The sequence below is a fragment of the Phoca vitulina genome, unplaced genomic scaffold, assembly GCF_004348235.1.
Source record: "Phoca vitulina isolate PV1807 unplaced genomic scaffold, GSC_HSeal_1.0 scaffold14, whole genome shotgun sequence".
Lineage (NCBI taxonomy): Eukaryota > Metazoa > Chordata > Mammalia > Carnivora > Phocidae > Phoca > Phoca vitulina.
Window position 1 is genome coordinate 16813440 of NW_022589717.1, and position 125364 is coordinate 16938803.

Below are 125364 nucleotides of genomic sequence, written 5' to 3' on the forward strand. Positions count from 1 at the left end.
AGGTACAAGGCAAGCTTAAATTCAAGGAGATGGAAAAATAGTCTCCATCTCTTGATGGGAAGATTTTATTTTATTTTTTTATTTTATTTATATTTTATTTTTTTAAAGATTTTATTTACTTATTTGACAGTGAGAGAGACAGCGAGAGAGGGAACACAAGCAGGGGGAGTGGGAGAGCGAGAAGCAAGCTTCCCGCTGAGCAGGGAGCCCGATGCGGGGCTCGATGCGGGGCTTGATGCAGGGCTCCATCCCAGGACCCTGGGATCATGACTTGAGCCAGAGCCAAAGGCAGACACTTAACAACTGAGCCACCCAGGCGCCCTTTGATGGGAAGAGATATAAAGGCATACTTCACTGGAGTATATGTGGAAAGAATATGTGACTGCTTTTTCCCAGTCTACCACACTAACGATGACTCAAATTTCACAAACAATATGGAAAAAGATTGATCAGTTTAATTATGTAAAAATAAAATTTCTTGTACTACAAAAACACCATAAGTAAAGTAAGAAGATGGATGACAAACTTGGAAAATACTTATAATTTATATCAGACAAGAGTTTGCTATCTCTAGCACATAAAGAGTTTCTTAAAAATAGAAAAGTAATGGACTAACAACACTATAAAAAATGTACTGGAGGGGCGCCTAGGTGGATCAGTTGGTTAAGCCTCCGACTCCTGATTTCAGCTCAGGTCATGATCTCAGTGTCGTGAGATGGAGCCCCGAGTTGGGTTCTGCACTGGGCGTGGAGCCTGCTTAAGATTCTCTCTCTCCCTCGCCCTCTGCCCCCCCCCCCAAAAAATTTTGACAAAAATGCGTTGGAGATATGAACAGAAACTTTGCAGAAAAAGAAATGTACATAGCCCTTAACCAAATGAAAAAATGTTCAACCTCACTCTTAATAAAGAAAACGCAAATTAAAACCACACTGAAATATAATTTTTCATCTATCATACCTATCAAAAATCCAAATGTTCGATAATATACTCTGACGGGAAACAGGCACTCATACCCATTGGTTATTTTGGGAATACAAAATAGTATGACTCCTATGGAAGGACTTTTGCAATAGATAGCAAAATTACTTATGTATTTGATCTAGCAATCCCTCTTTCAGAAATCTACCCTAGTGAAACACTGGCAAAAATGCAAAAAGACATTTTGCAGAAAGTTATTCATTGCAGCAATGTTTATGATAGCAAATAAGAGAAACAACTCAAATGTCCATCAGTAGGAGACTATTGAGTAAATCATAGTACCCACACATGTAGCTCCATGCAACTGTAAAAAGTAATGAGAACTAAGGGCACCTGGGTGGCTCAGTTGGTTAAGCATCTGACTCTTGGTTTCGGCTCAGGTCATGATCTCAGGGTCGTGGGGTTGAGCCCCAGGTCACGCTCTGTGCTCAGTGGGGAGTCTGTTTGAGATGCTCTCCCTCTGCCCTTCCCCCCATGCTCTCTCTAAAATAAATAAATAAATCTTAAAAAAAAGTAATGAGGATTATCTCTACATACTACAATAGAGTGATCTCCAGGTACATAGTTAAATGAAAAAAAAAAAGCAAGGTGGAGAAATATACATACAGTGTACGCTGTTTAAGAAAGAAGGGTAACAAATGTGTGTGTGTGTGTGTGTGTGTGTGTGTGTGGTTTACCCAAAAATATGGAAGGGAAAAAACCCACAAAGTTTTATAGTTTATAGGGGAATGGAAGGAATAAAAAGGTAGACTTCTCTGCATATATCTTGTCCCATAGATTTGACTTTAGAACCAAGTAAGTAGTTTACATTGTTATTAAGAAATTTGGGGATGCCTGGATGGCTCAGTTGGTTAAGCAGCTGTCTTCAGCTCAGGTCATGATCCCAAGTCTTGAGTCGGGCCCAGGGGGGATTCTGCTTCTCCCTCTCTCTCTGCCACTCCTCCTTGCTCATGCTCTCTCTCTCTCTCAAATAAATAAATACAATTTAAAAAAAAAGCAATTTGACATTGGGGCACTTGGGTGGCTGTCAGTTAAGTGTCCGACTTGGTTTTGGCTCAGGTCATGATCTCAGGGTCATGGGATTGAGCCCCGTGACAAACTCTGGGCTCAGCGTGGAGTTTGCTAGAGATTCTTTCCCCCTCCCCCCTCCCTCCCTTTCTGCTCCTCACTACCCCCACTCAGGCTCTTTCTCTTTCTAAAATAAATAAATAAATAAAATCTTAAAAAAAGGAACTTAAGCAAATATTGACCAACTGCAATTTGTGGACTTTTAAAAACAAAGAACAAACTGAAGGAGGGAAAACCCTTTTGAGGCAGTTGAAGAAATTTGATCACTGACTAGATAATTAGTAATATAAAGAATTGTTATCATTATTATTATTCTACATACAGGCAGCGGTGGTAGTGGAAGATAAGTGGGTGGGACTAAAAATACAGGATTTGCCAAGAGTTGATAATTGGTAATTGGGATGTAGGGCACATGAAGATTCCCTTATACTGTTCTCACTACTTTTGTTTAAAATTTTCCACAATAAAATGTTAAAAAGAAAAAAATGTATTTAAATTATTTTTTTTAAGATGAGGAAATTCTTCTTTTTGAAAACTTCTGGGGGACATTATTGTATCTGAATAAAATACTTAGAATTGAGGTGATTCATCCTGTGAATATGAGGAAAGCCTACCAAGGATAAAGCCAAACATTCTTGAGAGTAGAGTAGAATAATAGAAACAACCTGGTTCTTGATGACTGAACCACAGAATAAACCAGCCCTGGAGCAGCTCAACCTCTGGATACCTAGTTAGGTAATAGTTAACTGTCTTTGTTGTTTAACCCATTTTGAGTTGGTTTCTGTTATTTGCAGCAGAAACCATCCTAGGCAAAACAGTGGTGAAGAATGTGTTTTTGTGTGGATGTTGAAGTCATAAATGTGGTACTGAGTAGTGTTTCTGCTTTATCTTACAGAATGTTTGGTAAAACAGCATCCCTTAATTGTGCCATAGGCCTTAGGCTTATGAGTCTAATGCAGAGTTGACGCTGAGACAAATTCAGAACAAACCCAAGGTACCATCCTTATCTCAGAGTTAAACATCGTTCTGCAATGATTAAGTCCATATAGTTCAGGTTTCTTTGTACTTCTCAAATTCCAGAGGCATTAAGCCAATAGTAGATCACCTTCCACCTAAAGGCATACCTCATTTTATTGTGCTTCATGGATATTACATTTTTCACAGACGGAAAGTTTGTTGGCAACCCTGCATGGAACAAGTCTATCACCACCATTTTTTTCTTTTTAAGATTTTATTTATTTGTTGGAGAAAGAGGGACAGCAAGCACACGAGCTGGGGGGAGGGGGAGGGGCAGAAGGAGAGGGAGAGGCAGACTCCCTGCTGAGCAGGGAGCCCCATGTAGACCTCGATCCCAGGACCCTCGGATCATGACCTGAGCTGAAGGTAGATGCCTAACCCATCGAGCCACCCAGGCACCTGCCACAATTTTTTTTCAACAGCATTTGCTCATTTTTGTGTGTCTGTGTCACATATTCGTAATTCTCACAATATTTTAAACTTTTTCATTATTATTAGATTCGTTATGGTGATCTTTGATCAGTGATTACTACTTACTGAAAGCTCAGATGATGATTAGCATTCTTTTTTTGGCAAACAAAAATTTTTTTAAGTAGGCTTCACACCCAACATGGGGCTTGAACTCACTATTCCGAGATCAAGAGTCACATGCTCTACCAACTAAGGCAGCTTGATGTCATAACCCTGAGATCACTATCTGAGCTGAAATCAAGAGTCAGACTCTTAATCAACTGACCCACCCAGGCGCCCCTAGACATAACTTTTATATGCACTGAAAAACCAAAAAATCCATTTGACTTGCTTTATTGCAATACCCACTTTATTGCAGTGGTCTGGAACCAAACCCACAATATCTCTGAGGTATGCCTGTATATTCCATCCTAGTTTACCATAGGTGAAAATCTCGGCAATCCATTGCTACAGAATGCCAGGAACTAGCAATCTTCCACCTACCACCAGTGATGAGGTCCTTGTTACCATTGAACTGAAGAGTGACACAATTCCAGAATCCTATTCTTAGTGTCTGCGTTCAAGGACCACATCCAGTACCAATTATCTTAGGTGGAGTTCCCTAAAAACAGAGCAGGAATTTGGGGGCAAGTGATCTACTGAAGGGGTGTTGTTAGGAGAATAGTAGGGAGGAAAGCAGGATAGGACAAGAGAGAAAATCTAAGCAAAGATGTAATCTAGATTGGAAACAGCTTCAACCTGAGCCCCCCAGGGAGCTCGGGAGCATGCATTGTCACACAGACTTGGCCCCACCTTTTGTACCATTGTGGCAGTCAGTCATTGGTTGTGAACTGTCTGGGGTGAGGATGGGGTGTGTGTGTGTGTGTACCACTCACGGAAGCTGGGAGTAAATGGCCCAGGTAAGGGGATCTAGACAGAGCATCAGAAGCATCCACTACAACACCCCAACTTACTCTAATAGCCCAAATCATACAAGACCCTGCCTGATACAGCCCATCTCTGCAGAACCATTGCATTCTTTCTGAAATCATCTCCAACTACTCTCTCTCCTTTTCACTCCACTTTAGCCGCTTGACCACCTTACAATTCCCCAAATTCTATAGGATGTTCATGTTTCAGATCCTTTGCACTGCTCAGTTCCCTCATCTGGAATGACTCTTCTTCACCTATCCCCCCATGTCTTCATGACTAGGTCCCTTGTACATCCTTCAGGTTTTTACTCACTAGACATCTTCTTCGTAAGGCTGTCTCTGGCCATCCCATCTAAAATTACACCTTTCACCCCTAACCAACACTTATAAATCCCTTCCCTTTCACTACTTTTCTTTTTAAACACCTATATAGTATCTAGCACACTATATAGTTTTCTTATGTAGCTTGTTTATTATTTGATCATATTCTAGAATATAAGCTGGGAAGGGTAGGAATTTTTGTCTTTTTTTTTTTAACCTCAACACTTAAAACAGTGCTTTGTAGGTTATAGGTGCTCACTTAGTATTTGCTGAATACATGAATGAATGAATGAATGAATGATTCCTGGCACTAAGTATAAATTCTCACTAAACATTGTTTGAACTGAAATAAACTGAAATTAAAGATGTTGGCACAGTCCCCCATGCAATATAGACAGGAGAACAGAGATGTAATGTACATTGCTATATGCAGAGTTGTCCATAGATTATATATTTTCTTTGATTGTTCACGCAATGCTGTATATTAATCTACAATCGATATTATAACATATATTTTATTATATTATACATGATCTTTAATATTATAGATTATAGATTATTTATACATATACATATTACTGAATAAAAACAGAAGCACTAAAGATTTTCCAATTCTATTTTAATGAGTTCAAATCAAAACTCAAGAATCTAGATTAACATAAAGATACAGGTATAGCAAAATTAAAGTGAATGCAGATTGTATAGATAGCTCAATTCCTATGATATAAAACTTAAATGCAAAGATGGAACTCAGTAAGTTCTTTACTGCGATGTCATATTCTGATCTCAGAGAGCAGGAAACTATTCAGACACGTAAAATCTCAAGTCTCTCAATCCCCAAATCTATCAGTAGATACCAAAAATCTTCAAGGCACATTCAAGTTTTCTAGCAAAGAAGCCTATTCTAAAACTACGATGACTGAAACTACAAAAGCACCTATCGGACACTCGACGGCATTTTTTTTGCTCAAGTGTCCATCAGCGGGAAATTAGCCTTGAGCCAAGGCGGCATCGGAAACCACACTGGCTTCCTCCTGTAAATCATCCCCAGCAGAGGATTCTGACTCAACGGGAGGCTTCTTCTCGTTCAGCACTTTCACCAGAGCTTTCCTTCTCTGTTGTCCCTTTATCATCATTTCCGGCAACCTTTTCATGCGAAGCTGCATTCTGAGCCTCTGAGGCCATTTCAGCGCTGCTCTGTGCGGTGGCGCCCAGGGCTGCGGCGGTCACCTCTGGCCCAGCTTCAGCACTGACCGCGCCGGTGTCCGCCGCAGCGGCCTCCGCACCCCCAGGAGAGGCTGAAGCCTCTTCTATGGCTGCACCTGTAGCGTCTGGACTGTCTTCCGCATCTACCTCCGGAACTTCCGCTGAAGATGCTTCACACACTTCTGAACTTGCTTTCTCAGCTCCCGCCACCTTCTCTATTTCACCTTTAAGATTTAAGATTTAATTAAGATTGACCATTAAGCAAAGGGTTAATTTAAAGAGCATGGGAATACAGTGGAAGTCTGCGCAGTCATTTGTAAAAATGAGACAAAGCTATATGGACCAATATGAAATGGTCTTCGAGGTAGCCTGTCAAGTGAAAAAAAGCAAGGAAAAGAGCAATGTATACCGTATGGTACTATTTGTGCTAGGACCAAAGGAGGTAGGACATACCTAGATAGTTTTTATTTGTAAAGACTCTCTAGGAGGATACAAAGAAGCTGGTATTACTGATTGCCTCTGGGGAGGGAAAATGGGGATCTGCTTTTTCATAAACCCTTTTGAACCTGTTAAACTTAAAAAAAAAATTACAGGGGCGCCTGGGTGGCTCAGTCGTTAAGCGTCTGCCTTCGGCTCAGGTCATGATCCCAGGGATCGAGCCCCGAATCGGGCTCCCTCCTCGGTGGGAAGCCTGCTTCTCCATCTCCCACTCCCCCTGCTTGTGTTCCCTCTCTTGCTGTCTCTCTTTGTCAAAATAAATGAATAAAATCTTTAAAAAATTACAAATATTATTGATTTAAATACAAAGAACATGAAAATAAACAGCCAACCTTTCATGTGAAATAGCCTGGGAGAGCAGCCGACTTACTAGTTGATGACTGAGCAATCAGTAATACTCTCTCAACCTCAGTTTTATCATCTGTAAAATGGGGATATCGATAATATCTGCCTCAAAGAGCTATTGTGAGGATTGATTAAAATCATGTGTATGATAAGGGATTTAAAAACAAAAGTGCGGGGCACCTGGGTGACTCAGTAGGTTAAGCACCTGACTCTTGATTTCAGCTCAGGTCATGATCTCAGGGTTGTGAGATAGAGCCCCTCAGTGAGCTCCAGGCTTAGTGGGGAGTCCACTTGGGATTCTCTCTCTCCCTCTGCTGTCCCCTCTCTTTCTCTCTCTCCCTGTGTGTGTGTGTGTGTGTGTATACACATAACGGAAATGCTGTATTTCATTATTATTGCAATCAGCCTTCTCATGATTATATTCAGTAATGTTTACTGAAGATATTCCATTTCTTACTGTTGTCATGACTAAAGGTTAAAATTGGTTCATAAGTAGCTATTATCTGTCCCTAAATAGTGATCATAGTAATTGATAATAATGGCATTATAATTGAGATGGAAAAAAGTATTTAAAGCAAGCAGTTCAAGGCAAGAAATATGTATTAGGGTGAAAATGTAAAGTTTCTGTTCTAGTAGTTGGCATTTTATCAATCAGATCAACTGAGGGACTTAATAGACATGACTGATTGTACTAATGTCAAGTGTACTTTGGGCAAAGACACATGGGCGATCTTAGCCAAAACTGAAACAAAAATTAGTTTTATGATTTAAAAAAATATAATGAGGGAAATGAGAGGTGAAGCTGCTGAGAGAGACAGATACTAAAATTATGCTTGCCTGAATGGAAGCCTGAGTAGGGGAAAAGTAATATTACCACACAAAGAATTCAAAGCCACTGGTCAGCAGTACAAATGTAAAACATTTCATTTATCTAATGCACTCATCCAAAACATATAACAATATTCTTTAGGTTTTGGTTGGGCTTTCCCTTTCTGAATGAACTCCTGCCCAGAGCCATTCTGTCAAGTTAGTAAAGAAGCCAAAAGCAAATAGTGTTCATTGCTAGACTAAGATCATGGAAATCAATGCCTTAAGAGAAAAAAATAATAAATTCACTTTACCTTGAAGTGGATGTAACTCTGCTTTGGTTTTTTCTTTCAAATTTGTTATATGTTCCGTGTGTTTGGCTTGCTCTGATGTGACCGTCTTGTAAGTCTGAAAGTAAATGTGTGCTTAAGTTTATTTCTTGAGCTCTAAAATTCATCATGCCAAGTTCAAAGGTATATACAATTCAAAGAAGAGAAACCAATGTACCCCACCTACTCTTTTGCTTCCCCTTTGGAAACTTTTGCTATTAAGTAGAACACTTTAAAAAGAAAAGAAACAAATGCTCTAACAGGAGTCAAAGATAACAGAAAACACACAGTAGATACAAAGATGAAGACAAAGAAGAAAAACAAATTATGCTAGAATCAAAATATTCTGACAGGCATTTGCAGATATCCTCTGGCATTTATCCCAGGGAAATGGGAACTTATGTGCACACAAAATCCTGTACACAAATGTTCATGGTTGCTTTATTTGTAATAGCCAAAAGCTGCAATCAGGCTGGGGGTCTTACAACAGGTGAACGGTTAAGCAAACTGTGGTACGTCCATAACATAGAATGCTACTCAGGATTAAAAAGGAACAAACCGTCAATACAGTATAACAATTTGGATGAATCTCCAGGTAATTATGCTGGGTGAAAAAAGCCAGTCTCAAAATATTATATACCTTATAATTCCATTTATGTAACATTCGTGAAATGGAAAGTTATAGAACTAGAGAACAGATTCCTGGTCGCCAGGGCTGGGAAGAAGTGAGGAGACTGGCAAAAGAGACTGAGCGCAATTACAAAGGGCTACACAAGGGATCCTGTATCTTGACAGTGGTGGTGAATACACGAATCTACACGTGACAGAACTGCCCAGAACTAAATACACACACACACAAAAGCAAGTTAATGTGGTGAAATCTGAATAAGAACAATGGATTTTATCAATGTCCATTTCCTGGTTGTGATATTGGATTATCCCTATAAAAGATGTTAATCACTGGGGGAAATGAGGTGAAGACTATATGAGATCTCTCTGTATTAGCTCTTATAACTGCATGTGAAACGCATTCATCTCATAATAAAAATTTTGGAAAAAAATCTTCCAAAATGGCATATTTGTAGACCCTAATGAAGATTCCTTAAGTAAGCTAGAGTTATTCCTTAAAAGCAGCACTGTGACCTGACCATCGGTTATTTCAGAAACAGAATAGGGAATAAAGCTATCTCAATCACAGATCTGATGTGCAGGCTTCCTTTCATTTCATATTCAAGTACTCCTCTCTGGCCTGTGTTCATTTTAGCCAACGATCTTTTAAAAATGAAAATCTCCCTAGTTAGATAATATTGTTTATATTATCTCAGCTTTAAAAAAGTGTTAGGGATTTATCACTTAGTAGCAGGATTACAGATTTTTAAAATTTGTATATTTATATATAATATTCTCTAAATTTTTAATAATCAAAAACCAAGCATCTTATTAAAAATTATACTTTGCAAATTACAAACCATTTTATACCATGTTAAAATTAGACTGTGAACACGGAAAATCTGTAACCTCAGGGGTGGAGATGATACCGAAGCGGTCCTAACAAATCCCACAGAGTTTGGTGAATTCAGACTTGAATCATCTGGGTTTGAAACTTGCAGGACAAACAGGATCAGCAGGAATGATGGTCACCATTTCTGAATAAGAGCAGGGAATACTTTCCCAGTAGGGTGGGAGCTCCTGATAGCTTAAACCACTGTGCTGAGCCGACCCCCTCCGCTCTCAGTACAGGAAAGCTGAGCCTGTGCAGGGGTTCACATTCCTGAAATGGCCATCCCAGCAGTGACATCCCAAGGAACATTACTTTTTTTTTGTTCAAGGGGCTTAAACACAAGATGGGAAGAAAGACTAGTTTAGGTAGGACTGAAGAGATGATGATATTAGAATAATTCATACTCATGTGTGGCCGGGAGAATCTAGCTTTTCCAAATCTAATGCGGACAAACACAGAGTAGAAAAAAGGCCTGTCAGAAGAGGCCTTTGGAAAGCCTCGAATCGAGACTTTGGAAGTTATTTCTGAATGATATTACTTATTACATGTAAGCGTTTAAAATATCCCACAAATACCTCAGACCCTCAAAAAATTGACATGACCTGGGCCTCTCTCAGATTCTATGAGGCCCTTGTAGTAGATTTTACTTGGAAATGAAAAACTGGCTAGTGAGCATCTATGAATTCAATTCAGATAAATCTAGCAGAGAACTTATTTTAAAGTATAGGACAAGGGGAGGGGGGACTAGAATACAGGTTTTCAAGTGCCTCACATTCTGTATTTCCTCCTGACAAGAGCCTAAGATTCTTGGGAATTAAGGCTTCCAACATTCAAGAGTAAAACCACATATTCTCAGAGGTGGAAAGGGACTTGGAGCTCATCGCCTTGTCCAACTTCCACTCCCATTGTGAGAGAGAAAGGCCAGAAAGGGCTCGAATGAGAAGCCAGTTTATAACCGTCCAGTTTACGATTGCTTTTGCAAAGAAAGATTTAGTGGGCTGGAGAGGTTCATGTCTGGCACTAATAAACATAATTATGGGTATAGTGAGTTCCAGATGAAATTCTATCTTCCAGCTCCCCACATAATCACATGGCCCAGCCCAATCTCTGTTTCTCCAATGGCCTATATCCAACAATAGTAGCCCTGGGCAGTGAATTAACATTAAGCAGTAGAAAGACGGTAGAAGGAAAGGAATCTGGGTATGAGTAAAAGCTGATAGATCAGTGGAGGACAATAATATAAGTGAGATATTTGAAGTTTCCTGGTTTCTTGAGGCTCTCAAAATTCTGAAGATTAGAATAAGTTATTTTGGTTTGGCCATCTATATACAAACTGCTCCTAGTTATGCCTAAAAGTCCCTTTATGCATATTTCTGTAGGGTCAAACCAAAATGTAGTGACTCTTGTGTACTCTTAGGGTTTCCAAAGAATTTATATTTATTTTACTTTTATTCACACTGAAGATTAAATTTTGATTTAGAAAGTTTATGACAAAATGGGGAATGATTCGGGGTGCCTGGGTGGCTCAGTTGGCTGGGCGACTGCCTTCGGCTCAGGTCATGATCCCAGAGTCCTAGGATCGAGTTCTGCACCGGGCTTCCGGCTCAGCGGGGAGCCTGCTTCTCCCTCTGACCCTCTCCCCTCTCATGCTGTTTCTCTCTCGCTCACTCTCTAATAAATAAATAAATAAAATCTTAAAAAAAAAATGGGGAGGGCGCCTGGGTGGCTCAGTTGGTTAAGCGACTGCCTTCGGCTCAGGTCATGATCCTGGAGTCCCTGGATCGAGTCCCGCATCGGGCTCCCTGCTCGGCAGGGAGTCTGCTTCTCTCTCTGACCCTAACCCCTCTCATGTGCTCTCTCTCATTCTCTCTCTCTCTCAAATAAATAAATAAATAAATCTTTAAAAAAAAAAAAAATGGGGAATGATTCAATAGACTTGTTTATTATTACTTATTTAATGCAAAAATATCTCATCATTTTAGCCCCAAAATCATACTATCAAAAGCTTCATTTTATAGTGATTACCTGGGAGGAGTGGGTAAAACATTCTTTTAATTTTGCGTATGTCTATTTTGAATTTTTAAAAAATATATGAATATTACCTTTTTAAAATAATGAAGGTATATAAAGATATATAAAACTAATAAAAACTATGGAGACAGTAAAAAGATTCAGAGAGGAAGGAATGACTAGGTGGAACACAGGGAATTTTTAGGGCACTGAAACTATTCTGTTTGATACTATAATGGATATATCTTCATATATTTGTCCAAACCTATAGAATGTACAATACCGAGAGTGAGCCCTAATGTACACTACAGACTTTAGTTAGTTATAATGTATTGATATTGACTCACCAGTTGTAACAAATGTGCCACACTAATGTGAGACTGTTGATGGAGGGAGTGTTGAGAGGAGGTATGAGAACTCTGTACTTCCTGCAGATTTTTCTGTAAACCTACAATGCTCTAAAAACATAGTCTATTGGGCACGTGGTCGCTCAGTCGGTTAAGTGTCTGCCTTCGGCTCAGGTCATGATCCCAGGGTCCTGGGATCGAGCCCCACATCGGGCTCTCCACGGGAAGCCTGCTTCTCCCTCTCCCACTCCCCCTGCTTGTGTTCCCTCTCTGGCTGTGTCTCTCTCTGTCAAATAAATAAACTGAATCTTTAAAAAAAAAAAACCAGTCTATTAATTTAAGTTAATCTTTCAAAACAGTTCTTGTTAAATGTTAATAATAGTACCTACTTAGAGAATTACTGTAATTATTAAATGAGCCGTGAGTCTGTCATATGAGAAACACTCGAATGTCAACTATTATTAGTATTTATAATAACATCATTTTTAAAAAAGATTTTATTTATTTATTTGAGAGAGAGCACAAGAAGGGGGAGGGTCAGAGGGAGAAGCAGACTCCCCGCTGAACAGGGAACTCCAGGGACTGCAGGATCATGACCTGAGCCGAAGGCAGTCATTTAACCAACTGAGCCACCCAGGTGCCCCTAATGACATCATTTTGACTAGAAGTCACCCGTACTTGGCAGTGTATGCTGTGTGAGAAATGTTGATTTCACATCTAAAAAAAATCTTCATAATCTTGTATATTTAATTAATCCCATGTCCTGACCTTGACAATGCTTTGAGTTTTACCATAGGTTGTAAAATACACGAATTCCTAAACATTATGGTTACTTAAACACTTACATAATATCCACCAGCACTGACTGTGACACCTACAACCAGATAATAGATCATATTTGATCCAGATGATCCAGGCAATTTGTTAGACGACATCCAGCGAAGAGATGCTAGGAAAACAAGTTGAAACACAGTTTCATGATATTAAGCAAAACTATTTAAAATAATTATATCTTAAAAAAATTCTCCCCTTCGGTGAACTTAGAATCTATTAACATCAAGTGATTTTAGCTTAAGGGAATACAGTATCACAAGGTAGGATAATGATTCCATTTGACATTTTCCCAATCTCGTTTGATAAGTACTTATGAAACCTGTCACCTTCGTGCTTAGCATCATGCTTTTCTTGGAAAGAGTGCGGGTGTGGGTAAGGAGAAATGACAAAAGCACTGAACAATTTTGACAGTCAAACGAGATGCAAAAGAAATCCATTTGCTGTATGTACTCCACACCACAGGATTCAGGGGAAAAGATGATTTTTCCAAAAATTGAATTAAATATATTTGTACTTAAAACTTACATGTTAAATAAAACATGTTGAAATCCAACACATTTCTATAAATCTGTAATACGAATGTCTATGTAGGCAGAAATATTAATTTTTCTAACAAAAGCCTTTAAAGATGGGCAGATATAAGCTTAAGACAAAACGTTACAACATGGTCATGTCTGAAATGGAAGTACAATTCTGTACAAACTAATAGAAATAGGTAAGCGTACTGTATTATTACATCTAAATATATAAAACCACATGCCCTGGAATTGAAATTTTTATAATAGACTCACAGCTAGAAAGAGCTTAAAGTTCATATAGCTCAAATTCTTTATTTTAAAGATAAAAAAGTAGAGACATTTGTTGAATGAATAAATAAATGTTGAGCACCTACTCTGTGTTTGGCCTTGTTAGAATCATTAAGGATAGAACTGTGCACAAGACATACAAGGTCCCTAGCCTCAAGTAGCTCACCGTGTAGAAGGAGCGAACAAAGGTACAGACAAATGATTGTAGACAAGTAACTGCAATGCCATGTGACAAATGCTGGAACAGAAGCAAGTAGAAGTTGCAACAACAGCAAGAAAATTCAGTGAAAAACCTCAGCTAGTTGCCTCAAGGGACCTGCCACAACTGGAGAGACATGACCTGGGTTTTGAAGGAAAGTAGGGGAGATTGTCAGATAAATAAGGGCAGAGAAAACTGAACCGGAGGCAGAAGGCACAGCGTGTGCAGGAGAGCTGGAAAAGTGCCGCGTAATTGGATGTGGCCTGACACAGAGGATGGGCGCGAGGACTAAGAAGTTTTGATTTGCAGAGGGCAAATCTTCAGACATTTGCACTGATTACAAATCTTTGAAGTAGCAATACTGGAAAGATTTCCTGTGTGTGTTTTTAGTTTGGATATAAATGCCCATCTCTTGGAAAAAAATATTTTTTCCCCACAAATGTTCCCAAAGAGGCTATGGTAAGAGGGTATGGCTTTGACTTGTAGTGGGGCTTTTGTTGGTTTGAAAATACATCTGTTACTGAACAGGGAATGTGTAGCTTCTGTAGTTGTCAACCAGACATAAATATCAAAAAGATTATTTTAAATAGGAAGGAATAAAGAAAATCATCAGAGATGTAAGTAAAGACTTAAACACAAATACAATTATGCAGTTATTTAAAAGAGCAATGAAATGGGAAATATTTAATAAAGATTAATTAGTTAAATTTGAGCGTATCCATACAATGTGGAACAGAAGTTTTGCAGGAGAATATTACTTCCGTGAGAAAATATTTACAATATACTAAATGCAAAGTTATAGAATAATCTATACAGGACTATCTCAGTTTGTGGAAGCAATGTGCATAAGAATAAAATGCAAGAGGAAAAAAAGGTCTGGAACATTATATATACTAAAACGTAAATGGTGGTATTCCTTGAGTGGTAGGATTACAAGTGACTTCTATTTTGTCTTTCTGCGTTCCTTCCAATGATCTATTACAAACCCAATTATTTACTCATTAAAAAGTTACATTTTTAAAAGCAAAAGCCAGAGAACACAATTTGATGAGGCACAGCTAAAATTTTACCCTTCAATAAAACTGAAAGTTTTATTTTTCATCAAAACAGTAAGTACCAATAAAAAAGGTCAATTAATGTCCATAACTGAAACCAGATTCCCAGTCAATAATAGTTCTTAAAATACATAAACAAATCAGTGCTACGAAAAAAGTAATTAGATGAAAATTAGAGAAAGATCAGTGTTGCTACAGCCAGTGTTGCTAATTGCCGATTTAGAATTTTTAACCTACTCTCCCCTTAGCCCAAGTTGGGGAAGAAATTATCTGAAACGCGTCGCTACAAAAGGGGTGTGTGTTTGTGCCTGAAGGCCGTGGGGCATGCGGGCGATAACGCAGAAGGCCACGGTCAGGGGGCTCATCTTTCTCCCCTCCCAACCCCCAATCACAACGGCCTCGCTATCTTCAGATGTTTAAAATTAATGGCTTCTCTCTATTTGTCAGTGAAAAAAAACTGCTCTGTCTTACTCAGTATAAAGATAAAGAAAAACGAAAAAAATACCTTATTCCGTTACTTGTGAGGCAACTACTTCCTACGAGCATTTTAAGAGAAAAACAAAGCTAGCTGGACAGACCTTCCTTCCCTCCCACCACCACCATCACCCCCACAGGCCTAATCAAAGTGGGGGGAAAAAAATCGGCCCATGGAATTTTCCGCAGGAGAGTTTCTCTCTCGGCTCTAATGCACGCTCTGGGCTAAACTACCTCACAAGCCCTACAAAGTGAGGCGAAGTGCAGGGGGAACTAAGAACTTTCCAAGAGGTTGTCTAAGAGCCGGGGGCTAAGCTGGACGGAAAAGACAGGGGAGACTGAGGAGGTCTAGGAAGGAGCGGCTGGGGCCGAACAGCGCGGGAGCGCAAAGCCGGCCGGGTGGCCGCCGGCCGCAGGGAGGAAAAACATGCATGCTCACACTTATTAAGCCCCGACAATGTTCCAGGCGCTAGAGTAGGCGGCTTTCCTATTTCTCCAGTTTTAGTTAAGAAGCTTCCAGCTTGCACTGCAACTTCCCCTTTAGGAAATTTCTGAATACTATCCCTCTTCCCCTGCATCCCCAAATCTAAAGGTGACAGATAACTGGGACGGCTGAGCCGAACAGCTTAGGATAGCTCCAGGTTTCTGCGCAGACCCAGGGAAAGTGCTTCGAAGGCTCACGGAGCTCCGGCTGGCGAGCCCTGGACAAGCCTTGAGTTTATTTACTCAGGGGTATTTACCCAACATTTACTGGGCCCGCACTCCCTCCCGCGCCCTGCCTGGCTCCATCGTGCCACCCGTTCCTCTTGCTTCCTCGCGAAGTTGGAGAGCGCACAGGTCCCTATGCTAATAGAAGGAGTTTAAGCTACGCGGGCGTTAGCCAGGCACTTTTCTAAGCGCTTTTAACTGCATATTAACTCATTTAAAACTCACACCATTACTGTCCCCATTTTAGAGATGAGGAAGCAGGTGAAATCACTTGCCCAAGATCAAGATTCGAACCCGGGAAGCCTAGGCCGGATTCCGAAGCCGCGCTGGAAAAGTTCCCTAAGTCTTCAAGAACTTCGGGGCGTCTTCCCCGCGACTTTCCTTCATTTCTCCCCCTATCCTCAATCCCAGGCTTCTGCAGCTCGGGCCGGGTTTGGCCCCCAGGGTGCCGGCGGGTACGGGGGCGCCGGCAAATCCGCGCGCAAGGCGCCTGTCCTCTTCAGGCTTGGACGCCCGGGCCAGCGCGGCACTCACCGTCCTTCCGGAGCGGCGCGGGGCCGGAGGGCGCCCTCAGAGGCAGCGCCAGCGTCTTGGAGACCGCCCTGCGGAGATACATCGCGCCCACTGCCCGCCGCCCGCCACCCGCCGTCCGCCGCGCAGCCCGCTCCGCAGCCTAGGGCGCGCTGCGGGGCGAGGGAGCCGCCGCGAGCCCCGCCCCGGGGAGGAGCGCTGACCCCCGCCCAGCCCCGCCCGTGTGTCCCCGGGAGGTGGGGAGGGGTTGGTCGCCCGCTTCTTCCTCCCCCAACCCAATCTCCAGACTTTGCTGCTTTCTCCGGGATCCGAGAAGCTAGCTGATGGCGCCTTCTCCGAAAAGGGATCGGGAACCGAGAAATCACCATCACCTGCCTGCCTCGTACTGTTCCACTGTGTTGAACTCCACCGAATAGGCTGGAAATGTTTAGGGATTCGCATCGTGAAAAAGACAGACATGGTTTATCATGCCGATGCAATCTGAACCCATTTTAAGTCACACTCCCCGTTAGTTTTCCTAAGAGTGGAAGGGGTAGCTGCAAGTTTCCTGGAGGTGGAATGAGGAGAGGAGCAGTGCACTGGCTGATGTTCAGAATCATAAGAAAATCCCCAGGAATAGTTGAATCTCTAGGCAATTCACTGTTACAAAAACTTTAAATATAAACTCCTAAAATGCTGTATATTCCTGTATGGGTTGTGGAATTAGTATTTCCACATGAACTAAAAATTCTGAATTATTAGTTTCTTCCCCCAGATTTCAATTTCTTGCTTCATTGTGGCTACAAGAATTTGTCATAATTTGAATATGGAAACCAATAATTTATACTTACAGCATTTTCTAAATGATTAATTTTGGAAGGCACGTTTCCTCCTATTATTATCCCTCATATGTGTTTGGCATTTGATAGTTTATAAAGCACTTGCACATATATTATCTCCTTTAATTCTCAGTTCAACCCTCTGAGGAAGACAGTAATTATTACCTTTAGCAAATGGCTTGGTGGTAGGGAGGAATGTCCAGGGACTGATGGTCATGAATTAAAAAATAAAGGACATGATCATAGTTCTTCTAGTTTCAAGTTCTCTTGGCATGTTACAGGCACATTCACACATTTGTTATGTGAATAAACACTGCTCAGAGATTCTACTTCTGTGCCCAATTCTAGTAATATTTAACATATGCTCACTTGAAGAATACAAAGTCAATGGTCAGAACTCGTTTTTTGAGGGGCACCTGGGTGGCTCAGTCCGTTAAGCGTCTGCCTTTGGCTCAGGTCATGGTCTCAGAGTCCTGGAATCAAGCCCCACATGGAGCCCTCTGCTTAGAGCGGGGAGTCTGCTTTTCCCTCCCAAAGACAACTGGTTTGGTTTTTTTTTTTTTAAGATTTTATTTATTTATTTGACACAGAGAGAGAGCACAAGTAAGGGGAGCGGCAGAAGGAGAGGGAGAAGCAGGACTCCCTGCTGAGCAGGGGGCCTGATGTGGGGCTCCATCCCAGGACCCTGGGATCATGACCTGGGCTGAAGGCAGACGCTTAACCGACTGAAACACCTAGGCGCCCCACAACTGGTTTTTTGGTATTCAGAGTAGCTAGCTATCCCTAGTGATTAAACACTTGAATAAGAGCAAGTAGGTAATCTGTAGTTAATGAGCAATCAAATTTAGATTTCCAAGCAGGGCAAGAAGGGGCTAGGTCTCCACCAAGAGGCTGATATTCCTGAAAGTAGCAAAATGCAGGTTAGTGTAGTTACTACCTTGACCAGCATCAAGTATACATCCTCTGGCAACTAGAGGTTAGCTATCTCCCTGGGGTGTAGAATGTTTAATGAACTGCTAGCAGCTAGGACCAATGGACAAATCAAACCAAATCTGCCTTCCACTATATCTCATTTGTTCACTGGTATACTTGGGGATGAATTTTTACTTGGCTGCCAGGGAGAAGAAGTAGTCAAAGGCAGTAAATGCATTTAAATGAATTAATGCATGCATTATACTGTTATTCAATGTGTTAGAAGTGCCCCTAAAAAGGATTATTTTCAAGTAAATATTTGTAAATGATGGTGGCTCTTAGGACACTGTTCTAGGCTCCTTTTCAGAATCCAGTTCTATTCTTGTTCTGGATATAGTCTGAGGTCTTCCAGATCACCTCCAGGTTTCATAGTAGCCACCCAATCTCAATCAGTTAAACTGTTAAGTATCTGTCAAAAGGCTTACAAGATGCTAGGGACCATGCTAGATGCTGGAGATTAGTTATAATTTATTTCACAAATATTTATCGAGTATCTATTATGTTAGGCACTGTTCCAAGGCAATCTCCAATGAATAAGATGAAATTTCTGCTATCACACAGATGTTATAGTTGCAGGTAAATGAGACATGGAACCAACATCTTTTCTCAGAGGTAGCTACCAAGCCCACCATCAATGGGGCCAATGATGAAAAGAAATCTCTGATCAGGTATTAATAATAAATGTGATCTAAGGCCTTTGGTGAAAACCAAACTAGTTTTAACAATGCAAACTGATTGGTTTAAATGATGCAAGAATAACACACATGTATAGGCCTTTAAAAGCTTTTCCCAAAGTATTGTCTCATCTATTTGTGTACTTTATCCTCTTAACGATCCCCAGGGATATTGGATAATGCTAATTATCCCTATATCACGTATGAGAAAAACCGAGGTAGTATAGTATTATAGTTAAGAATATGAGTTTGGTTGGGGGACGCCTGGGTGGCTCAGTCGTTAAGCGTCTGCCTCTGGCTCAGGTCATGATCCCAGTGTCCTGGGATCGAGCCCCGCATAGGGCTCCCTGCTCAGCAGGGAGCCTGTTTCTCTCTCTGCCTGCCGCTCCCCCTGCTTGTGCTCTGTCTCTCAAATAAATAAATAAAAAATCTTAAAAAAAAAAGTATGAGTTTGGGAGCTAGATACCTGGTCTATTTTACTGGTCTGAGTAAAATGTGGACCATTCCTTTATATATAGAGTTGGGTGTGAGCTCTAAAGCACATTAGGTATGAAATGTGCTCCTCTAGTTGGAGGAGGCAGTGCTAGATTCTGACTTCCAGCCCAGCTGGAGCTCAAGGCTCCTTTTACCATATTCTGCTGCCTTTCAACGCACGTGTCCCAGGATCCATTGTGTTCCACTCTCTTATCAGATGGTATGATCTAGTGGGGAGCCTACCATGTCCTCTAGGTTGGATGTGGCCATGCCAGCTGGGAGAGGTAAGAATCATGAGTTAAATAGTGCCATTCTCCAGGTCCTATTCATCTTAGTTAAAAGCTTGATGCCTCTCATTTCTTTTTTCTTTTTTTTTTTCACGTAAGCTCTGTGCCCAGCATGGGGCTTGAACTCACAGTCCTGAAATCAAGAGCCTCATGCTCCACTGACTGAGCCAGCCGGGCGCCCCAAGCTCAAGGCCTCTTGGATCAGAGGGCATTTTCTACCCACTCTACTGCTCCTGTAGAATATGTGGCTTTCCATTTTGATGGCCAACTCTTCACATCTTGATGAAACATTTCCCATGAGGACATGAGAAGACATGTCCTTGAGTTGTCAAATTCACTCTGTCACAAGCTGTTTCTCCCAAATGCAAGAGAATTTTAGCATAGGTCTTTGCTATAGAAGACTGAGAAGCTCAGACAATAATTTCCCAGCTGTCGGTCACGTTGTTTATAATACTGCCCTTGAGCACGTCCTTGACATTTTTCTTGGTCTGGTTGGGAAAACAAGAATCAAGGGTCAGGGACAATTTGGCTTACCTAAGATGGACTCCCACCTAATTGTGATTGCTGACAAAGAAGATATTAGTCTTGAAAACATATTGTAAGGGTCCTCTATTGGCAATATTAATCATACTTACTCAAGGCTTAAGTGCTATAAATTAAAAGCAATTTTCAAAGACTGAGTGATTTCCTGGGCTCCACCAGAAGTTAGAAAAAGCTTTTCTTTTTTCTTTCTTAAGATTTTATTTATTTGAGAGAGAGAGAGAGAGAGAGAGGACACAAATGGGGGGAGGAGCAGAGGGAGAGGGAGCAGCAGACCCCCCGCTGAGCAGGGAGCCCGAAGCAAGGCTGGATCCCAGGACCCTGAGATCATTATCTGAGCTGAAATTAAGAGTGGGACGCTTAACCGACCGAACCATCCAGGCGCCTCACAGCTTTGTTTTTCTTAACACTAAATCCTTAGGGTATAATCTGTACAAATTTGGATGGCTTAGGACAACAGAAATAGATTCTCACAGTTTGGGGCACTCGAAGTCTGAAATCAAGGTGTCAGCTGGGCCACACCTGCTCTGAAACTAGTAGGGGAGAATCCTTCCTTGCCTTTTCCAGCTTCTGAGTTTGTTGGTAATCCTTGGCTTGTGGATGCATCACTCCAATCAATCTCTGCCTCTATCATTACATGGCGGTCATCTCTCTGTGTGTCTGTGTCTCTTCTCATAAATATACCAGTCATATTAGATTAAGGATCCACTCTAGGCCTGTATGAGCTCATCTTAACTAATTATATCTGCAACTACCGTATTTCCAAATAAGGTCACATTCTGAGATACTGAGGGTTAGGACTACAACATATCTTTTGGGGGATACAATCCAACCTATTACTTCCTATACTTGCAACTGAGTTTATATAGCCTGTTTTTCCCATGGCAACTTAAAATAATTTAGGGGCACCTAGCTGGCTCCGTCGGAAGAGCATGCAACTCTTGATCTCAGGGTTGTGAGTTCAAGCCCCACATTGGAGGTAGAGCTTACTTAAAAATGAATGAATGAATGAATGAATAACTGAATGACTACCTCACAGCTACTCAATCTGAAAAAAGGTCTACCTATTTTTAAATTTTTTTTAAGATTTATTTGACAGAGAGAGAGACAGCGAGAGAGGGAACACAAGCAAGGGGAGTGGGAGAGGGAGAAACAGGCTTCCCACTTAGCAGGGAGCCTGATGCGAGGTTCAATCCCAGGACCCTGGGATCATGACCTGAGCTGAAGGCAGACACTTAACCACTGAGCCACCCAGGCGCCCCTGATTTTGATCTGATAAAAATCTTGACTGTATTTGACAAAGGATTTTGTCTGCATCTTCTTTTTTATGGAAACTCTCTTACATTATTACTAAAGAAACCATAATTTGACCACAATTCCTCTTGGGAATTTAGAATTAGAATGATTCTTGTTTGGTCCAACCACACTCTTCAACTAAGATGTAAATCTAGTAACTACTGACTGTGGCCTATTACAGTATGAATTAGGTTAGAAAAGAAAATTGGGTAAAGAAAACAGACAGCAGGGCTAAGAGCAAGAGTCTTGATAACGTTTGAGTTCCAGGCCCCTTATTACTGGGCCCAGGTGCATTCCTGTTTTTGGTGTCTGTGGGTCACTCTGCATCCTCATAACCTTTTTTTTTTTTTTTTTTTTTAGCTTCACACAGTTTGAGTTAGGTTTCAGTATTTAACTTAGAAAGCATTTCCACCAGCGCCACTATATGCACAACTCTAGGTTACTCAAAGAATAATTTACATCTGTGCTATCCAATAAAGCAGCCACCAGCCTCATGTGGCTATTCAAATAAATGAAAATGAAATATTCAAAATGCAGTCACATTAATCACATTCCAAATGCTCAATATCCACAAGGGGCTAGTGGATAGCAGACAAAACATTTCCATCAATACAGAAAAGTTCTTCTGGACAGCCGGGTCTTCAGGAATGGCTCCCCCTGGAGTCACACAGGCATAGTCAAGATGCAAGTCCACACAGGGTAGCTATGTTTGCAGGGCCTGACATACAGTTGATATTGTTTATAATTTATTTCCAACTGAGGTTGCCAGTTTCTGGAATTTCAAGTGTCTTAGAGTTTTCAATTCCCTTTCGGCAGATGTATTTTTACATGTTTCTTTTAGTGCCTTGATTTGTGAGTTGATACCTGACTTCTTGTTTTACCATGTGAGGACATTAGTTCCCTACTGCTGCTACAACAGTGTTTTAAAACAACACAAATTTATTACAAGGTTTTTTTTGTTTTTGTTTTTGTTTTAGGTGAGAAAGCCATCACAGTTCTCACTGGGCTAAAATTAAGGTGTCAGCAGCACTGTGTTCCTTTCGGGAGGCTCCAAGGGAGAATGTGACTTTTCCATTCCTTGGCTCTTGGCCCCTTTCCACCTTCAAAGCTAGCAACGGCCAGCTGAGTCTTTTTCACATCACATCACTGACACACTCTTCTGCCTCCCCCTTCCACTTATATGGACCCTTGTGATTTCACTGGGCCCAACCAAATAATCCAGGATAATCTCCCCCTTTAAGTGTCAAACTTAGTGATTAGCAAACTTAATTCCATCTGTAATCTTAATCCCCCTTGGCCATTTAATCTAACATATCACAGATTCCAAAGAGTAGGCAGTAGTCATCTCTGGAATCTATCACATCTACCACAGTTTTGTTGGGCAAATCACTCTTCACCTCCGGTTTTTACATTTGTATAATTAATGAGATTGGTCTGTATAACCCCTAAGGTCCTTTCCAGCTCTATCAGCTAGAGCTCCAAACTAACAAAAGTTCATAGTATTATATCTGGCTTTTAACTGAATTTGCATTAAATAATCTGAAATAATGTTAATTCTGAATTTATGTTCAGAAGTGACTTCCAAAGATATTAGGTGATGAATCTCCCAGAGTGTTGGCCACAGCCCCAAACACACACAAAACCAATTACAATGCAGTAAATCTTTCCACTTAATGTCAGAATGGAGACTTAAATAATGAATCTTCAAATGTGTGTACACTGTTTAAATCACAAGTGAATGAAGTGGCACATAAATAAATTTTAACTGATACACAAGAAAGCCTCTCCCCCCCCCCCCCCCCCCCCCCCCCGCCCACAAGAAAGGATTTTGATGAGGGATAAATGAAGTGTATTTTATTTTGTGTCTATTAACCCTCTCTCCTCTTCCCTCTTTTCTTAGGAGTTTGCTAAGTCATATTACAAAAAGGAACAACAAACTGGTGCCGTAAATGGTGAGTACAAAAGTCATCCAAATGGCAATCATTCAAATTCAAGGAAATGGAGTGAGAACAAACTCTAGTAATAAAAAGATTCACCTTTCCTTTCTGACTTACCAGACTGGCTTCTCTAGAAGAAAACAGCATTTAGGTTCTTTAGTTTTTTGTTTTTGTTTTTTAAAGATTTTATTTATTTATTTGACAGAGAGAGACACAGCGAGAGAGGGAACACAAGCAGGGAGAGTGGGAGAGGGAGAAGCAGGCTTCCCGCTGAGCAGGGAGCCCGATGTGGGACTCGATCCCAAGACCCTGGGATCATGACCTGAGCCGAAGGCAGACGCTTAACGACTGAGCCACCCAGGCGCCCCGGGTTCTTTAGTATTTTGAATAATAAAGTAGTTCTATCACCCTGACACACTCAAGAATATTTGGAATAGAAATTAAAAGTTGATACAAGGATAAAAAAAGTTGACATAAGGAGTAAATCCTTCAGCGGTGATTTTTAATCCATCTCCTTAACAAGTTTTCTTACCAATGTGTCCTTAATTACCATTGACCCTGTTATCAGATGGTACTTTCCACATCAAAATACTTCTAATAATACACTTTAGAACTGACATTCACTACATAGCCACAACATATATAATTTGAAGAATACAGAAATATTTTTATTTTTTCATTTAATGATGCAAAACACAAATGCTGATTTGACATACATTCACATATAACTTTTTCTCTCGCGTTTACAACTCAACAGATTGGTGAATCCAAAGGAACTAGTATAATCACTATATGGAGCATACCTATAATGAAGAAAAAAAAATAAAACTATAGCATTAACTAGCAGAAATAATATTAAAATTAGACCATTTTGAATAATTTCTGGGCATCTGGGAAAGTTAGAAAACAAATCCATAAAGAGTATCAACCCTTCATTTTATTTAAGTTTTAGCAAAACATATTTTATGTGACCTATAAGAGAGTAGCAAAAGCATATCTTATTTCATGTTTATCTCTTGATTAGCTAACTAAGTGCCTGGGCAATTTGCTGAGTACATTATGATTAATAAAATAGGGTTTCTGTTCTCATGGAATTTACACTCAGGTGTCGTATATAACAGATATTAAGAAATACATACACAAACCTGTCTTCAGTGTTATGAAGTCACTGTGTAGAGTACCATCAGATTTACAAAAATGATATGATTTTGGTTTCATTCTTTTTTGTTTTTTTTAAGATTTTATTTATTTGTCAGAGAGAACAAGAGAGAGGGTGAGAGTGCGTGCGCATGCACACACACAAGCAGGGGCAATGACAGGCAGAGAAGCAGGCTCCCCACTGCGCAAGGAACCCAATGTGGGACTCGATCCCAGGACCCTGGGATCATGACCTGAGCCGAAGGCAGACGCTTAACTGACTGAGCCACCCAGGCATCCCGATTTTGGTTTCATTCTTAAACACAACTTTCTTTGAACACAGTCAAAGCATAATGATTACAAATGATGCTAAAAAATGATTATGCTGAGAGATGCTTCAGCTAAGGTATTAAAATTCATAAATTTGTCACAGGCAGGAATATCAGTGCTAAAAAGTACAAACTCAATAGGGGAGCCTGGCTGGCTTAGCTGGAGGAGCATGCAACTTGATCTCAGGGTTGGGAGTTCAAGCCTGACGTTGGGTGTAGAGATTACTAAAAAAAAAAAAAAATAAACTTAAAAAAAGTATAAACCCAATAAAAAAAACCCAACCAAAATACATTATTTAGAAAGAGGTCAAATTAACTTGCATAATTAATTAATCCTATAAAACTGCATACTTACCATATTAGTATTTCAATAGTTTATTCCAACCCATTTCTTCTTTTATACTCTAAAACATCTTCATTATGTTGTTTGATGAGCTAGAAGTAGGTAACAATTAAAATTAGAAATGTAATCTTCCTGGCAACTTAAAGAGGCTAACCAATGATACTTATATTTGGTATATAAGAGGTATACAAGAGGAATAAGAATTGTAAGTTGTAAAAGAATTACAACTATTCTAGGGGTGAGGGAGGGCATGGGGGCACTGGGGCCTGGATTTGCTTTTCTTTGTCTTTTTTCTTAAAGATTTTATTTATTTGTCAGAGAGAGAGAGAGAGCATAAGCAGGGGGAGCAGCAGGCAGAGGGAGAAGCAGCTCCCTGCTGAGCAAGGAGCCCGAAGTGGGACTCAATTCCAGGACCCTGGGATCATGACTTGAGCTGAAGGCAGACGCTTAACTGACTGGGCTACCCAGGTTTCCTTCTTTTCCTTTTTTTTAAAGAAAGGTTTTTTGTTTTTTGTTTTTTTTAAGATTTTATTTATTCATTTGTCAGAGAGAGAGAGCACACAAGCAGGGGGAGCGGCAGGCAGAGGGAGAAGCAGACTCCCCACTGAGCAGGGAGCCCGATATGGGGCTCAAATCCAGGACCCTGAGATCATGACCTGCGCCCAAGGCAGACGCTTAACGACTGAGCCACCCAGGCGCCCCCTTACGATTTTAAATTCAACTTCTGCCAAATAAATTATTTCATTCAGTGGGTGATTATTATTATATGTGCTGCCGAAGCGAGCACTCATTCAGTGGGTAATTAATGTAATAGAATAACTTACCATAGAGGAGCTAAACCAATACAACCAACCAGAACTGAGTATTAAATGAGGTCCAGGCTGGTTGCTTGGTGTGGCATACCTCTAACCTTAGAAGTTTGATACTATGAGTGACCAATCCCATCCCCCAACTATATGTGTATTAATTAGATGTCACGGGAGATAGACACTTTCTTAGAACCACTGTCTGACAGAATATGCAACCAAAACAATGGTTGATATGGGGTGACATTTGCTGCAATCAAAGATCCAATTTCAGTAAGAGTTCTCAGCAGCAATCAAGCTTTTTTGGGGAAAACTTTAAATTAAAACTTCATTATGACAAATATTATTTTAAAAAGGATTAGTTACTGTTGTTATGTTGTAAATGACTTTCAACATCTCTTACTCCTTATCAACAAGACTTTTTTTTTTTTTTTAAGATTTTATTTTATTTATTTGACAAAGAGCACAAGCAGGGGGAGTGGCAGGCAGAGGGAGAGGGAGAAGCAGGCTCCCCGCTGCGCAGGGAGCCCAATGCAGGGCTAGATCCCAGGACTCCGGGATCATGACCCGAGCCAAAGGCAGATGTTTAACGACTAAGCCACCCAGGCGCCCCATCAACAAGCCATTTTAATGAGAAAATCCAAAATAAGAGATCTAAGAATTGGAGGTGGGAGGCAGTGGAGAAAGCCCTAACCTATTAGAGACAAAAAAAATATTTTTTAAATACTAATATAGCACACAGACTTTTAGTCAACTTCAAGAAAATTTATCTACAGAGAGGCAGTATTTCATAATGGTCTATAGTGTAATTCTGAAGTCAGGGAGAAGTGGGTTTAGCAAACTAATTTCCCCAAGCGTTTTCTTTATAAAAAGTCAACAATAATATTACCTACTATACAGTGTTGTTGAAAAGATTAAATGAGTTTTTACATGTAAAGCATTTGGCATACTGTAAAGACAAAAAAAAAGGCTGCTACACACTAAGTACAATTTCCAACAACGTATTTATGCAAACATTGATTAAAATCTTATGTTTTGGAAGTCTAGCGGGACTTAATTTGTATAGCTTGTCCATTGATGATTTGTCCCTATGGCATCTGAAAAAAAAAGTGTCTTCATAAAACCCAACCAGCTCCCATCCTCATTAGCAAGTAAATAACAATAGTAAAATTGCCATTCATCATAAAACCATGCTCATTAACAATGAATGAGGTAAGTTTCAGCCTCATCATATTTTCTCGATGCTGCAGAAAACTTTAATATGTCTTTTCAGTCTTTGGGATTTCCGTTATACTTTCCAATTACATAAATCTCCAACTGGATGGGAGATAAGCTCAGCAACAATCTCACACTGACATTTCTCCTCCCCACTGTGTTGGGGTCACACGACATCAAGGGAGTAAAAAACTCACATAGATCCACAAGAAGGCGGAGGTGCCCAAGGTCAGTCCAACTTTCAGCCAGTCAGGTCTGTCATGTGGCGGCTCCCGAATGTAGAACTTTGATCGCGCTGACGCTGAAAGGGGACAGTGTAAATCGATAACGTATCGCCTTGTACTGAAAAACCTAACATTTACGTGTGTATTATTCCATTTAATTCTCTCTTCAACCCCTCTCTTCCCCGCTTAAACAGCCTCGGAAACAGAGGTTCAGAAAGGTCAAGTTAACTCGCACTGAGCCACCGGCACAGCCAGACCGAGTGGCCCCTGTCCTCCAAGACGCCCTCAAAGCCTCGTAAACCGGCTTTTGCGGAGCCTCAGATGGCCCTCGAGTTGGCGGGAAGCGGCACCAAGAGGGTCTGCAGGACCCAACCTGCGGCGGGTTGGTAGGGGGGAACCCAGAGTCCATTCGTAGAGACCAAGAGTTGTCGGCACTAAGAGGGGGGTCGGCGGCGGGTGATGGGGAGCCTAGAGTCAGGGCTGGGATCTGGGACGCAGGCCGGCGAAGGTCACTGCAGGACGAGCCCGGGCCCAAACGCCCCCTGCCCCCGAGGGCTGGGTTCACCCTGGGAGTGGCAGACAGCAAGGTCGGGTGGGCCTGAGCGGAGAGGGACACTCACAGCCGCTTGGGAGCCTGGCAGGAGCCAACAGCTTGGAGAACGGGCGCAACAACGCGGGCAGCGCCATCTTGCCAGGCAGGGCTCCGCCTTTCCGCAACCCCGTGTCCCCTGGAGTCGGCGCTCACCCGAGCGCCCCCTGGCGGAACGAAGTGCGGGATTCGCTAGCTACGCAGCCGCGCTACTAAGTAGAGGTGTTAACTCGAGAATCGTGGTTATTGCCTGGTACTCGAGCTCTCCTGGTCTCATCATCCGTTTGTAAAATGGGGTTTGGGAGGAAATGATTAAAAGGGGTAAGGGGTAGTTTATCCATTTCGCTGTCCCATGAGAATTTCAGGCCCCTGCCCCAGGGATACTCAAGAGATTTACTAAAATCTTTTTTTTTTTTTTAAGATTTTATTTATTTGACAGAGAGAGACACAGCGAGAGGGAACGCAAGCAGGGGGCGTGGGAGGAGAAGCAGGCTTTCCCGCAGAGCAGGGAGCCCGATGCGGGGCTGGATCCCAGGACCCTGGGATCATGACCTGAGCCGCAGGCAGACGCTTAACGACTGAGCCACACGGGCGCCCCTGAGATTTACTAAAATCTTGCTACATGAGCCAGAAAACTGAAAATGGAGTGCTGTGTTGAGTAACAACTAGCACTTTGAATTCTGTGTTCCAGACACTGTACATTATGCATCCATCATATGGTTTACATGCATCGTCTCATTTCATCTTCACAACCACCGCCTGATATACCTTATTATCCTCAGTTTACAGATGAAGCTCAAAGGCAACTTACTCATCCAAGGTGACATACCATATATTTGAAGAGACTTCCCACAACTCCCAAAGTCTGTTCACACGCACTATCTTAGTAGAGCTTCACAACGCTGTGAGGAAAAGAGAATCTTCGTGTTTTGGAAGTGCCCTGACCAGCTCAGGCTCAGGATCCCACAGCTGGGGAAGGTGAGATTCAGACTGAGGTCTTCTGACCCCAGATCTAGTGATCCTCATTAGCCCACCTAACAGACTTGGACAGTCCCCTGAGGCCGTGAGCTGTAAAACAGGGTTCAAAGAGTCAAGTTTAAAACGCCATTCCTGTAGATCATTTTTTAGCTTTTGATTTTTAGGCAAATTACTTAATCTCTCTACACCTCAGTTTTATAGCTATAACATAAAACCTATCCTGTATGGTCCTTGGGAAGCTTACGAAGAGTCTGGTAGTTGCAAACAACTCGTTTTTGCCGGTCTACCAAAGACATTGTACTGACAATAGGTTTTATCTTTCATAATTGAGCCAGATTTTGTGCATTCACTTCTCAATTCAATCTGATGTCTAAAGACCATGTAAACATCTATATAAGTAAAAGAAATAATGAATTTTAATAATTTAATCCTTTAAACTTAATGCCATTTAAGATCATTTTAAAAGCACAACGAATGTTAGCAAATCTTTTCTCCCTCTATATTTTCTTTTTCTTAAAAAAAAATTTTTTTAAGCTCTATGCCCAACGTGGGTCTTGAACTCACCACTCCATGATCAAGAGTAGCATGCTCTACTAACTAAGTGTCCACTTTTATATATTTTTTAGCAATATTACTGGGAAAAAAATTTAACCAAAAATTATTGACCAAAGAGTAAAATAATGTACTATACTTTCTGGTTCATTTTTACATGCAACTTATGGCTACCTGGATCGCTAAACTGTGAGTCACATTATAATTTGTAACCTAGTTTGAGCCTCCTAGACTCATGCTCAAGTAAGCAAACCACCCAACTAATATGCTGAGTCAGTTGTTGGTTCTCAACTTCTTGTCCACTCAGCAACCTGACAGTTGAATATTCTTTCTACATCATTCTTTGGAAGCTTGTCCTGACACAGCTTTTGCTAGTATCCAACAAGTTGAAACAGAAGCCATATTTAGTCAGAGCATACAGAGCCAGTTAGCAAATTACTAATTTCAGTACTGCTGTTGGAAAAAGGTTGGTTTGTTCTTTTGGTCCCTGTATCCTTTTACTAGTGTATATTTTAGGAAAGTGATGAAATATAAGCACATTCCTCTCAGCATGTTAGAGTTGATGGAACCCTACACTTAGAGTAGGCAGCTGTAGGTGAAACTCCATCTTGTTGAAGCAATTCCAGCCAGGAGCTAGTAGCTATGATATTTTGGTAGAAGCTGTGACATGACATTCATTAAACCATTTCCAGAATTTGAATGCTAAAACTTTCTTTATGACCCAGGCAAAAGGAGAGAGGATTTGAGTTAGCAGCTAGAAAACCACAGTTCTAGTCCCAGACTTTTCCACTAGGCAACATCTTACTCAACTCACACTTCTCATTCCTAGGGAGGGTTAAAGAAGAGCAAAAGTTGAAAACAGTATAAAATATAAGATCACTACATATATGTTTATTGATTTATGATGCATGAAAATATCATACATCAAATCCAGGATCTGAAGAGGGATGCAGTTCCTGATATATTGGCAAATTTTTAAAATTTATTTATTTATTTTTTTAAAAGATTTTATTTATTTATTTGAGAGGGAGAGGCAGAGGATGAGCAGGGGGAGAGGCAGATGGAGAAGCAGACTCCCAGCTGAGTGGGGAGCCCAATGTGGGGCTTGATCCCAGGACTTCAAGATCATGACCTGAGCTGAAGGCAGACGCTTCACCGACTGAGCCACCCAGGCGCCCCATATCTGCAAATTTTTAAAAAAGATTTTATTTATTTATTTGAGGGAGAGAGAGAGACAGAGAGAATGAGCAGTGGGGAGGGGTAGAGGGAGAGGGAGAAGCAGACTCCCTGCTGAGCAGGGAGTCGATGCAGGCCTCATGTTGGGCTCGATCCCAGGACCCTGAGATCATGACCCAAGCCAAAGGGAGAGGCTTGACTGACTGAGCCACCCAGGCGCCTCAAGTATATGCAAATTTTTATTTAAAAAACAATCAGAAGCAATTACAAAATGTTAACATTTGTTAAATCTGGGTGACAAATATATAGACTTGTTTTATGTTGTATTTTTTTTTTTAAGATTTTATTTATTTGACACAGAAAGACACAGTGAGAGAGGGAACACAAGCAGGGGGAGCGGGAGAGGGAGAAGCAGGCTTCCCGCAGAGCAGGGAGCCTGATGTGGGGCTCGATCCCAGGACCCTGGGATCATGACCTGAGCTGAAGGCAGACGCTTAACGACTGAGCCACCGAGGGACCCCTTATGTTGTATTTCTATAAAATTTAAATACTTAATGATTAAGGCATAAAAGTGTTGATAGAGAACATCTTACATATATGGAGATGGGGAATTTTCACTCTACATATCCCTTTTGTAGAGTTAAAGTTTGGAGGTTATTTATTTATATATTTATTTATGGTTAATTTTTCTTGTGAAGAGGCACTTTGGCAATAGTAATATGCAAATACGTAGGGTACAATGAATGAAATAAACATCATCATCATCATCATCATCACCACCATCCTCATCATCTGTCATCTTCCAGCCTTGGATATGTTAATTTCCTGCATAGCTCTCAATGACAGCATACAGGTTAAATAGGATCTGTTAGTCAAACAGTGGTGATCTGTGAGAGCAGGTATTTTATTATTGAGTTCAGGCTATCAAATCATGGACTGTATGGTCCAACTGTTATCTATTGGTGCATTTTAACTAGGAAATGACTCAGATAAATGTCAATGCAAACTAGTATTCACTGAGTCTTTTTTTTTTTTTTTAAGATTTTTTATTTATTCATAAGAGACAGAGAGAGAGAGGCAGAGGGAGAAGCAGGCTCCCCACTGAGCAGGGAGCCCAATGCGGGACTCGATCCCAGGACCCTGGGACCATGACCTGAGCCAAAGGCAGACGCCCAACCATCTGAGCCACCCAGGCGCCCTAGTATTCACTGAGTCTTAAAAATTTGTTATCAGCCAAAAAGAAGGTAACATTTGCCAAACTATATTGTTGTCTCATCTATTCAGGTATTCAGCCTTTGGTGGGGACTAGTGTTTGTTTCAAACATCAGAAATTTTCTTCCCTCAAGAGGAAAATAGTATATTATTCAAAGGAGAAATTTAGAAAACCTTAGCAAATAATACTACTGTAGGAACTTCTGGATATGAAGCCAGAGATTTGGAAACCAAAATTGGTAGTGAAGCTAAAATTATCACTGTAAGTTAGATAACTTTTCTACTTCTTAATAGCTGAGATGGTTGAAAGAAAGACCTCTTGGGGGCAGTGAAGTTCAAACGTTATCATTGAATGACAACTGTTTTTATGAATTCTATGTTTGTTCTTAGTTTTTTTTTTTTTTAAGTTAAGGTTAAAAAAACTGGCCGTATTCCAAAACTCAAACATCTGTAGATACAGGTTTCCTGTAGATACTTTTTTCAATGAAACTTTTGAACAAAGATAACAGAATTTGAAGGAATTGCAGGATCTGATTCACCAAACCTAATTTATGATCCAGGCAAAAGAAGAGGACATTTGAGATAGCAACTAGAAAACCCGAGCATTAGTCCCAGATTTTTACAATGGGAAATATCTCACTCACCTTACACCTTCTAGGGAGGATTAAAGAAGTGCAAGATGAAACAGTAAAATATCTGGGTAAATACATTTAAAAGAGCAAAGTTAATGCACATATAATGCAAAGATTCATGATGCAAAGAATGCTACGGATGGAATTGAGCATCTGGAGAGAGATGGTCAAAAATAATCAAGCGTAAAAATGGCTCACACAAGGGAAAAATTGGAGCTCATCAATGGAATGCCAGCTTTAAAATAGTTTTACTGTCAATTAAAAAAAATTTTTTTAAGTAGGCTCCATGCCTAAATTGGGTTTCAAACTCACCACTCTGATATCAAGAGTCACATGCTCTACGGACTGAGCCAGCCAGGCGCCCCTTTACTGTCAATTGTTCATGAAATTACTTATACATATACACATATATGGAAAAGATCCTCTTCGTCATCTAGTTTGATATTGCCTACTGCAGCAGTTCTCTAGTATCCCTGCCTGATACTCCGGTTTTTAACTGAGGATTTCTGGCGATGGGGAGTTCAACACTCACAATATTAAGCACTAGCTTTTACCCAGCTCCAGGGGAGTCAGTGTCCCTGAACTCTACTCCAAGATGACTCAAACAGTCGTGAACCCTTCATTGTATGGACTCAACAATGAAATAAAACACATTTTAACTTTCAGATGCGTCTTTGGCAGTGCAAATACGGCACTTAGGATCTGGCTCTTCCCAGGCTCACCTTAAGTAATAAACTAAATCACCGATACTCCAGCCAGCCCATTTAACTGGTCAAACTCTTTCACGGTTTTCAGACTCCATTAAGCCTCTCCTTTCCGTATTGGTTTACAAGTCCCGCCTGGGGTGAAGCCTTCATTTCCCTTCCGCCTCTGCTGCTTAATTAGGCACTTCACGATCAAACGCAGAACTTCTTGAACACCTGCACTTTAGCACTTCAGGCTCTAAGTATGATCATACAGGCTGGGAGAATCTACCCAATGAATGAAAGGCCACTTTGGCAGCAAACAGCTGAAAGGCTATTTCTGAGTTGGCGACAGCCGGAACCGCACTTAGCGACTCTCCCCTAGCTCTCCCCCGGGGCCTCCAAGACTCGCTGCGACCGAGGGATGGGCGGGGCCTGCCGCGACCCTCGCGGCCTCCGCCCACCCGCGGGCCTCCTGGTTTCCCAGCAAGCTCTAGGACAGAGGAGGTGGGGAAAGGAGGTCATCGCGCCTGCGTGCTAGGAGGTGTGACCCGGGTGGGAAAGCCCTCCGCGTCCGCCATTTTGGCTGCCTCTGTCGGTCTGTTCAGTTACCACGTGAACCGCCGACGGAGACCCGTGGGGGGGGAGGCGGCGGCAGCGTTAAGTGAGAAAGGAAAAAAGACAACGAGGGGAAGGGGGTGTCGGGGTTGGGCGACGCGGTGACACTCGAGGCTTGGTGGCGGCGGTAGATCGGGGCAATCAAGGCTGAAGCAGCCAGGGGACGACGGCGGCGGCGGCGGCGGCGGCGGCGGCGGTCGGACAAACAGACTGACCGAGCCGGGCGGTGGCGGGAGCAGCGGGAGGAGCCGGAACGATGCCGGCCGTGAGCCTCCCGCCCAAGGAGAACGCTCTCTTCAAGCGGATCTTGGTAAGTGTGAGACTCTGGGCAAGCAGTGGGGAGGATTTAGCCGGTACACGGGCCTGTCACCCCTAACCTCGGCCCGGCGGGCACCGGGCCACCTCCGCCAGGAACCCCGCCTTCATACTCCTAGTCAAGCCGAATGCACCCCCTCGTCCCCTCCCTGTGGTTCCCACATCACCCCGCGCGCCCCGGGCCACGGGCTTCCTCCTCCTGTCTCCACGCTTCGGAGGCCGTGGTTCCGGAGTAGGCCCCGTTCTCCTAGCTTCTAGACTGCGGGTTTTCATCCGCCCCGAGTGGAGAGGACAGGCCCGGCCTTTTAGCAGGGAAGCTGGCAACACGGGCAGGAGTCGCGGCCGGGGTGGTGCGGTAACACTGCCGGCAGGTCGGGGTGGCACCCTTGGAAGGAACAGGTGGTGCGGATGCGGCACAGCTCATTCATTGCCCAAGCGCGGCTCTCCCTCCTTCGTCCGTCCCTCCCTCTTCCTCTCTTGATATTCACCTGTCCCCGCCCGGCCCGGGGTCACTGAATGACTTGGAAGGAGGGAAGGAAGGGGTTCAGAAGAGGAAAGGAAGCTTACTAAACGACTACCTCCTTGTAGTTAGTTTCATACTCGAGTCTGCAGATTCTCGGCCTCTCTTTTTCCCTCGTTTCTGGATGGAGTAGGGAAAAGACATTTATTTCTTAGTTTCCGAGCGGGAAACAGCCCCACCCCATACCCTACTCGGGAGGTGGGGCCCACTGCGAGGGGGCGGTCCGGTTGGAAGTGAAAAGTTACAGAGTTTCTGGTTGAGACGTTCTAGACACGGATTTTCTCAGAGACTGAAGCGTATTAACTCTGATGCAAAAATTTAGCAGCAAAGACAACTTAAGAACTTTTGAGATGGATCTTATTGACGCTAGCTCAAACTCACTTATTTCCTACATTTCAAACGTGTGCAGTTTGCTTTTTTTTTTTGAATACTATAAAATACAGTGATGTTTGGAGGGACAGTTTACGTTGTAAAATATATCTTGTGGCCTTGGCGCTATAATTAATACATCATGGCACATTTTTGTTTTGGCATTTAGTGTGTGGGTTGCCTCTTCATCCAAACATTTCTTTATGAAAGAATTAACTGTTTGCCAAACTTAAAACTTTTAAAATTTGGAGTGTGTGCATGAAAGTGTTAGCTGTTTTCCCTTACAATTTTAATTTGCTTCACTTATTTGAAAACTAGAACAATTTTGGGGATCCAGCCTTCTAGAAATAGGAAAGAGTAATCCACGTTGAACTAACTTTGATTTTACAAAAGTATCCATATGCCTTACAGATTTAGTCAATTTATGTTGAAAAACTTACCGGAAAGTCATATCCAATACCACGTAACTCTTTCCCTTTGAAATCCTTATTGCCGTTTTGTTTTGTTTTGTTTTGTTTTGTTTTAAGAATAACGAGTATAGATAGGACTATCACGTGGTTTTTTTTAAAAAATAGAACGATTTATTTGCTTTTAAATCTTTATTTATTTTAAAAGATTTTATTTACTTATCTGACACAGAAAAAGAGAGAGAGAGCGCGAGCGCGCGCACAATCGGGGGAGTGGGAAGCAGAGGGAAAGGGAGAAGCAGGTTCCCGCTGAGCAGGGACCCGGGGGCGGGGCTGGATCTCAGGACCCCAGGATCATGACCTGAGCTGAAGGCAGGCGCCCAACGGACTGAGCCACCCAGGCACTCCTACTTTTAAATCTTTTGAAAGACTAACTGGTGTGTAGGTTGAACTGAAACATAGTTTTAGGACAAAAATGTGTCTTAAATCTTACTCCTTAACTTTTTTTGAAAAAAATTCAAGTAGAAAAGTTGATAGAAGAGTACAAGGAGCACTCATAAACCCTTTACCTTAATTTAGTATGTAACATTTTGCCAGATTTGCTTTCTCTCTTTTCCCATACACAGAAGAGTAAGTTGCAGACATAATATTTCATCCATAAATGCACCAGCAAGCATTTCCTGAGAATAAGGATATTGTCCTGTATAGCTATAATACTGTTAACAGTCATTCCCTAATACTGTGGAATATCCAGTTCATATTGAAATTATCCCAATTGTTAGGGTCGCAGTTTTTAAAAAATCAAACTTTTTATTTTGAGATAACTGTAGATTCCCATGTAGTTTCAAGGAATAATACAGAGTTCCCTTGTACCCTTTACCCAGTTTCCCAGGGCTAACACCTTGCAAAACTGTAGTTCAGTATCATAACATTGATACCCTTTATCAATCTTACTCATATTTCTCCAGTTTACTTGTACTAATTTGTGTGTGTATTTAGTTCTGTGCAGTGTTATCGCAATTGTAATTACATAACCCCCACTACAGTCAGTATGCGGAATGGTTCCATCAGCACAAGGATCCTTCTGTTGCCTTTTACAACCACACCCTCCCACCTGCTTTCCATCTCCTCTACCCCCAAACTCTGGCAGCCACTACTGTTCTGTTTTCTATTTCTATAATTTTGTCATTTCATGAATGTTTACTGAAAAGAATCATACAGTATATAACTTTTTAGGATTGTCTTGTTTTAATGCATATAATTTCCTTGAGATTCATCCAAGTTGTTGGGTATCAATACTAGTTTGTTCCTTTTTATTGTTGAGTAGAATTCTGTGATAGGGATGTACCACAGTTTAACCATTCATAGAGTAACGTTTTTTGATTAATCATTTTACACATTTTTTTTTCCTGGTTGTGATAGTGGGGCAGAACCTTTACGTTCATTGCTAAAATTGAAGTGCTAAAGGGTTTATTGTGATAGGGTATATGCAGAAAAAATGTGAAAATTACTAAAGAGAAGGGGATAGAATGTTCTTGTTGTCCTATTACATTAGGAATGAAGAAAACTGTGCTAACCAAAAGTATAGTTAGTATTTGCTTTTTAAAAATTCCTTCTGCTTCCTCAGTTTTTATGGTATGTTAGCTCTCTTGATTTTAAGCCCCCCAACGAAAAGTTGGGCATACTTTAATGCCTGTAACCAAGTGTTGCTGGGTTGGTACTGTTAAATCATTCCAGGAGTATTCACTTTTTGAGCTGCTACTTTGTTAGTTGTACCATACTTGTTTGTAGTAAATTCCTTTAGGAAATGAAGTTAGTTTGTATTTTTAAAATATTTGAAACCTCAATTTCAAAGTAATGAACTATGTTTTTGCCTTTATTTTTCAGAGGAAACCCAGAAAGTTTCTGTAGTGGATTTGCCTGGCTTGTTCTAGTTTAGTTGATATCTAAAATTCAGTTTTGGGGGTGCCTGGGTGGCTCAGTCAGTTAAGCGTCTGCCCTTCAGCTCAGGTCATGATCCCAGGGTCCTGGGATCGAGCCCCGCATCAGGCTCCTTGCTTGGCAGGGAGCCTGCTTCTCCCTCTCCCACTCCCCCCTGCTTGTGTTCCCTCTCTCGCTGTGTCTCTCTCTGTCAAATAAATAAATAAAATCTTTAAAAAAAATAATAAAATTCAGTTTTGTTGCGTATTGGGCCCTTTTTTCATATATTAGTTAACTGTTTTCTGATTAAAGAACTGTTTTAAGTTGGTCAAAATGTCTACAGAATGTTTCTTGTCTATAATTTGTCTAGAGAAAGGGCAGGGGATGAATTTAATGTAACATATATTATGTAGGAGTTTAGTTTAAAGAAGAGTTATGTGTGTTTACCAGAAGTGGGTTTTTTTGCGGGATTTTTGTTGTAATTATACACTATTTTAACAATTTGGAAAACTGGGTCATTAGAAAATTGTGCCTTTGCCTACTCTTGATGCTATTTGTTTATCGAAATAGTTTGAGGACATTACCAGATCTTTACACCACTTTTTTAGGATCTAGGTTAAGGTAGGAAAAATGAGTTGCTGGAGTGGAACGAAGTTCACACCTTTTTAGATTTTAGCCCACTTGGACAAGTTGGAGAGCCCCTCCTGCGCTGCAGTTAAGTAGTGCCAGGGCGGTGACTGCCGCTGCTCCGCCCTGCTTCTCAGGTGGTAATGTGAGCTGTTGGGAGTGCTTAAAATATTTTACACCATTACTCTAGTTTTGGACTTTTGCCTGAATGATTTATGTTGTTAAAAGTCTAGAGGACAGAATTTCTCTTTCCTAGAAAAGTGGTAAGAGAAGTTGGTGTAGCATGGTGATACTCTTTGTGACTTACGAAAACTTACCATTTGTACTGCACAATAGAACTTTCTGCGATGAGGGAAATGCCCTGTATCTGCTCTGTCCAATATGATAGTTGTTAGTCACGTGTGACTGTTGTACACCTGAAGTATGGCTAGTGCAATTGAGGAACTCAATTTTTAAATTAAGTTTAAATTCAAATAGCCACTTGTGGTGGTATGCAGTTGCCGTTTTGGACAGTGCCCCTTGTGGATCCTTCTTTATTCTTAAAACTTCCCAAGGTGGGGACATTTTTATTAAGGAAACAGACTGAGATTAAGGTTAACAGCTTAGTTTTAGATTCAAGAATCAGTTTTTTTGTTTGTTAGCTCAGGGCATTTATACCATACCTGCCTAGTGTTTAATCTCTTTGGTGGGGTTGGGGAGGTTGTAGGGAGAAGGAGTTAGGTAAAGGTGTTGTAATAATTGTAGGTGGCTAGATGTATTGTGGGTACCTACACATTGTAGGTAAATTATTTCATTTGATTTATTGCGTTTGGAAAAAAGTGCTCTTTTTACAGTTAATGATACTTAGGTTGGATTTAGTTGCAGATGAAATTAAGATTAGGAATTGTCAAGTAAATTTCCATATGTACATGGAAGGTCTTTTGACTTAAATTTCTATGTGATCTAGTTTGCAACTGAATTTGGACAGTAACCTTGAAATTGGTTTTTTTTTTTTTTTTTTTTAAGATTTATTTATTTGAGAGAGCGAGAAAGAGAGAGAGTATACGAGAGGGGGAAGGGTTAGAGGGAGAAGCAGGCTCCTCGCCGAGCAGGGAGCCCGATGCGGGACTCGATCCAGGGACTCCAGGATCATGACCTGAGCCGAAGGCAGCCGCTCAACCAACTGAGCCACCCAGGTGCCCTGAAATTGGTTTTAATATGCTTTTGTCTGCCCTGCATGTGTTCAGAATGTAACAAAGAAAAAATAAAGAAATGGAAACAAAGTTTTACCTGCTGTGTAGTCATTTTTCTTTTTTTAATTTTTATTTATTAGAGACCGTGAAGCAAGTGAAAACATGAGTAGGGGGAGAGGGGCAGAAGGAGAGGGAGAAGCAGGCTGAGCAGGGAGCCGGATGTGGGGCTCAGTGCCGAGATCCTGGGATCAGGACCTGAGCTGAAGGCAGAAGGTCAACTGACTGAGCCACCCAGGTGCCCTAAAGTCCTTTTCTTTTGTACACTGTAGGTAATCAGATGTTTAAGCTAGAATAAATTTCTTCCTGAAAGTGTACTAGAAAAGGAAATGCAAATTTGTTATAATGTAAATATACTATATTATAAAATACACAAAATACTTTTTTTAAAAGTTGGTAAAAATATTAGGAGGAAAAAACCTTTTGATAATGTGGTGAATTCACTGTTTTGTTTGTTTTCCTTTATACTTCTGCCCTAAATCCTTTCTGGAATGTTATGTAGTATGAATGAACAAACAAAGATACGTTTTTACTTAAATTGACAAAGCATATGTGTATGTACATATATGTGTGTGTGTATACATATATATATATATATTTTTTTTTTTTTTTTTGAGAGAGAGAGAATCTTACTTAAGCATGGAGCCAGACATGGGGCTCGATCTCAAGACCCTGAGATCGTGACTTGAGCTGAAATCGGTGGCCTAACTGACTGCACCACCCAGGTGCCCCCAAAGCATATATTTTTTAAATTGTTTATTGTGTTAGAAATCTGGAATGTTTCAAAAGTGATTCTTTTGGGTTGAGAGTAGGTTAAAGTACTTGTTTGTGCAGATTATTTGGAGAATAGAGTACTTTGGTTTAAAAAAAAAAAGATTGGCCACAGTTTAGTTTTTAATAGTAGGGTACAACATATATGTTCAGAAAAGCATACAAAACTCTTAACAGGAATTGAATTAAAGTTCAGTTCTGTGGGTATTTTAAAGGCTTGCAGTCCTGGGTCATTATTGGGGATAATACAAACTAAGTTATTTGATGATAATAGAATTGCTATCCCAACTATTACTTTGAAGTACTGGTTAAAAGACAGTTACCACAGAGGCAGGAATGGTGCCCTGTATGGCTGGAGGACTGGAGAACTACTGGCCAACCTGCTTTACCTTAAGGGATCTCTTTGTTTAGTGTGCATTATTTCCTTTAATATTTATGCTTCTGACAATGCAGTTCTCACAGAGCATTGATTCAAATATATCTTCTTTGTTCATAAAAGTGGTTTTGAACATAAAAAGCCAGGTTATATAAGGGATCATATGCAAAGGACTGTTCAGAATTTTCTCCCCCATCAGATACCTTCCTGGCACATTTCTTCTCTTAGAATTCTATTCAGATGTTCTCTAAATGTTGTATAGAGGCCTTCCTTAACCAGAAGTCCTCCTCAGCTCAATCTTATTTTCTTCCTTAATTTCTTTCTTTCTATATCACTTTATTACCATATGATATATATGTGCAAGTAATTTATCACGTCTTCTATAATTAAAATGTAGGTTTTATGATGATAGGGCCTTCTTTCTGTTAATTACTATACCTCCATTGGTTAGAATAATGTACCATAATAGACATTGAATAAGTACTTGTTGCATAAAATGAGTGTATAAAGAGTGACAAGAGAGAAAGCTCTTTGGATTATGTTCTTGTATAAAGATTTTTGAAAAAGGGAGTCACTGGGCCTTGGCATCATAGAGTACATTGTTACATGAGGTAATCATAGGATATCAGGCAGAACCTGTATTACCCGGTAAGACCTTAGAAGTTTCATTTACAGATGAATCATAGTATTAGTTTGTTTACATGGCCTTTCTCCAGTCACAGAAGCATAATAAGAGGAAATTTTATTGTTTCTGTTTTGGTTGTTTTAGCACTGGAGGAAAAAATGGCATCTGGATTAAATGAGGATGTTTGTCGTGAGGAGCCTGCTGAATCAGATAGTAAGGCTCAGTCATCTGTAGTTTCATAAAGCTCTACAACTGACTCCAATACAGATTTGGGGGTGAGGACCAGTGCAAATATTATAAAACAGGAAGGGAATATTTTGTAGATTAGAGTTGCTTTGTGAGTGTTTTACAGAAAATGTAAAGATGAAGTTGAATTTTTGGAATTGGAAAGGTATGCTGGGAAGCTGGTGTGGCAGAGCAAGCCACATAACTAATCATTGAGCCTAGCCAGCCATCAGCATTCGCATATAAATACAACTTTGCTGTCTATTTATAGATAGTAGCCCTACTGAAGAGAGGAAAACTTAAGATTCTTAGTGAAAAATAGTTTTGAAAAGAATGTCAGTTGCCAGTGCTGATGGTGAGAAGAGCAAGTGAAGAGGTATAAAAGAGTGATGGTTCTTAACATAAATATTAGGGTTTGGAGAGGAGGGAATTTTATGCTCTTATTGTATTCTTGACTTTTGGGAATTTCCCTGGAATATCAGCCGTATACCTAACATCTAAGCTGTTTTATAATGCATGTTGTACAAACTTGTGTTGAAGTTTTAACTTTTAAAAAACTAGTTTAACTTGTTGCATATGGTTTTTCCCCCTTAGGTAAAATAGGAATTATATTGTTCACTACTAATTTGGAATTAAAATAATTCTTTAAAATTTTAATTTAATAAAGCAATCTTTGACTATTTAAAAGTAAAATAAAAATTGCAGTATGGAAATAAGTAATGGAGAGGTTAATGTTTTTGTTGCCTGATATGTTCTATTCCATTGAAATTTTCTTTGGCTAGTATAATAGGAACACATTTTCAGTTGAGATAATTTGAAATTTCTGTCAAAGCCTACTGGGGAAATTATAATCTTATTTCAAGCCAATATTTTTTTTCTTTTTTCTTTTTTAAGTAAGCCCTAGGCCCAACATGGGGCTTGAACCCACGACCCCAAGATCAAGGGTTGCATGCTCTACCCACTGAGCCAGCCAGGCACCTCTAGCCAGTGATATTTTAACTCTTAAAGATTCCATTTGATTTTATTATGTAGGAGATTACTTAAATATTCCCATGTGTTATCTGTAAGAGTTGTTCTATTTCCATATCTTGTATATAAAAGGAGAAATGAAAGTTTGCTTTTGAAAGTATAGACCTAGAAAAAAAAAAACCCTTAAGGTTGGTTACTTCCACACATGGTTGTTCCAGTTAAAAAAATTATTTTTCTCCTTATAATAATGGCTTCCAGTTAATATGGTACTCTTTATTTTTCAGAGATCTCATTGGAGATTACAAGATCATCTTTGATTATCAGTGCTTTGGAACTGAATCAGAATCTTTAAGAAGAGGGGAAATGAAGTAAACTGGCACTTATTGAGTATATATTTTGAGCCACATTTATGCTAGGCTTTCCTTACACATTAGTTGATGTAAAGCTTGCATCTCTCCTTTAAGGAAATTGTAATAAGTATAGCCCATACTTATGTTATTGTTAAAAGTAGATTTCTGATTGCTTTATATACAGTTAGTAGTGCTGTATCAGGACAAATGGGTTCCTAAAAGTCACTGCACTATGCAAAATCATGCAATAAAAACCACAGGGCTTATGGAAAAAATGGGGTTAGGCACAACACTCAAAAATTTCATTAGTGAGGGCCACCTGGCTCACGTCATGATCCTGGAGACCAGGATCGAGCCCCGCATTGGGCTTCCTGTTCAGCGGGGAGTTCTCTTCTTCTCCCTCTCAAATAAATACATAAAATCTTTAAAAAATTTTTTTCATTAGTGAAGAAAGCAAAGGTAAGAACCAAATTAAAATGACAGCATAATTTTTACATATGTTAAATGGTTAACAAATACATAAATACTATAGAATTAATACTGCACTTTAACATGGAAAAGACCAGAAGTTTGTTTGTGGAAGTGAGTGTCAGAAGGATTGCAGCTTGTGAATTGTTTTGAAGTAATGGAAGGAAAGTTATCTAAAATCTGAGGGAAAGTTGTAACACCAGATCGGGATGGGCGTGGCTCATAACACAGCCAGAACTGATGTAGCTGGTAGACGTTTGAGGTGTATGTCTGTCCTGTACATGCCTATGTGGTTTGTTTCAGCTGAGTGCAGTTTTCTTTGTTCACCTAGTACTTCTGGTGGGCAAAATCCCACAGAAACAATCATGAAATTTGAAATTTAGTGTGTTCAAAATACTCCTTAATATGTCAGTGATGTTGGAACAAACGTGTTTTCCAAACAAGCATTATAGCAGAACTGATTGTATATTACCTAACTTTGTGTTGTAGTGATCACATAGCCTAGGTTTGGGTAACTCTTCTTCACTCTGGCATGTGATTATTTGGATTACTAGGCTAGAACTTCTTGCATTTAGGACCTGAGATAGTGTCACATTCTTTGTTTGCCATCTTAGTTGCCACTGCCACTATGAAGTCTTAAATTTATTTCAGTGTTTTCCTTGTTAAAGAGAAGCTTTGTTCCAGACTATCAAAAGTTTCAAGCCAATTCATCTTTTTTTTTTTTTTTAAGATTTTATTTATTTACTTGACAGAGAATATAAGCAGGGGTAGCAGCAGTGAGGGGGGGAAAGCAGGCTTCCCGCTGACGCTTAACCGACTGAGCCACCCAGGCGCCCCTAGGCCAGTTCATCTTAAAGATTTTTTGTGGAAAGACAGTATTTTAAAAACAGGATACAAAATAGTACACATTTCTTCAGTTTGTGTTTTGAAGCAATTTCAATGTTGAGTGGAGGGAGCCTGGTGTGGAAAGAACAATAGAAAGATTCTGGGATTGAATCTTAGCTTTGCTGTGTTTTATTCCTTACTCTTTTTAAGACTCAGTTTGCAAATCTGAGTAAAAACAGATAAAACGTACTTTTTTGACACGCCTCACTGGTCATGTAGTGAGATATGTATGAAAGTGCCTGGCAAATGGTAAAGCATGTGAATTAGTACTTGTTTTGTTGTAGGTGTAGTCTATTAAGAACTTTAGTTTTTTCATTGGTCTCTGTTTTATGTTATCCTTATGTATCTTATATTCTGTTTGATATTTTTATTTTGTATATTTTTTGGTATTTAGGAAGGTTTATATCTAGTCAGTTAAATTTATATTTTTACCTTTGAAAAGTTCCCTTAGTCCTCTTTTTTTTTTTTTTCTTATTTAGGCTTTTCCTATTTGTTAGCTGTAAATTAAATCCACTGAGTCTCATTTATCTATGTGTGAGGCAACGAATGAGCTTATTCTGCTTTACATTTTTTCCTATGTCTCTTTTCCTTTTACATTTTAAAGTTATTTTTACTTGGTTGAGAGTATGTAATTTTATGTACTATTCTTTCACCCTCATCAATACCTTTGTTTTAGATATAGTTCTAAAATTAAATATAGTTTATATTCACAAGCAGACCGCTAGCAGAAGTTTTCCCAGTCATCCCTTGGTTGGATGAAGCTCATTGTCCACTAGAGATTCCTCAGCAGTGCTTATGGAAATCTCTTAAGTTCATACATGGTTAAACTGTTTTTCTATAGCCTTGATATTTGAAGGACAGTTTGGCTGAATGTAAAATCTTCGATGTATATCTTAAGTTTTTTGAAAATATCGCCCTCCTGTTCTCTTGCTTGTATATTGCTGATACCACCATGATTTTCTTTGTGGATGATTTGGTCTTTCATTTTGGAGCTCTGGGGGCTTTTCCTTTATCTGTAGAATTGAATCATTTTACTAGGATTATGTCTCTGTGTTGACTGTTCTGGATAAATTTTCCCTGGTACGTGGTTTCAGGTTGTAGAGTGACGTTTGTTTTAAATTCAAGAATTATAGATTATTGGGGCACCTGGGTGGCTCAGTCGTTAAGCATCTGCCTTCGGCTCGGGTCATGATCTCAGGGTCCTGGGATCGAGCCCCGCATCGGGCTCCCTGCTCAGCGGGAAGCCTGCTTCTCCCTCTCCCACTCCCCCTGCTTGTGTTCCCTCTCTTGCTGTGTCTCTCTCTGTCAAATAAATAAAATATTTAAAAAATATTTAAAAAAAGAATTATAGTTTATTCTCTTCTATTTTATTCTTCGATGATCTTTGCCTGTTGGATCTCCTTCGCCCCTTTTTATCTTTTACTTTTCCTTTGATTCTTTTCACCTTTGTTTCTTTTTCATTTACTTGAGAAGTATTCCTATTTTCTTTAGATCATATCTCTTGAAGTTTAGTCTTCATTTCTGAGATGCAGTTGTGTTTCTCTTGTTTCTTTAGTTCAGTCTCCACCTGTTTTATATTTTCCTATTGTTTGTCCATTATTTAAAATTTTGAACATCTGATTTGAGGTGTTCTTTTATATCTTCATCTGGTATATAATTATTTTTTTCCAGTTATATTGAGAAATAACTGACATACCTCACTATAAGTCATACAGCATTATTTAATTATTTTTAATTTGTGATGGAATTGTATTACATGTTTCTTTTTTATCGCTAGGCTTTTTGGGTGTGTTTTCATCTGCCACAAGGTTTTTTACTTGTTGTTATTCCATATAAGTAGCTTGGTATAAATGCTGGGTTCTTTTTTCTGTTCAGGTTGTGATGGATTTTACTAGACTAACACTATGGACAGTTTTATTTATTTATTTTTTATTTATTTTAAAGATTGTTTTTATTAGAGAGAGAGAATGACCAGGGGGAGAGCGAGAGGGAGAAGCAGACTCCCTGCTGAGCAGGGAGCCTGATGGGGGCTCGATCCCAGGACCCTGAGACCATGACCTGAGCTGAAGGCAGACGCTTAACCAACTGAGCCACTCAGACACCCCTAGACAGTTTTATTTTTAGATTGAAGTTTGTGTGGCTTCCTCAACCTCTTAGTTCAAGAGAGCACCCTCTTTTGTCGCTACAGTGAACTGTTTTTATTTTTTTTTAAAGATTTTATTTATTTATTTGACACAGAGATAGAGAGCACAAGTAGGCAGAGAGGCAGGCAGAGGGAGAGGGAGAAGCAGGCTGGAGCCGGATGTGGGGCTCGATCCTATGACCCTGGAATCAGGACCCGAGCCGAAGGCAGCCGTTTAACTGACTGAGCCACCCAGGTGCCCCTGTTTTTAAATAATTATTATCTCTTCCACCCCTTTCCAATTGTTGTATCATTATTTTAGTAGAGTCTTCATCTTCAGTGGCTTCTTTCTCTATTAGGCCTTCAAGTGTCAATCCCTTCTTCTAAGGTGCCTCCTTCTCCCTGAGTGCTATGCCTTGCTAAAACTGCTATCTTTGGTCTTTTTTGTTTTTTAAGTTTTTATTTAAATTCCAGTTAACATACAGTGTAATATTAGTTTCAGGTGTACAGTATAGCGATTCAACACTTCATACATCACCCTGCGCTCATCACAAGTGCACTCCTTAATCTCCATCACCTATTTCACCCATCCCCCACCCACCTCCCCTCTGGTAACCATCAGTTTGTTTTCTACAGTTAGGAGTCTATTTCTTGGTTTGCCCGCCCCCCCCTTTCCCCTTTGCTCATTTGTTTCTAAATTCCACATGCGAGTGAAATCATGGTATTTGTCTTTCTCTGTGTTATTTCACTTAGTGTAATACGCTCTCCCTCCATCCATGTCATTGCAAGTGGCAAGATTTCATTCTTTTTTATGGCTGAGTAATATCCCGTTGTGTATATATACCACATCTTGTTTATCCATTCATCATTCAGTGGACGTTTGGGCTTTTTACATAATTTGGCTATTGTTGATAATGCTATAAACATTGGGGTGCATGTATCCCTTTGAATTAGTATTTTTGTATTCTTTGGGTAAATGTCTAGTAGTGTAATTGCTGGATTGTAAGGTAGTTCTATTTTTAACTTTTTAAGATTTTATTTTTAAGGGGCGCCTGGGTGGCTCAGTTGGTTAAGCATCTGCCTTCGGTTCAGGTCATGATCCCAGGGTCCTGGAATTGAGCCCTGACATTGGGCTCCCTGCTCAGCAGGGAGTCTGTTTCTCCCTCTCCCTCTTGCTCTGCCCCTGCCCCCCTGCCCCCAGCCCCTCCCCCCGCTCATGCTCTCTCTCACTTGCTCTCTTTCTCAAGTAAATATATAAAATCTTAAAAATAAAATAAAAGATTTTAAGTAATCTCTTTTTAAAGTAATTCCAACACGGGGCTTGAACCCACAACCCTGAGATCAAGAGTTGCATGCTCTACCAACTGAGCCAGCCAGGTGCCCCTATTTTTAACTTTTTTTTTTTAAGTGGGCTACACATGGAGCCCAGCCATGGGGCTTGAACTCACACCCCTGAGATCAAGACCTAAGCTGAGATCAAGAGTCAGATGTCTAACCAACTGAGCCACCCAGGCACCCCTATTTTAAACTTTTTTTTTTTTTAAGATTTTATTTATTTGAGAGAAAAATCATGCATGAGAGAACACGAGTTGGGGGGGGCATGGAGAGGGAGGAGCAGACTCCCCACTTAGCAGGGAGCCTGATTTGGGTCTCAGTCCTAGGACCCTGGGATCATGACCTGAACTGAAGGCAGACGTTTAACCAACCGAGTGAGCCATCCAGGCACCCCTATTTTTAACTTTTTGAGGAAATCTCCATATTGTTTTCTACGGTGGCTACCAGTTTGCATTCCCACCGTAAGTGCAAAAGGGTTCCCCTTTCTCCACATCCTCGCCAACACCTGTTTGTTGTGTTGTTGATTTTAGCCATTTGGACAGGTGTGAGGTGGTGATATCTCATTGTAGTTTTGATTTTCACTTCCCTGATGATAAGTGATGTTGAGCATCTTTTCATGTGTCTGTTGGCCATCTGTATGTCTTCTTTGGAGAAGTGTCTTTTCGTGTCTTCTGTCCATTTTTTAATTGGATTATTCGTGTTTTGGGTGTTGAGTTTTGCAAATTATATATTTTGGATAGTAACCCTTTATTAGTATGTCATTTGTAAATATCTTCTTCCATTCAATAGGTTGCCTTTTTGTTTGTTGATTGTTTCCATCACTCTGCAGAAGCTTTTTATTTTGATGTAGTCCAAATAGTTTATTTTTGCTTTTGTCTTCCTTCCCTCAGGAGACATATCTAGAAGTTGCTACTGCTAATGTCAATGAAACTATAGCCTGTGTTCTCTTCTAGTATTTTTCTGGTTTCATGTGTCACATTTAGGTCTTTCATCCATTTTGAATTTTGTGTGTATGGTGTAAGAAAGTGGTCCAGTTTCATTCCTGTGCATGTTGCTGTCCAGTTTTCCCAACATCATTTGTTGAAGAGATGGTCTTCACAGACTTTATAAGCCTCTTCTTCTTGACTTCTTGAGTAATAGCCATTATTCTCATCTCTTGTGTTTCTAAGTACTTCCTTTCAGGATGGGGCCTTCTTCTGAGTGAATTCTAGTTAATATTACATGTATTCAGTCACCACTTCGACCCTCTTGTATTGCTCTTTTGGACAGTTCCCATTGGAGCTTCTGATCTTGGGTGTTTATGCACATATATGTAAGTTGGAATTTTTTACTTATCTTCTTATAAAGCTGGCTTTGGGTGATTTTATTTGCTCTCTTTCTTGGCCTGTATGGTTTTTGTGAGGATTTGTGGAGTGTTTCGAAATTAGAGGGCAACCATTATGCTATAAAGAATTTATTTTTGGTTTTATGTGCTATGCTTGACAATAATTTTTTTTTTAATTGCAGTTCAGGTTTTATATATATAAATTGAGTAATTGGTTATACTTCTGTTTCTGTGTCCTCATGGCCACTCCATTGTTTCTTTTCAAACTCTCCTGGGAGTATTTATTATTGAAATAATTATGAAGTTCTAGTATATAATTGACTATCAAATGTGTATATAGCTATGAGTTTTACTGAATTTTGTCCTATCCCTAGCATTAGAGTTCATAGCTAACAGCATTTCTTTAGCAGACTTCTATTCATATTAGCAGAATCTGACATCTTCAACTTTTTTCTCCAGTGACATAGTTTAATGCTAAAAAAAAAAAGTAAAATAAAACACATTTTACAGTGCATTAACAGTGGTGTAGTATCCAGAAAGCAGATGGTGATTGTCACATTGAATTTTGCTGCTAGTAAGACCATATCTAATTTTAACTTCTGGGTCCAAAACTGAGAGAGATAGAGACCAGTGACTCCCTCAGGCTGATATGCTGCAAGAATATTGGTGTAAAATTCCCACAGACCTTTCTTTGTTTTATTCTGAGACCGTGTATTTGTTACTTTTAAAATACTGAAATGCCTTTTGTTTTGCGAAATATTAATGACATTTTTTAAAAAAATGGTTTTTTAGAAAAAATAAAATTTAGCAACCTCATTTAAATGATCCATTGTTTTTGAAATTCTACTAGTTTTGAAAAATTATACAAGTGTGGAAACAATACTGTATCAACCTCAGAGAGTGGCCCAGGTTGTTAAAGGACTTAAAACTTTCTTATAAGGAACAGTTGAAGAACAAAGATGGTTAGCTTGAAAGAGAAAACTGAACTCTTACAGAGCTAAAATCAGTAAACAGAAGTTAAGAGTGAGATAAGAGTTTGGCTCAGTGTATCTGTAACAGAGTGAACTGGCAGCACACATGAGCTGTGTGACCACTTTCACCAGATGATGTTTAAGGTCTCTTCCGACTAGAGACTATAAAATGGCTTTGACTTGTTAAGTCTTATCTCAGTGGCTCTTAGTTTTTTTTATTGTAGAAGTAAGAGAAATGTTAAAAAAAAATAGTGTAAAACTAGGAGGAGAAAAGTCATCCTTAGGATTTGTGTTCATGGTTGTTGTAGTTGGCCAGAAATTGTATGATATGAAAAGGACAACATACTGTCTGCAAATGGAAGTTCCCACTAAAATAATTTTGGGAAAGGGAGGATAGAGGTAGAGATCCTATGTTGGCTTTGTTTTTTAAAGATTTATTTATTTATTTTGGAGAGAGAGAGTGCAGCAGGGAGAGTCTGAAGCTGACTCTTGGCTGAGCTCAGAGCCCGACTTGGGACTCGATCTCATGTCCCTGAGATCACAACCTGAACTGAAACCAAGAGTCGGATGCCTAACCGACTGTGCCATACTGGCGTCCCTCTATGTTTTCTTTTTAGATTTTATTTATTTGTCAGAGAGAGAGCACAAACGGGGAGCGGCAGGCAGAGGGAGAAGCAGGCTCCATGCTGAGCCATCCAGGTGTCCCTCTGTGTTTTCTTTAAAAAAAAAAATTCAAAAATTAAAGTATAATATACAGTAAAATGCACAGGACTTGAGTGTACTATTTTATTAGTTGTCTTGAGGGTACAGTTCTATTCATTTTGACAATTGCATATACCCATGAAAACCTATGCCCTTTTCAAAATGTAGAACATTTCCATCATCTCAGACCCTCTGTTCCCCTTGATTGTATAATTTAATTTAGTTTCCGCTTTCATATTTCTCTGCATTGAGTCAAGCTGGGTTAGGTCTAAATATTGTAAGCTGTAACTGATAACATAGTACTTTATTTAAACTTAAAAAAAATTTTTTTTTTTAAGTAAACTCTACCCCCATCGTGGGGCTGGAACTCAAAACCGGGAGCTCAAGAGTCACATGCTCCACCGACTGAGCCAGCCAGGTGCTCCTATTTAAACATTTTTATTGAGTGCTTATTCAGGTTCTTTATATATGTTTGCATTCAGTTCATATATTCAGTTTGCATTCTAAACCCTCCATGGTGGTTGATGATATAGTTGAGGCTATAGTTAGGCCAGTGATACAAAACTGTTTATTAAGTGGTTGCTAAGATTTGAACTCTAGACCATTGTTGTCCAATAGAATTTTTCATGATGATGGAAGCGTTCTACATCTGAGTTTCCAGGACATTAGCTACTGTTCACATGTGGCTGTTGAACACCTGAGATATGGGTAGTGTGACTGAGGAGCTTTACTGAAGAATTTTAATTTTTTTTTTTAAGGGAAAAAGTGGGGAGGGGCAGGGGAGAGGGAGAGAGAGAATCTTAAGCAGGCTTCTGCTTAAGAAGCATGAGCTTCCAGCATGAGCCCAATGTGGACTTGATCTCATAACCCTGAGAACATGACCTAAGCTGAAATCAGGGGTCAGATGCTTTTTTTTTTTTTTTTTTTTTGACAGAGACACAGAGAAGGAACACAAGTAGGGGGAGTGGGAGAGGGAGAAGCAGGCTTCCCGCGGAGCAGGGAGCCCGATGCGGGGCTCAATCCCAGGACCCTGGGACCATGACCTGAGCCGAAGGCAGACGCTTAATGACTGAGTCACCCAGGTGCCCCAGTGGTCAGATGCTAAAGTGACTGAGCCAGCCAGGTGCCCCTTAAGAATTTTAATTTTTATTTAATTATTGGTGAACTGAAATGTTAAATGGCTACAGCTCTAATCTCTGGCTCCTAAGGCTTTATGTGCTCTTTCTCTATACCTTTCTGCTCTATGGAAGTAGAACCACTAAAGTAGCTCCAATACACTGGCACTAAGTGCCAGTCAGGCTTCTGGTAAGTGAATAAACGCTACTTGATTTGATTTTGGCATACCTAAATTTTTAACTTTTTAATGGTGAAAATTTTCAAACGTGAAAATAAAATATAATGAACCTATCTCCTAATTTTGACAGTTACCAACTTTAGTTCATTCTTTTTCATCTGTGACCTCTACCCTCTAGACTGTTTTGAAGAAATCCCAGGCATCATTTCAACATGGTTGACTTTTAAAGCCAAGTTCGGCTTTTATCATTTACCTTGATTTGAAGCTGCATTCTTTTTAATCAGTTTCAAAGAATGAAATGTTTCCTGGCATTAGCTGAGGGAAAGCAATGGAAGGATATATATATATATATATATATAAAGAAAATTATGTAATTTTAATGCCAAATCTAAATTGTGTGTAGTTTTTGCCTAGTTTCTTTATTTGCCCTGTCATAGTTCCCACTTCTTAGGGAACTGTTTTTTTCTGTAACAAGAATTTCAGAAAAGGATGATGAACTTTCTTTCTGGGCAATAGATAACCTTATGTAGTTTATCTGGGCTTTTCACAGCTTGTCCAGCTATTCTGTTTACTCTCTTTTTATTTATTTACTTTTTAAAGATTTAGAGAGTACTTGTGTGAGTGGGGGGAGGGGCAGAGGGAGAGCATCTTCAAGACAACTCCTCATTGAGCACCAAGCCCCAGGTGGGGGCTCAATCCCACAATGAGACCATGACCTGATCCAAAACTAAGAGTCAGTTGCCCAACTGCTTGAGCCACCCAGGCACCCCCAGCTATTCTGTTCTATTTATATAAACAGCCACCTGTTTTGGAGATTTCTTAACTGCCTTCATATTCATTTCATTATATATGTAGAGGGCGAGAGAGAGAGAGAAACCCAGGCAGGCTCCATGCCGAGCATGGAGCCCGACGCAGGGCTCGATCCCACAACCCTGAGATCATGACCCAAGCTGAAATAGAGAGTCGGACACTTAACCAACTGAGCCACCCAGGTGCCCCAGCCTCCTCCATATTAGTCAAATTAGAGATCATTTTTCTAGGAAGAACAATGGAATAATTTTCAATATTATGACAAAAATTCTGTTACTTAACATCATGAGTTTCATTTGCTATGATCTCATTGTACCATAGTGCCTCACCTCAGACATTGGTGCTGATGAACTATGCTGGAGGATCCCAGAGGATCCCCTCTTTTGGGATTCCTCTGGCACAAGTGCCTAAGGCTATGTTCATTTTTTAAAAAATCTCTTCTCTGTTTTTCAGATTGGATAAATTTTATCGATTTACCAGTACACTGATTCTTTCCTGTTATCTCCATTCTGGTATTGAGCCCATATGATGAGTTTTCTTATCTTCCCAAAAAAAGTGTTACAAAGTGTTCAGTAATTGCTTCCTCTGGTATTTTTATAATAGCTAATTTAAAGTCTTAAATCTCTCTCATCTCCACATTGGCATCTGTAAATTGTCTTTTTCCTTGCAAGTTGAGATTTTTCCTGTTTCTTCACATGCCATATAATTATGGATTTTATCCTGGACATTTTAAATATCAGCTTATCAGAATCTGGGTCTTATTGAGATCCTGTGGAGAATGTTAATTTTGTTTTAGCAAATCTGGTTAGGTTCAAGCTGCAAGTCTCAACTCTTTTCTTTGGGCTGTGGTTCTAGTATCAGTTCAGTTTTTAAAATCTTTGTAGTCAGTTTTAAAATCCTGTTGATGTGCCACCCAGGAACTAGTCTGAGTCCTGGACAGTGTATCTGTTACTTCATTTCTCAGTCTTCAGTGTCGTGAATAGGATCAGATCCAAGCGTGTGCAGTTTAGGGGTGAGCCATAAGTAACTATGGGGGTGCTTTCTCTAGTTCCTCCTTCTCTGTGATATTCTTGGTACTTTGTTTCCCTGAGTCTTCTTTTTTCATCCTCTGGCTAGAAAGCTGGGGTTCTAGTTATTTTACCGTACTCTGCACTTTTGTGATTATGCCTGAAACTGGCTAGAGCTTATCAAATTCATTGGTCTCAAAAGAGCTAGCTTTTGGTTTCAGTGATTTCCTCAGTTTTTCTTTTTTCTATTACATTGATTTTGCTCTTAACCTTTTTTGTTTCCTTTCTGCTTACTTGGGAGTTTAATTTGCTCTTATTTTTCTAATTTCTTAAGGTAGAAGCTGAGATAATTGGAGACCTTCTTTTATAATACAGGCTTTTTTCTAACTAGTTCCATAATCTTCTCTTTTGTTGTTACTTTTCAGCAATTGGATTGTGATGTGCCTCTGTTCTCCTCCTATCTTTTTTCAGTTTATCCTATTTGGGATTTGTTGAGATTCTTGGATCTGTGGATTTAGAGTTTTTATCAAATTTGCATTTTTTTTTTAAGATTTATTTCTTTATTTGACACAGCGAGTGAGCGAGCACACAAGCAGGGGGAGCGGGAGAGGGAGAAGCAGGCTCCCCGCTGATCAGGGAGCCCGATGAGGGGCTTAATCCCGGGACCCTGAGATCATGACCTAAGCTGAAGGCAGACACTTAACTGACCGAGCCACCCAGGCTTCCCACATTTGCAGTTTTTTGTATTTATCCCACTTCAGTCTTTATTTCCTTTTGATGCTCCTGTTACATTTATGTGTTCCACTATTAGACTACTTGTTATTGTTCCACAGGTCATTGAGTTTCTCTGTGTTCTTTCCCTGCTACCCTCTTCATTTTCCTTTTGTGGCTTCCATTTTGGATCATTTCTGATACGTTTTCACGTTCATTGCAGCCACTTTAAGTTGTCTCATTGGTTTTATATTCACTGCATTGGCTTCAAATTCACTGCAGTGTCTATATTTTAAATCTATATGATTAACTTTTCACTTTTTGGTATTTTTTATTCTACAATGTCCATATTTTTAAGTTTCCGTTTTTCCTGTGTTTTAAATATATACTTTCAAAAATTTTATTTTTAGGTAATCTCTATACCCAACATGGGGCTTGACCCTTCAACCCTAAGATCAAAAGTTACATGTTCCACAGGCTGAGCCAGGCACCCGTTTTTCTTTTTCTTTCTTTCTTTCTTTTTTTTTTTTTTTTTTAAGATTTTATTTATTTATTTGACAGAGAGAGACATAGCGAGAGAGGGAACACAAGCAGGGGGAGTAGGAGAGGGAGAAGCAAGCTTCCCGCCGAGCAGGGAGCCCGACGCGGGGCTCGATCCCAGAACCCCGGGATCACGACCCGAGCCGAAGGCAGACGCCCAACGACTGAGCCACCCAGGCGCCCCTCTTTCTTTCTTTCTTTCTTTTTTCCTTCCTTCCTTCCTTTCTTTTCTTTTCTTTTCTTTTCCTTTCTTCCTCTCCGCCCCCCCTTTTGGGCCTTGAACTCATGACCCTAAGATCAAGTTACATGCTCTGTTGACTGAGGCTAGCCAGGTGCCTCCCCCTCACCACCAAGTTTCCATTTTTCTTTTGAGATTTTCTGTTTGTTTTCTGATTGGGTCCATGTTTTCCTTTCAGTCCTTTAATATTATGTAATAGTTAACTGTTCTAAAGTCTTTGCTACTTCCATCATCGTCATTTTTGAATTTCTGTTGATTTTTTTTTCCCTATACGTCATGGGTCACAATTTTTGCTTTTTCACCTTTCTAATAATTTTTGTTTTTTCATAATATTGGATAATATAGACACTAGGCCATTGAATGTCTGGATCGCATTGGCTTTCTTAATAGAGTTTTGTTTTGACAGACTGTTAATTTGCTTGTGCATCAGCTTCTCTCCAGGGCTTGTTTTAAGGCTTTAATAAAAGTGGGTCTAGATTAGCCTTATTCCTAAAGTGTTGGCTTTCTGGGTCTCTCCTGAATCTTGGAATATTCAATGAAGTCTCTAACTGGGTGTTAGGAACTCAGATGTCTCCTCCCATCCATGTATGAATGAGCACCAGTAGTTGTTCTGCTCATGCTAGTTGATAGTTGTTTTTGCCTAGCTTCTGTAGAATCTTTCAGTGAACCCGCTCAGCTTAATACTTGACAAAAGATTCAGGGGTGCCTGAGTGGCTCAGTCAGTTAAGCATCCAACTCCTGATTTTGACTCAGGTCATGATCTCAGGGTTGTGAGATCGAGCCCCATGTAGACTCCACGCTCAGTGCAGAGTCACTTGAGATTTTCTGCCTCTCCCTCCTCTGCTTGCCCACACATGTGGCGGCTCTCTCTTCCTGGCTCTCAAATAAATAAAATCTTAAAAAAAAATATGTTTGACTGAAGATTCCTGGGCAGATTTCCAAAGCTTCATCTTTGTACAGTTTTCTCTGATACCCTGCCCCATAAACTCTAGCTACTGGAGCACTTTCTAACTCAGATTATCTGCTTAGATCAGTGAGACTGCCATCGTCTGTCCACACACACCCCCCCCCCCCGCCCCCCATTCTATAGTCTGTAAATTGCCTCTAGGCAGAAAAAAGGATTTTCTTGGGATTTACCTTGATTCCCTTCTGAGATCAGAGTCTTGTGTTGGCTCTCACCCAACATCTGAAAATAATTATTTCATATTTACTTAACTAGTTTTATGCTTGGCAGAAGTTTCATCTTTTTTTCTTTTTTTCCCCAGAAGTATTATTTGTGTCAGTTATTCCTGTACATTTGGAAGCAGGAGTCTCAGAGTGTATTTAGCACAATGGGGTTTTTTATCTATTAGGACAATTTATTCTATTCTAATTATATCCTATTTTTCTTTACTATTTTTTTTTCTTAAGATCTATTTATTTTTAGAGAGCACAAGCGGGAAGGGCAGAGGGAGAGGGAGCAAGAATATCAAGCAGACTCCACGCTCAGTGTGGAGCCCAACGTGGGGCTCTATCCCACAACCCTGAGACCACCATCTGAGTCAAAACCAAGAGTCAGAGGCTTAATCAGCTGTGCCACCGCGGTGACCCATGCTTTACCCTTTCTAGAGCATAGCGTTAGTATTTTAAAATTTAACTCCTACTGGAAGATAATAGTCTACAACGTTCTAGTATTTTTGAAACTGTTATGTTTAATTTTGAATTAACATATACCCATGTTATAGACAAGAGAACATATAGAGCACTGTGGCATTCATTCCATACCAAGGGAAACCCTTATGGTTCTGAAATTTCAAGAACTCCCAAGTACAAGAGTTTTAGAGATAGGATTGTAGACTTCTATTTTTTTTTTTTTTTTAAAACAGTCTCCATGCTGGGCTTGAACTCACAACCCTGGGATCAAGACCTGAGCTGAGATCAAGAGTCAGATGCTGAACTGACTGAGCCACCCAGGCGCCCCTGTAGACTTGTAGTTTTATTTAATTGGATGATTCCGCTGTAGAGAGCTTAATGTCTATCATGACGTTTTATAAAACCTGTTTTAAATGAATTGAATATGAAACTTTTTTTCAAAGTATACTGTATATAATATTTTTGCATGTTTTCCTAAGTAAAAGTTCCTTAAAAACTTACTTTCAGCCTGTGGGATTGGTTAAGGCATTAAGAATCTTGTCATGATGCCTTCGTTTTATATAGTTCTGTAGAATTAACTTTAGTGTTAGTGTTACATGGGATTTGAAAAATAAGCAAATCTATTTTTTTTTCATTTTGTACATCTTTTTGAATGGTTCAAAAAAGGAATTTTTATATATTTTATATTTGTTGTTATTTTTTCTGTTAAACTAGGAATACTACTCTCATTTGTAATGAGTGACCTGTTGTAGAAGTAGTGCTTTTAGGAGAAAAAGATTGGGATCCATTTCCTTAAATACATACTGATTCTTGAGTGTGAAGAAATTAATTCTTAGCAGTGTTTTGGAGGAGTATGTCATTTTGAATTAGTTTTACAGGTCACATTGACAGGAGATAATTGGTTTAATGACAACGAGTGTAATTTTAATATGGAAGACTGCCAGATTTTATTAATTGAGAACATAATCATTAGGAATTGAAACTTAATTATTGGTCTGAAATGTGTGATAAAATAAAAAGCTAGGTAGTATACTATTATCACATTTAAAGAAAGTGGCGTTTGTTTTTTAATTTTCATTTGGTAAACTCAATTATGTGGGGGAATTATCCAATTAGTTAATTATTCTGTGTGTGTTCATTTTTCTCACCTTTTGGCACTTTTATTGCCCATCTATTTGACTAAAATAATAAGTAAGAAAAGAAACAAGGTGAGGGGCTCCTGGGTGGCTTAGTCGGTTAAGCCTCTGACTGTTGGTTTCAGTTCAGGTCATGATCTCAGGGTCCTGAGAACAAGCCCCAAGTTGGGCTCTGTGCTCAAGAGGGGAGTCTGTTTGAGATTTTCCCTCTTCCTCTGCCTCTCCCCCCCACCCCCCCATGCACTTCTCTCTAAAATAAATACATCTTTAAAAAATAAAAACAAGGTGAGATAATGTTTGAATTTGATTAGAAGATCTGTTAAAAGATTATAGGCTTTTTAATTTTTTTTTAAAGATTTTATTTATTTATTTGACAGAAAGAGTGAGCACAGCAGGGGGAGCAGGAGAGGCAGAGGGAGAAGCAGATTACCCTGATGAGCAGGGAGCCTGGTGTAGGGCTCGATCCCAGGCGCCCCAGCTTTTTAAATTTTTATTTTTTAAGTAGGCTCCATTCCCAATGTGGCACTTGAACTCACGACCCTGAGATTGAGAGAGTCTACTGATGGAGCCAGCAGGCACCCCAAAACGATAGGCTTTTTTTTTTTTTTTTAAAGAGAGGGAGTGTGAGTGGGGGTTGGGGGTGGGGGAAAGAAGGAGAGAGGGAATCTTAAGCAGGCTCCACGTCCAGCGCAGAGCCCAGTGTGGGGCTAGATCCTGTCAGGACCTTGAGATCATGACCTGAGCTGAAATCAAGAGTCAGACATTTAACCGACTGAGCTACCCAGGTGCCTCCCCCCGCAACAAAAACTATAACCTTTAATAACATTTATGATAATAAAATTAATAAAATTTCTATATATGATGGAAAGAACTCTCATCTGAGCTTCAGAGGGCCTAGGATGTAGTCTAAATTTTGCCAGTAACTAGGTAAATTGCTTGTTTTCTTAATCTTGTGCAATAAGGATTGAACCTTTTATTCTTAGTTTACAGGAGTATCATGAAGATTAAATGAGATGTTAGTGTGCAGTCCCTTTGAAAAATGTGGTGCTGTAAACAGTGTAAGGTATTTCCAGTAAGACCAAGAAAAAAACAACTGGAATCCTGAGTATTTTAAGTTCAACTATACAAAATAAAGTCACATTGTGCATGTCAAGTAAGAATATCAACATCTATGATTTTTATATGCTTGTTAATCAATTATATTTATACAGGTTCACATTTATACTATGGGACAGTAGACTTCTGTAGTTTTTGGATTAAAACCTTATTAAAAAATCAGAATGTTAATAGCAGTTGCCTCTGTAATGGGATATAGCTTAATTTCCTTCCTTCCTTCCTTCCTTCCTTCCTTCCTTCCTTCCTTCCCTTCCTCTTCCCCTTACTCCCTCCCTCCCTCTCTCTCTCCCTCTCTTTCTTTCTGCTTTCTACAGTGGCATTATATCTCTTGTGTTAGAGGTTTTCTTTTTTAAAAAACTTTTTTCTTCCTATTTTTTTTTTTTTTTCCTGTGCTACACTGCTCAACTGTAGTAGAAAGGTAGTTGTAATGGCTAGCTGTAATGGCTCTGAATCCAGATTGTCTGGTTTAAATCTTTTTTTCCATCACCTAGTAGCCGTGTGACGTTGGCCAAATTTTATAATCTCCCTGGACCTCAAGTATCTCATCAAAATGAGGATAAAAAGAGTGCTTACTTCATACCATTGTGAGATTAAATGAGTTTTCCCTGTAAAGTATTTAGCACAGTACCTGGCATTCAGTAAATGCTCAATAAGTATTAGCTGTTAGTACTGTTTTACATGTTTTTTCCTGGCAAGTGATCTCCAGGATTTAAGGACTCTTTCTGATACTCAGCAAAGTATTTAAGACTACATAACTAGTTTATTGTCTGAAGTCAGTTTTTAAAACCAGAGCTATTTGATTCCATAGGTAGCTGTTCACTGTTTGACTAATTCCTTGAAGTAAATTTTTCCATTCATAATGTTATACTGGTTTGTAAAAATTACCTACAAATATAATGCTAGGATTATGACATAGTGATCACACTTTATGTGGTTTGTTTACTTGAGCAGAGAAGACGTACACTCCTTTTGTACCATATTTATTGTATTGGCTTTGGTAAATTTAAGCCTTAGGTATAAAAGCAATTTTTAATCCAAAGTAAATTAAAAGATACTAAGTTTTTGCTGACCTACTACTGAACTATTAGTTCAGGTAGGTTATTAATTTTAGGTATTTTTTGTTGCTTTCATGTATTTTTTTGTAATCTCAGCTTTATTTTTTAAATTTTTTTATTGTTATGTTAATCCCCATACATTACATCATTAGTTTTAGATATAGTGTTCCATGATTCATTGTTTGTGCATAACACCCAGTGCTCCATGCAGAACGTGCCCTCCTCAATACCCATCACCAGGCTAACCCATCCTCCCAACCCCCTCCCCTCTAGAACCCTCAGTTTGTTTTGTAATCTCAGCTTTTAATAAATGTTCACATTTTTCCTGTCTTTTGGTGAAGATATGTTTTTATTTCTGTTTATTTTGATGTAATTAAGCACCTCTAATGTGTTTATGGGCTGTTAGTATAACCTCTTTCGGGTTCATTTTTTCAAGACCCTTCCCCAATTATTATTATTATTTTTTAAAGATTTTATTATTTGCAAGAGAAAGTGCACAGAGGGAGAGGGAGAAGCAGACTGCCTGCTGAGCAGAGAGCCCGATTCGGGGGCTTGATCCCAGGACCTTGAGATCATGACCTGAGCTGAAATCAAGAGTTAGATGCTTGACCAACTGAGCCACGCAGGCATTCCTCCTTGCCCAATTTTTTAATGAGCTGTCTTTTTGATATTGACTTATGGGAGTTCTTTATATTATATATATAGATATAGGATCTTTGTTGGGCATTGCATATGTCTTCTCTGGCTAGCCTTTTTTTTTTTTTTTTTTTTTAAAGATTTTATTTATTTATTTGAGAGAGAGATTGAGCAGGTGGAGAGGCAGAGGCTGAGTTCCCCACTGAGCAGGGAGCCCAATGCGGGGCTTAATTCCAGGACCCTGGGATCATGACCCGAGCCGAAGGCAAACGCTTAACCAACTGAGGCACCCAGATGCCCCTGAGTTACCTTTTATTAAAAGTATCTTAAACATTTAAACTTTCCTGTTGAAGGGATAAGGGAGCTTTGTCAACCTAATGTATAATGAAGATATTTTAAAATGTTTTATTGGGAAGCTTTATTGTTTTACCTTTTTCATTTAGATTTGTGATGCTTTTAGAATTTTGCTTTTGTTCAGAAGGGTCATTGTTTGGCCTCATGAAGTTTCACCTTACATATTTAAGACTTAGTACTCAGCAATTTTTAGCAACAGATGCATGGGGACTCTGCTAATTTATTTTTTCTATCTTTTTTCTCTATACTTCAGTTTGGGTAGTTTCTATTGCTGTGTCTTCCATTTCACTGATTTTTTCTTCTACGGTGTCGATACCTTTAATCTGATGACATTTTCATTGTATATATTATATTTTTCACCTCTAGAAGCACTATTTGGTTCTTTTTTATATGTTCTGTTTCTCTTTTCACGTGTTTATATTTTCCTTAAACTCTTGAGCATTTAGTTGTCTTGATATTTTGATCTCATTATTTAATCTTTTCTCTTATTTCTCCTGGTTATGGATCATGTTTTCTTGCTTCTTAGCTTATATAATAGTATTTTATTGGATGCTGGGTATTTATGAATTTTACATTGTTTTATATGACTTATCTGTTTTTAAAGAGTGTTGGACTTTGTTAATAGCAGACAGTGAAGGTACTTGTATATCAGCCTAGGGCTTTGTTTAGGGTGGGTCTAGAGTACACGTACTCTAGGGCTAGTTTTTGTCTTCTGCTGAGCAGACCTTTTTGCAGTATTTACTGAATTCTGCAGGTGTTCATTGAAGACTCCATTCTGGCTATTTGGAATTCTCAGTACCATGTGAACCCTGAAAATTCTTGAACCTACTGCTTCCTGGTCATTCTTTGTTTGGCCTCATGAAGTTTCCCTCTACATATTCAAGACTTAGCACTCATAGTTTTCAGCAACCAATGCATTTGGACCCCCTGCAGATTTTTAAATTTCTTTCTCTGCAAGTTCCATCAGCATTTGCTTTACCATTTGGTTGGCCTCATTGAACTTCATTCAGTCTTTGTCTCTTCAACTCTGTGTGGACTGTTGTGCTCTGCTTGGGATCCTTCTCCCTGTACTATGATCTATAGAGCAGGGGCATTTCTAAGCCTGTCATCCCCCCCCCCCCATGGTTCACAACCCTGTGCTGCCTATTGTACAATGTCTGACAATAGTTATTTCATATGCTTTGTCCATTTTTGTTGTTTATAGTAAGTAGAAGGGCAAGTTCAACCTCACTTATTCCATCATGGCCAAAAGTGGAAGTTCCCTTACTATATTTTTACAGAAATAAATTTTCAGAGGTACACCTGGGTGGCTCAGTCAGTTAAGCGTCCCACTCTTGATCAGCTCTTGATCTCAAGCCCCATGTTGGGCTCCACACCAGGCATGAAGCCTACTTAGATAAAATTAAAAAAAAAAAAGAAAAAGAAAAGTTTTCAGAAAGCTAATTGAAGATTTTAAGAATAATGCCCTTGAACTGTTCTTTGTATGTATATAGTTCCTGGAAAACATTGACACATCAGGAGTGTCTCTTTGAACTAGTGTTTACATCATAACTATACCTAATTATTATAAGAAAAACACACTGTAGTTAGGCTTTCTGCTGAGTAAATAGGAACATGAAATTTAATTACTTTGTTATGTTTCTTTGACTACATATGATTAATGATAGCTCTGAGTTCCTGCTTCTGCTTTCCCTTCCCTCTTATCCCCAGATAACTCTGCCTGTTGAGTGTATAGTTGATTATGGGGAGGGGGGGGCAGGAAATTAGGAAGCTATTGTAGAGAAATTGGGACTAATGGTACCTACTAGAGGATGGAAGTATGAGTGAAAGAAAGCACCAAAGATAAATAGGGCTTGTTTGTTTTTGTTTTTGTTTTTGTTTTCTTGACATCTGGTTGGGTGAGTTGAGGGAAAAGCATCTACTGAGATGATGAAGACTTGGTGCAGAACAGATTCTGGGGGAAAAATTCAGTTGTGTTTTGGATATATTAAGTTTAAGATGAGAAACAGCAAAGTAGAGATGATGAGGACATAGTTGTTATAGAACAATTCTGTAGTTGTTCTAGCATTGAGCTTAAGCAGTTGATTTTTTTGATGCCAAATGTAAAATTTTACATTTTCATTGTTTTGTTTCTACATTTTTTTCTGCTGTGATTTTGTCATCATTTGCATTAAGTCTCCCAGATTTTGATGATAGTTGTAAGTAAAATTTGCTTAAGTTTATGACCGTGAATTCTGGCATAGATTATTATATCTTTTAGATGCAGGCTTTTTCCTGTAACAAATAGAATGGTTTAAAAAATAATTATTGGGGCGCCTGGGTGGCTCAGTAGGTTAGGCATCTGACTCTTGATTTTGGCTCAGGTCTTGATCTCAGTGGGGTGAGTTCAAGCCCTGCATTGGGGTCCACGCTGGGCATGGAGCCTACTTAAAAAAAAAAAAAAGCATTAAAAAAAATAATTGTTATTAGTGAAACCACATATTGATACCTGAAAGTCAAATAGCACTAAAACATGATAAAAAAATATGTCCCCTTCTCCCCTACCCGCTCACCCTTTCACCTTCCCACTTCAGAATCAAGGACTCTCTTAGCCATTTTCTTTGGTATTTGCTTTCTTGTTGCTTAGTAATATACCACTGTACTTGGTACATGACTTTTAGAAAACATTTGTTGACTTCTGGTTATGGAAAAGAAGGACTTAGAACATCATTCACACATTCGTCCACTTTCCTTTTCCTCATTACCCTGTCATAGTTGTATCACAACATTTTGATAAACTGGCACTGAATATTTACATTTTTATAATTATGCATGTATTGTTTACTGTTAAGCTGAATATTACACTAAGACCATACTTTCTTATACAAGCCTTTATTTCTCCTGAGTTAATACTTGCTCATGCAGTTGGTTTTCTGTAGACGTATTTCTCATTTTTCCCAAATGTGTCTGAATTTCTGTCATTTGCTTATAAATAATAATTTCCATATTATGAAATATATTAGTTCCATTTTGCCCTTACTGGAAACCTATTCCATGGTGGCCTTTGGCTTCCTTTTTTATTTTGGAGTGGTTGTTCTCTAGTTCTTTTTTCTGCATTAGATTTATTTACCAAGTGCCATATTGTCTTGTTTTGTTTGATTCCTTTTAATGGTTTCATAAGGAGGAATGCATAGAGATAAAATTTTAGCTTTCTGAGAAGCCTGTGAGTGTCATTTTCACAACTTGATTGATAATTTGGCTGGGTGTAGCATTCTAGGTCGAAACTTGATTTCACTCTGAATTTTGAAGGCTATGTATAGATGTTTTCTAGTTTTTAACAGTATTCCATTGTTACTTTGGAATAAAATTTCAGTGATATTCTAAATACAGATCCTTTTTATGTGACTTTTTTCCCCCTCTGGAGGCTTTTCTTTATTTTTAAGGCTTTGAAATTTCATTATGATGTGCCATGGTATAGGTCTTTTTTTTCTTTTTCATTATTTTGCATGCCACTTGTGCATCCCTGTGGCTTGAGAGACTTCTTTCCTTCAGTAAGAAGAAAATACTATTTTAAAATACAATTTCCAGACCTTTATTTTCTTTCAGTTTTCATTTTCTGTAACACTTGCTGGACATTTTGGAGTGAGCTGATGATTTCTTATTTTTCCTAACCTATATTCTGTCTCTTTGTCTTGCTTTTACTTTCTGTATTTGAATCTTCTGTATTTGTTTTTTTTTTTTAAGTGGGATTTAGGAGAATATGGAAATAACATTTGATCACTCTGTGTATTTAGTAATCAAAATTTTAGTATTGAATTTAAAATTGCATTTCTTCCTAAACTCGATTTTTTCTTTTTTGTTTTGACAGAGATGTTATGAACATAAACAGTATCGAAATGGATTGAAATTCTGTAAACAAATCCTCTCTAATCCCAAATTTGCAGAGCATGGAGGTAAGTATAAATAACATATACTTGTAAGTGTAAGTAAATAAAGCTTTGCTAACTTGTTTGACTTCACTTATTTGGATTCTGTTACTCTCAGCTGCCCTAACTATTTTTCAGAGAGAATGGACCTTCTTTGACTCTTGTGTGAAGATGTTTTAATACTGTAGTTTGAATTTAATGTTAAGAAAACTGTAACACATTCTACTTGATTTCTGGTTTATTCCTGCTTTGAAGATTAATGCTGTAGGAAAGGCAGAGGAAATTAGTAGGGACAGATATGTTTAGATTTAATAAATAAGCTCATTTAAGATATTAGAAAAATTTGCTTTAGAACTTTTGTTGAGCTGGAAAAATTTGATTTCTTACATTAAGCTTATTTAGAAAGTGTCCATTTGGTCCTTATCTTATGAGCTAGCATCTTTTTATTCAGCATTGTATCTTAGTTTTTCAAGACAGTCATGTTTAAGACATGATTTGTATATTGTGACGTTCTGAAAATTTACATAGGTTTTGCCTATGTGAGGGTAGAAGATTGGACAGTGAGATGTTGGTAGGGTAAGAGGAGAGTGTGTAGCTAAACTTGTGAAGATGCATAGGAAAACTAAGCTTTCGCAAGTCTGATTTGTACAGTTAGGAAACATGGCTCTTCAGTAATTAATTTGATAATCTCTTAGTATCAAAGAAAAAGGAGAGAGTAATAGTTCTCTATCGGCTCTCTTTACTCCTGTGTATTTTTACTATAATAAGATTGGAGGTGGAAAGCAGGGGGAATGAAACCACCTAAATTTATCTCTTTTTTTTCCTTGTTAAAAAATGTTTTTTGTTAGGTGGATGGTGTGTTGTATGAAGTGCCATAATTTAATTGAAAGTATTTTAACAGTACGTAAAATGATGGTTTGTCTTAGACTCACTGGCAGTACAGAGTTTCGTTAATTAAGGTACTTTAAGATGTTTGGTAAAACTTGTATGAATAGACAGGGCGCCTGGGTGGCTTAGTCGTTAAGCGTCTGCCTTCGCTCAGGTCATGATCCCGGGGTCCTGGGATCGAGCCCCGCATCGGGCTCCCTGTTCTGCGGGAAGCCTGCTTCTCCCTCTCCCGCTCCCCCTGCTTGTGTTCCCTCTCTCACTGTGTTTCTATCAAATAAATAAATAAAATCTTTTTATGCTTCGTAACATGCATGTTATAAAATTAGAAATCTTTTTTCTTTTCCTTCTCTGAGAACTTAGTATTTCTCTGAACTCTCTTAATCTTTTGATTGTAAATGACAAGTGCCTGATGTTTTCTTTGTTGTGTGTTTGGTAGTAATCCCAAAGAATCATTTAAAAATTTATGAAAATCAGAAATGTTAGAAAATTTATGTGGATGGTTTAACCATTGAACAGTGGATTTAATCTTAATGTAACTTGAGTTCACAGAAATAAAGTCTGTTTTAAGGTAAAGTTTTCTGTACTTTAAGGGAGTGCTTGATTATATGAGGTGACTCCATGGAATTCCCTTGAAGAACAGTAATAGAGTCATTGTATCTTGTTAGCACATGAATTACCAGATAATCATGCATCTTTGTATCTTTTTATTTAAAAAAAAATTTTCTGGGGATGCCTAGACTATAGAAATGTGTGTTTCCTTGGTTTGTCAAATTTTAAAATATTTTAATTCTGTAGAAGTCTGAATGTTTTCCAAATAATCTTCTTGAAAGTTTAAGTGCTTAGAATAATGTAACATTTGTTTTTGAGATTATGATTACTTCTTTGTTGATTATTTTTAATGTTTAATTACTTTTTTCTTCCTTTTCTTTCTCTTTTTAAAAAACAGAAACCCTGGCTATGAAAGGATTAACATTGAACTGTTTGGGGAAAAAGGAAGAAGCTTATGAATTGGTTCGTCGAGGTTTGAGAAATGACTTGAAGAGTCATGTGTGTATCCTTTTTGAGATATGTTTAAGGATTGGACTGGGGTGTCTTAAGCTAAGACAGCAATTTGGGAGTCAGAAGTCTTAGATTCGTCTTACTGTGTAATTCCAAAGTTTTAAATTAACAGCTGTCTTAATGAACATTTTTATGTACCTACCCTGTTCTAACATTACTTCTGTTCAGATAAATTGGACTTGCCTTTTAAAATACCGTAGTCCTACCTTATCCGCAGTTTCACTTTCTGCAGTTTCAGTTACCCGAGGTCAACTGCGGTTTGGAAGCACATGATCCTTCTGACGCATTGTCAGGTCAGTAGTGATATTACACTACGTCACAGTGCCTGCGTCATTCACCTCACTTCATCTCATCACGTAGGCATTTTATCATCTCACATCACAAGGAAAAGGGTGAGTACAGTATAATAAAATATTTAAGAGAAAGAGAGACCATATTCACGTAACTTTTATTACAGTGTATTATTATAGTTCTATTTTGTTATTGTTGTTAATCTCTTACCATGCCTAATTTGTAAATTAAACCTTATCATAGGTATGTGTGTATAGGAAAAAACATAGTTATATATAGGTTTCAGTACTGTTGGTTGTTTCAGGCAGTTTTGGGGAGTCTTGAAACCCCCACAGATAGGGGGTACTATATTTATAAAAGCTCTTCCACAATTACAAATAAAGAAGCACCCTGCAAATTTTATCATCATTACAAATTTAGAAAAAAATATGCAGTAGGAATAGTAGACAAATAGTATACTGATGAAGGGCACAGGCTTTGGAGTATGCTTCCCTTAGGTTTGAATTTCACCTTATCTTCTTTTTGTGATCTTAGGACTTAGTTTCCTAGTATATAAAATGAGGAGAACCATATCCATCTCATTGTGGTGTTGTGAGGATTTAATGATGAAATATATTAGATGTTTAACGTAGTTTCTGATAATGCCAAGGTACTATACCAGATAAATTTTAACAGAAGTGTGAAGTTAGGAGCAAGTATAAATGTCTGAAGGAAGATAGAGAAAAAATTGTGGGTTGCTCTTTTTTAAACAGTTTTTTAACAAATATTTCTTTACCTATTTTGTGAGCTGATACAGTTTTTAGTGCTGAGACACTTAGAATTTGAGGTGTTTACCAGACCTCTGGCATACTACAGATGAAGAAAAGTTAGGGATTTTGCTGTCGAGGAATTTACAGTCTGGTGAAGGAAGGTACTTACTGGAAGCATATACAGAAACATGTTTGAGTATTACATAAAGCATTACAGCTTGTTCAAAAATTATCACTAATCCAGTAAAGCAGAAGTGAGTTGGGAGTAAGCAGAAACTCTAGGGTAAAAAAGACTAATTAGTAAGACTGTTGTAGATACTTTTTCATCATTTTTAATGATTGGGCAGTGTTCTGTATGTATTTACTTAAATTTATTTGTGTTCCTCTTGATGGACATACGTTTCTTTAAATTTTTAGCAGTGTTAAACCCCTCCTAAAGTGTAGATTTTTAGGAGGTGAAGTTTAGAGGCAGTTAAAAGATAGTTGCAGTGCTCAAGAGGTGATGACGTCCTGAAATAAAGGTAATGGGGGCCAGATTATGAAGGGTAGTGTGTCTTAGGCTTTTAAAAACATGTACCAGCCAAATGAGAAGATTGTGTTAAGCTTTACTTTGTCATTTATAGTATGAAAGCAAGGATTTTTCAAATAAAATTTATGGTATTAAATATGTATTTTCAGTTACATGTGCCATCCTGGACATTATGTATTTAACTGACTCTGTTGAGGATCCCTGGCATAAAAATTGGTAGATTGAAAAGTTTGATCTGAGAAACAGTACAAGTTTCTGAAAGGGAAGTGAATTATTTTCTTTTGATTTTGTGGGTTTTTTTGTTTGTTTTTAAGAAAGGTTACTCTGGAGAGCATAAAAGCAGAGAGACTGAAGGTGGGAGGATGGGTGACTGTGCAGTAATCAAGATCTAAAGTGAAAAGGACCTGTATTAAGGGAGTGGGATTATTTACATATTTCCCCCCTTTATAGCATTTTTTATAACCAACTACAGTTTACTTATCTGTGCCCTTACTACAAATTTTTTGAATGCAGGAAATAGTCCATTTTGGTCACCTACACCCTGATTATTAAGATATTTTAATAATTATTTGCTAAATGAATTTTTATCTTATATGTGGTTTTTATCTTCTATGTTGACTTTTAGGAACTTTGTACTGCACTAAGCGTTCTATACTAAGGATCTTATTAGCTAAAGAAAAGTACATGATGTAAAATAATTATGTCATGTGTATACCCATTCCCTCTTTTTTCTTTTAAAAGTAAAGATAATTCCATGGGCACCTGGGTGGCTCAGTCGGTTTTGCATCGACTGTAGATTTTAGCTCAAGGCATGATCTCAGGGTCCTGAGATCCAGACCAGTGATGGGAGCCTGCTTGGGATTTTCCCTCTCCCTCGGCGTATTGCACGCCCTCTCCACCCCGCACTCATGTGCGCATGCGCACTTCCTCTCAGTAGATAATTCATAACATTTATTGAGCATTTATTTTGTATGAGTCTTTTCCATTTAGTTATGAAACTATGCTGTATAGACTTTCTATTTACATTTTATAATTGAGGAAACACAACAAGACTAAGTAACTTACCAAGGTCACAGCTAATAAGACAGGTGAGACATATTTTCTTTGGCTCAAAAAGCTGTGTTGTTTTCCAGTGTGTTGAACTTCTATCTTTATATTCTCTCTCTTTTTTTAAAGCTTATACTTTTATAAATAGCTGTAGTTTTCTGAGTTTCTTGAGGAATATTATTGGAATATTATTTCTTGACTTGTAGGTTGTGTCCTTAACTAAATCCTTTAGGTTGGCATGTTTATGGCCTTCTCCAGAGGTCAGACAAGAAATATGATGAAGCCATTAAGTGTTATAGGAATGCGTTAAAATGGGATAAAGACAATCTTCAAATCTTAAGGGACCTTTCTTTACTGCAGATTCAAATGAGAGATCTTGAGGGTTACAGGGTAAGTAAAATAGCCAATTTTTTTATTCTAAGGGGAAAGTAGTATTAAAATATTTAAAAGTTTTTTGAGTACTTACTGAAAACAGAATTTTCCGTTCTTAAACAGAATTTAATTGAATCTTATTCATCTCCTCCTAGTAGTGATTGTGTATATTATGACTGGACTAATCAGATTTTTAAAATAAATTATTTTACTCTGAGGCAGAATTGGATTACTCTGTAGAATGGAGTTAATTCAGTGAATATTAACATTGACGTTCCTCAAATAGGCAATGCCTTTGTCTGCTAGTAACATGTAAATACAACCTTTAGTTCTCACATTTTTCTGGAAAGCCTATTTGTTTCTTCTTTTTACCTCCATTGAGACTATTCTTTGTGCCTGTATTTTAACCCTTAAATCAGTCTATTAATTTAGATCTGTATAGCCATGTGTAGTACCTGCTCAGTTGTTTTCTATAGATCTTAACTCAGTAGTTGGGCCCTGTATTTTAAAAAAAGTTTTTCTGCTGTACTCCTTTCCATCCTGTCTCTCTTTTTTTTTAAGTAGTCAGGAAGTAATAAAGCGGTCTGGTCTTAAGTTTTAAAACAGTTACAAGATTATCTTGGAGGCTTCATTGTACTTCTTACCAAATATTATTTTGCTCTTATAAAGCTACACAATATGGATGTCTGAAGCTGTTTTCTGTTATTATTCCCAGGATTGTGTTGCAAATTGCTCAGCATTGTTGGGTAAATTAATATGATCTTTTTAGGAGCATTTGCTTTCACTGTAAACCTAAGAAAAAAATGTGTTTTTTTTCCCCTTTAAAGGAAACGAGGTATCAATTACTTCAGCTTCGCCCTGCACAGAGAGCATCATGGATTGGTTATGCTATTGCTTACCACTTATTAGAAGATTATGAAATGGCAGCAAAGATTTTAGAAGAATTTAGGAAAACACAACAGGTAACAGCCAGAAGCCAGACCTAGTAAACTGGGTCTAATTCTAAGTATAATGATAAAAAAGAAGTGTATATAGACTTGCAAACTTTTTGTTTTGAAATAGTTTCAAACTTCAAGAAAAGTTGCAAGAATAGTACAAAGAACTCCAAGTAGGAGTTCAGTCACATTAACTGATTATTAATACTTGACACATTTACTTTACAATTTCTATTATCTACTTATCTTTTTAAATTTTTTTCCTGAAACATTTGAGAGTAATGCAGATACCATGATCTTTTACTCCTAAATCTGTCAGTGTGATACTTCCTAAGAATAACTCTATAGTTATTAACTCTATACACAGTACCGTGTAGATTATCAAAAATTAGGAAATTTAACATTGATAGACTGTTATTATCTAATCCACAGCCCATATTCAAAATGTATTAATTGTCCTATTTATATCCTTTCTAAGATATTTCCCCCCATTACTAGAAGCATACTTTATATTTAGTTATCAGTTCTTTCCAGTCTGATTTAATCTGGAAGTTTTGAAGAGTTTCTTTGTATTTCATGACATTGAAATTTTTGAAGAGTACAGCAAGTGCTTTGTAGAATGTCCATCAATTTTTATTTCTTTGCTGTTTCTTCATTATTAGATATAGTTAAGAATTTTTGGCAGGAAACTACAGGAGTTATGTTTAGCCCTTCTCAGTTCATCACTTTGAGAAGTGTAAGGTCTGTTTGTTCCATTTAATTACTTGGTTAAGGTGGTGTCTGTCAGGTTTCTTTATTTAAAAATTGTTATTTTTTTCCTCGTTGTATTTGGTAAGCAGTTTGAGATTTTCTTGACTGTTCTTCATCAAACTTACCACTAATTTTAACATTCATCGATTGTGGTACTTGCCTGAATCAACTATTCTATGATAGTTGCAAAGTGGTGATTCTCTAACTCTCTTATTTTTTCTAGATTTATTATTTGACATTCTACTGTTAAGTAAGAGCTTTCCTTTCTCCCCTACTTACTTATTAAGGATTTAGGGATTCTTACTTTATTCAGTGAGTTATAAGTTAATACTGTCATTTTTTTACTTAGTTGCTCTCTAGACAGATATTTAAGAATTTTTAGAAAATGAATTTTATCAGTTATTATCCTTTGATTTCTTTTATGTATTTTGAGTGTATAAACAGTTTTCTAATATGAAAACAAAATTCTTACTGTTAGTATTCTTTATATCCATATTATAGACATCCCCTGATAAAGTGGATTATGAATATAGTGAACTCCTTTTATATCAGAACCAAGTTCTTCGGGAAGCAGGTCTCTATAGAGAAGCCCTGGAACATCTTTCTACCTATGAAAAGCAGATTTGTGATAAACTTGCTGTAGAAGAAACCAAAGGTATTTAAAAAAATTTTTATTTTTATTTATCTATTTATTTATTTTAAAGATTTTATTTATTTATTTGAGAGGGAGCCTGCGCATGCACAAGTGTGGGGGAGGGGCAGAGGGAGAAGCCTACTTCCCGCTGAGCAGGGAGCCTGACGTGGGGCTCTCTGCCAGGACCCTGGGATCATGACCTGAGCCAAAACAAGAGTTGGACACTTAACTGACTGAGCTGCCCAGGTGCCCCAAAGGTGTTTTTTAAAGGATGTCATTTATTCTAGTATTTAGTTATTACGAAGAGCAAGACTAAAAAATCTAGTTGCTGCTGATAATTGCATATAATTCAGCATTTTGGTGATAGAAAATCTATTTCTTGCTCATACACACTGTGAATAATTTGGAATGTCAGAAAATACACATTTCAACAATGGGTATTAATATAAGAAAGAATAATTGCAAAAAATAAAACCATTAAATGAAGTGACTCAAGATATTTTTCTTTAAATAAAATGTTTTTGGCTTGAAGATATTAATAGGGTTTGATCAAAACACAGGAGGTAATTGCTTAATTTAATAAGACAGGAATAAATTTCTTAGGAACAGCTTATTAACAAAACTGAATGTGTTATTGACAGTAATATTTAGTGATAATGAGTCTTTCCTGAAGTATATATGGGGCAATTATGAGGTCTTTCTAGTTTATCTGGATGTCTTTCTGGACATAGAAAGAATATGAATTGAAACCAGAGATTTGGCTTTATGTGTGTGGATTGTGATAAGAGGGGTAGATTCCTAAAGATCTCCAGTGCTGCCATTTATTAGAAGGCTGAGAAAAAGGAGTCTCAGTTTTAAAACTTGAGGAACTGATCATAGAAAATGAAAGAAGAATAACAAAGTAACTGAAAATAGAAGTATTTTTCAAGAATTACCATCTGAAATGTCTCTTTACCTGGCTTAGTCCAGGGAACTGACGTTTGCTCGTTTCAGGTTCCTTTGGCTCTTGTTGAAGTTGAACACTAAAAAAGTGCGATACTTGAGCTTGCATAGTGGATATAACCATTATTTGCCAGATGAGCTTTCAGCAGAGGATGATGCTACTGGCAAGAAAAAAATGGAAGTCTCTACCTCTGCTGGAGCTCACTTGTGAACTATAGATCCAGAACAGCCATCTTTCATTTGAGTTGATCATCCCTTAACAATCTATTAGTTATAAAGGGAGGGAATTTCTTACTTTATAGAAAGATCACAAGATTGGAAAAAACTAGTTCGGGTTCCTTCATTGGCTACTATAACTAGCTGTATGACCAGTCACAAGGCTTGGACCTTGGTTTCTTTATCAAAATACATGATAGTTTTCAAAATACTCTTAAGTACATTGTTTCATTTGATCCTTTTGATAACTGTATTAGAAAGAATGACAGATCAAGTTAGGTGAGGATTCAGAATTGATCAGTGGATTTTAGGAATTTGGAAGTCATTGGTGACCTTAACAAAAGCATTTTCTGAAAATTTGGAAGGAGGGTGGTAAAAGCTCAAACAAATCAACTAGAATTAAATGACATTGGAAGTCAAGGAATTAAAGATAGCATGCATGGATGACTCAAAAGGAAGTTTGTTGTCTAGGGCAACAGATAAGTGGGGTGGTGCTAGATGAAATGGAATACAGAATCAAAAGGTTTTTTACAGTATGTGCTTATGCTCACTGGAGAATGATCCAGTAGAGACAGAATATTTAATACAACAGAGAAGATGTGATCTAGTGGATAAGTTGAAAGATTAGCTTTAGATAACAGTATGAATAGTTCATAGTAGCAAGGGAGGGTAGAATATATAGGCAAGTAGATATATAGATGTAGTGGATATTTGGGAGTTCTCTTCTAATTGCTTCCATTTTCTCAGTGAAATAGGAAACAGCCATCAGTTCATTCCAGAAGGTATTGATACTTAGAGTGAGTCAGGTGATGGGGACGGGATATATAAAGAATAGAAAGGAACCGAGAGTAGAACATTAATCTTTGGAAATTCCAGTAATAAAGGCATTGTTAGTGGTCTGAATAATTTGCAAACTTCTGGAGTGGGTGAGTGGGCGTAGTTAAGCAGAAAGTTTCATTGTTAATTCTTACACCACCAGTTCCTTCTACAAAGACGAGGTGGGAGAGAATTAAGGAAAGGAAATGTTGGATGGGTGTAATGTAGGGGAGGAAAGTTGCAGGATTTTTTGTTCTCAGTGAAGTAGGCTTTTGATTAGTATAGAGCAGGTTTGTCAACCTTGGCACTGTTTTGGGACTGAGATGTTGGGGATGGAAGTTTCCTATATGTTGTAGAGCACTTAATAGCATACCCTAGCGTCTTCCTATCAGAATACCAGTAGCACTACCCCATCACTTATTGTGATAACCAAAAAATGGCTCCTGATATTGGCAAAAGTGCCTTTGGCTGAGAGCCACTGAAATAGACGTTAAGAATATGGGCTTTTTTAGCCAAATTACTTGGATTCAGATCCTGATTCCAACAATTAACTATCTGAAAGTCCCTCAGCAAGTTTACTTAAGTTCTCTCTGCTTTAAAATGATGAAAATAATAGAGTTTTGAGAGTTGAATTACTTAATGCAGGTGAAACATTTAAAAGTCACTGGCAAACAGTGAACACTCGGTAAGTGTTCATTTTTATTGTCTGATGAGAGCAGAGGGTGCAGGGGTGAAGTCATGCATGGTTTGAAAATAATACCTTTGGTGGATGGAAGCCTGTTAAGGGTAAGGAAAAGTATACCTGAGCAGTGTTTGAGGCTCATTTGATTTTGGAGCTCATAGATTTCTAGTGAAACTGGTGTCTCTGTCCATTCATCTAATGACCTGCTTCCTTTTGTGAGAAGGTGTGTAACAAGCAAACATTTGGGGTGATCCAGGCCTTAAAATTGGTAAATAAGGGAGCCTTAGGTTTTGAGACTGATTTTGATATTTGGGGCTGTTAATGTCATTTAGGGATGAGATTGGCTATGCAGCCCAGAGAAAACCAGCAATGAGTCTATGAGTTACTGAAGGGTCTGAAGAAAAGGGAATGGTTTTTCTCTAAGATTGAAGGCTAGGATTAATGAGACAAGAATAAGCTAAACAAGACAGTTAAGCTTAAAGCAAGATAGGTGCCCTATTTAGTAGTTGGAAGAGCTAGAAAAAGCAGGTTTGAATGTGGCCATGACTGTGGGGTGCTATAGCTGAATCCTTTTATAATTGATTTGGAGATCATAAAGTTAGAGTGTTGAATTGGGTCAATAATTCAGACGTGAAATTATCTGTGTTATGTCAGGCATAATTAAGCAGTAGATGGTGGCTTGGTGACTGTGTTTAGTGAATTTGGGGAATAGCCTGGAGTTAGACAATACCTGAATAATTGAGGATGTGGAGAGGATGGCATTTCTACATAAGAACTTCAAAAAAAAAAAAAGACAGTGACATGGTAGTCTTGTTGAAGGGTATTGGGAATTCAGGAGGATACCAAACCACTTCCCAACATTGAAGAGGTTTTAAGAGGAAGTTTAAGGAAAAGTTTTAAAGAGATAATCAAGATATTTAGTTAATTAAATTTGTTTTTCATCAGGGGAACTTCTGTTGCAGTTAGGTCGTTTGGAAGATGCAGCTGATGTTTATAGAGGATTACAAGAGAGAAATCCTGAAAACTGGGCCTATTACAAAGGCCTGGAAAAGGCACTCAAACCAGGTAGTATTGTTTAAAACTTTTTAAGTTGTTTTTAATTGCTCCCTTTGTTGATAAATATTTTATTAACTCATTGAAAAGCATAACTAGAAAAATAGTGGTTAAGAATTGGTTTCAAAATCTGAATACAAAAGTACAGTTGCAAACTTCCATTCAATATGGCAGATTGAGCATTTTCTGAAACGTCTCTTCTACACATTTATAGAAATAGTTGAGAGAAGAATTTCAGAAACAACTTAAAAATTCACAAATGGCATGGCAGCATAAAAATGGAAAGGGAAATTCCTACTGACAGAAATGTCTCCTTACTTACAGAGATGTCTCCCTAAAGGAAAGAAGCAAGCTTAACTTCTGTGGCCACAGCAGCATGGCCTGCCAAGGGCACATGAATGTAGCCAAGCTGAAAGAACAGTACTGTTTCCTATGTGGGAAGAGGGACTAAATTTCCATCAGTCAAATGAACTTGGGTCCAGAGACTCTGCCCACAACTCCCCTTTACCCTCTCCCATGAATGGGACCCACTTGTGAGGACAGACCCAGAAACATGTCATCTACAGATAGGGTCCTTAGCCAAGATGATCTGATTTGAGGCTGTCTCCCTCAAGACTGGTAGTGAGCCATTACTGATACGTTGATATATACAAGAGAAACCTTGTAACAAAGAGTATTTTGCTACTGTGGAACACTGTCACAGGAATGGTAATCATTAGTACAGCAAAAGGGAGTAAATGGAGGAATCTAAGATGAAAAAAGGAAATTGCAGTCATGAAATATGAAAAGTTATGAGAAAGTACCAATTAGGAATCTAGGAAATGAAAAGCCTACTTATTTTTTTTTTTTAAGATTTTATTTATTCGTCTGAGACAGAGAGAGAGAGAGAGGGAGAGCATCAGTAGGGGGAGAGGCAGAGGCAGAGGGAGAGGGAGAAGCAGGCTCCCGGCTGAGCTAGGAGCCCCATGTGGGACTTGATGCCAGGACCCTGGGACCATGACCCAAGGTGAAGGCAGACACTTAACCATCCTAGCCACCCAGGCACCCCGAAAAGCCTATTTATTGACATAAAAATCTTAATAGATTGAATGGAAGAGGGTCCACAACTGAGGAGAAGTTAGTGAACTGGAAGATTGAACTGAGGAGAGCTCTCAACTGAGATTAAAAGAAAATATAAAAGAAATATGGAGAAATGGAAGATTAGGGGATAGATCCAAAAGCTCTAAAATAAAGGATAGGCTGAAGAGAATAGTAGAGAAGCAAAGGAAACATAATAACCAAGCCTTTCTTAGAACTAAAGTTAACGGAGTCCTTAGATTCTGAAAGGTACCTAAAGCAGAAAGGATAAAGAAAATTATGTATTTTAGATGATAATAGGTATTTAAAATACGAAAATATTAGAAAAATATTCTAAAATGATTGTTGGTATATTTAGGTGGTTAGATTATAAATTTTCTTTTCACCTTCAGCTTTTCTGCTTAATAAGAATTTATATATACTTGGAAAAATTTATAATTTGCTAGAAAACACATAGAAGTTATAATTATATATAAAAAGAATTATTTTTTTTGTTTGCAGCTAATATGTTAGAACGACTAAAAATTTACGAGGAGGCCTGGACTAAATATCCCAGGGGACTGGTGCCAAGAAGACTGCCGTTGAACTTTTTATCTGGTGAGAGTAATTGCAAAGGAATGAAAATGATGTAGGGTTTACAGTTTGTTTTGTTGGTTTTAGATATATGAGTATGCATATTAATATTGAAGTATGCATTTTAGAGTTGTCTGGGTAGATGCAAATCAACAGAATTTTTTTCTTCCAAGGTGAGAAGTTTAAAGAATGTTTGGATAAGTTTCTAAGGATGAATTTCAGCAAGGGTTGTCCACCAGTCTTCAATACTTTGAGGTCATTATACAAAGATAAAGAAAAGGTAAAGCCAAATACCACTTTTTCCCCACTATCATTTCTCCGCTTAGTATTTGGAATCGTTGATTCTTGATTATCTATGTACATAGTACACATTTTGTGAATCTGCTGTTTTCCTGTCTCATGGTTTAAATGCTTCTATACCTCTTACTTTTCATCCTTTTCTCTTTTTAATCAAGTAACTTATTATTTCCTTATTTTCTCTTTTATTTCTGCTATTTACTTTGAGTCAGTGTAGGTATGAAAAGTTGGTAAGGTAGTGATTTCTTCAGTATTTTCTCTAATCTTTGTTCATGGTGAAGGTCAGAAGTGATTTTTTAAACTAAGGTTTAGCTTAGTAATCTTTCTTCTTTCTTATCTGGTAGAAAAAAAAAATTCTATCAGCAGTTTGTTTGCTGTCCTAGTAAGTTAACTTACTCTTTTAGCTGTGTATAATAATGCTCAAATTGCTTATTAAGAGGTTGTTTTAATCTTAATTTAGATTATTTTGCTTGCAAGTACAGTGACATCAAGGCATGTTGGTTGGATAAAAATAAATCAGTTACAGTAAAGAATCAGAAAGATGGGACTAATTAAACATGCTAAACACTTTAACCTAAAGCACAGAAGGTGTGTTTATTTTCCAGTTTTTTGTTGAGAGGCCCAAGGTATGGGCTTTATTGATGACTTTGACTCTTTTTTTAAATTGCGTAAATCACATTCATAAAATGTGGTCTGTTGTTTTCAGTATCAATAGCGTGGGAACGCTTGATTATAGCGTCTTGATTATAGAAGCCTATATATTAATGATTTTCCCCTTTATGGTTGTATTATTGAAACCTGAATTTGTTAGGAGTATCTAATTTATCCTTGAGTCTTTCCACGGTATTCAACTTAAAACAGTTTTTTCTTTTGTTCTCATTTATTAAGTTTGCATAATATTGAATTAAATTCTGTAATGATGATAATAAATGCAACTGATTTAAACAGGTTTGGGAAAACAAAACTCTTAGTAAGCATGTAGCTCAACTTGTGGGAGCAGAAGAACATGGGCGCACCAGAATAACCTAGCTGTGACCATTCAGTCCTCACAATTTTCTGAGGTAATGGAGAGAGCTGGTGTTAATCTGTTGAGTCGGTGAAGTTGAGGTCATTTAGGAGAGCTTCTATAGTAACAAATCCATTATAGATGGATTAAGTGAAGAAGGGAATTAATAAATTAAAAGTATTCACAGATCTCTTACAAAGCCAGGAGCAAGTGGCATAGTCATGACTCAGGAGAAACCAGAACCTGGACATCCACTCACTATCCTGGATTTCAGAAACCCACCCACTTTTCTGTTTCAGTTTTACTAATGTTTTCCCTTGGATTCTAAAATTGAGAGTTGATGCTATTACGTACTTTTGGAATTTCTCTTTTCACGTAGTTTTTAATTCTTGATTCCTAAAGGGCAGATGTTAATTGTGGGTGTTATTTATGTGAATTGAGATAAAAATGAACCAAGATAAGAGTCATCCACAATATTACCTACAGTATTACCTCTTTTAATCCAACCTTTTCCTGATTTCTAGCTCAGCTTGATGCATATTCCCTCCTTTCTAGCAGGGAAGGGGACCAGTAAGTTTTTAGAAAGTTATATCTTTTTTTTTTTTTTTTTAAGAATTTATTGATTTGAGAGAAAGAGAGGGAGGGAGGGCACGAGCAGGGGGAGGGGCAGAGGGAGAGGGACAAGCAGACTTGCTGCTGAGTGCAGAGCCCGATGTGGGGCTCAGTCCCAGGACCCTGAGATCATGACCTGAACCAAAATCAGGAGTTGGGCACTTAACCAACTGAGCCACCCAGGCACCCCGAAAGTTATATCTTAATACCTTCAAAAATGTATGGTTTACGTGCTTTTAAGTTTTTATCCATAGGTTAAGAGGTTTTATAAGAGGGTGTGTACATGAGTGTATGTGTGCGTGCGCATGTTTTGGAATGTTGATGTAGCCCTTTAAAATAGTAAATAACATGTTTTGTACCAGAATGGTAACTGCATGTATATATATTTTATTAAAGTGTGCTTGTGTGTTTGTACTCTAGGTGGCAATCATAGAAGAATTAGTAGTAGGTTATGAAACCTCTTTAAAAAGCTGCCGATTATTTAACCCTAATGGTAAGTGCTCAAGTTTTATGTTTTAAAAATATCCTGGAATTTTTAACATATTATGAAATTCTTAATCAGAAGGTCAGTATTATTCATTATTTAGACAGTAAGCTTAGTATATTTAAACTTTTTTTAAGATGGAGATGCATTAATTTGCACATAGTGTGAAAATATTTGGTTAAGAGAATCATATTATCTTACTGGAAGAAAATGTAAAATTTAAAACATTTACAAAACTAGATCTAATCATACAATGATCCTCCATCATTTACCCATCATCCAGTTTCAATAATTTTTAACTCATGGGAAAACATATTTCATCTATATTCTTACCTACTTCCCTCTTTTCGCATGTTATTCTGAAGCAAATCCCAAACATCACATCATTTTATCTGTGACTATTTCAGTATTCTAACGATCATAACCAAAGTATCATCACCACACCTGAACATTAATACTTTGTTAAGATCAAAGACAAAAGTCTATGCTTACATTTCCAGTTATCTTAGAAATGTCATTTTTTTCTTCTTTGGCTTTGAAGTTGTTTGAATGAGGATCCATATGAAATCTGTACTTCGAGTTTGATATGTCTCAACTCTCTTATAAAAAAATCTATAGGTTTTCTATTTGCTCTTTTTCCTGCAGTTTGTTTAAAAAATTAGTTTTTTTTCTTAAGTTTTTCGACAGTCCAGATTTTGCTGAATGGACTCTGATGGTGTTGGTTAACATGTTATTCCTCTGTCCTCTGAATTTGTTATAAATTGGTAGTTGGGTGTAGAGCTGTGGTGTCTAGTATAATAGCTATTAGCCACGTGTGACTATTAAAATTTTTTACATTAAATAAAATTAAAAATTCAGTTCCTCAGTTGCAGTAGCCACATTTCAGGTGCTGCTCAGTAACTGTGTAAAGCCAGTTGCTACTACCATATTTGCCAGGGCAAATACAGAACATTTCCATCCTTGCAGAAGCTTCTAATGGACGGGTCTGAGTAGAGGATTAATGAGATTCACTTTTTTTTGTTTGTTTCCTTTTAAATATAGGGGGTGAACAAGGTTATTTCATGGGTGGAGGGTGGTAGTATATTCTTCCATCAGGAGGCATTTAGTGTTTGTTTTGTATGTTAGCAACTGTCAGGAATTACAAACGGGTGATAGTCTATCATTCATTTTCTGTTATCTTACAAGAGAAATTTCCCTTCCATCTGTTACCTGTTTATCCAGTATTTTGGTTTTTATATAGGAAAAGCAAGATAAATGCTGCTTCTTTTCCTTCTATCTCCTACTTTTTGTTGTTGTTGTTGTTCTTTACCAGTTTTTAAAATAATGAATTCATTTAGTAGCATCCTTCAAAGATGCCAGTGCATATTTTAAAGGTATTATGAATTCATGGGTTTAAACATACTTGATGTTTTAAATCATTGCAGTTTCACATGGCTCCAGCCTTCACATACCATGGTGTAGTAGTTGATAGCTTTTTTGCAGTTTGGTATGACAAGATATTCCAGCTCATCTGGTATACTGCCCATAGCAGACCTGGAATCAATTGTTTTTCCAAAGGAGCTCTGGTTCTTACAGTGGGAAACCCCAGTATGGGACCTGGGGTGCTCATTGCTTTTGGGTTGATTATTGTTTCTAGGTCTCAGATTAATTTTAATAATACTTTTTAGAAGGCGTTACCATGGTTTCATTGGTTAATCATCATGATGTTCCTTTGATTATCAGCATTTTCCTACATATTTTACAAATGTGGAAGAGGTTCAATGACATGCCCAAGAATATGCAGCACTTTAGTTGCAGATCTATCAGATCGGGAGTTGGTGAGTTCCACTCCTATTGTTTGTCCACTGAGCCATCCTGCTTTTACTAGGATAAAAATAAGCAATCTATTGCTTTCTTTGAAAGCAAATAACAGTTCTTAGATTTTAGATATTGGTATTTAAAAAGTATTTTATAATGTGTGGGTTTTATATTTAACTTACACATTTTCTTGTGAGTATATAAAAATTAAATTATGAACTAAAATGTAGAGTAAGCATTTTTACTTATCTCATTTTTTGGGTATAGTTTTTATTCAGCCTAAATTACGCATCATTGCATATCAGCATAATGTTAGAATATATTAATATAATCACCCAAAACTCAACCACATCACAAGTATATTTATGTATAGTTTAGTACATTAGCTAGAAACCCAATTAAGCAGTCAGGCCTTTTTTTTTTTTTTTTTAAACCTCACATTAATGGAAAATCAAAATTTTTTCTGATACCTTTTATGCCCCTCATAAATAATATCCTGATCTTTACACTTTCATAGTACTAGCACAACTTGTCTCCCCCACCCCTGCCTCCCCATTCCTTTCAGTTTCTTTTTTTGGGTAATTTTTTATATCTTTGATCTCATTTATCTGCCGTATTTATTATATAAAGTTCTTACTAAATTCAAGGTAATGTGTTAGGGGCTATAATGATACAGAACAGACAACATGGTCCCTTCCAAAGATCTTACGAATTTAAGGATGGTTTTATAGCTAGATACATAAATAAATGGTTCAAACTACTTTTCCTTATTAATAAAGATAAAGCCATTTGGAGGTGGGTACTCTCTTAATATATGTAATGATTAATCTTGGTTTATTTCCTCTCCCACCCACCTCCCCCACTTTTTAAAGATGATGGAAAAGAGGAACCACCAACCACATTACTTTGGGTCCAGTACTACTTGGCACAACATTATGACAAAATTGGTCAGCCATCGATTGCTCTGGAATACATAAATACCGCTATTGAAAGTACACCTACATTGATAGAACTCTTTCTTGTGAAAGCTAAAATCTATAAGGTAAAAATCTTCCCTCCCGCTTTTTTATAAGGTAATGAGTCTTATAAAAACTTTTTTCTATAATTTGTAGATTCTAAAAGCTGTAATAAAAATGATATATTTGATGACTTGTAAAACCTGGAATAACTATAGAACATTTCTCAGTCTGATTACTTTTAGATTTGTCATGGTCATGATAATTTACTCATTTATATGTCTGTATACACACAGATATACATACATGCATATGGTTATTCAGATATGTGGTTATTCATATTACATATTCTTATACATTCACACACATGTCTGGTTATTTTCTTGGTTTTAAGTAGTAACAGTATAGGTTCTCTAATTTGCTGCGACATGTTTGTTTCTGTTAACACTTGAGTATGACCATGATCAGTATCTGGTAATCTTAATGAAATGAAATTGAAGATTTTACTATTTTACTTGTCTTCTTAACTTCTTGGTCTTACTTGAGAATCTCCAGTCATATGTTTTAGCATCATCTTAAAGTTGGCTCTTCTTTTTCTTAAGACAAATACAAATTAGTAATAATAGCTCTTAAAGAAGAGATTATAAACTTAAAATTTATTTACCAAAAACAATGAAGTTAAGTATTATTTTAAAAGCACTTTTCAAAGCCAGGTTATACTCATTAGTTTTGTGGCTTTGACAAATGGACTAGTAATGTAAATTAAAACACATCGTGGAATGTCCAGTAATAGGCAGTAATGTTCCCTGGTTGCTTTAGGTTAGAAACTTAGCCAATATCTTTGCCTTTTTTTTTTTTTAACTTTTCAATGTTGATGAATAATTTTTTAAAATAAGCATTGTTGTATGTTAACAGAATTTCCCTGATACTCAGCCGTGATGCCTTTTATGAACTTTCTGTTGTTCTGACTTAAAGATTTTAATTATTTATTCTTAAAATTCAACCATTGTTTTTGAGTATTCATTATGTGCCAGACACTGATAAAGGCAGTGAGGTGTAACAGTAAACAATATTATTAAAACAAGTCTTTACTGTCAGAAGGCCTGTATTCTACATGGCCAGAAAAGTATCAAAATGTATGCATCTACATTGATTAGGGTCTTAAGATCAGTCAGAAGAATACCTTTTTTTTCATTTGTGTTTTAGTTACTTATCAATAGGTAACTAATTACCTGCATAGTAAAATTAGCATACTGACTGGTTTATTTTGCTTTTCTATAAGCATGCTGGAAATATTAGAGAAGCTGCGAGGTGGATGGATGAGGCCCAGGCCTTGGACACAGCAGACAGATTTATCAATTCCAAGTGTGCAAAGTACATGCTAAAAGCCAATCTGATAAAAGAGGCTGAAGAAATGTGCTCAAAGTTTACAAGGGTTTGTACAGCTAGTGTTCTTATGAATAGTTTATACTTATATATCTTGCTTATTTTTCAAAATTTTTTTCTAGTATTTTTAGTATCAAAATAGGATTTTAATTAGATTACCTTAGGAGAAAGAAACTGAAATCAATATTGTATAAAACATAATTTTCTTTTTAGTTGGTTGTACAGTGGGTTATTTAACTCTGATTTATATTGATGTATGTTCAGATGAATTTTTAGGGGTGAAAGGAACTAATGTTAATTGACTACCTGCTGTGTGCTAGTGTTCTCTTTCTTATGTTATTCTCCAACCCCAGTTATGTAGATGTTTTGATTATTTACAAAGGTACATTTTTTTCAGTGATTAGAAATATAATTCCAGTTTCTTACACATAATAACAGTTCCCTCTTACTCTGAAAACAGTTAAAAAGAAAGTTATTTTGAAAAAATTCAAATCAATTGACTATATTTTCCTTCTTAAATGCTATGGTGAAATGGTGTATTTGGTAAGAAATGGTCTTGAATGCATAAATTTTTTCATATAGGAAGGAACATCAGCGGTAGAGAATTTGAATGAAATGCAGTGCATGTGGTTCCAGACAGAATGTGCCCAGGCTTATAAGGCAATGAATAAATTTGGTGAAGCACTTAAGAAGTGTCATGAGATTGAGAGAGTAAGTACCACATATATATATGAGTTTCTCATTTTATTGTAATATGTTGAAGGTTTTGGACAACTATAGTTTTTTCTTCTTTATAATTCACAGTAAGTGATTTCTAAATATCAGTGCTCACGTTTTTTCAGTTTTTTGATGGAAATGTTATAGACTACATTTTCAGCAGACTTGCCCATTGTCTACTCTTCATGTGAAAAACTTGATAGAAAGTTTGTAGCTTGGCTGTGTTTTTATTGATGTTTGAATGTTTCAAATTGCTGCTCCATCTTCAGTAATACAAAGCTCATTAAGTTATCCTAGAAAGCTGTTTGTTAAGGGGTTGATTGGTGATGTATACCCTTGATAGTCCTAAGATACAAGCTTTGAATCCTTTATACAGTATTTCTGTAGCCAGCATAACATTGTGTAGGACTCAAATTTGTATTCTTAGAAAAATTACCAAATACTACATATAGTCTTTGCAGGTCATTCTAAATATAAAAACTGAATGTTTAATGTGTAAATGTACTACATCATTATGTATATTAATAAATTATGTTTGATTTGTCATGCTAGCTTTAAGTATGATTTAAGGAAGGAATAAATACATATATTTCAAATCATGTGTTTCCTTTTCATTCACCAAATAATTCAGTGCTTGGTGTATGCCATATACTGTGCTAGGGGATACCAATTATATTTGCTTATTTGATATGCAAAGTATTTATATTGGGTGATAGTAATTTTTAATATCTTTTTATTTTACTTATTTTTTCATGCATAGGAAAACAAGTAATTCTGAGAGTTTGATTTCTGTAGTTTTCTTTGACATTGTTATACTTCAGTATAATAAAAAAAATAATTTTGTTAGCATTTTATAGAAATCACTGACGACCAGTTTGACTTTCATACATACTGTATGAGGAAGATTACCCTTAGATCGTATGTGGACTTACTAAAACTAGAAGATGTACTTCGACAGCATCCATTTTACTTTAAAGCAGCAAGAATTGCTATAGAGATTTATTTGAAACTTCATGACAACCCCCTTACAGATGAGAATAAAGAACATGAAGCTGATACAGGTATAATATTCAAAGATTTCTTATTATTTGCTATGGTGTGTATATGTGTCTTTGTATTTTTGTGTAGCGTAGATTTTTTTTGAGCTTTTTAGTGAGCACCTTGTGGGAAGATGTTATACATGCTTAGAAAATGATGATGGACATTTTGTGGATTTCCCTAAGCCATAAAAGAAAAATACTGTTTATACTTTGAAAAGTGAAGCAAGAATTTAATTTGTAACCGATCATTAGCTTTTAAGAAGTTGAATTTCATGAGTTTAACATTTAAAATCTGGTTTACCCAGTACTGTAAATTGCTAACTATCATTAGTGTCGGCACTCTACATGTATGTATAGTGTTGGCTGTCAGTATATCTAGTTATTCTATTCTTCTTTGTAATAGTTATTTATAATTAACCTACTGAAAGGTGAAAATTGCTTGAACATTAAAAGCCAGTTTGGAATTAAACTAGTAAGATTGCCTAATAATTTATCATTTGGCCAGTTTTTAAAGTGCTATTTTTATATCATGATGCCAGAATGTATAGTCTTCCTTAGATAACTATTTGGGAAAGGTTCTCAGAATAAAAATGATACAGGCATGTGGAAGGATATAAATATACATCCAAATATTTTGTGAGTTGTTCATGGCAAAAATGTTACATGAGGTGGCGGAAAAAGTGTGTCAGATTTTATTATTCAGTCCTGAGCACTCTTCTGAAGTTATGGTTGGTGGTTTTCTGTAGCCTTCTTCCTGATAAAGACCTTTGGATCCTTTTGTTAATTTTTATTAAAATTTCAAATCACACATTGAAACCCTTGTATAGATTTCATTTGACCCTCTATGTGTTGTTGCTTCTTTAACTAGAAAGAAAATGCCAGTAAGAATCTACAAAACAATTACAGTTGAAGCTGAGAGCTGTGATCCTGTGGCTTCTTTTATCTTTCTGTTCACTCCTCCTGCCTTTCTCCTCTTCTTCAGATTATTCAAGTAATAGACAATTAACTCTATACAAAGTTAAAACAATTCAGAAATAACACTAGCAAATGTGAAAATCCCCTTTCACTATTCTGCATACCCATAGATAATCTTCTTTCAAAGGTTATCGCTATCTCTATAAAAGGTTCAATTGCCTTTGTACACAATTACATATTTCAGTTATATGTGTATGTAAACTCCACACACACATATCAGGGCTGTTCTTTGAGGTTGTTTGGTTTACATTTGTTTTATTTTTCTAGGCCCATAAATGAGTGATATTATCTCCAGTATTCTGCAACTTATTTTTTATAGTGTTGCTCCATATCTGGACATAACTTATTACAATCATCAGTCATTTTAAAGGCTATGTAGGAACCTATGTGGGTTTTTTTCCCTCACCATTATAGTGCTGTAGTAAATGTCCTTGTATATCATTTTGTACTTGTTTATTTAGCATGGATTGTTAGAAGTGGAAATTACTGGGTTAAAGAGTATTAAGAATTTGAGATAGTGTCAAATTGCATTCCTTAATTAAAAGGTTCATCAGTTTTTATTGCCACAGTATTGAGCTTATCTTTTACTTTATTGAGCTTATCTTTTCCTTTATTGCTAACACAAAAAATTATCCATCCTTTACATTTTCATTATTTTGGGGAAAATAATCTGATTTATAATTCCTAAGATTATTTAGAGATTTATTTATTTATTTTTAGAGAAAGAGTGTGTGTGCATGTACATATGGGGGGTGGGGCAGAGGGAGAGAAAGTCCCAAGCAGACTTTGCGCTGAGTGTGGAGCCTGACTCAGGGATCGATCTCACAACCCCAAGATCATGACCCAAGCTGAAATCAAGAGTCAGACACTCAACTGGCTGCACCACCCAGGTGCCCCTATAATTCCTAGATTTTTTTTTTTTTTAAGATTTTATTTATTAAAGAGCGTGCGCAAGAAGGAAGAACGGTAGAGGGAGAAGCAGACTCCCTGCCGAGCAGGGAGCCCATTATGGGACTCAATCCCAGGACCCTGGAATCATGACCTGAGCTGAAGGCAGACGCTTAACTGACTCAACCACCCAGGCGCCCCTAATTCCTAGATTTTTAAGAATGGAACATCTGTGTATGTTTTCATGTGGCCTTTGGCTTTCTTGTATGAATTGCCTGTTCATGTCTTTTTCCCATTTTATTTTTCAACTTGGTTTGTAGAAGTTCTCTGCATGTTCAGGACTTTAATCCTTGTTTATGTATTACAGAAATTTTCTTCCTGTTTTACTTTGGTCTTTATGGTAGATATCTTTTATTATGGAAAAGTATTTATATGAGATAAAATTTCTTTAGTATTTTGTGGCTTCTAAGTCTTGCATAGAAAGGCTTTTTTACTTCAGAATTTAAAATGTATTTATTTTAGAAGATATTTATCTTCTGTGTTGCCTTACAATATTTTTTTTTATGTTACGCTAATCATCATACATTACATCATTAGTTTTTGATGTCGTGTTCCATGATTCATTGTTTGCATATAACACCCAATGCTCCATGCAGTACGTGCCCTCTTTAATACCCATCACCAGGCTAACCCATCCCCCCACCTCCTCCCCTCTAGAACACTCAGTTTGTTTCTCAGAGTCCATAGTCTCTCATGGTTCATCTCCCCCTCTGATTTTCCCCCCTCCTTACAATATTCTGTTACGTTTACAATCATCTGGAGTTAATTTTTTTAAAGATTTATTTATTTATTTTGAGAGGGTGGGGGGAAGGGTAGAGAGAGAGAGGGTGAGTGAGAATCCCTAGCAGACACAGGGCTCCATCCCATGACCCCGAGACCATGACCCCAGCCAAAACCAAGAGTTGGATGCTCATCTGACTGTACCACCCAGGCACCCCTCATCTGGAGTTAATTGTTATATAATGATGTGAAGTAGAACGTAGCTTATTACCCCCAGATAGACGGCTGACTCCTCAACAGTATTTTTGATAGGTTGTCATATTCCCCACTGATTTAAAAAGGGGCAACTGCCTGGCTGTCTGTGGAGCATGCGACTCGATCTCTGGGTTGTGAGTTCGAGCCCCACATTGGGTGTAGAGATTACTTAAAATTTTTAAAAATAAAAAATAAAATGCCACCTTTATCATGAACTAAACTGTGAAATACAGCATAGTGGGTTGTGGGTATGGTGTCTGGTTCCCACATACATCAGAAATTCCTGTAAAGACATTAAACTGGTATTGACATTAGTGTACAGGTTTCTGTTCTTATGATCTCTTTGTCTCTTCTTAAAATCCAGTACTATGTCTTTAGAATTTTCTTGCTTTTATATGAACTTGCTTTTATATTTGAACTGTAGAATTACCTTGTCTGTCGGAAAGTTGAAGGTGTATTTTTTTTTTTTAAGATTTTTATTTATTTGACAGAGAGAGAGCGAGAGCAGGGATACAAGCAAGGGGAGTGGGAGAGGGAGAAGCAGGCTCTCCGCTGAGCAGGGAGCCCGGTGTGGCGCTTGATCCCAGGACCCTGGGATCATGACCTGAGCCGAAGGCAGTCGCTTAACCTACTGAGCCACCCAGGCGCCCCTCTTTTGGAGTTTTTAATTTAAATTGCATTTGAGATACAGATTACCATTTGGGGTGGGGATATCTTAAATAATATCGAATCTTTGCATACTAGAATGCATTGTATCTCCTATTTCTGTTTTAGTGTAATTATATAACTTTGGTGAATTTACTGCTAGCATTATCTCTACATGTCTTTTTTTTCCATTACAGTATTCTAACTGAATATTATAGTTTTTGTCAAGTTGGTATCCTTATTGAACTCTGATATTAGGTTTAGTAGTTTTTTCAGCTGATTTTTAAAAAAAATTGTCTATGTAAGCTGATATATTAATCTGTAAACATTGCTGGTTTGTTTTCTTTCAGTATTTATACCTCTCTTTTTCGTACCTTATTGCATTGGTGAGGGTTGCTAAAACTGCTAATTAATGGAAACAGTAGTATACTTGCTGCCTTTTTTATCTTAGACATAATGTTTCTAATGGTCCACCATAAAGCTTGCTATTTGTAGTAAATATCTGGTAGTTACCCTTTATTTGGTTGAGAAGTTATTTTTTGCTTCTTAGGTTTTTATCTTTTCAGTAAATTTTTTTTTTAAGATTTTATTCATTTATTTGACAGAGACACAGTGAGAGAGGGAACACAAGCAGGGGGAGTGGGAGAAGGAGCAGCAGACTTCCTGCTGAGCAGGGAGCCTGATGCAGGGCTCCATCGCAGGACACTGGGATCATGACCTGAGCCGAAGGCAGATGCTTAACGACTGAGCCACCCAGGCACCCCTATCTTTTCAGTAAACTTAAAAGTCTTACTAATGTGGCCAGATTTATTTTGCCTTCTTATGTGAATGTTGATTTGGCTGTATAGAGTAGTCTAGGTTTAGGTGTTGTTTGCTATGTATATACATATATGCATGCATACACATACATATACACACCAATTTTTTATTTTTAAGATAGTGCAATATTCTAGCATAGTAGAATTCTCTGGATTCTTCTAAGTGAAAATTCTGATCTCTATTATGTTCACACAAGTAAAAAGTAATTCATGTAAAGTTGAGACCGTGCTTATCCAGATAAATAGTGCTACATTAAGTGAAACAGGATTTGAATTCTTAATTTCTATATTAACTTCTGATGTGGTTATTCCTTTCTCTATTTTTGTATGGCAACTCTGTTATTATAAACTGGGTGAGTCCTTTCAAGGCAGTGGGAGATAATATAGAATAAGATCACAAAATAGCCAGTGGACCAGATCCGTACTGCAGTTTGATTTGATAAATGAAGTTTTATTGGGACATAGCTGAGCCTATTCGTTTATGTATTATTTATGGTGAATTTTGTGCTACAGTAGCTGAGTTTATTTGCACCAGAGACCCATGGCTTACAGAGATGAAAATATTTAGTATCTGGCCCATTATAAAAAAAGATTATTGACTCCTGGTGTAGCATAGTGGAAAGAAAGAGCCCAGACTTTGGAGTCAGAGTGAAGTGGATTTAAATCCTTGTTCTGCCTTTTGTTATTACTCTTGAGTTAATATTTTTCTTCTGAAACCTCAGTTTTCTCATACATAAAATAATATTACACTCTAATCATTGAGATTATTGAGGATATTAAGTAAAATAATGCATGCATGGTATCTGGTATGTAGTAAGGAAGCAAGTGGTAGCAGTTATTTTACAAGTCATTAAAAGGCCAGAATTTTTGTGGTTATTCATTTATAAATGTCTTGTACTTGCAGAATGTAATTTTTGGTCCTTGTTTGAAATTTTCTTTTTTAGTAGTAAGGGCTTTTTTACTAGGAAAAAGAGAAACTGGTGTGCATTTGTTTTTGAAGGTTGTTGTGTATTGACACATAATAAATTTCCCTAAATTTAGCAGCTTAAAACAACTATTTCCATAGTTCAGGAATTTAGAAGCATCTAGGTTGTTCCAGCTCAGGGTCTCTTATAAAATTATAGTTAAATTGTTGGCTGAGGGTTGGGGGGGGGGGGCACCTGGGTGGCTCAGTTGGATAAACATCTGCCCCTTTGGCTCAGGTCATGATATCAGGGTTCTGGGATCGAGCCCCGCATCAGGCTCCCTGCTCAGTAGAGAGCCTGCTTCTCCCTCTCCCACTCCCCCTGCTTGTGGGCTCTCTTTCTCTCTTACTCTTTCAAATAAATAAATAAAATCTTTTAAAAAAAAATGTTGATTGGGGCTACAATCATCTGAAAGTTTAACTAGGGCTAGAAGATCCATTTCCCAGATGACTCACTCACATGGCTTTTGGCAGGTGGCCTTAATATGTTAGTCTCTCTGGAGGGTTTCTTCAGTTCCTCAAGGCATAGTAGCCAGCCATGAGAGCAGGGAAGAAGCCACAACACTTTTAATGTTCTACTCTCTCGACATAACACCCCATCACCTCCTACATGTTCTATTTGGTAAAAGTGAGTCACCAAGTCTAACCTATATTTGAGTGGGAGAAGAATCAAACAATTTGTAGTCATATTTTTAACTGCCATATTCTGCATTCTGACACAAATTATTTACATTATTCTTTTTTTTTTAAGATTTTATTTATTTATTGGAGAGAGAGAGATGGAGATAGTGAGAGAGCAGGAGCAGGGAGAAGAGGGAGAGGCAGGCTCCCCGCTGAGCAGGGAGTGATGCAGGGCTCGATCCCAGGACTCCGGGATCATCACCTGAGCCAAAGGCAGACGCTTAACTGACTGAGCCACCCAGGCACCCTATTTATATTATTCTTACATGCAAAATACACTTGCCCCTTCCAAGGCCTTCAAAAGTCTCATTCCATTACAGCATTAGCTCAAAGTCCAGAATGTTAGTTATATATGTGTATGAGGTGCTGGTGCTGATGAGATTTCTTGAATATGGTTCTGATTTAGTATAGCTAGTATAGCTCTTCAAGTATAGTTCTTGATATGAAATCCTGTGCCAGGGGCACCTGGGTGGCTCAGTCTGTTAAGCATCTCCTGTGGGCTCAGGTCATGATCCCAGCATCCTGGGATCGAGCTCTGCGTCGCTCCCTGCTCAGTGGGGAATCTGCTTCTCCCTCTGCCGCTCTCCCTGCTCATTCTCTCTCTCATCTCTTTCAAATAAATAAATCTTAAAGAAATCCTGTGCCAAGTACATGTCCGATATAAATTGATTGCAGAGGAATATTCTTGATCAAAAGGGGGTGGTGAAGGGGAAATGGGAGGCACACAGGAGTTACTGGTTATGTCAGTTCTTAAGTCCAGTTGGGTATAGGGTAGTAGTTCTTTGATTAGGACTCATGATGTAGGACTAATTCTCTTAATGGTTCCTGCTTCTATGCTGTGGTTTCTTGGCTCCACCTTCTGCATCTTCTTTCCTTGTTCTTAAAAGTTAGCATTTGTGGGGTGCCCAGCCAGCTCAATTGGAAGAGCTTGCAACTCTTGATCTTGGGGTTAGGTTCAAGCCTTATGTTGGGTGTAGTGGTTACTAAAAAAATTAATTTTTAAAAAGTTAGCATTTGTTTGCACCTGAGTAGTTTTTCAGTCTGCTTCCAAAATTTGGGGGTTCTTTTGTACTATCTCTGTTCCTTTCAGTCCAAATTTGCTATGTTTCTGCCCATAGAATTCTCTTAAAACCTATGGATCTTTTGTGAATCTTATTGGAAGCCACATGCATGAATATCTTTGTCTACCTTGAGCTTTTGCTGAGAGGACAGCACCCTTGAGTTTCTTAGAAGTTCTGTTGTTTGAAAGGATCAGTGAATCATACCCTTAAAATTTTTATTTTTATTTTTTATTTATTTATTTATTTTTAAAGATTTTATTTATTTATTTGAGAGAGAGAATGAGAGAGAGAGAGAGAGCACATGAGAGGGGGGAGGGTCAGAGGGAGAAGCAGACTCCCTGCTGAACAGGGAGCCCGATGTGGGACTCGATCCCGGGACTCCAGGATCATGACCTGAGCCGAAGGCAGTCGCTCAACCAACAGCCACCCAGGCGCCCATACCCTTAAAATTTTTAAGAGAAAAGAGCCTTTTGGGTGACCAGTAACTGCTGAAGTACCATCTTTCTGAGTTCTGAGTTTTAAAGGATTTTAAAGCCAAACTCTGCTTTCTCTGTTGACATATTTTCTTGCAGTTCTCTGAATTTGACCTTTGGTCAGCAGCCATTTTTGAAGAGGCTGAGAATTTTCAAAACTGTCAAGTCCTTGTTACATTTGTTTCTTTCTCTTGCATTTTAATTACAATCTGCAAGAGGAATCAGGTGCTACCTTAACTACCGCCCTCTTTTTTTAGCTTGGAAATCCCTTTAGCTAATCACTCAGTTCATTTGATATATTTTATGATGTTATTAAATACATGTTATTAAACTTTCTGCCTCTGCATGACTATAACATGTGTCACTTGCAGCCTCTTCAAAATCCAGTCTCTATTAAATAGTCTAGGGTCCTTTGAGCTTTCACTAATGCTTTTTTCCAAGTTTTTCCACCTTTTGCCATACTCGAACCAAAGTCAGTCCTACATTTTAGGTTTTTATTGCAGCAGCACCCCACTTCCAGATACCAAAATCTGCCTTGGTTATCTGTTGCTGCGTAACAGATTGCCTACACATAGCTTTAAGTAACAGACATTTATTATCTCAGAGTTACTGTGGGCCAGGAATTCAGAAGTCACTTAGCTTAGCTATATGATTTTGAAAGATGTGGGTGCTCTCAGGAGATTTAAATGAAGATGGCAGCCAAAGGCTTCTGAAGGGTTGATTTGAGTTGGAGAATCCAAGATGGCTTACTCTCATGGCTGGAGGCCTATTCTTGGCCACTTGGGTCTTTCCATGTTTGTGTATCTTTACAACATGGCAGTTGGTTTCTTCTGAGTGGCCCAAGAGAAAGCAAAGAGGAATCCACCATGCTTTTATGTTCTGATCTTGGATGTCATACACTTTGATTTCTAGCATATTCCATTCGTTGGAAGTGAGTTAAGTATAGGCCACAATTAAGGGAAGGGGAAATAGGCTCTACCTTTTGAAGGAAAGAGTTTATGGGCATATTTGAAAATCACGCTGTGATGGTATATTTTAGAATGACCTTTTTCATTTCTCACAATCAATAAGTATTGCCCAAATAAATACCAGTTGCACATGTAACTTTCAGATTTATTGCTTGAAGACTAAACAATAGATTTTTTACTTTATTATCTCATATTTGCGATTTCCAGTCTTTCCCTTGAGACATTCCATAGTTTATACCACAGAAGCTATTGTTAATTTTCTGTGTCAAGCTTTTAATTTACCATATAGTTATTTATTATTCCATCAACAAATATTTAAGTGTTTTCTGTATATTCTGCTAGGCCCTGAGAATACAAAAATTACAAGTAAGACAGGGTCTCTTCCACCAAGGAGTTCACAGATCCACATGTATAAATGAAGTATTGTGACAAGTAAAATATATGTCATAGTGGCAGCACTGAGTAGAGAATGAATAACTGACAAGGTTAGAGAGGCATAACTAAGAAAAAGCATAGTCTAAGGCCATAGAAATTATGAGAGAAATATGAGACAGCTTGTTACATTTCTAGAACTGCAAGTATATTGCTGGAGGAATTTGTATGCTTTTATGTTTTGCTGTGGTTGTGGCACCAGGTCTCCACCTGGTTTCAAAACATTTTTTGAAGAGATCACAGTGTTCTCTATCGAATGTGGAACCATTAAATGGCTAGGTACACATAGGCACATGAACATGTATAACATGTAATATTTTTTATGGGAGTTTTAATGAGAATGTTAGTGATTGGTCATTACTAACCTGGTTGATATGCTTTTAATTAATTAACACATATTGCCTACAGCAAACATGTCTGACAAAGAGCTAAAGAAGCTACGTAATAAACAAAGAAGAGCTCAAAAGAAAGCCCAGATAGAAGAAGAGAAAAAAAATGCAGAAAAAGAAAAGCAGCAGAGAAATCAGAAAAAGAAAAAGGATGATGATGATGAGGAAATTGGAGGGCCAAAAGAAGAACTTATCCCTGAGAAACTGGCCAAGGTACTTAATAATAGTGTTGAGTACAATTGAGTGAAATTTCATGACCAGCTATTGTCATTTTATACTGTCTTATTTAACCAATTTGATTATAGATTTTAGAGTGAAAAATCATTTTAATTTTTAGGCTATTTTCTTTCTTTCTCTCTCTTTCTCTCTTTCTCGCTTTCTCTCTCTCTCTCTCTTTCTTTCTTTCTTTCTTGATCATATTTCACATTTAAAACTTGGAACAATGATCCTGATCCAGAGTAATGTAGTATGGTATAGTGGAAAGTTTTGGCTTTTGAGTCATTCTGATCTGGGTCCACATATCAGTGCTTCTACTTCACTGTGTATCTTGGACACTTTGTCTCACCTCTCTGATGGTTTTCTCATGTATAAAAAGGGACTAGGAAGAAATCCCTACTAGGCAGGGATGTTAGGATTAAAGGAACTATATGTGCAAAGAATGTGGCATCTGTTATAAGTGGTAACATGCACCTTTTTATATCTAGACCAAATTGAGTTTATTGAAAAGTAAGTGTATATGTATATCTTTCACCCATGTGTCAGTTTACAGTATTTCTTTATTGGACTTTGCTATTTGAACCTAATCTCTTTAAAAGTCCATAAATATTTTCCCCCAAGCCAAAAATCATATCTGCCTTTTTTAACCATTAAGCTGAAACCAAGGTATTCATTGTCAAATGAACCATTTTGATTAATAACATACCTATGCACTTCTGGCCGTTGGTGTTCAGCTATTCCATGTGAAAATAATTGCATGGTTTATTATGTTAAAGCAATAAATATAGTAAGCACTAGAGTTCAGTATTAGCCTCACTAGTAACTAAAAAATAAAAATCAACTGCCTTATAACTGAGAAAAATTATAATACCTAATAAGTAGAGTTGGAAAATAGTTTTAGGATTATATCAGAGCAGATGGACAATAATACCTCAGCAGTATTGCTAAGAACCATAGAGAAATCTAGCTTGGATTTCAAAGGATATATTGACATCCTTTCACAAATAATTGTATAACTTCTAGGACAAAGATACTATCTTTTTATTGTTGGGAGTTTATTGGAAGAATATACAGAATAGTGAGGAGGCACAGAAAATTGCCTTTTAGGCCTCATGGAGAATTGCAGAGTTATTCAGGGATAATACCGGCTTTAAGGGCCTTCCATCTTTATACTTCAGCTTTCTTTATTACTACCACTTTTACCACTGTCACTGACTGTCTGCCACCCCCATTCTTTCTACATACTTTCTCTATAGCCCATGACTTTTCTTACTGACTTTTTTCTTTGTAACACTTTATATCTTCCATTATACTTCTTAGAGAGAGGATCTATTTGGATTATTTAGTCACTGTCTAATAAAGGTTACTTACCCCCACAGAGCAGAATTCTTATACCAGGCCTCCTTATAGACTATTGGGTTTTCCTTGTGTCCAGCTTATCATAGCTGCTTTTGGGCCAGATGTCAAGTTATAGTTTAATTATTTATAGCTAGAGGTTTGTAGAGTCTCAGAAGAAAATAATGCCTACAGAAAGTGCTTTATTTGGAAAGAGCCCAGTGGAAGGTACCCACTTTCATAGGCTGCTGTTTAATATATACTATTCTTATCTGTTAGGCACATAACACACTTCTCTTCCTAGGATAACTGCCTCCAGGATGCCCCCTTCTAATAGCATCCACACTTACTTGTATCCCCAGTGTGGTGGCAGTGCTAGATTACACCAAGCCATCATAATAAAGTATGGCATTGTAGGCTATTTTAAAAGCTGCCTGCCAAATCTGGATTTACAGTCTCTAGATTCTGATTTTTTATGATCTTATATTTTATCATTCTTAATGTTACAAATGGTATATTTAGTGTCACCAGTTCAGGATTTTATACATGTAATATAAAATAAAAGCATTATTAAGTTAGCAGTAATTCCAGTTAAAAAAAAAGGAAAATAAGAGGTTTAGTGAGTTTAATATTCAGTTAACTGAGTATAAACCTGAAGTCTTTGTTTCTCCAACTTATCATGAGGCAGTAGTTGGTATTTATGAGTTCCCTCATGTACCACCCATCCTATGTTCCTTCTTGCCTTTAGGAGGTAGTATTCATCTCAGCTGGATTATTTTTTTCCTTCTGTGCACACGTACGTTCCTCCTTATCAGTGTGTTCTTAGTATTCTGTCTGTATAGGATTTAATAGTTTTAAACTTTCTGTTGCTATTCTGGGAGTATAGGGAGGTGTATTCTTATACAACATATTGTAATACGGATTAGACTTCACATTGGTTTATAAATTTAAAAATTGCATATGATCAGAACCGCCCTTGCAAATCTCATACTGCCCATCAACACAATGCAGTCCCATTCTACATCTCTTTAAACTTAAGTAAATTCAAATCTTCATGACTAGATGTAATTTTTTTTTTGAGAGACAGAAATGAGTATGCATAATTCTGGCAAATTCATCCAGTACTCCCCTCATTGAACACAGGACCCCAACTGAGTATGAGACCCAGGAAGTGTGACTACCATTTGTTTATTCCATGTCAGTTCCTGTGCGCCTCTCCCAGGGTGAACATTTTGCTACAGTGATTCTCATTTTGGTACTTAATATGGTTTTCATGCACAGAATGCAAAGTAGTGATAAATATATTCATTTCTATGTGTCTGTCTTTACAACTTTAGGGATTTTTCAAAGGTAGTTTTGATGATACTTCTTTTTTTTTTTTTTAATTTTATTTATTTGACACAGAGGGAGAGACAGCCAGAGAGGGAATACAAGCAGGTGGAGTGGGAGAGGGAGAAGCAGGCTTCCCGCCGAGCAGGGAGCCTGATGTGGGGCTTGATCCCAGGACCCTGGGATCATGACCGGAGCCGAAGGCAGACGCTCAACAACTGAGCCACCCAGGCACCCCTTGATACTTTTTCCTTTTTTTTAATCTTAGGCACTGATGTTAGAGCTCATCCCTGTTTATATGCTTTTGTATATATAACTCTATACTTCATTATGTATGTATGAATATAGAATGTAGTTAGCTTTATTGTGGTTATGTACATATGTTTAAACACTTAGATTTAGCCTGACAAAAATCTTACCTATGTGAGGCACACAGAAACATGTGGGGACAACAGATCCAGATTTTTTGTGGAGGCATATGTTCTTATTTATTAGAATTGCAGGCAGAATTTCTCTTTTCTTTTTCCAAGTTTAAATACTTGATTTCAGTAAGTATAATGCTTGTATTGCCTTAGCTTCCCTGTATTCCTTGTTTCCATTTTGTGACAGCAGCCTTATCTCCCTGGTAGTAAATTACCCTGGTCAATACAGCGATCCTCATTTCGGTCTGCTTTGAAAGTCTTGAAAAACTTGATACAGCTTCATTACAATTTCAGTTTCCAGTTCTTCACCTTTCCCTAGTAGACATTTCTCCCCTGTATACCACAAATCCCAACTCAGTAGTACATAGACTCATGGGAATAAGAAACAAAATATTTACAAATGTGTGAGAAAGGCATCCTTAGGAGGGCCCCTCTCTCCCCTCTGTCTCTTGGTATCTACAGCTAGTAGAGTGACAGTGCCATCCATATATTGATTTCTTGTTTAGAGCGTGTATTCTTCAGAATAATGCCAGCTGGTTTACATGCTAGTATAAGGTAAAACTCCTAGACATCACTTTTTTGCTTAAGGTGTTTTGTTTTTTGTTTTGTTTTTTAATGCTGTGAAGTAATTTCCTTAGCCAGAATCTGTGTTGGTAAAACCACAATTACCGTATTAGCAGAGGCATGTTGTACAGCTATGGCAAATCCAAATTCCATCAAGGATAAATTGTTACTACCTCTGTGATGAGACAAGGCAAATACAGGCATGGATGTTTGGTGCCTTCTGATAAATATGGTATTGCTCCCCACCCCCATCCCAGTCTACAGAGAAGAATTTTGTCTAGATACTCAGTCTAGGAATGTAACAGTAACACAGTTATGTAGTAAATATTATACCTGCCCAGGAATTACTACAAGTACGTAATTAATATGACATCTATATAATTAATAAAGGGTGGTAGAGACAGTTCGATAAATATAAATCTTCTTAAATGCCATGGCATTGGAATAAATATGGATACTATAGAATTTGTATTAGAACAAAGCAAGCTAGAATGGATATTGTACTGCTTTTTTTTAATAACTTGATTATACTTCACTTTGAATTTAAAAAGAATGTTGACTCATTCTATAATATTCTCTCTCTCTCTTTCTTAATTCCTCTTCATCCTGTTTAACATCTCTCTGTCCTCCCCCCGCCCTACCCTTTGGCTATCTTAACCTGTTCATCTCACTGTCTTTCCCTGGTTCTGTTTTATCTTTCGCTTCACTTGTTGGAGAGTTTCTATCCAGAGATAATGTAGTATCTATGGTTAAAAACCAGTGAAGAGTTGTAGAGTTCAAAATCCCCTTCCTTTAGATTATGGGAGGTTAAAATATGACAGTATTTCTGGGTAATGGGTAAGTGATTTTTACCAAAAAGAAAAAAAAAAATCCAGAAAGTGAAGTGTTAGTCACATCCTTCCCCCTCCCCCGATCTTGCTTCCACTTGTATAATATCTTTTATTTTTGTTAGGTTGAAACTCCATTGGAAGAAGCTATTAAATTTTTAACACCGTTGAAGAACTTGGTGAAGAACAAGATAGAAACGCATCTTTTTGCCTTTGAGATTTACTTTAGGAAAGGTAGGCAATTAGGGTATAGTGGCCCTGATAAAATTGATCACTGTTATTTCTTAGATGTAGTCACCCAAATCCAATAGTCTCACCACTGTAGGATTTTTTCCCAATGTAGCTTCTCACAGAAATGCCTTTTATATGTACAAGATATTGTGGGGAGGTATAATGATACTATTATCTCTCCTAGGACATTAAAATCAATGATAGATATTCATACATAACTAAGATTAAGGTCAAATATAGTAGTTACCATGTACGGGTGTGAATAAAATTAGTTAATGATAACAGAGGTTTGATTAGTGCCTGATACAAAGGGAGCATTGAATAAATGTTGGTTATTATTAGCTATTATTAGAAGGTGTGGTGCTTAAGTATCTTGAAAGATGGATCATATTTCTAAAAGAAAAGTTGCATAGAAAGGAAGAGGATGCATTAAGAAAACACAAGTATGCTTAAATAATGTTGAGGTTGTCTATATTGCCAGAGTCAGGTAAAAGATAATGGAAGGTCTTGGTTGTCTTGTTTAGATTGCCTAAGCTACATATAGATACTAAGACTTTGTGGTATTGAATTGCTGTAATTCAGGTGGTTCATTGAAAAAAAAAAATGTATCATTAAGGTGATGCATATTGAAGGGAAGAGAAATTGGTTAGTAAGATCTGACAGAAGGTTGTTGCTCCAAGCAGTGTAACTGTTCTAAAAGTGTTGAATAAAATGGTACCTCTGTAGAGTATCCATTAAAAAATCATGTTTATCCAAAGTAATTAATAATGTCAGGTAAAGGTTGCTATATAGCATTGCTTGGAAATAGGACACAAAAACTATAGTTTAATTTTTATTAAGATATTTACATGGGTATGTAAGATAGCAAAAGGGCCAGGAAGAAATAGATCAAAAAATAACCGATGGTCTCTTGATGGATTTGAGTGATTACAATGGTTTCCATTATATTTCTGTTTTCCAAAATGATTGTGTTATAATTTGGAAAAGAAGTTTAATAAATAGTCCAGTAATTTCTTTTAAAGAAAAGTTAATACAACTCCCCTTTTTCTTTCTTTCTTTCTTTCTTTCTTTTTTTTTTATTTAGAGAGAGCGTGGGAGCAGTTGGGGGGGGCTGGGGGGAGTGAGGGAGAGAGAATCTTAAGCAGGCTCCACAAGTGGAGCTCATTGATCATAACCTGAGCCAAAATCAAGAGTCAGACCTTAACCGACTAAGCCACCCAGATGCCCCAATACAACAAATCTTCTTAAATGGAATCCTGAAGTATAAAAAAGCTGTTCTGCTTAAAGTGGGGAAAGGCAATCTAAATTCCTTACAATTGGCTTAGTTGTGTTCTAACCTCTCAAGGGCTCTTCAGCATTTGGAATTCACTGTAGTCGTGTGAAATGGGTAGTAACAAAGAGTATGGCAGTATTTTTAGCTTTCTGAGTGTTGGAGTAAGGGAAAAAGAAATGTCAGAGGAGCCTGGAGTTTTGAATTTTGTTATTTGGAGAATGGTACCAAATTAGGGAAGTCTTAACAAAGAGGTGGTTTTAGATGGGACTTAATCAGGTGACATTTCCATTCAACAGGTGGCAACACTACTGAAGCTTGGGAAACATGGGGGTGTGAGTGTGAGGATAATATGGAAAGATACTAGAAATCACTGAAAACATAACCTTGGTGAATATTGTACCTTTTGAGGAGGAAGAGGAACCAGGTGACTGATTAGGAGAGGACACTCAAGTAGGAGGGAAACCATTTCACGTGAATGTCTCAAAATCCAAGAAAGGAGCTAGTTTGAAGTATAAACAATGAAGTTTTATAAGTAGTGCAGAAAATCTCTTTATTTTTATTAAAGGAGGTTAAGAAATGAAATGGCTTCAAATTTTGTTTATATGGCATTAGTTCAAATATTGTTGAATGCTATCTAAATTTTTTGTACTTCATAAAATATTTTTTTCTTAAAAACATTTTTTCTTAAGGAATGTTGTATGGAAAATATTAGCTAATGTTGCTAATCTGAGGAAATCATTTGCTTCACTCATGTTGCAGTTCAGATGTGATTGACTCTAAATTAGTTTCTCTATTTGTAATTCTCTTAAATTAGTCCTCCAAGAGGGCAGCTTATTTTATCAAATGATCAAAATATTATCTTACTTTTTCTTTTTATAGAAAAGTTTCTTTTGATGCTACAATCAGTAAAGAGGGCATTTGCTATTGATTCTAGTCATCCCTGGCTTCATGAGTGTATGATTCGACTCTTTAGTACTGGTATGTTTTTTTGTTTTACATTACTTAAGTATTTGATTACAGTAGTTGATAGTGACTGTATAAGTAATCTATATAAGTTTGTCATAAACTCAGATCATTTTAAAGCTGTTACATTTTAAATTAGCTAAGGGGAAAAGCAGGGTTCTTTTCTTTGTGATGAAGGTCTTTAAGGCTAGAAATGTTATTTGATTTTGATACAGAATTGTTCAGTCCGAATATTTGAGAATCACCTTTGTTTCTGTTTCTAAAAAGTTACATGTGTGTTGAAATTTTGAATCATACTCATTGTGTAAAGCTTTTTAATAAATTCTTCTAAAATTGAAAAATCTCTGAAATTGACTAGCTATCTCCTTATTTATCTGTCTTCAGAATTCTTGGAGTCATAAAAGTTTTGTTACTAAATACAGATTTAAAAGAACTTTAAGGCAATCACTACTTTTCAAATATTTTCATAGTAAGATCCATATGTTACTTTTAATGTGAAGTAGAACTACAGAATTTTAGAGTGTAAAAGGTGGAATTTTATGCTAATTATTTTTCATTTTATAGTTGAGAAATCTAGGACCTTAAAAGATTAAATGACTTATTCAGGGTAACACAAATAATTAGTAATGAAGCAGGAATGATAGCTCAGGTTTTCATATTGTTCTTTCTACTACAAGACCTTTAAATTTAAAGTACTCCTGTAGTCAAGTGGTGGTGGTGTTTTGATTTTTAAGTGGCTCTTCGGAGAGGGGATATTGAATCTTTAATAGAACAATCTGCAAATACTGTTAAATTACCTATCTCATTGCTGAACACTCAGCCACATATGAATCCATACATATCTAAATAATGAGATTAAAACAGGCATCCCAGTCTTTTGAAAACTGCTAAATTGTCCTGATTAAGACCATTGTTTTGACTTCTAAGAAAAAGTAAAACCTTACTTAATTTATATTTATGCTTGTCAAAAAAAGATTCCTGTTATAGATACTAGAGATGTTTTTCAGTGTCTTAAATTATGGAAGTAATAAATAACCACCTTATAGAAAATAGAAGAAAGAATTGCTATATTTAGAGAAAATAAAAAAATTTGTTTCTCGTCTTTATGTATTCTTTTTGAAATTGTGAGTCAGAAAATGAAGGCCAGGAGTAATGGTCTTAAATCCTTTCTTGGTTAGGATGGAGTGCACTTAAGCTGTTTTCAAAATTAAAATACACACTTTATTTTGTATAATCAACTCTTTCCTAAAAGGTAGTAAAATAATACATATAAATCCTCTGGATTTGGAGATTTCCCTTTGAAATAGGAATTAAAAGTGGCATATCTAAATATATTTGCTTATAGTATGGGTGTGGATTGATGAACATACAACTGTTTCCTTGGAACAGTTGTTTCAGGAATTAAAATGCTCACGGACTTCAGAAGAACAAAGGCAGGATGGTCCTGATGTAAAGGTAGAATTATGTAGTGTCCCTTTCAGCTTTGCGCATTGCTCCAGATGTTTAGCTGACAGCATTGTCAGGAGTTACAAAGTAATCCTTATTTTGACTAAATTTAGGCAGTAAAGTAAAGTGATAATTTGGAGTGATAAAGATGCACGGTTCTTACCTTTGTTAAGAACAGGTGTGTACTGTATAGAGCTATTTGTGAAACTACAGAAGCACAGAGTTAGGGCATCTTTGATATACCCCACAGGGTTCCTTTAACTAATATATTTGGTACTTTAAAAAAATTAACTTTGAAGTAATTTTTCTTTTTTTCTTTTTTTTTTTTAAGATTTTTATTTGTTCATTTGACAGAGAGACAGCAAGAGAGGGAACACAAGCAGGGGGAGCGGGAGAGGGAGAAGCAGGCTTCCTGCTGAGCGGGGAGCCCGATGTGGGGCTCGATCCTAGGATCCTGGGATCATGACCTGAGCCGAAGGCAGATGCTTAACGACTGAGCCACTCAGGTGCCCCTGAAGTAATTTTTCAAGAACACATTTGTCATGTCAAGTTATATTGTACTAACTCCTTCTTTACAAAGAAATTCCCACAGTAACACCTTTCTGGGAGGTATGGGGATAAAAAGGAGCGCCAATACCTATTTTATTAATAATAGAAACTTCTCTAAATAAATATACTCATTTTAGTCTGGTTATGAGTACCCTCCATATCTTCAGAATGTTGTTATAGTACCAGTGTAATTAGTATCTGCTACATAAAGTAATTTACCAGATAGGTCATCTTCCTCTCCCCCTTTTAATTATGAAGATGATTTTCAAATTATTCTTTTTTTTTTTTTTTTAAGTTGTAGGACTTAGAGCAATTTAAACTACATTTCTGTTCAGTGCTAAGTAAAAGATAGGAGCTTTGGTATTCAGTTTTACTATTTGCTTACAATGCTTTTAAAATAACTGGTCATCTTGTTCTGCAGTGAATCTTTTGTCTTTTCCTCTCTCATTTGTACAAACTCCTTTCTTTTATCTGCAGATTATTTTTCTTCTGTACTTATGCATTTCTCTCCTAAAAACTTCATTAATACTCTCATTTACCTACTTCACTGTTTTGAGTGGTAATCACTTAGTAGGTTGTGCTTTAACCTAGTAGTGAGTAGTCTTTATCTCACACAAAATATGAGCATTTTCTACCCAAATTATTAACAAAAATGCCAGCTAGCCTAGGAACAAGGGAAATTCTTTTTGCTAAGAATCAGCCCCTTTTCAGTGCGACTTTTAAACCATTGATGATTACTAAATTAATTTAACCTGCAGTAAGCTAATAGCATGAACCAAACATTAATTTTAAGATGTCAAAAGACTCCAATCAAAAGCCTCTTAGAGAAGGTTTTATTACCCTTCCCTCAGTCAAGTATTACTTTTCCATGATTCACAAGACATTATTGTGTCAGAAGATAACAAGGAAGATAAATAGTCTGGGATTTTTTATTTTCCTGAGACTTCAATATTTTTTGTTAATCACTTTCAGAGGATTTTTAGATTGATCCCACAGCCCACTAGTCTTTAGCAATAAAAGCTTATCTAATAGACCTGTGACATTTGAGGTTGCTCCGTTCCTTAAAGATACAGGTAAAATTGCATTCTGTAGAGTTCCATGCAGCATCCTGAGTTACACTGCAGCAGATTTTTTGTTGTTGTTGTAATTAGTTAGTATCTTCCTAGAAATTACAGTTCCAATCTACATAATGTAGGGGAGCAAACAGAGTCAGCCTCTAACATTTTGTGATTTAGTGAGGAAATGTTTTTGGAAGTAGCTATTAGTGGAAGTTAGGAGTTACATAAATATTTCCTTTTTATATATCCTGTGTGTGTATATATATATATATATTTGTTTTTAATTGTGTGGGCTTTTTTTTTTTTAAAGCAGTTTGATTTTTCTGGGGAGATGGTTTTAATCTGAGGAAAACAAATTTAATAAAGGTAATAAAAAACATGAAAAGCTTAGCTTCCACCTATAACCAACTCTAATGTAACTATACAGTTACTTTCCCATCTACATATAGTGTCCGGAAAGCACTTCATGGAAACCAACAAGGCTTGTGGAAATAACATATTTTATAGAAAACCTGTGGTTTTGACATAATGTTCATTGTAATTGGCTGTAATCTATTTTACCAACTTTTCTTTCAGTTCTCTCTGCACTCCTGCCTCCCCTGAAAAACAAATACTAATAAATTGCAAAAGCCAAGTTGAAAGTACAGCTGTAATGGAGGTTAAGCTAAATTCTTTAATAACTCATTTAATTGGGAAAAAAAAACACACCTCATTTAATTGAACCACTCAATTCTATAGAATGATAGAGGAAATGTTATTTAACCAACAAAGGGCATATCAATCAATTATTCAGGTACATAATAATTATGTGTAGAATATTTCATACAGATGTTTACTACTCAAGAGTTCAGTGTTTTTTAAACTTAGGGTAGTGATCCATTGGGGAGATAATGAAGGCAGTTTAGTGAGTCATTACTACCATTTGAAAATGTAAAATAGAATAGAGTAGAAAATAACAGAATGCGTAGCACAAAGTTAGGGTTAGTGTTCTGTGCAACTTTTGCTTCACATGAGTTATGTATATATAGGATACATATTCATCAGTACAGCATTTGAAAGTGACCACCATGGTTCCCAACCATAATTAACAATTTATCAAATTATATATTTAGCTATTATATAATTAGCTCTTTTATATATAACTTTTCCTTACTGTGATCATTTTAGGTTGGGTATTTCCTCAATTTTACAGATCAAGAAGTAAGTTCAGAGAGGTTGTGACTTGTCCAAGCCTAGATCCATACCCAGGTCTGTCTGGCTCAAAGCTTCAGACTGTCTCTCTATACCAAAATAATAATGAAAAAAAAAAAAAAAAGCATACTAAAATTCAGTCCAGAGAGCTTCGGGGGTCAGCTTTTCCATCTCTAAATCCCAAGCTCTGGGAATATGATTACTAGCATGTATTCCTTACAGGAAAATACTTTGGTGGTCCTTTGGAATTTACTATATAGTGATAACTCAGTTTACATAGCCCCTGCAAATAAAGGTCAATGAAGTCAATCATGTTTTCTTTTAAAATTGATAAATTTTGTAATGCCTTACTTGGGTATAGAAGATGGAGGTGAGGAAAATTCTGTTTTCTTCAGCACTGCATAATTACTGTGACAGTATTTATCAGGTAGGTGTCATCAAAGCCCCTAGTTTACAGACTTGATTTAAAGTTGAGGGGGGCAGCCCCTAGGGGCTTAGAAGGCTACAGAATTAACATCTTTCATTATCTGTTTTGCTTTTTTTTTTTTTTCCCCTGAAAATGCATCGTTTATCAATGAAATGTCTTTGAATGCCGGTAGAAAATCATTAGATTATTCTGCTGACACACATTCTTTACATTTATATAATAAGCTCTTTAAATGTTGAATTATAAGTAGGTTCATCTAGTTTTTGCATATAATTATTTCATTGTACTCTTCAAGTAAATAATTTTTTTAACTTCTGCAAACTGTATCAGAGTATCTACTAATTGAGTTTGTTTTTAATTTGTTCAGCAGTGTGTGAAAGTAAAGATTTACCTGATACAGTTAGAACAGTATTAAAACAAGAAATGAATCGTCTTTTTGGAGCAACAAATCCAAAGAATTTTAATGAAACTTTTCTGAAAAGGAATTCTGATTCATTGCCACACAGATTATCAGGTAATCACTTTATTTTCTTTTTATCTTAGCCTTCTAAAACAATTTCAGTTTTTATCTTAATGGATCAGTGACAAGGTTACACATTTCTCACATGGAAGAGGCATTGTGATTATCTCACATTTTGATCTTATGAAAATAGGCAGCTTAAATATGCTTCCTATAAATTTTTAAATTTCTTAGACAAAATTATTACTGTGAAACAAGGTCAGTAGTTTCTCCTGGTTCAGCATAGTCTTTACGACAAAGCAAGTATACTGCATGTAGCTGTATATTACATATCATGAAGGAGGGAGGAGCTTTCTATTTTTTTTCTTTCTCCCTTCAACATGCTCTTAAAATTCACTTGGATGTGACCATCATCATCTATTTCTCATGCTTATGTAAGATATTAAACTGAACAGTGCAAAGCACCTGAAACCATTTCACAGGCAGGGGTCTGTGCTAGCAGTCCAAAGCCTGGATTTGATGGGACCATGTGGGTAGTGCTTTAGTAGGATGCTTTTAGAATACCTGGCTAAGAAGCCCAGCAGCTTTGTATGCCTTTGTGGAATTCTGAATTCAGCTTTTTGGCTCATACCATCAAGGTTGGGTATCTCCCTCCTCCCACATCCTCACCCCAACCACATTTAGTGGAGTATTCCCCTCAGTCCCAAATTATGTTCATTTTAGAAAGAAGAAAACTATCCATGGTCCCACTACACAAAGACAACTATTATTAGAATATTTTATTTCTTCATAGTTTTTTTTACTTTAATCGTAGTTAGGCTATTTTTGGTCTATCCTCTCAGGGTTTTTTATTTTTTTAAACAGTGTTTCAAATGGCTGTTCGCATTTTTCTAATAAAGTGCCATATATGTTACATTTATATTTGAATGGATGGAGGATAAGATGCTGGTTTTACTTTTAAATAAAAACAAATTTCCTTTTTTCTTCTCCTTTAGCTGCCAAAATGGTATATTATTTAGATCCTTCTAGTCAGAAGCGAGCTATAGAGTTGGCAACAACACTTGATGAATCCCTCACTAACAGAAACCTCCAGGTAAAGAGTTTCTCATAATCTCTATTAAGAATACCTGACTACTTTCAGTTTCTCTTTAAACGAAGAGAATAATTTTCATCAAATAATTGTTTTTGTTATTTATGTGTACTGTTTACCAAACAGTTATGAATCCATATCAGAAACTAACCTCATCTTAAATTTATTTAGGATTGTCTGTGTGTGCACACATACACAGCAGGCTCCTTGGCATTCAAGAACTAGTTCCACATCTATATTTTTTTCTAGAAATATGTTTTAGTAAAATCATGTATGTATTCCACAGTTAATTTTAGATTTCAGTTCATATCTGTGCATTTTTAAAAAAATACTTATTTTAGAGAGAGTGAGAGAGAGGGCGTGCATGAGTGGGGGGAGGGAGAATCCCAAGCAGACTCCCCACGCAGGGCAGCTCAGTCTCACCACCCCGAGATCCTGAACCGAGCCAAAATCAAGAGTCGGATGCCCATCCAACCAAGCCACGTAGGCGCCTCCATATCTGCATTTCTGAGCAAACAGTGGTCTCCAGGAAGATTTTTTTTTTTTAAGATTGATTTATTTACTGATTGAGAGAGTGCGCATGCGTGCATGCAGGAGGGCTTGGGAGGGGCAGAGGAAGAAGAGACTATTTAGCAGACTCATACTGAGCCCCATGCATGGCTGGATATCACCACCCTGAGATCATCACCTGAGCTGAAACCAAGAGTCAGTCGCTTAACTGCACCACAGGCACCTCCTCAGTGAAGATTCTGGCATATTGAAGATGTATATGCCAGGGGTCAAATTAAAACACTCATTTTATAACTTGCAATGTAACATGAGATTAAGTAGAGTAAAAGATATATGGGTGTGTTGCAAAATACAGATTCTAGTTTAGACTAAAAACAAAGGACATAGTGCTACTTCCTGTGATAATTGGCCAGATAAAATAAGCATTTGATATATTCCTTTAATAGCAAATGAAGGAAATATCTTCAAGAAACATTTGACTTGTTGATTGCTAATTAATACATCATTTAGATTAGAACATTTCTAGACTGGCGAAGGTGTTGGATATTATATGTCTGCAAACTACATAATGTTTTCCAAGTGAAAAGATAAAGAAATAAAACATGGGAAATGCAAGTCAACATGAAATATTTTCAGATAGAAGATATACTGAGGAGTTTGGTTGAAACAGTTACCAAGTTTTATGAACAAATTTTTCTTGCATGTATGCCCTTTGGTTTGAGACTTCCTTTCCTGCTTAGTTAGTGGAGAAACCTACAATTTGAATACAAGGGTGAAAAGCAATGTTTGATATTGCCAACTGTCTCTAAGCCTCTTAAAAAAAAACAAAACAAAACTGTAAAAGGTTTAAGTAACTGATGTTACCATAGAAATTTTGACATTTGTACACAGGGCCAGCCGGGGCTGAGGCAGGGTTGCAACCTAGGGTCGAGCACTTGCTCGGAGTGAGTGTGTCTTTAAATGCAGTACCCTACCACTTTGCTTGCCCAACATTAGTCCTGGCCCTGTTTATAAATTCATCCTTTTGTGTAAACCCTGCAATTCCAAAGAAGCTAATTCTTATGGAATGTATATGTGGGAGTTAAATGCTTTTGTGTATCTTAAATATGTACGTTTGCCTTTTGTTTAGAAAATCTGTGGATAATGAAATGTCTAATGAATTCACAGTAAAAACTTATTTTTTGACAACTTATAACATGACCTTTTCTCTTTCTTTAGACATGTATGGAGGTATTAGAAGCCTTGTGTGATGGTAGCCTAGGAGACTGTAAAGAAGCTGCTGAAGTTTATAGAGCAAATTGTCATAAGCTTTTCCCTTATGCTTTGGCTTTCATGCCTCCTGGATATGAAGAGGATATGAAGATCACAGTTAATGGAGATAGTTCTGCAGAAACTGAAGAACTGGCCAATGAAATTTGAACATCATTAAACAAGCAAATGGAATGACTTTGGACCATATCTAGTGTATAATATTTTTGTCACGCACCTGCTGCATTGCTCTAACTTACACAGAATGAGAAGAGTAAATGTTCTTGCCTTCAAATAGTGTTTTACGTTTTTTATCCTGCTGAAAAAGTATATATAAAATATCTAACATATTACAGGATATAGGTTCAGTTTCTTAAAAAATTAAAAGCTGCTAAAATTGAGGGATTAAAAAAAGATACCTTATTCTATTCCTACCTACCCACCCATGTTTTTTAACTAATTTATATAAAATCTGGAGGCTGTTACAGCTAACAAAGCAGGTGTGTGGCAGAAATATTACTTTAAAATTTGTCTTGTGAGATTTTACTATATCTCAGACAGCATAAACGCTGTTTTAGCACTGGATTCTTTCACTGAGCACAAAGAGTTGTTGGGGCTTTAGCATCTGACTGATTTTGTTACGGGGTTGATTCTGACCATAGGAAGTATGCAATGTGAATCACTATTTACAGAGAAACCTACAACAGATGCTTGATGTTGTAGAAGCTGGGACATATAGATACCAAGCAGAATTATAAGAAACCTAGAGGGTGTTCAATACGCTTGTTGTGTTTCCAAAATTCACTGTACATGATCAGTTTGGTGTTCTTGTACCACAGTTTTTAACTGAAGGAACCAGTTGGAACAATCTCAATTTTAACTAAAACTTGAAGAACTAAAATAGCAATGCAAACCTTTCAGCATTGTTTTTGGCCAAACTTGTTAAAACTGTAATGCAAGAACCAAATGCACTGTGATGTGGCACCAACTAATTAGCACGCATGAATTTTTTCACCCAAGAGTGAAAAAAGAAAATCTACCATGGCTTGAAGTTAAAGAGCAGAACTCCTGACTACCATTCTATGACTGATCAAGAGACTAATAGTTAAAAACCTCAGCAGGCCTTGTTCACGATATGCAGAAAAAAAGTGCTGCAGTTTAGATACCTCTGGAATTTTTCCACAGTGTCACAGGTTTGTAATACTTGAAGCCCTACATTTCTAAGAATATATTTCTTGCTCAGTTGTTTCAGGCAAGCCCAAGACTTTGTAATTTTTAAAGGGCCCAAGATTTTTTTTTTCAATAACAGACCAGCTTCTTTTTCCTGCAGTTACAGATGTAATTTCCTTTTTGTTGTCAAACATAAGGTACCAAATATGATGCAATAAATTGTTTTGAAAAACAGTTGTGTGAATATTTCAACTAATCTGTGTTGGGCTTCTGTGAAAACACACAGGTGGAAACAGAGGTGCAAGCCAGAGGCAATGTAATGTGCTGTACAGCTAGTGCCGAGGGGAGCGTTCAGGATGGGCCGAGGGCCGATGTCAGGGGAACTCCGTAATGCAGGGGTAGTGCCGTTCCTGCACTAAGATTTCATTGAGGGCTAGGATGGTGGCAGGTGAATGTAATTCCTAACTCATCATTTGAAAGGAAAGCTGAAAACTGCAATTTTGATGGAGAAAATGAGCCTTAAAATGTTAAACCTGTATACTGAGAACTGGCCTCAGGCTCAATATTCTCATTGCATTTGCAAGATTTAAGCAAATTAAGTAAAGTGAATCAGTTGTATATATAATTGACCTTTTTTTGTGGTACTTTTAGTTTATAGGACGTATATTCTAAAGGGAATTTTCAGGAGACCTTATCCTTCTACTGATTGAACAGTTGTGCTAAACTCAACCTTTCATAGTACGTGACCTGCATTCCGCGTCCCAGTCTAACGATTTAGTGATGTAAAGAGAAGTACAAACTGAACTCCAGTGCTTTGTTCTGTTTTCTTAACCGGCCCTGTCTCAGGAACATCTTAACAGATGGCAAAAAAACAAACTTTTTTTCAACTTCTCCTATGAGTGGCAACTGAAGTTCTTATTGTTGGGAAAGAACACTAGTGCTACCTCTGCCACTACTGAGGTGTTGGGAGGAGGCGCCAGCCATATACTAGGGGGTGTGTGTGTGAATTATGTTTAAACTCTACTGTATATTGAAATGGAATTCATATATTTGTCTTGATAATGTTCAAATGATGTAGATTGTCTTAGAATGAAAATTCGTAACTACTCAGAACTCCTGATGCAGATGCCACCGTGAGGAGCTGAATTCCTAACGTGTATATTGTACTCCAACCCAATTTTACTGGAACTATTGAATAAATATTTTATTTTCTTTCAGGTTTACTTGATAGTGGATACATTGTCTGGTGTCAGAGGACCTTGACAGGGTTCATTTTATGTCCAGACAGCACCCCTAAAACATTGTACTGTACTGTCTTGCTCTGAGTAGTATCAGCTGGGTCATCTCACATTTGCCTCATCACTCTATTAATTCCAAATGATACTGTGGGGGAAAACAGGGTTAGAAAAACAAGTGGGGAAGAAATGCAGTGATGTTGTATTCTAAACAAGTGCCTTATGTTTATTGCTGAGAACTGGTGTTATCAACCCTTTTCAGAAGAAAGGGTCCCTTGACCTGTATTAACATAGGAAAGTAAAGTTATTTTTGTTTTTCTTTATATTTACTACTCTTGTCATTTCTCATTTAAAAAACAAATTCTGACGAGGTTAGTTTACTCAGCTTTAATTAGATAGTTGAGTCCTACATTTTCAACATTTTTCTGTATTTATTATGCACAAAAATAAAGTGTGATCTATAATAGCATGGCTAAAAGTAGTCCCAATATTAGTGAATAGCTTTTCTGTGGGTTTTATCAGGCCCTTGTTTTCCAGTGATGTTTGTACTCCATGGTGTGTTGCTGTTAGAGCTGTGAAATGAAAGCTGTGATTGTAAGAGGAGGCCAGAAAAGTGTGGTCTAGTTTCAGGTAGGTGGTGATAAATTCAGGGAATTCTCTCTCCTGCACAATTTCTAGGAATATTCCAGTTGCCATGTGTAGCGTCTGGGAAAAGGTAAAAAGTGAAGTGTTAAATTTTCTTACGAGATACATATATACTTAGTAATTACTAGCCTTAAATTTTGAAATAACTCTTACTAAGAAATGAGTTCAAAGAAAGACTGACCTGTCAGATGGAAGGTAGTCTTCCTGTTCTAGCTCATGCGCCACTTTAAGTTACAGGCACGGTTTCTTGATGCCATCCAGCTATCGTCTAAACTTTGTTGAGTCCACTGCCAAAACTAAATTAAAAACAAAGTCACATGAAATGGCTGTATTGCCCCATAGGGAGCTGAAACCTTAAGTTTTGTTCCAATTTTGATGATTAGAAATCTCACTACTTGTAGCAATAAAACATTTTTGGAAAAGGTTATTGTTCTTTATTGAATTGCACTTTAACCTTTTTTAGTATGCAACCTACAGGGTGGATGTTAAAAGTATTGGTAGTGTGCAGGAGGTTCTGGAGAAAATGCTGACTTCAGTAAAGCAGAAGAGTATCTTACGTACTGTAGGTTACACAGCTGAGTTAACACTGCTGCCTCCATCAAGACCTACTCCTTTTATGATGACATAAAGATGGGCAGGCGGAAAGGGAGCAGTATGTGGTAGAAAGCGGGTCTTCAAGGTTTCTAGCCTCAGTTTATCCAGTTGCCTTTGAAATGACACCATCGTGGAATTGTAGCCAGAAGAAAAAATCAGTACTGTTTAAATTAGAACTTTTACTAAATTGTCAATGATAGTTAAGCTTGCAGTATTAATGTTCAGCGCTATAGAGTTCTAGATGCCAAAAACAGAATATAGACTTTGTTTCAAGGTGGCCTGTAAAGCAAAAGTAAAGTTGACATTTGGCAATCTAACAAAGACTGTAATGTAGTTCTTATATTTTTTATATTAGGCCTTGTGTCTATTTTAACAGTCTGTATTATTTCACACAAGTGGTACAATTCTTAAAAATAGTGATCTTGAATATGTGATAAAATTTTCCTGTGATATATAAAGATTCTGCTGTTGCTAAATCAAGTTGGTCTCAGTAAGTACAAACTATCCTCTTATTTAGAAACAGCATAGGAGCAAAGAGATTTTTGGAATATGATTTGGGTCCCCTGGCTTGCTTTCAGCTAGTAATTACATTTGCCGCCTTGTGCATTGTCTTTAACAAACAAGAAGCCTTTCTCCACACCATTCTGTTATCTTTCCAGTCTAGTTTCCTAATGGGCTTTTATGAACTTGCCACTTGTTTACTTCATCTGCAAGTTTATCAGGTCCATTGCCTAGTGCTTGATGCTTCATCACAATTGAGATAGGTGCTGGGTTTTCTAAAGTGTTTTTCCAAAACTCTATGTTTCTTCATTAATAATAATTAAATTACCTACCACTTTTTATCTTTCTTTCAAACTACTTATTTGCCTTCAAGTAGTCAGACTGCTGGTTGATATCTTTAAAAATGAAAAGGAAGCCATTTAAAGAAGTAAATAATAAACATCTCCCAGATCCTTTAAGTACTGAACTATGAAATACGAAATACTAATTCTTCCCTTCATTAACTTTTAATAAATTTACTATGCATTAATAACAGTAATAGAAGTATTCAGAAACATGTATTCAGCTAGCATTGTTTACTGTTAGCATAATTTGCTTAGATCTGATGTAGAGTATTCCCATTCATCATCTTGCGCCTCTGTTGGTCTTCAGGAATTTCCTCAAAATACCACAGATCCATTATATTTTACTTATGTTGAATACATTTCTCACATCTAATTCTTGTTTTTTTCCCTGTAGTTTGTCAATGGAATGGTTGTGACTGGCCTTGTAGGAAGCAGATGACTGGAGGACCATCCTCTTTTTCAGTTGCCTGTTCATTGTCGCATAAGTTGGCAGTGAATCTACTCATCCTTCATGTCTTTAGCAACCAGCCACCCAGGTAACATCACAGCCAGTGGAATTAAGTCACTACAGAGATTGGCATTCAGTAGTTGCTTTTCATCTTTCCAACACACACCAACCACCTACCTAGAAAGCTCTGTTATCTATAGCCTACTATCTCTACTTTGATTACAAGTAAGGAGACACTGGGGTAGGGTCTGCAATGGTCATTTCTAGACACATGATGTATAGCCAGTATTAATCACAACCAGAAGCTGTTGTCCATAGTTGATCTTTATTTAGGATAGGCAATTGAATCCTTTTATGTCATAAACTTAACCCTGTTTATTAAAATCCCAGGGGCTATTTAAAAAACAAACAACCCTCAATAGCTGGGCCTACCTGCAGAGATTCTGATTTGAATGATGTGGAGTCAGGCCCGGGCACGGGTCATCATCTCCTTTTCCCCGCACCCCCAGTGATTTTAAGGTGTATCCAAAGTCGAGGTCCACTGTCCTTGATGAAATTTAAAATATTTTATAGTACTGAGTTTTTTCCTTAGATTGAAGAAGCAAGCAACTGTGTAAATGCGAAAAGATTTAACTTTCCCCCATCTTACATTAAAGGGGAAGAACTTAGGTTTGAATTTTCCATCAAGAGCTTTCGGTTATTTTCAAAGTCCGTGGTTTTCCCTACTTAACCATGCTGCTGCTGTACTACTGGAGACGCTAGCATTCGAAGAAAAAAAAAGTCACTTCACAGTTTGGTTGGATGTCCTGGTAGCTTGTCTCCATTGAAGCAACTCATAAAACATAATTGCCATGGAGAGAGATGCTTGAGTTTTTGAGTGGATGAGTACCAAAGCAAAGCATAGGCTTTTAAATAAGAAGGGTGCTAGATCGTACTCCCTGGAAATCCATGCATCCCGAACCCCCAATCAAATACATGTCCCTAAAGGACTGCATTTTATATAAACAAGTGGGTTACTATTACAGATCTCGGATGTGAAAGGAACCATGATTCTTGGAAAGACAGAATTCAAAGCTAAATGTTGGCCTGTTAGTGTAGAACCTGGAAAGGAGATTTACATAATACACAATCCTATATCAAACTATAACCTGCTTTGTGAGATCTGTTGAAATAATATTCTGGGTAGATATCCCAAATCTATCCAATCTAGTGTTTTTCTATAGTAAAAAAGGAATAGTTTTATAGACAAGCCTCAATTCTGTCTAGCTTGTTCTTGGCTGGTTAAAGGATTTGATAAATGAGTCTGGTTTTAATACTGTTTGTCGCCATTCTTGAGTTCGTAGAGATGGATGATCTTCCCTCACCTTTACAAACTGGAAAATCTAAATTGTGTTAGTCTCTTCACATAGAAGCCTGGCCTTATGCGTTACTTTTCTCTGATCCTTGTGACTAAATGCCCACTTTGTGGCTTGGTACAATAGTGTGATGTAGTTGAGAACATAAGCTTTTAGGTGAGACAGAACTAGGTTTAACTCCTGGTTCAGGTCCCTTAGGCAAGATAATAGGAATTTCTAGTTCATAGTTGGAAGGATTAAGTAACATAGATACTGTGTAGAAAGTGATTAGCACAAGGCCTGACACATGGTAAGCATTCATTATACTCGTATTTGCAAAAGGATGTTCTTTTCTGTTTGTCAGTATTCGACTTGGTTATCCTTATTTGTTGACTGCAGTACATGGTGCCAGCATATTCAGGAAATAGTTTATAATCTTTTCCTAGATACTAACAGCTCAGTTTTTTTTGTTTTTTTCCCTAGTATTTTACTTCACACTTGGGAGAACTTTACATTGTTTTGCCTTTTCTCACAGTAGAGAAAACCACCTGTAATACCTCCATCCTTCAATGATCGTTTTGACATTCATGGAAACTTTTCACTAGTGTTATCGAACTTGACGGATTTCTTGATGCTACAGTTTAAAGTTATTTAGAAGATGTGGAATTAGGCCAGTCCCAGTGTCCTTCCTTCTATCTATCCAGTAGTTAATGAATGCCTACTACCCCCCAGGAATTGTGCTTCATATTGGGAATAGATGACATAGACCTTGGTCTCACATTTTTTACCGGCTAGTAAAGGAGACAGACAAATCAAGAAATGAGTGCAGCAGCAATTTATAAACCCCTAGAGTCAGTACTCATTTCTTTTTGGATGGACTAGGAAAGCTTGACAGAATATTCACTAGAGTTTGGAAAGAGAAAGACCAGTTTCTTAGATAATAGCATGTACCTAAAGGCACAGATACATGAAACATATATTCAGGGACTATGTAAATTAGTGAGAATAGAATCTAGGAAATGAGGCTAGGGCTCAGATTAAAGTGTGTTAGATGACTTACTAAAAGACTTGATTTGGCTTTGTATAAACAGAGGACAGTTACTGAAGAAATAGGGAAGGGTATGTAAGAATTCTGCTAGCAATGTGATCATGAGGGCGGGGAGAAAGATTGGAGGCACCAAAACTAATCACAACACTCGAGTTGAGCTGATGAAGAATAGCTGTCACTGAGCTCTTACTATGTGCTGGGCAATGTAGTGGGCACTTTGCATTTGTTAGCTCATTTAATCCTTGAAGAGACCACATGACGTAGGTATCGTTCCCATTTAACAGAAAACTTGAGGATCATAATTTGCTCATGGTGACACAGTTTATAAGTGATAAAAATCTGCATTCAAGCCCAGGTGTGTTTAACACCAAAGTGCTTGCTTCTGATCACTATAACCTCTCGCAAAAAGTGGTAAGGACAACAATAGTAAGTATGGGGAGGAGAGCAAGATGCAAGAGATGTTAAGGAGGTGGGACCTACCGGGTGCTTGGGTGGCTCAGTTGGTTAAGCATCTGCTTTTGGCTCAGGTCATGATCCCAGGGTTCTGGGATCGAGTCCCATGTCGGGCTCCCTGCTCTGCAGGAAATCTGTTCTCCCTCTGCCCCTCCCCCTACTCGTTCTCTCAGTCTCTCTGTCTCTCAAATAAAATCTTAAAAAAAAAAAGGTGGGACCTAGATCAGCTGACTTGTTGGAGGGGAAGAGGGCAGTGCATGGAGAAGTAAAAATTAATGATGTCCAGGGTTTAGGCATGAAACACTTTGTCTTTGACAGTATCATTAAACAGTAAGAGTTGGGAAGAAGAAATTGAGGGGAAAAGAGAGGTCTTTTCAGAATGAATTTTAGGTGTTTATAGGACATGTAAGTCCCATAAGATTAGTAGGCAGCTAGGTATATGGGTCTAAAATTTAGAAGAGAGGTGATTTATAGATTTTGAAGAATTAGTTGTGAGTAGTGTAGCCTGGACAAGACTGCTCAAAAGGGAATAAACAAAGATGATGACTTGCAAATGCCAAGAGAAGTGGGTAGAGGAAGAGAAGCTAGCAAAAGAGACCAAGAAATTATTATTATCAGAAAGTTAGGAGAAGTAGAAGATGATAATGTCGGGGAATCAAAGTTCTTCAACAATTAGGATCAATGGGGTCAAATCAAGTTATTATAATTTGCATCAGTCAAGGTGGTAACATTTTAGAGGTCTGAATATCATGTTGGTGAGGATGTTGAAAAATAACATAGAACTCTCAGGTACCATCTTCTGGAGTATAAATTGATATAATCATTATGAGGGCAATTTGGCAATATTCATTTACTAAAATTAAACGTGTGCATACCCCTATGAACCAGCAATTCCACTAGGATATATATACACACACATATAGATACCCTGTAAACATTCCTACATATTTGCCAGAGAGACATGGAAGAATGTTCATCACACTATTGTTTATAATAATGAAATTTGAAAATAAAGTGTCTGTGACATAAAAATGGGTAAGTTGTGCTATATTCATTTAATGGAATGCTGTACAGTTAAAATGAATAAGCCAGCATTAAGTGAATCAAGAATTTGGTGATTTAAAAAAAAAAAAAAGGGCAAGTTAAATGGCGTATTATATTTCTTAAATGTACATTTATTAATGTAAGACAGTACTGTGTGGTTTATGAATATATTAGTTTAAAGGGGTGCCTGGCTGGCTCATTCAGTGGAGCACGTGACTCTTGATCTTGGGGTTGTAAGTTCGAGCCTCACGTTGGGTATAGAGATTACTTAAAAATAAAATCTCTAAAAAAATAATATAAAGGTTTAAAAACAGGTTTGGGAATTATAAACACAAACTTCAGGACAGAGGTTCTCTATAGGAGGGAAAGGCACATAGGTAGCCTATAATTTTTGTTTCTTCAAAAATATTCTTAAATGTGGCAAAATTAAGTTTTGATGTCTTTGTTAAATTTGGGTCTGTATAGGATACTTTCTTAAAGTTAAATAAAACATTTTTATTTTTTATACCCCACTAAAAAAATAGGTAGATAAAAATGCCTCTACAATTGAAACAGAATTTCCTTTTTTTTTTTTTTTTTTTTTTAGGGGGGAGAGGCAGAAGGAAAGTGGGCGAGAATCTTAAGCAGGCTCCGTGTCCAGTGCAGAGCCTGACATGGGGCTCAATCTCACAACCCTGAGATCATGACCTGAGCTGAAATCAAGAGTCAGATGCTTAACTGACTGAGCCATCCAGGTGCTTCAAATTTTTCTTTGGTATTTTTACTGATTTACTAAGAATGAGAAAATGAAGGGAAGACCACCAGGATATGTGACATAATTTTTCAGGGGGAGAAGTGGCTCCCATAATATCTAAAACATTATTACCCTTTGTAATTACTCATATATAGGTAAAATCCCTTCTTTACAGATGAAGATACGTGTCTCAGAGATGTTAAATGACTTGCTAAGGGCACCCAGCTGGTGGTAGTGCGAGCGCTGCGTTAGGTGTTCAGGGCACAGACCTGTAGATGTTAGAACAGGAACTTGAACCCAGGTTTTTTGTTTCAAGGCAAACAAAACTATGTATGGTGTGTTCCTGGATCCTACTGTTTTGCTCAGAGAGCTATTAGTGAAGTTAAATGTCTTGTGTTATTTAGACCTCCCTGAGAAGAAAGAATTGTTGAAATGAAGTACGGGTATTTTCTAAACTATGCGTTTTTATACAGTATCTGTTTGTCCCTTTTGATAGATACAACATACTTTATGCTGACAGAACTTTATGTTTCAAACATATCTTTTTTTTTTTTCATAAACCCCTGTTGTGGTGGCATTTGGATTTCCTTTTGCAGTGAGAAAGTGCATCTTTAAGATGGTGAAGATAGGTGTTTAAGATCATTTACCAATTCCATGAATTAGAACTACCATCCCTGTATCCCTCAAGTGAAATACAGTGTCCTGCAAAAGAAACCACTCTAGTGGATAAGAGGCCAGTAGTAAAGTGGTCAAGAGCTGTATGTTATAGATGTATTGATTATCAGAGATTGCCAGGCTTCCTTGTCTTTGTACCTGGATCATGTTAACCCTTCAAATCTCAATTTATCTCGTCATTTTCTAGGAGATTTCAACATTCATGTGGATGATCTGTCAAATACCCAAGTATCACAGTTCCAAGGCCACTTCAACCCATTTCCCTTGGCCATACTCCCTACTTTGTTATAAAATAGTTCTGAGTGATTTCTTTTTTTTTTTTTTTTTAAAGATTTTATTTATTTATTTGACAGAGAGGTAGCGAGAGCAGGAACACAAGCAGGGGGAGTGGGAGAGGGAGAAGCAGGCTTCCTGCCGAGCAGGGAGCCCGATGTGGGACTCGATCCCAGGACCCTGGGATCATGACCTGAGCCGAAGGCAGACGCTTAACGACTGAGCCATCCAGGCGCCCAGTTCTGAGTGATTTCAATACCCTTCTCCCATCCATATTACCCCCAGTATGCCTGATCTAGAGTCTCATCAAGAGCTCTATTCCTGTAATATTGCCTTCCAGTTTATTCTTGGTCCCACTTACTTCCATATCTGGCCTTGATCTCTTAATTGGTCACATGACCTGCTCTCTCACCAGTGCTTTCCATCCCCTTCTATATTTTTCCTTTTCTGGTATCTCTCTCCCAAAGCACATTTCTAGAACGGTGCTATATTCTGCCTGGCATCAATGCCCTCAACTCCCTTCCTCCTTGTCTTTCTCCTCTGTTATCCAACTCACAATTCTGGATCAGTCCTATAATATGCCTGGCCCTATAAACCATTCAGCTAAGATACTAGAAACAATCATAAAACCACTATACTTTCATGATTTCCAAACTCAGTTTGGTAGTTAACACCACCATTAATGCTTTTGTCTTAGTCTGTGATCTATTTCAAACTGTCTCCATTCTCTTTAAACCCCCTTTTCACTCCCTCCTACTTCACAATAACATCAGTTATTATTTCTTACTTCACAAAAAATAATGAGGCCGTTTAGCAAAAAACCTCTCACAGCTATAAATTTATTTATAACCATTCCCTTACTCCCTTAGTTTCTGAGAAAAGGTATTTTTTTCAAGGCCCACCTTTTCTGTCTCCTTTGGGACCTGGCTCCATCAATTTTCTTTTCCCTTCTCTACAAGTTCCTTTTCATTCAAATTGCAGTCATGCTCAGATCTCTCAAATATCATGACCCCTCTCTTTTTACCATTTATTTCCTTCTGGTTTCTGTCCTCTATCTCTCCTTTCCATCTTACCTCCAAAGCATTTTGAAAGAGTGACGTTCTCTTGAAGTCTATGTCCTCATCTCCCATTTGTTCAGCTTGTTCCTTGGCTTCAATTCCCACCACTCTGTGGAAACTAATTTTACTAATCTAATAGCAAAATCTAACAAACATTAGAATTTGTGTTTATTCAGTAATGGTAATGTTTTCCCTCATTTTACTCAAGAGGAGTCACTCTTCCACCTAAAGTATAATATTGTAATTGGGGTGTAAGGTAAGTTCAGATAACTTTGAAGTAATTTTTCTTTTTTTTCTTTTTTTTTTTAAGATTTTTATTTGTTCATTTGACAGAGAGACAGCAAGAGAGGGAACACAAGCAGGGGGAGCGGGAGAGGGAGAAGCAGGCTTCCCGCAGAGCAGGGAGCCCAATGTGGGGCTCTATCCCAGGGCCCTGGGATCATGACCTGAGCCAAAGGCAAATGCTTAACAACTGAGCCACCCAGGCGCCCCTGACTAATCCACTTTAAACAAGTCATGGGTCAGAAGATGGCTCAGTGAGCCAGAATAAGAGACCAGAAAGTGCTCAAAAAAGATCAGTCATTTCAATTTGCATTTTGGACTATAGGAGCTTTCTTGCTGGAGCTTAACAACTGGAAAGTCTAACAGTTCACATAAGGTTAGAAATTAGATAAGTTATAAAAGAAAAAGCTAATGCTTTTTAGAATTTGCCACAAAGTCAAGCATATTGTGGGCCATTAGAAATTAAATCAATATGTGAGTACTGCTCTAGGCCAGACATTTCATTGATAAGACTCCATCCCTACTTATAGTAGCTGTATGTCATGGGCCATGGATCCTACAACCTAGAGGAAACCACGTGTTAGCTAAGGAGCAGTATCAGCAGCATATGTGGTGTTTCTGTAGTCTCCGAGGTACAGGCGCCACTTGTTTTGTTTTTCATTTTGAATTTGGTAGTTGTGAGGGAAATTCAGAGGCTATTGGTTAGGTTCAGTGAAAGTTTTAAAACAATTCATGGTTACAGGATCTTTCCAAACTAAACATCTTTACTGCTGTTTTCAAGTCCTTATAGACCACTCTAATTCTTCTGTGTAATAGCCAATACTTGGAAATGGTCAGAACTGAATTCAAACCTCAAGGACCAGATGAATTATATCCCAGGGTTCTGAAAGAATAATCGATCCAATAGGACCACCAAGGTAGCAGTAGAAAAGTTGGTCTTCTCAAGGGAAAGCTGTTTTCCATGTAAAAGCCAGGAGATGGAGTATTTTGTTGGAAGGATGAGAAAATGGGTGAGTTTGTTTTGAATACGCAGGATTTCCAGAGGACACAGGGAAAAAAGAGCAAGAAGAGGAAGGGTTTGGGAGGATTGCAGAGCAGAATGGAAGAGGATGGCCACCTGGAGAGTCTTGCATTGGGGAAGTGCTGAGTATGATAAGGAGGTGAGGACTAATGGGCCTTACAGGTCTCAGGAAATTCCTATGAAATGGTATTTGAGAACTGGCCCAAGGCAAAGGCCTGGGGCATCAATCCTGAGGACGGGAACAGTTGGCAACCAAGTCTGGGGATACATCTCTTTCTATCCTAGCTGGTGTTAGAGACATAATGCTACTAGCAACCTTTATTCAAGTTTCTTTCATTTATTCAACATATATATATATTTTTTGAAGATTTTATTTATTTGACAGACAGCAAGAGAGGGAACACAAGCAGGGGGAGAGGGAGAGGAAGAAGCAGGCTTCCTGCTGAGAAGGGAGCCCGATGTGGGCCTCGATCCCAGGACCCTGGGATCATGACCTGAGCTGAAGGCAGACGCTTAACGACTGAGCCACCCAGGCGCCCCTTCAACATATATTGATTGAGCATCTCTTATGTGTCAGGCATGATGCTTGATTCTAGGGGTGGGGTTACAGTGGTAAGCAATAGGTATAGCCTCAGTCCACAGGGCGCATAAAATAGTGTGAGATACAGGCCAGTTGCAATGGTCTGAATGTGTTCCACCCACATTCATATGTTGCAATCCTAATCCCCAAGGTGATAGAATTTGGGAGAGAGGCCTTTGGGAGGTTATTACTCATGAGAGTAGAGCCCTCATAAATGGGATTAGTGCTCTTACAAAACAGGCCCTGGAGAGAGCTTGCTTACCTTTTCCACCATGTGAGTTTACAGTGAGAAGTCTGCAACCCAAAAGAGGGTCCTCACCCACCACTGGCACCCTGACATCGGACTTCAGCTAGAACTGTTAGAAATAAATGTCTGTTGTTTAGAACCCACCCAGACTGTGATGTTTTGTTAGAGTAGCCCAAATGGACTAAGAAAAAATATAAATATAAGACAATTGTATCTTATGATAGGAGAAGTGCAGGGTGTAATGGGACTATGAGTAATTGGGGTGGGACACATAACCCGGATTTAGGAAGATCTAGGAATGCTTCATGGAGGGAATGCTGAATAAGCTGAGACCTAAAGTGTAGGTGTGAAGTAGCCAGATGAGGAGAAGGGGCAGAAAACAGGTGAAGAGGAAGTAAGGTTATTTTAGGCAGAGGACAGCATATGCAAAGCCCCAGAGCAAGAGGAAAAAAGGCTGAGACACTGAAAGAAGCTTGTTCCTGTCTTATAGGGTTGTCGTGAGATTTAGCTGTGTCTGAACAGAGTAAGTGTCCAATAAATATCAGAAATTATTACTGTACCTAGAGCATAAAACTGAGGGTGAGTGTGAAAAGAGGTGAGAAATAAGGCTATGTGAATAAGCAAAAACCAAAGTGGAAGTCCTGTAAACCATGATACCAGGCATTTAGACTTAATCCAGGAGTCATTGGTAAACCACTCACAGATGGTAAACAGGAGGGTAAATTTCACGCATTTTAGAATGATGGGCCGAGACTAGCAGCAGGGAGACAAGGCAGAAGATTGTTGTAATTGTGGCCTAAATTAGATAGGGGCAGTGATGAGGGAGAATCATGGGTGGGTTTCAAGAGATATTTTGAAGGTATATATATTTTTCCTAGGACTACATAACAAATGACCACAAACTTGGTGGTAAGAACAGAAATTTGTTCTTTCACAGTTTTGGAGGCCAGAAGTCTGAAATCAAGTTGTTGGTAGGGCTGGCAGTCCTTGGTGCTTTTTGGCCTTTGACAGCATGACACTGATCTTCTCAGGGGCCTGCACAGGGCCTTCTCTCCTGCTTTTGGGTCTCAGTTTTCCCTCTCCTTCCTCCTCTTTCTCATATAGGATACCAGTCATATGATCTCATCTTGAGATCCTTAACTTAATCACATCTGTAAAGACACATTAGAACTTGGACATCTTGCGGGGGGTGGGGGGGGGGGGCGCACAGTTTGATCCAATATAGAATTAATGGAACCTGATGACTGGCTGGACTGGGAGTGGGGGAAGTTGAAGGAGAAGGAGAAAGAGATTGGCAGCTGACCGGAGATGCATACAGAGGACTTTTTTTTTTTTCTTCTGAGTTTTATTTAAAACGGGAGAGACTTGTGCCTGCTAAGAAAAATGTCTGTAGTCAGAGAGATTTGAATGTAAAGGCTAAGTCAAGATCATTAAGGAGGCAGAACATACAG

The 125364-nt window shown here is 37.8% G+C and overlaps 3 protein-coding genes across 4 annotated transcripts; 1 reads left to right on the forward strand and 2 right to left on the reverse strand.

The window, feature by feature from the left end:
• Positions 1-5831: 5831 nt before the first annotated feature.
• MGARP (mitochondria localized glutamic acid rich protein) lies at positions 5832-16501 on the reverse strand. The gene is made up of 4 exons (XM_032412718.1): positions 16420-16501; positions 12655-12758; positions 7937-8030; positions 5832-6196 (listed from the first exon to the last, which is right to left on the reverse strand). Exons 1-4 carry the CDS (start codon positions 16499-16501, stop codon positions 5832-5834), a joined length of 645 nt encoding a protein of 214 aa, XP_032268609.1.
• A 7568-nt stretch (positions 16502-24069) lies between these two features.
• NDUFC1 (NADH:ubiquinone oxidoreductase subunit C1) lies at positions 24070-28235 on the reverse strand. The gene is made up of 4 exons (XM_032412728.1): positions 28089-28235; positions 27442-27545; positions 25236-25315; positions 24070-24217 (listed from the first exon to the last, which is right to left on the reverse strand). Exons 1-3 carry the CDS (start codon positions 28153-28155, stop codon positions 25256-25258), a joined length of 231 nt encoding a protein of 76 aa, XP_032268619.1. The 5' UTR covers positions 28156-28235; the 3' UTR covers positions 24070-24217; positions 25236-25255.
• A 5644-nt stretch (positions 28236-33879) lies between these two features.
• On the forward strand, positions 33880-112956 carry NAA15 (N-alpha-acetyltransferase 15, NatA auxiliary subunit). Of its 2 annotated transcripts, none has more exons than XM_032412871.1 (20): positions 33880-34218; positions 64795-64879; positions 66687-66791; positions 69648-69805; positions 70615-70749; positions 71974-72127; positions 75708-75827; positions 77394-77489; positions 77639-77745; positions 79801-79873; positions 82534-82703; positions 83900-84052; positions 84586-84714; positions 85568-85781; positions 95109-95302; positions 99908-100016; positions 102166-102264; positions 107291-107434; positions 108376-108473; positions 110199-112956. In XM_032412871.1, exons 1-20 carry the CDS (start codon positions 34165-34167, stop codon positions 110397-110399), a joined length of 2598 nt encoding a protein of 865 aa, XP_032268762.1. In that variant the 5' UTR covers positions 33880-34164; the 3' UTR covers positions 110400-112956. The 2 variants fall into 2 exon arrangements, with proteins under 2 accessions (XP_032268762.1, XP_032268761.1); XM_032412870.1 differs by having other exon boundaries at positions 34085-34218; positions 107288-107434.
• Positions 112957-125364: the final 12408 nt, after the last annotated feature.

Coding starts and splice junctions, on each gene's coding strand:
- MGARP (XM_032412718.1), bottom strand. CDS start 16,501: ATGTATCTCCGCAGGGCGGTCTCCAAGACGCTGGCGCTGCCTCTGAGG. Junction 8,031..12,654: donor TCAGTGCTGGTGGATATTAT/GTAAGTGTTTAA, acceptor ATTTACTTTCAG/ACTTACAAGACGGTCACATC. Junction 6,197..7,936: donor AGAGTTACATCCACTTCAAG/GTAAAGTGAATT, acceptor TAAATCTTAAAG/GTGAAATAGAGAAGGTGGCG.
- NDUFC1 (XM_032412728.1), bottom strand. CDS start 28,155: ATGGCGCTGCCCGCGTTGTTGCGCCCGTTCTCCAAGCTGTTGGCTCCT. Junction 27,546..28,088: donor TGCCAGGCTCCCAAGCGGCT/GTGAGTGTCCCT, acceptor GTCCCCTTTCAG/CGTCAGCGCGATCAAAGTTC. Junction 25,316..27,441: donor CCGCCTTCTTGTGGATCTAT/GTGAGTTTTTTA, acceptor ACCTACTTCTAG/CTCATCAAACAACATAATGA.
- NAA15 (XM_032412870.1), top strand. CDS start 34,165: ATGCCGGCCGTGAGCCTCCCGCCCAAGGAGAACGCTCTCTTCAAGCGG. Junction 82,704..83,899: donor TGAAAGCTAAAATCTATAAG/GTAAAAATCTTC, acceptor CTTTTCTATAAG/CATGCTGGAAATATTAGAGA. Junction 102,265..107,287: donor GATTCGACTCTTTAGTACTG/GTATGTTTTTTT, acceptor TAATTTGTTCAG/CAGTGTGTGAAAGTAAAGAT.